Genomic DNA, 125,141 nt, shown 5'->3' with positions numbered 1-125,141 from the left:
AGAGTTCTTTCTTACTCTGATGAGGTTTCCCAAGACATGCAAAAAGAGCATTTGCATCATGTATTTCATACAGAGCAAATATGGATTTTGTGAAACGGCGACAGAAAACTAAAGGGCGCGGGTTATTTTCCATGTGATTTGCTAACCAAACTTAACAAAAAGCCTCTGTTTCCCTATCAGCCCTCTCCCCAGAACAGCCTGCCGGCCTGAGAGCCCTACCTGTGAACTGTTCCAGGGACTCAATAGAAATCTCATTAAGGCCGTTTCTCTCCTTTTACCTGAGGCCATGTTTGTTTTAGGTAAGTATTCTTCGGGAGCTGAGATAAAGGAGGGGCTGAAAGGCCCAGGCAAGTGCCTAGCCCGCCCCAGGCTTTAGACCACCACATGCCATGGAGGGTGCAGCTGCAGGTCTCCGGCTCCAGGCTGCAGCGAGCCCCATCTGTCATGGGCCGAGGGAGCACCCGGAGAGGTAAGGCAGGGGCAGCGAGGCTTTTTGGACAAGGCTTCCTGGTAAGTAATCATTTGAATGTAATGATTTCGGCATTGAATAGACAACGGGAAACAACTTCCAACTTCAGAAGTAAAGGACAAAACATGTTTCTGAAAATGTTTCACTTGGAACAGGTATTTTGTTTCAGTAATTATTATGCTGAGGGTGGTGAGGCACTGGCACAGGTTGCCCAGAGAAGCTGTGGCTGCCCCCTCCCTGGCAGTGTTCAAGGCCAGGTTGGATGGGGCTCTGAGCAACCTGGTCTGGTGGAAGGTGTCCCTGCCCATGGCAGGGGGGTTGGAGCTGAATGATCTGTAAGGTCCCTTCCAACCCAAACCATCCAATGACTCTGATGTCTTTTGCTGATATTTTATCCTTTTCAGTCAAATATTTCAGAATTTACTTATAAATGGAAGTAAATGAAACTTAAGGTGGTGATAACTGATTTTTTTTTTTTGTTCATTTACCTTTCATATCTGAAAGCACTTCTCTATTTCCCCAGCTGTATGGATCTGTTACACAGCAGCAGAGATGGAAAGTCCTGTTAAAAAAGAGCATCCATAATTGTAGTCCCCCCCCACTAAACAAAAGGCAGATGTAGCTTCCACCACTGCATATGCTCTCTTAAGCTAATTAGATCAGATTGCCCATGTCAGTTTAATGCTGGAGTTGCTTACTCAATCAATAACCAGCCACTGAATGATGACATGGAATCTGTATTTAGACATACTGGCAGGGAGGGAGGGTTACTTTTTATTTTGTAGCAATGCTGCATACATAAAAAGATTTAAGTATTAATTACATCATCATTTGGAGTTCAGTGCAGTCACTCTTGAGTTGTGAAATCTTAAAGGGAAATGATGCCTTAGTTAAAAATGTGCAAGCCATTGTCCAATTTGTATAATCAGATTGTAGACAGAAGACAGACTAATATTGCCATAGAAATCAGATTTACCAACTCGAAATGTGTTGAGAAGGGAAAAATCCTGTTATTTCAAAAGATACCAGCAGAATTTAAGAAAAGGAGCTGAACTGTACGGAGATTACCACAAAGAAGTAACTGTGGAAGCTCTATTCTGTCTTAATCTTTCAGCAGCCCTGCTTTATGGAGGCCCTGGATGCTCACAGCAAGAGACGGTGAGATAACAGAGAATCAACAAATGGTGAGACTAAATTCTGGAGAAAATAATCCTGATAGAAAACAGGTGCAGAAATTGAAACTGTTTGAACACAGGAAGTGAGGCTTGGTCATCCATTCACTTGCTCTTTCAAGCATTTCTTCACTGTTAGAAAATACGGTTCAAATTACAGTGTTCTGTACATGGTCATGGTTAAGAGTATCTCATCATTTTGTGTCAAATATAGAATCATTATCCATTAAAGAACTGCAGAGAGCACTGCTTACTCAAAACAACCCTTATTTTAACAGCAGGTTTTATTTGCTAAATTACAGAAATAAAAATATCCTCAGTTTGAAATTTCCAGGCCTAGTCTGTACGTGATGTTTTGTATATAGGGGGAGTTTGAGCAAAAATTACTTTAAGATGAAATTTAAAAAAACATACTTTCAGGTGCACCATTTTGTTGATTGTTTTTTGGGAGGGATGTTGCTATAGCTAAACCAGCTAGGAAATCAACAGAAAATTGGATTTTGAAGTAGTTTTTACTGCCAAGTGCCTTTGAAAGGCACCGTGATTATTAGTTTTACTTACTCATGTAGGAAGACTTGTTAGGATCAAAGAACAAAAATAAGGAGAGATTAAAGCACATTCAACATAGGTCCCGACGCTGTGAACTTTAAAAAATGTATTGAAATGGTGCTACTCCCATGCTGGGTTTTAAGCACCTCCCTAAGTTTTTCAGCATCTGACGACACCAAGCTGTGTGGTGTGGCTGACACGCTGGAGGGAAGGGATGCCATTCAGAGGGACCTTCACAGGCTGGAGAGGTGGGCCTGCATGAACCGCATGAAGTTTAACAAGGCCAAGTGCAAGGTCCTGCACCTGGGTCAGGGAAATCTGAAACACAAGTACAGGCTGGGTGGAGAGTGGCTCAAGAGCACGCTGAGGAAAAGGACTTGGGAGTACTGGTGGATGAGAAGCTCAACATGAGCCGGCAATGTGCGCTTGCAGCCCAGAAAGCCAACCATATCCTGGGCTGCATCAAGAGCAGCGTGGCCAGCAGGTTGAGGGAGGTGATTCTGCCCCTTTAATCTGCTCTCATGAGACCCCACCGGAGTCCTGCATCCAGTTCTGGAGCCCCCAACATAAGAAGGACATGGATGTGTTGCAGCGCGTCCAGAGGAGGGGCACAAAGATGATCAGAGGGCTGGAGTACCTCTCCTACAAGGACAGGCTAAGAGAGTTGGGGCTGTTCAGCTTGGAGAAGAGAAGGCTCTGGGGTGACCTTACAGCAGCCTTCCAGTACCTTGAAGGGGCCTACAGGAAGGATGGAGAGGGACTTTTACAAGGATGTGTAGTGATAGGACAAGGGGGAATGGCTGTAAACTAAAATAGGGCAGATTTAGGTTGGATTTTAGGAAGAAGTTCTTCACCATGAGGGTGGTGAAACACTGGCACAGGTTGCCCAGAGAAGCTGTGGCTGCCCCCTCCCTGGCAGTGTTCAAGGCCAGGCTGGATGGGGCTCTGAGCAACCTGGTCTGGTGGAAGATGTCCCTGCTCATGGTAGGGGGGTTGGAACCAGATGACCTTTAAGGTCCCTTCCTACCCTTACCATTCTATGATTCATTCTAAAGCACTAAAAAATAAAAGTACTGGTAAAAAAATTTAAACAAATAATTTTACGTCTATTGCCAAGGATGTGTGTTACATTACAGCCTATAGTTATGTATACATAATATACTTCTTATATAAAAAGTAACACTTTTCCTAGTACCTAAATTCACATACGTCATTACTTATGCCCAAAGAAAAGCCATTAAAAGTAATATAAATGAATGAGTTAGATTTTGCAATTAACTGGCTTTTATCAGAATTGCTTTTCAGAAATGCTGTATTATAGTCTGAAAAGAAAAAGCGTATAATGGATATTTAATCAATATGTATTATTACACATGTAATTATTAAAAAATAATATGTAATCCAAAGAGATGACAGTAGAAAATACAGGTCAACAAAGATAAAAAAGACTATTTTAATCTTATTGTATGCAAATATGAAAGGAGAAACATAATATGGTATTTAGCATAGGTATTATGATCACATCTACAATATTCAGCCAGATCAGAAGTCCATTTTACTAGGTACTGTGGAAACAAAGTGAATGAGTCACCTGATTGAACACAAAAAAAACTTAACAAAACCCTAACAGCCTAAAGACAAATCATTTCGCCTACAAGACAAACAGGTGAATATGAGAGAAACAGGCCATCATAAAAAGTACAGGAGAATTCTACATGACCCCTTGCTCAGTCTGTAGCCCAAGGGCTTTTTGGGGCCCACCAAAACACCCATGCTGAAGCCTATTTCGTCAGAAGGATGGATGAATTGCTCTGACAGTGGCAAAAGTCATCTTCGTCTGTTTGGAGCAGAGCGGACAGTTGCTAGATTCTGTTCACTAGAAGTTCCAGAATAGCAAAGCTAAATCTTCCTATTTTATGCAACACCAAGTTTACAGAAGAAGGAGGGAAAAAAAGAAGTCTTCTTGTTTTAAGATATGGAAGAGAATCTGTGCCTACAAGATTAAGTGGTTCAGCTCAGTGACTTTGGGAGATGCTTTCAAGTTTACATTCCAGGTTTATAATCCTAACAGCATTTAGTAAGGTTAACTTTTGCTAACTATTGTTTTTTTATTGTAACTTTAATTTGAATGAATTTATTTTGTGCTAGATTTGATTTTTATATTTAAAATGTTTTTGCTACTTACTCTGTTGTATCAAAAAAGCTTGCTTTTTTTAATCACTGTTTACATAGAAATATGAGATGCGAGTTGTCTCTTGGTATTACTGTTTGGACTCTTAGTGTGCTTGTGTGATCTTTGATTACAGTCTAGCCTGCCGACTTGCACATTCCAACTCCAAACTACTGGTTAGTGTAGTCAAAGAGGTATTTTATAAAACCCTAACCTCCCAATCCTTCAAACTGATCAAAAATCCTTTTTTCTTCCAATCACTGAACTTCCATTTGGCGGTGTTATTAGCTCGCCAGTCTCTCTACAGATATTCCATACAAACTTAAGCAAAATGTACAATGCTTCATGGATTTATGGCTCATAAAGCATACAAGTTCAAATGCTTTGTTAAACGTGCAACTATGGGCAGACTGTGGGCACATGTATTCTCTGAAGTATGCTTACTCAGAGTAAAACAACAGGCAGCACAGCAAACAAAGCAACATTATTGTAGAATTTTACAGTTACTTGTAGAAGAAAAAAGCGAAATCTTCATTTTTAGCCTATTCTAAATAATAAATATGTCTCTTCACAGTCAGAACTGGATGGTCAACTAATAAATTTTAGATCAAAAGGAGCCCTGGGGTTTCAACATCCAGTGAGGTGAGTTAAATCCTATCACTTCATACAGGAAAAGTGACACCGTCCAAGACAAGACATATTTATTCTCGGGAGAAGTATCACTTTGTCTCTGGAGTATCTCTTTTTATTAATGCAGTTTAACTACACACCAGACTCCATGGATTTTTATCCCTCCACGAGGAAAGATGCCCAGGCTGAACAGAACCTGAAATAATACGCTAATAACATAAATAAGAAAAAAAGTAATCTTAAAAGAAACAAGTTCTTCTGCCTCATCTAATTTATACATTTATTAGTACGATAACAAGCCCACAAAGCTCAAATAATTAACGTGAACAGCTGCTAATGGAATATGTCTTGTTACAGATCTGTGTCAAGCTTACTTAAATTTGCTCTCGAACAAAAGTTGAACTCCACATAAAGCTTTTCCTATGCCTGGGGGATTTATAAGGGTTTTCATCAACATTTGGATTCTTTAAGGCTTAATGATGTAGAAACTCCTGATCTAGACTTGCGTTTAGAGCAGCACTTCTCTACAAGCACTTGTTTTTATAAAAGTTGTAGAAGCATAAATTCCATGTGACCTTTATCGCTGTCAAATTTAACTGAAAACTGGCCAAAGTGGAACTAAGAGGAAGAGATGCACATACACATGCACACAAAAACACACACATATGTACAAAGACCACATAAGTTTTGCTTTACTGGCAAAGCTGATAAAAAACCTGAAATGTAAATTAAGTCAATAGAAAACAATATGAATTTTGAAATAATTCTCTCTCAGTGTACACCACCTCCTGCACCTGGGAGACACAAAACCCACTCAGATCAACCTCTGTGCAACAGACAACCCACCCCCATCTTAATGTGGTGTCTTAATCTGAATTACAGAATCCCAGAACATTCCTCAGACTTCCCCCAGTCACACAGGACACTTCCGTTCTGAACTGTGCTGAAAACCAAACCAAAACAAAAACATCTCAGGCACGCATCATTGCCCTAACAACACTTTATCAGGGTGGGACCTTAGATAAATCCAATACACAATATGCCCAAAGCAACTGAGGTAACTTAAAATCAACAATAACTTCTAGTTAACAACTTTTATTTTAAAAGACAAGGAACCCTAGTATTTTTCTCTCTCCTAAGAAAGGTAAAAATAGGTTTTAATACTTAAGCTAGGTTAGCTAGGGAAGTGTCGCATATTTTTACTTTTTCCTCTCAAAATTTGTTTTCTTATTAGACTTTACTTGCCCAAGTCCAAATCCCAAAAGTTTCTTCATAACATTGGAGAGAAGGTTCTGGCGAGTTTTCCAGTACAAGCTACAATTCACTTCTACAATGATGATGCCGACTCTGAGGAAGATGAAGAAGAAATCAGTTCAGCCTAATAACGAACAGTGGTCAGCCTTCACAAACACAAAACAAAAATTAAAAAATCAAGAGATAATAAAACCTGTCAGAAACATGTGGGCAAACATCTGACTGAACAAAGAAATACATCAAAGCTCAAAAGAAAAGTATTTGTAACTACCCTACCAAGAAGAGTGAGTCAATGCAACTGGAAACCAAGAGGAAATCCTTCTGTGTTTTGAGAGACTTTTAAATAAAACCCTGAAGCTGAACAAAAGATTATAAGGTTTAAATCAATTTGGTTTAAGTAACATGGATTAAGAACATTGTACTTACTCACTATTTTATTTTTCACATTAAAGTTCTGATAAAATGAAAATAGGATTGATTATGAGACAAAGTAATATAACGTACAGCCCCAAAATAACCTGAAGGCTTTGAAACACAATGTCTGAACTTAAGCAAGAAAATGTTTAAAATGCAAAGAATATTGCTTATTAGCTCCATGGGGCATGTTTATTCTGATATAAATGCTGTATGCCAAATTGACCTAATCCATTTCCAGTATAACCCCCTGTCAAGACAAGTTCTAAATGACAGTCGTGATATTTTCTGGGATCCTGTCATTCTATTATTATCAGATTTGCCCTTTGTAATCAGGAAAGTGCCTTTTTGTCAGGAAATGTCAGCCTTGATTAAAAACTATGACATAATTTAATGACACATTAAAACACGCATTATGTGCTACCTTCTTGTCTTCACCACAATATTCAAGTCTTATTTCTGTAGCTTAGTGTGCTTGAATCTATGATTTTAATACAACCAACCTACTGTTGATTCCCATCTAGTGGGGTTTGGATGTGTATGTTATTACCTTGGTATTTCTTTTAAACTGATGTTCAGGAAGACTTAAGTTACTAATTTTCATAAGCATCTTTATGTTATGTACAATGTAGACACATTTATTCCAACAGTGTTATTCCGCTAGCAAAACCTGCTTTTTCAGTACAATTTATTTCATTCAGAGAATTGGTATAATCTGTTCTGGTTAACCTTTTGTTTGCATAAATTGTATATGCTCAGAGAGTTTGCCAGTACTTGTCTTGCTATGCCAGCATTTTTTAGTTAGCTCAAGGATTAGCTATTTGGCCCCATTTTGCTTCAGAATGATTATGTTTCAGGTATTTTATCTATAACCAAAACTGCCATAGTTTCCCCAGAGACAAGCCAAAGGCAGAATCCAAGATTCCTGGCCTTTTCTACGCTGCTGTTGGTGGTATAGATAAGGTCAGACAGTTGTGAGAGCCATTTTAAAGTGTGTGTCAGGTCTCCCTTTTAGTACAATGTACTGTCAAACAAAGTGATCGTGTTATAAATTGCAAGTCTAGTGAATTAGGATTCCAAATGAATGAACATATTAGAATGGAGGATATTTTTTAAATCTCCATTTACAAACTAAAAAGTGGATCTATTAATTAAATTTACACAAGGAGACAGCATCCTACAACATACAGAATCACAAGAACTAGTTAAATTGTAAACCCTGACGTGACACATGAAAATTCAGCTTTTATATTTCACACATTCATCATCTCCACATCTTCACTTCCCAACATATGGAACTAAAATACAGACATTTTAAAGGTCTTTCACTTCTCTCATAAGACATCCTAAAATTATTTATACTACAACTTCAACATTATTCAATCTGTAGCACAAATAAACAGAAAAGCATCCAAGATCACTTAACAGATCAGCAATGACATTATCTCCTACAATGGTCAAATTACTGTACATTAAGCCTTAACTTCTTCCTTGCAAGAAGCTCTAGTCTCCATTAAAACTGAGTTAATTCCCGACATTTGGAGTTCTGCCCTCACCTCGAGTCCTGAGCAGGGATTTTCTCACCTTTTAAGATACCTCTGTGTGCATTCATGCTGCCATTTTAACCTGTGGTAGGACACAAACCAGCCTGGTTACTGCCGAATTGCTCAGGCCTGCATTGAGGATTACCAGAATCTGGAGGGATGTGTTGAGGGAACCACCTCCATCGCCTGTGAGAACGGTGGATACCACACAATCCCCGCACAGCGCCGTGCTCCCTAACACACACACTACACTGAAGAGCCATTTGCCTTACACAGATGCTGTCACTATTTAAGGATCATCCATGATGTAAAAGGAACATCCTGTAGATCCTTCCTTGCTAATCCTTACCTTTCTGCTGAGACCATGCTGCCTGCTGCTTCCTCCTTTACCGCTTCTCTGCCCGCCCTGCAGACACCCAGCAGTGGGCTGCCGTTACTCTGCAGAAAAGCATCAGATGAGACCAATGCATGCTTGCAGACACAGGTGCCCAGCAAGACCTGGTGTTACTGTTGTTGCAGGACAGCAACGAGGAATTGCTATCTGCAGGACCACATGACTTAAATGGAGGCCAGCTTCAGTTGCAACTGAGACTGATGCTCCTGCATGAAGGAGAGGTTTTGAGCTGGAGGGATTAGCACCAACAGGTGGGACCATGTGTTGATGCTGAGGATTGGTTATTAATGCCAGACAGAAATCTTCCAAAGTTCTATCTGAAAACACAGAAACTGCAGCTTGGATGACCAGAAGTTGCCGTGTTTTCAGAAAGACGGAGCTTTTGAAGATCTGTGTCTGGAGTTGATAACCAGTCTTCAGCATCAACACATCATTTTCCAGGTGCTCATTCCACTTGTGTGGAGCATTGTTACCCTGTCCTGTACTCTCAATAGCTAGTAGTTAAGCAGTCTGAAGTGGCAAGTGGCTCACTAAGATCTGTGAAAGAGCCTCCTGCACAAGCACCAACAGCATGCCAGAACACCGCCAGGTTCTAAGTCGATTTTTGGTTGGCAAAATCAACTGAGTATTTTGTGGAATGGAAAGCGCTGGTTTCAGTGTACTAACTGTTTTTCAAAAGTGACGGTAAAGAACCTTTGGTCAGTAGAAGCAGCTTCTGATGAGGTAACTAGTACAACAAACAATACAAGAGAACAGATACAGTGTAGACTGTGGCCAAACATACTAACAGAACTACCACATCGATACTGGATGGGGTATCACCTGCTCTACGTGAACCTGCTTTGACAGGGGATTGGACTAGATGATCCACAGAAGTCCCTTCCAACCCTGATCATTTTGTGATTCCATGATCTTATTCCAAGTTTCCTGTCCAGGCATAATCTGAACATTTGGAACTTGTCCAGAGTTCCCAGACCTACAGCAAACCAAGTAGGACAGCAGGTCCATTAAAAATATTCCTAGGCTGAAAAGAGGAGCAGTTTTAGACAAATGCTGGAGGTTTGGAGATCCCAGACAAGTGGCACTAAATAAAGGCAGATTGACTACCCAGAATGCGAGCCTTAAGTCTGCTGTATCCTAGAAAGTGATATCCACACTTGACGTGAATGCACTAAACAGAGGCGGGGGGGAAGGATGATGAAGTATATAGATTAAACAACAAAACAGATCAGAACTTTTCAGTTTGGAAGACATGGTTGAGTACATAAATGTAGTATAACATATTGAGTGGCTTGGAGATGATGGAGAATGATTGGACATCAAATGAAAATAGTGGGCCATGACTTTAAAACAAAACGAAGCACTTAACCCAACTTGTGATTATGCTGTGATGTCATTAAAACTAAGAGTTTACCTACTTACAAAAAGTAAATAAAAGATTTTAATAAGAAAAATACAAAGATACGACATCTGGCTTCGATGTTTCACATTGTTGCGGGCTGGGAAAGCATTCTGGGGAAACACGACTAGCTTCTTGCCCTAATCTTTGCTCTTAGTATTATAGCAGGCACTATTAGCCAGTGTTGGAGGCAGGATATTAGCTATGCTTATCTTTGGTCTCCACAAAACAGCCATTTTAATGCCTGTAAATGGGCTACATCTGGGATGCATCAGAGGTAGATTTAATGACATAAGCAAGTCCTGTTACAAATCTACACCTCTGAAACAGAAAAAAAAATCTTAAGTGTGTTCTTTCAGACAGTAGAACAGACACTGTTACTAGAAAAATACAATTGGATAATTAACAACAGTCTTACCAAAGGCTGTTAGAAATAGCAAAACAAATCACCTTGCGCACCTGCTGAGGACTGACAACATGGCATTGGCATAAACTGATTGCATTTCTCAGTCTCTGCTATACATTCCTTTTCTTTTCCCCTGTATTATAAAATTCCATTTTCAAATTAAGGTAATATTACTGTAGTATTTAACAGATTGGTCACATTTAACTATGGTCATTAGAGGAAGACAAAACTGTGTTACCCTTTTCCCATCAAGCCAGCACTTTTTTTTGTCGAATAGCCAACTGACTTTTCATGTTCCAATGTCAATATACTCTTATTTGCACACTTAAATAAAATATCATTGCGATCCCTTACCAGTTTGTTAATAATTAAGAGAAGACAAAAAGTGAACTAACATAGCATCTCTGTTATTCAACTAGCAGTTAATTTTCAGTTTTCATTTCTGGTTTGTTACTTCATCTGCAATTTGACCTTGCTAAGTTTTCAGTGACCTTAGAATCATCCATCATTTGCAGGAAAAAGATAACCAAACATCCCCAAATAATGAGTTTATCGTGAGCTTACTACTTCAAAGACAAGACTAGAAACACAGCATTTTACAGATTAAAGTGTTGACTGAGGATATCTGTTCCACAGAAGTTCCCTTCGTAGTTCAACAGCTGTAACATTTCCAGCAAATGCTACCTTTTGATTTCCATTGTCTAAAATTATGATAGTAAAAGACAAGTTAATGTTCCACTGGTACGTGAATGCTGGAGAGGTATCTAGACAAGGTCTACAATTTTATATTTCTACTGTATATATTCACATGAAAAATCAAAATTAAAGCATATTCATAAAACAGTCTTGAATTCTTCTTCTAAGCTCTTTTAAGACAAGCTCCTGAAGGATACATATAGCCAAAGGAAGCATATCCTTGCTTGACATTAAAGTTTGCTGAGTGCTCCTTCTAAATACGATGCAGTACTAATTTGGCTTAAGAGAAAAAGAACTATCACAGAACTATTTTTTTTCTAAGCTACATTTATACTGAGAGAAGAACAGCAGTAGCAGGACTAAATTGCCACAGCTCAGAAAACGCAGTCTTCACAATAGTGGTTTTATGAGCTCTAGAGACAAAATCCATCAAATTCACTGAAACATCTACCATTTAATTATACCCCACATAATCATGATTTCCAGACTGTGCTAATCTGTCAGCTGCTTTTAGCAGATGGCTGAGAATTAAGTTGATACACAAACTGCACAGCATACCAACAAAATTTACTTTGGTTGGCAATCTCTCTGTAAGGAAACTGGCAGAACAAGACTAAATGCTTCCAAAGCTTTCTCCTCAGAATACGGTTCAATTCATGAATAGAGGGACAGATACAAAAACCCCCATTCATCTCAGTTGTTTCAGAGCTGACTGGAAATCTAACAGTACAGCAGCAAGCATTAAACATTTTAGCCACTCAGACTCCAGTGCCTGTGGAAAAGGTGCATTACAGAACAAAATATATTTACACAAAATCATTTATTAAGTATTCTGTTGTAAGTCATAAATACTTTATCATTTACACTAACAAATGAAACTGAAGTCCATAGAAACTGCCTGCTAAAGAAATCATGCATTCAAAAAGTCTTTTGCAAAAGAGCTTTAGAGATGAGATTCTCATTGTACCTGTAGGTGGGAGCTTCGGCATGAATGCGAATTAAGTATTAGAGAAACACTGTATTAGGGCAAAGATCTAATAGCTTCATATCACTCTTCTAAAACTGATTTGCCAAGACATTGATTTGTTACACCCTTCTGGGACAGAAAGCTGGAGCAGGGGAGAAGACAGAGAAGGCTCAAAGACTATTTAGATTATCTCACCATTAACTCCATTCTCACACCGAAGTTTTGTCAGAGATGGAAAGGTCACTGTTTCTGCAGTTACGATCGCTTCTCTTCATTAAGCTATCTTTTTGGCCTAACTTTGCCTGATCTAACTTACAGCAACTTGAGGCTCACTAAAAAGAACGACAAAACCTGTTAGTATTACTTTACCACCACCATCTTTCCTTGGATACACTTTACTTGCCCTTGGTGGCAGAGCTTAATTTTTAATGTTTATAGACCATCTAGCACAGCGATGTACCAATGAATGACGAGTCCCAGAAACAGATCTGTACTATGGAACTAAAACACACATGCATTTTCCCTGCTACTACTCAGAAAAGCTTCAGGCATACTACCTGCATTGCAGGCAGCAGGAACCCTCCCAATTTGGGTCGATTTTTAACTTTACAGAAACGTTGCCTGCAGCAACAGTATAAACATTTAATATTACAGCTTTCTGATTTATATGGACGGTCTTTGATTGTACTTGCTGATACCTGAACTTATACCTAAAAAAAATCTAGAGTAATATAATTTGTTACTCACATTTTAGCCCATTCTCCAGCCTCAATCACAATCATTATTTTAAAGACCATCAAATCAAGTTGATAGCATTCCATAGTATGCTCACAATATTTTTAAGATGGCCAGTACACTTCAGAATGCTTTAGGCAATAGCAAAGGTATACCTGCATATCTCAAGGAGAAAGGCAACTCCGTTTTACTACTGCTGATACAAGTTCTTTCACTCAGCATTGCCTCCTGCAAGGACATTGCTTTCATGCCTACAAACTGAAACAACATTGGAGATGCTGTGTTTCTTTTTCTTTCCTTTTCTTATTCCGGTCATCCTATCTGTCGGAACAGTAAACAAACACACAAAATTGTGCCAACTTTTCACTCATACGTGCTTTCATATTTTACTTCACGTTTCATACCTTTGAACTTCACAACGGAGCACTGACCTCTTTTACTACAGCTCCCTGCTGATCTCAATTAAAGTGGCAAAATACTTCTATTAACGCTTACAATAAAAATGAAATTATGTGGATGCACAAAGAATTTAGCTCTTCTGCTACTTCATAGGCATACTCTGTAAGTGCACCGAAGCCTCCAAGCTTATGGCATTCAATACAGTGCAACACAGAAGACCGAAATCCAAGGTAGCTTCCCTTTTTAAACCATTTGTATGACTCTATCCCCAAAGTTTCTCTTTCAGTACTTTTCAACTTCAACATCATAAACACATCACCTGTGTTGTTACTATCCTCCCCTTTACAGCTAAGATGGAAAGGAGAGAGACATACTCTACCATCCTGACACAAATTTGTTGGCCACAGCTCTATTATTTCCTTTGGCATACAACCTTCTAATTTGAAACTGTGCACATTTGTTATTTTTTTATGACACGTTCACATATGCATTCATCCAAATACCATTTGGGGGGGACCTGTATCACCAGATTACGTTTATAGCAAGATGTGTAAAATGTCACCAGTCTCCAATATGATAAAAACTGAGGAAGAATCCTAGAAGGTGCATTAAAAAGCATGGCTGAAGTTTCATCACTTGGTTTATTTCAGACCAACTGCATTGTCCCTGCTAACTCTACTGCTTACTACTGGTTGTGCTATAACAATACACTATCCATAAGTCAAGGGTGAAAATGGGGCCAAATTTTGGCTTTTGCCTTTATTTATTTAGTTTTTCATCATTCTCCGAGAAGAAAGGATACCTGATACCCAGGCTTTGAACGGGGAATGTTTTGTAAAGAAAGGCAGTACTAGCAACACAGTTCAATCATTTCAGCTTTGTTTCTGTTAATATCTAAGGCAAAATCTGTACAAATCACACTACATAACTATAAATATACAGCATGCTTACAGCGATAAAGGCAGAATCTCTCTTCTCTTTGCCGGCAGAGTTGCGTATCTTTTCCTTAATCACAGTCATAGGCAAGACCGTGAAATGATGGATCTCAGAAGCCTGCAATTCCCTACAATATATTTATTAGCCCACATACGTTGTGTTACCTGGTTTTATTTTGATCACAGAGGCAATTTCTGAAGTGTCAAACGTTACGCCTAAGTTGAAGAAAAGGTCACTACAGTGTCTTTGAAGCACCGCTACACAGCAGTGACAGAAAAGCAAAGACTGAGTTTCATGCCTGCAAGTTTTACTTAAACAAATGGCCCCGGTCTGCCTGCTCACTTAGGTGCCTCTGTTAGTTTTCCCATAATTGTGAGGTCCGCAGTTAAATGAAATGGCAGATTCATCACTGATACAATCTTTGTCCAAGGTTTACAGTCATTTAATTTGTTTGCTTTCAGGGCTCGAGGCCATTTTCCAGTAGCTTTTCTTTATCCTGAAGGGATTTGGGTATCCTTAACAGGAGACTAAATTAATCCTTACATCAAATGATAGCAGAAATGTGGCCTTCACTCACTGTCAGTTTAGAATTAAAAACGAAATTGCTTTCTCAGAAAACAAAAGGAAAACAGAACACAGGCAGAAATTACACAGAAAAGATTACAGTCAATACTTCTGTGTCTACAAAGTGCTTAGAGAATTGACAAAAGAGTAAATACATCTTCATGTCTGTTGATCATAAAATCTTGAAATCACCCTATGTATGGGTGTTTGAACACATAAAATTAATAGAAAGGCAAAATCACAACGGGACAGAAATAACTGGGGGCAAACTAAAAAAACAAAACTTCACAAAGAAGTCTACAACTATCAAACAAACAAACATTGTACTAACTTACAGTCATTAGGCTGAAGTACAAATACTCATTCTTATGAAATGCCCCTAAACAACAACACACCTAACATCTACTATTTCGGAGTGAAACCTTGAAAGGCATTTTTTTTGTTCATTAAGAAGGTATTTTGCTCCTACCCATAATACTGAGCATATTTTTTTTCCTTCAAATACAGGTGGAAAAAATAGCAAACTGCTGGAGTCTAGAGGATCAGGAAACTACAAATTTCATACTCATACCACATTTATTATTACCAGGTCTTAAGACTTCCCACAGCAACTGATGGCTCTTTTGACCAATTTCTGAAGAACTGGTATAAGATTCTTCACACGAATTTCCACAAATTTCTTATTATCTTTTAACAAAATAGTGATATTTTTAACTAAATACTCTGCTGGTCAGAAGTTGGCTTATAGACCTAAAAGCAATAATGAGGCTCTATTCACTGGTCTGTATAACCCAACTAAGTAACTTGGACTACTGAAGATCATGGGATTTGTGACTCTTGGAAGAAAGGAAATTGCGTCCCTGCTCAACAATGCATACATGAAAGAAAATTCACTGTTTAAGAGACATCTGAGCCATCATCATAACAAGTTACCATGCTTTGTGCTATAACCTAAACTATAATAACATGGACCTCTGGGTTCCTCTATTTCCAGAAATTTCCTTGAACTTAGTTTTCAGTGTACTTAAGAATGGTTAAAAAACTTGCAATTTCAAAACTTGTTTCAGAAAATCTTCACAACCCAACTTCCTTATTTCTTGTTACTTTGACACACCCATCAATTTGGGGAAAAAAAAAATCAACATAGTTTGCTGAGTAAAGAATTGTGTAAAGAAAAATGGACCACTGTGCACCCTTACCCAGGACAAATATTACAGAACTACAGAAAAATTGCTAACTTTAAACAAGTAAAAATTAGCCACATTTTATTAATATTTACAAATGAAAACTGTATATTTACAATGTAAACACTTCAAATTAATTTAACTATTTAAAAAACAGCCCCAAGCCTTTGACTAGCAGAATACATTTTCTCTCCCTGAGTTCAATGGGAAACAGAATTAAGCTACATTGAAATGTGATTTCTTTCGCTCTTGAAAGAGATTTCTGCTTGTAATTTCCACAACCAACAGAACGCCATTTTAAGCTCACAAGAACAGTTAGATAAATTAATGTGGCATTAATTCTTATACCAATGCAGGTTATTAAGGTACACATGCATAATAATAAAATCAAGCCATCTCAATGAAATGTGTTTACATAAATTTAGTCAGAAATTCAGAAAAGAGAAAAAAAAAAGCTGTACTCTACTAGCAGAAAGAGGCTTTTGTTTAGCTTGGGGAGGTTTTGATTTTCCTTATGTAACGCTTCTGTTAATCCTTTATTCAAACAGATCTTAATAACAACTATCTGCTATTGCAGACTCTTTTTTCAGGAAGGAAAAACATTCTGTTTACTTCACTGATGGGAATATCCCTCAACGCTGGAATTGCTTCTTCTTGAAATTTCTTCTGTCGCTGCTTTTGTGCATAGTTATCTACAGGAGACAATGAGAATATTCCATGTATTAAAGATTTTTCTTTCAAGAAATGTTGTATGATGCAATAACGTATAAATTTAGCTACTATAAGTGATGCTGAAAACCCCATCTTGCTGAGGTATAACGAGATGGTCACCAGAAACGCTTTACGTCAACACACACTAGCAAAGCCCTTCAAAAAATCAATGCTACCCCCCTGGCAAAATCACTGTCTGGGACTTTGCTTGGTTGAAGATGCTGTACGACATTAAACCGTAACTACCCAAAGATAAAAAGAACAAACAGAAACCTCCACAGTTAATAGCTCAGTCTGGAGTCTGAACACTTTGTACTAGGATCTCCACTGAGAGATGCTGTCCACCCTCCCTTTATCTAGGCTGCTTGTTCCCATCACTATGCAGCACCCATTCCTATAACTTCAGCAGTCTTAGCAATAGTTAACTTTCTTGCCAAATATTACAGTCTGCATCTCTTCTAACAAAAATAGCCACCTGCAAATAGTGGTGGAATTCCTCATGTGGAGGAAGATGCAGCTGCCTGGAGAATACTGTGTATGCCTAGAACCGGTTTCCTTGGCAGGAGTAAGGCTGTGGAAACGTTGAGAGAAAACCTGAGTAACAGCTTTTTCAGACAGGGAATTACTAACATATCTGATCAGGTCTCAATACTGCAGCATTCTCCTTTGCAATACCTCGACTCTGCACGCCTTCCCACTTCCGCCACTACCAGATAGATACTCAGCCCTTCTTCCCATGACACTCTTCACTAGTTTGTAATGCAAGGTACAGGCCTGGAAGAGCTTTATATGCCTAACCTCTGTTCCTCAATGTTGTCTGTTTTACTAAAAAAGTACACTTTTCTAGCTGGAAATCACTGCCACAAAACAGCAAAGAGGAAAGATTCAGGCTCATGGCTATCTTTTCACTCTGGTGCTTCAGTACTTCCAGTAACTCCATTTCTAGATAAAAATATTAAAATGCTTAAAATTTGATTTATACTATATATGGCTACATATACATATTTACAGAAATTATCAGTTAAGTATCAAAATCTTAAAAAAAACCCAATAAATTTACCTGTAATGGTATATGTGGAGTTAAGTGGAGCTGTACTCATCATGTTAATACCAAAAAGTAATATATAACCAATTCCTATAGCAACTAGTAGGTACACTGGCAAAGCAACTGCCCAGTATCTGAGGAAAAAGATTTTAAAAATTACATATCATCATAACAAAAGCCTAATGATATAACTGTTTTAATGTAGTAGCTGTATCCAGCACGAACGTAGCCAGGAGGAAAAAAAACAGCACCTCTGAATACGGACCCTGGTCTCTCCCACAAGATTACTGACGGCAGAGTCACTGTAGCTAGTTTGGTATAAACCGTCAAACAGATTCCTCACAGAAGGTTTTAATTTTTTTAATTACAGTTTAAAGTTTACTTTATTTTCATCGACAAATTTCCTGGAAACAAAATGTCAAATTTACCATAAGACATTCAAATACTATTTCTTCCACTGCACAAAGAAAAATTTTCCTCATAGCTACTTAGCCACATAAAATAATACCTCACAAAGACTACAGTCCTTTATCATCAGGAAAAACTGGATTAAATATAAGACCATAATTTAAAAAAAAAGTTTTGTTATTTGAAAATAATTAAGGATGTCTGATACTCACACATAATCAGGCTGAAGAGTTTAACTGGTTGAACTTACTTTTGAGGCCAGTATGTTAGTCCCAATGAGAATAGCCAAGTCTCAGGAACATATGCCCAGATAAGATACAAAACTGCACAAAAGAATTAAAAAGTCATAATAATACAACTGACACAGTTTTAGACTTCATTCCTAAGTTTTAGAGCAATACTTCCCTACTGATACATACTGAGACAATAGTTTGCTTTTACACTATGTAAACCAAATTAGCTCTACTAAAACATTGTAGAATATGCCTCTCGGACACAAAACCTGCTCAACATGAGGGCACTGTGTTATAGCTGGTTATATGTTATCATTTTTCTATTTGCTTTAACGTTTAGTTTCTGATTTTGTCTGTAGACAGAAATTATTGCACGTTGAACTGCAGAACAAATAAACCCTCAGTAAAAGGATGCCAAATGCCACTGAATGCAGAAATACTAAAGGAGAACATGATCATGCAGTAGGTCATTTAAGTGAAAGAAAAGTTGGTAGAATTACAGTGCTTAGATGGAACTGTTCAGAAAAAGTTCTGATTCTTGTTAATCATTTTCATGTTATCAAAACTGAAAAATTTTGCTCCCTCACAAGAAATCCAAAGTAAGGTTTAACACAACTTTAAGGAAACAGGTTAGTAGCCAGTGACACAACTTATGGAAGTGCCGTGGCTTCCTTTCTGACACACAGAAACCATCTCACTTTCTTTTCTACTTACTTCCTAAGGGTGAGAAAGACTTACAGCAGCATCCTGGTTTATTATTTGACTACAGTATATTTGCAGCACCTTTTCTTGTGTTGAAAAAGTGTCCTCACCCTCTTAGGCCTTGCTCCTGTGTAGGCATGCAAGATATCCCCAATGAAATGCTAAAACACCTGTCACACCAGCAAAGAAATGTTGGTACGACCCTAGGCATTTTCTCTTGCTGTTGACTATTTTTTTTTTTTAATTTTTTTCAGTATTTGGGTGGGGAAAGATGTATTACTACTAACTGCTATGGTTACTGAATCGTGACAATGCGTGCAATTCAAATAAAGTTACTACAATGAGAATGCAGAGAATTTTAAAAACAATTTGACTCCGTAATACTGTTGAAATCTCCATAATAAGGTTAAAAGGCAGACAAAACACGAGGAAATCACAAGAGGCAAGGACATATCTTAGCCCTTCATCACGCACCCTTACAACAGGCTGTGTGACACAATTCTGACCCTTTCCAGGTGGCCTGGTGGGAATTACACTCGCAAGCAAAGCCACGCTTTTCGGTGAGGCCCCCAGCATACTTACTGAAGCCAAACCACGATCCTAGAAAAAGGGCGAATCCATATATCGCCCTTTCTGGCAACGGGGCTGGAGAGTTTTCAACCATACCGGCCTCTTCCCTTTAACTTCGGGGGAGGGGGGAGGTGGGTGGGTTAGGAAAATACGGTCAGAAGCCGCTGGGGGGGTTTCCCGACGTTTGCCCCTGGGAACAGCCCAGTGCGGGAAGCGAGCCCGCCCGCCCGCGCGCCACCCTCCCCTCAGCCGCCGGCGAGGGTGGGCGCGGGGCCCACGCAGCCGCACCCGCCAACCGCCTCACTCGCCCCTCAGACGGACACGCGGGAGCCGCGGTGCTACCGACCCCCTCCCTCCGTCCCCCGCCCGGGGAAGCCGCTCTGCCTCCTTCCTTTCGAGGCCACGGCCTGGCTAGTGGAGGAAACCACACCCACGGCCCCCTCCGCAGCAGCAGGAAGAGGAGGAGGAGGAGCAGCAGGAGAAGGAGCAGGAGGAGGAAGGCGGAGACGCCCAGCCACGCCCCTCCCCAGCCCCCGGTACCGCGCGTCACACCTCCCCGCCGGGCCGCATCCCGCACATGCGCCGCCAGACAACCCCGCCCGCCCCGGGCCTGGCCTCGGCCGCGGGCGCATGCGCAGAGCCTCGTGAGGCGGTGTCAGGGGGAGACCACCGGGCGCTTGCCGCGCGTTGGCTCGTTCCTTTGACGTCAGGCGGTAACGCGCCAGTAGGCGGGGGCGCTAGCGCGCGGCGGGAGGGGCTAGCCGGGGGGTGGTGGGGGACGCCGGAGCCCTGTGGAGCCGGAGGGGAGCGGGGTGAGCGCTGGTGAGGGAGGGGCGGAGGGGCGGGCGCTGGGCGCGCCCCGGGCGCGCCCCTCTGCTCCCCTGACCTCCCCTCCGCCGGCGGGGCTGGGTCCGGCGGGGTGGCGCCCGGACCGGTCCGGTCCCCCTGAGGCGGTGAGGACTGGGCAGGGCTGTGCCGGCGGGAAACGCCGGGTTCCGACACGTCGGTGGCGAGCCTCCGGGCTTCTGGGGTCTGGCGGCGGCCGAGGGGAGCCCGGCCGGGCCGGCCCCCGCCTCGCCTCTGGCGGAGCCGCCGGGCGGGAGAGGGACGCGCGGCCTGCGGTGCTGGTTCCGTCAGGCGGGGCCGCCCCGCGGGGCGGGCGGGGCTTTCCCCTCCGCTCTCCCGGGCGGTGGCAGTGACTCGGGAGATGCCGTCCCCGGCCCGGCTGGTGGCAGCTGCCCTTCGCGCCGCTGCCTGCCAGGCGTGAGGGAGCGCGCGGGACTGCTGGCGGCCATCAGGGGCATGGCAGGCTCTTAGAGTTAGTCGGCTTACCTGGCTTTAAACTGATGCTTTGGGTCACTTTTCTCAGCGTTAACCTCTGCTACGTGAAAATAAGAACGCACATCTTCCAGGAAACTCTTGCAAAACGTGATTCAAATGTTGTGATCGTTTTAAGTCCTGCAAAGCCGGTGTTGTTTGCCTCTTCCCTTCATTTATTTATCGTAATCCTTTTCTTTCAGGATCATGTACCATGGGTGAACCTATATCTGAATCCAAGTGTGCAGACTTGGCTTTTTATGCTGGTGATAAATCTTGCTGTGAATTGGTAAGTAGGTTTGAAACTAGACTAAAAATTTGCAAGGTGTTCCAGTGGGGTTTATATCCAGATCTGGTCTACACAGTAATTGCTAGTGTAGATTAATTCAAACGGGTGCAATGGTGTCTTATACCACTGTATGTTAGTCACTTGCGAAAGTACGAGATTGGGGTAGAGCATAGAGACTGTGTATCCTTTATCAGGCGAGCTGTACTGAATGAATATACACATGTGTAATACTAAACAGTGGTGCATAGGTCCTATTAGCAGAACTTGACCAACCTGTTGGCCGTGTATTCAGGCTATGCTTGGGATGATGCACCTCAGAGTGGCAGATTCAGTTCGTTTAACTGCAAAGCAATCGCAGCTTAGTTCATGGAAGCTCAAGTCTGCAAGTTATCTGTAAGAGTGTTCACCCATTCTTTGTTCTTGTCATCTCTTATATTTTTTTCTAGGTCTTTGTGCCCAGTCAGGCCTCTGTTTATTTAGTTGTTGCCTTTGTTGAATAATGTAGCACTCTTCTGTTTTAAGATTTTGAGGAATGCTTTCCTTGACTATTATTTTCCCCTTCTTGCTATGCTGAAGGAGTCTTAGAAAACACTGTGGTAGTTAATCTTTCTGCTGCTTGGAGAGTTCAGTAATGAGTTATTTATCTAAAGTGTTGTTGCTGCTGCTGCCAAATATAAAGGAGCTGGCCTACTATTCTTCCTATGCAGAACTAAAAAGTGCAGGTAAACTGAGTTTCTTACTTGTAAAGCTGTATCTTTACAAGGGACTGTTACCAGTATTGAGTCTCATTGGAAAATTGTTTATATCAATAAAGATATTTTTTTTTTTGTGTGTGTGTGCTGTGGACAAATAAAGTACTTAGGCAGTTACGTTCACGTAAGACAGTAGTGTGTGCTATATTATGGAAAGAAAGCCCTGGATTCTGTGCAGGCGCTAAATCTTGGTTTAGAGATTTGCTTCAGTGGGAATACTACCTTGGGCTTGATGTATTGGTGTGTGTGGGGGTGTCTCATGCGTGTGATTTGTTTTGGTTTAAAATATTGTGGCAAAATCCATGCCGTGGAGTGAAGGAGACGTTCTGTCATCTTTCAAGATTAACTGTTTTTGAAATAATAGTTAATTTTTTTTCTCTTTGTTATGGAGTGTCCTGGTCTGTTAAATATGTTGATGTTATAACTCATTGTTGAAACTAAGCTTTGATTTACATATAATGTTGTAAGAGTTTGGAAATGCTGCTTTGCGTGAAATCATGTGAGTGCTCATCAACACCTTAGGTCAAGTTAGTGTCGTCATTGCACAGCATGCTGGTATTTCCAGAAAGTCTGCCACTGCGAGAAGAAAGGCCTGTTAAAGAAACTTTATGAAAGATATGTTTGGTAATGAGTTTGTTTTTATACTTTTCTCCAGTCATATTCAGAAATAGCTTTACTTTTCCTTGAAAAGGTAACGCAGCAATACATAGACATGTTATGTAGTATTTATTAAATGATACATATGTAATGTTTGTTAAAATAATAGGCTTTGCAGGGATCTGTAAAACAGAACAAAGTAATTTATTCTTCAGCTTGAGAAGTTCATACGTTTTAAGCCCATTAAAGTGTTGATACAGCATGCTGCCATGAAGTAGTAAATCAAGCACTCATTCCACTTATTTTGAGAGAGTTATATTTATTTAAATATACATGCACTGCCTGTTGAAATTTAATTATTTTTTGAAAACCTATCTTGTCTTCTTAAACAGGTTACTTTAGGTATTCTTGAACATTATATTGCTGCCTAGTACCTGATTTTGAATTATTAATTTTAAGGATACTATTCTAGTGTGATTTAATATATTGTTTGAGCTATTAAAAGTTTTCCAATCCATTCATAACTATTAATCTATGGATGATTTTTTTAATGGATATGCAGGTAAACTTTTTTTTGCATAAGACAGCAACTAAACCTCTGTTTTAGGTAACTCTAGTAAACATGCTTTTCCCCCGTGTTTTTTTTTTTTTTTTTTTTTTTTTTTTGTTTGCTTTTTGGCTGTGTTTAATGTGAATTATAAAGACTGGATCCAGAGAGCTTTGTTGTTTGGTAGTGCAAAATATGGTAGACTTTAAGTTTCCTTGTTTTCCTCAGAAAACTGTTGGCAGAACTGCAGAAGCATGTGGGAGAATGGGGAATACCAACAGTATTTTATTCTTCATGAAATAGGGTGGGGGGAAAAAGCATGGGGAATTCACCTACCCCAGATTGGTTTTAGAAGATAATGAGATGCTGATGAGCATTGAATGAGCATTATTAACACTTTATAAAAAGCTTCTGTTCAGAATGAATAGGTACATGGAAATAATTTTCCTGTCTAGGTCCATGGTGTATGTATGAGTATTTTAGTTAATTACTGAATAATTATAGTCGATAATAGTTAACTAAATCATTTTAGTTAATTGTTAATTAATTTTGTTAATTAATGTGCCTGCATTAGTATTGTAGTTTGGATCAGGAGAACGCTTTTGAAACAAATATTGCAATTGTCCCTGTCGTTCATGCTTTGGCTTATGTTGTGAAGAGGTCTCAGTGTGCTAGTGGGCTTCACTGGGGATGAAACTAATCCAGAAGGTGCTTTTAAGAGTATAGCTAATGTGCAGCAACCATGAGTGGGTGCTCTGTCTATGGGACTAGATTTGAACCAATACAAACTGAAACCCCTTGAAGAGCATATAATGTGAAAGTAAGACTGCTGAGTGCTGAATACTTTGCTTTGTAGATTTGTTTCCTGTTTGATCATGCAGCTTGCTTAGGAAGACAGAACCACAGACCATCTTTTATACTGGTCTAACTATGTGCAATAATTGCCTTTTCCTGAGACAAGGAATTGGTGACAGAATGTAGAAATCGCTTCCATTCCTCCCTTCCCTGATGTGAACAATTTATATTGGTTTAAAATTTAGAAACAGTTTAGTAACTGTTGCTTTGGTTAGTGTAACACATTTGCAAGATGTGCAATGTTAAAAAAATATGTTTATTGTTAGGGTCACGGAGTGTTTGTACAGCAATCGCTGCATAAGCCTAAAACAGGTACGTAAACTAAACCAGTATTACATGACTTTCTAATGCACTTTTTGTGTGGTGCTTGGATCTTTTGATTGCTATTTCACTTTTTTCCTCATTTTATCTGAATAAGTAGGAATTTATTATTTCTGAGCAGATGCATTGATTGTATGTTCTTTTACGCTGGAATAATTCTCATCTTAATGTAACATGCGGAAGACTGCTATACATTTGTGAGAACAGTGTAAATAGTCAATAATATGTACATACATGCAATAATGTTTTGAGGATGGAGATTTAAGGCTTGTGTTCATTACCCGTGTTTTGATTGTAGCTGTATTTTAGTTGTGTATGTCTAAAGACACCTTCAAGTTGATCTTTGTAGGTAAAGTTTTACAGTTACAATATTTTCTGAAAAATTTTGTAATAATTTCAGAAAAGCCAGTGGCTGAACAGTATGTCAAGTTGTTCAAAACTGTATTCATTATACAAATGATAACCTGTAACATGTGGAAAACTCAGATGAACACAGCCAGCTGTGTAAAATGAATTTTTGCATATATTCAGACTCTCAAATTAAACTGCTTCTGCTCCAAGAGTACTTGATGCCACCTCCATAGTCTAATAAGGATCTTTACCTTTTAAAGATGGTCTCTGAGGGAAATGGATTGTATTTTTCAAAGAGCCGTGTACCACACACATAATGCCCTCTGGATAAAGAAGACGACTACTGCCGATCTTTTTGTACCATGTTGCCATGCGTCACACTACTCTGGGTTTATTTCAGTAAATAATTAAGCAGGTACAGTTAGACGCTCATGTTTTATCATGAAGATAGTATCCCTTATAGCCATTAAACAGCTCACAGCCCTTGTTAGGCTCTTCATTAGAAGCAGGCTGCATTTATTAATTTATAATGTATTATATCAATACAATTCAGAACACAAGCAATTCCTTGAGCAAGGAATGTAAAGCCTGCCAGCAGGTTCCTATTCTTACCTCTGTGTAAATTCCCTCTCCACCTTCAATTCATAAAAAAACCTCAAGTTGCCAGATGTATTTAGAGTGTTGAAGTTTTCTTGTTTCAGTTAGATTATACGTAGGAATACAGTATGGAAATAACTGATGTTTTTGAATATTTGTTTGGACCTCGATTACTTATAAGGCCTGAATTGTGTAGTCTAATTCCTAACTTCTCTTGAAGATGTTGATCCCTGTGAAGTGTGGTGCAGTCAGCCAGTTGACATATTAAGAGAGTATTGCAACGTTATTAAAATACGCATCTTTTGGCCTCTTCTCTTCAAAAGTGAAAGTAACTCTTTGGTAGCTGATTGGAGGTAAGTAGTCATGTTCTTGAAGTGATTTCATCAGCCTTTACATTTCTTCTTGTTACCTGTGAAAGATCACTGTATACTTTCAGTAGTGGTTAAACTGTCTGCAGGAGTGTTTTTACCAGTGGGCTAAGTTGGTTAAGGTCAGAAGGCATAGTTCTTGAAAGTACAGAAGAAAATATTAGGAATGTGTTTCTGAAGTTTGGAATCTAAGAGTGTATTTAAGTACTTAAATGGATGCCTTATATTTCAAAAGTACCAGATGCTTTTCAGCCTTTTTTTTTTTTTCCTCACCCCCCCCTCCTCTGAAGGGCTTGATTTGGGTTTGTAACCGTGCTGTTGTTTAGATCTAATTGCCATAAATATTAGTAATTAAGACCATATCACACAGTGTTATTTTTCTAAATAATAACTTGTTCTGTTTTTAAGCAGTTCACAGATTTTAGACCGGAATTGGAAGAGACTTTGTGATTTAGAGGTTTTGGAAGACCTTGTTGATTTAATAAAAAAAGTTGTTGTAAGTACTATATTTTAACTTTGTGTAAGTTTTCACATATAACAGGTCAATTCTGTACCTTATGCAGCTTGGGATTGTATTTTAAATTAGACATTTCCTTTGCTGCACTGAATAAATCATCTGATAGTTGAGCAGCTCTCTAGAAAGCGAGTGCGTCATAGGCTTTATTATAGTTGAAATAACTTACAAAGTATTTGCAGAGTCAGTAATACAGTTGACTGAAGCACTTGTAAATTGCTAAGAAAGAGTCAAATCAGAAAAATGTCACTGTTCCCTGTTGAACAAGTTAAATACTTTTCCTCATTCAACAAATTATATTTAAAATCTGCTGTTGTTGCTGACCTAAAACAGAAACATAACAGTGCGGAGGAGAGAATGATGTAAGAAATGTTCTCAGCAGCTGAGAGGAAGAGATTTTTTTTTTCTTAAATTTAGGTATGACGTTTTTAAAAAAAAAATTTTTGTTGAAATTCTGTGCTCAACCCCAGGCTATCCTTTTGCAGTCCAACTTACTGTTATATGACTTGCTATGATTAGGTATTCATGTACTATATTGATCTTTTGGATTTGTACTTTCTTATGCTCTTTTTGCTGCTTCCTCCTTCAGGTTATCCGAGTGCTCTATTTTCACCTCCTTGTACTACAGGATCCCCCTGCAGTTTTTCCACTTTGTCTCATGTGATGGGTTCTTTGTGCTGTTTCCTCCTCTGGTAGTCTCCCATTTGATCTTTATATGAGAAGGTCTATGTATATACCCATTCCCCTATCTACCTCTGCTTCCCTCTTCTTACTTCCTCAGCCTGTATCTCCTTCTCCATGTAAAAAATTGTATATTTATTTGGAGGAGCAGAGTCAGGAGAGGAAGTACTGTTGTTTTGGATGGTTTTCATTGGATGTATCAGCTGGTTCTTTGGTATGTAGGTAACTGCAGAAGTGGTTAAAGTGGCTGACTTTCCTAACCAGATGTCATAGCATCCATGCATTCTCTATTTCCACATCAACATTTATTTATTTTTCAGCAAAAAATGGTAGGGGATTTGCTACTGAATATAAGAATATTTCCTGAAACTTTGAAATGGACCAAAGCAACTGTCCAAATGATACTACATTCAAGCAGAACAGAAAATGTTGCTGAGTTGAACCTGAGTAGATAGAAACTAGTTATCCGATCTTAATAATTTGGTTTTTATTTGTCTTCTGTCCCTCTTCCAGAATGTTCCACCTTTTATCGGCGGCATACTGAGAATTGGCAGCAGAATAGAAAATGTAAGTTTCTCGAGTTGTTTTTAACAGGAATGCTTATGTGTGAATACAAACATTTTGTTTGTACAAATATCCAAAATTTTAAAATGTTTGCATAAATAAATAGAGTCTGTAGTTTTTGAAATATGTAGTATATAGGACTGGGGTTGCCAGTTGTTGCAATTCTGAGCCACAAAGCGAAATCTGTGTGTGACAGGAATTGTGAAATAAATACTGTCTATGTAAGAAGACCAAAATGAGTGAGAAACCTGGGGGTAGTTCACATGCTGAAACTAAATGGTGTGTCCTGGAGGTTACTACTGCAGTGTGGTGGGTGGCTTTAGGTTGTGCAGCTGGAGCCCAGGTCAGCTCTCCAATATCAGCTTTGGTATCTGCTGGTGGCTTTTGTTGTTACTTTCTCACAGATTTCCCACTTCTTGTTGAAGGCTTATTCCTTTGAGATGTCTCGGTGCTCTCTCTGCCTTCAGTCCTGGAGGTTCCTAGATTCCCTCCCACAGGCACACAGTTCTGTCTCTGTGGTGTGTTTTGCTTTGTCCCCTATTTCTGTGCTGATGCCGGTGTGTTATGCTGTAGGTCTAGGTATGGGCAAAAGGCAAACACTTTATATGTAGAGACAAGAAGTTATTGTTGGTATGATTGAAATCTTCCAGAATTAATTGTTGCAGAAGAGGAAATAAAATGAAAAAACAACTACGACTAAACAGAAAAACTCTTTAATGATAATACAGTTAAAATTGTAATACACACTCTTAGTATCTGACACTTTTCCAGATGTTGTGTTCACTCTTATACTGCTCTTTGGTATCCTCAAGTGAATGGCTTCTGTCTGGTGTTTGTGCACGTGGGGTGGGGGGCATAGTCATCATTACCTGGTGGGTTTTGCTGCAAGAGCTGCTGTTTTCTTCTTCCTCACTCTAGGATCTGCTTAGATTTATTTTTTATGTTTGGTATTGTATTTCTGTACACTCATCTTTGTTGGTCTACAGGTTCAAGTTGCATATGATTTTACTATATATAGTATGTTTTATGTATGTTAGAAACTGCTTTTGGCCAATTTCATGCAGCTCAATTTCAATTCGGCCACTTGTTTATAGCCATTGGTTCTCTAGTGTCAACTTGTGCCCCATCTCTCAATATCCCATGACTGTACTCCTCTAAAGAGCGCTACGTGTCTCCAATTTTCATGGCCTATGCTCTGTCATATTTGGCTTGCACTTCTCTATACTGCATCATTGTGTTAGTCATAGCAGCATTAGCTACTTGGTACTACTGTTTATATGGAAGTTATTGTTGTATCATACAAAAGTAAACCAAATTAGTCGTAGGCAGCCAGTCAGAAGAAAATTGCTATTACAGTTAAAACCGAGCTCTGAGCGGATCAGGACAAACTCAGAGTAAGCCTGACAATTTGCAGCCCTGTGGCCTTGCAAACTCTGTACAAAGCCTGTGGGCTATTACTAGCAATGGCAGTGCTGTATGGTGGGGCTGCAGGGCTAATCTTGGTCACTGAAATGATGCAAAAGTGCTCCTCCATGGAGACAAGTTGAAAATCTTTTACAAGACTCTCAAATAGTGCTACGGATTCATTTTGAATGACTGTGAATGGCTGAGTAAGGATGTGGGTTGAAAACCTGCTGATCCATCTTCATTATCAAATTCAGTGTACAGTGGAGCTATGCTCACATTTGTCAGCTTGTGGTTTCCTTGTGTTTGTCACTTTTTTCCCACTTTCTAGTTTCTGCCTCCTTCTGTAGGTTAACTGCAAAAGCTATAATAAAAGCATTGAAGTTAAAAAACAATATCATAGCTGACAGTAGCAATAGAAGAAGCAGAATGGGTAAAACTGTATGTTACTGCTGGATAATCCAGTTTCTTTATTTTTAATGATTCTTGTCTTAGTCATGTGGGGTTTTTAATTATTTTTCAAAATCTGTAGGCTCAGATAATGTGAGAGTGTGCCAGGCAACGGGCGTTCTTCACTCAGTACCTCTCCTTCAAGTAAAGCTCTGTAGCTCAAACAAGTTAAATTTAGTTTGAACAGAAGGGAAGTCACGACTTGAGGAATTAAATCTTAGCCCTGGCCTGCATGTCTAACAGCCTGGAGAATGTTGGGTTTTTTAATCAGGCATGTCACTTCACATTGAAGCAATTTTGTGTGCAGACATCGAAAAAAAAGTTCCTAAATCAAATTCTATAATTTGAATAGACAAATTACGCTGCCTTGTCTCCTGTAGAAAGAATGACTGTTTTCATTTTGTGAATATGCTGTATTATGCTGTGCTTGAGTTACCCAGATATTTATATTTCTGAGCTGTTGTCTATTTCAAAGGCTAACAAATCAGGAACAGTGGATAGTGTAACTGCTACAGTAGTACTGTTTGTTATATTTAGATGGAATGCTTCCACTGTATTGCCAGTGAGCTGTTGGTTTGTGTGATGTTTGTTCTTTTTAAGACTTTGGTTTTTATAGAAATAGTTACAAATTTTTTTCTTTATTTTCCTTCAATTGAATTAGGGTTTCTTTGATCTAGGGGATGCACTTGATTGGGTCAGATATACAGGTGATGTCAGTATTCTGCAGAGGCTGGAGAAACTTGATTTTGGTTGGATCTATCTTGAAATTTTCTTTGCTGAATGTAAGTATGAACACTTTTGAAGAAAATGGTGAAGAAAGTCACCTGTGTTGTAGTTATGACATAGGAAATGCTTGTATGTATTTCGTTAGTCTGGAAGTAGCTGGAAGAGTGACTGGAAAAAATAGTGTGTGTGGGGGGCGGTTCTTGTTTTTTGCTTATTTGAACCAGCCAATTCTTCCTTGAATCTCTGTATGTGTGTCATATTTGCAGTGCCCATGCTCTTTCTGAACAGGAGTTCAGAACATTTTTTTCACTTTGGTGTCCATTATGAGCTGTATGTGCACCCTTTATTCTTTTAACTTAGGGTTAAGTTGAAAGGTGCCTGAAATACGATTTGAGTCTTTCTGTAACATGTATGGCAGATGATTTTGTCAAAATGTTGAGATGTTAGTTGTATTTCAAAAATTAGCTTATGTAACTCATGAGAGTTACTGTAAGATATTAACACTAGTAGCAGAACTTCTGATAAAATGACGAAAAGCTTCCAGATCCACTGTTCTCGACATATGTTAAATGGCTTGTATATGGACTTATTTTTTGCGTGTACGCATTCTAACTTGCCTGTTGCAGTAATTAACAAGGTGGTAGAAATCAAATTTACATGTGAGGAGAAGAATCTTTTTATAGTTAGGTACCAATGTACAACTTCTTTAAAATACAAATCTTTACAAATTATTTAAAATGCAAATTTTTTTTAAATACAATTGAGTTTCACTTGATTCCTTGAAATTGGGCAGGTACTTAAGTGTTTGACGATCTGCCACCAGTTATTTTGGGCTTACCCAATAATAAATAATTCCTTTTCTACTGAACATTTCACTTGCTTAATTTGTTTCTGTTATTTAGTTGGTATGTTAAATTTTGCTTCCAGTCAGAAAACAAAGCATGATTCTCAGCAGCAGAAGATAAACCCTACTTCTTGTCTTTGATAACTTCTTTACCTATTCCATTTTTCTGAATTTTGTCTGCAGGCAAACGTTACATTACTAAAGTTGCTTTGGAAGATTGTAATTTAGTTGAAGAATTTAAAGCTGTGTCCTGTGAAAACTGTAGGAAGGTGAGAGAAGATATAGAATGTGTTTGTGCTTTTATTGTGCTTTTATTTTTTTGTTGTTGTTTTGGGAGGGAGGGAGTTATGGTCAAAGATTAGAGAAATCACCAAATGATCAAAGGTAAAGGTTTCAAAAGCTAGAGTGAGTAATTGTCTCACATAAATAGTTGACTTCAGAGATCCTGGCCTAATAAACAGAATATTCGTTGTTTATGTTGTCACTGTACAATGGAGAGTGTTCCCCTCATCACCCCCCAAAAAACCTCAAGGAAGGAAAGTTAATATTGATAGAAGATTGTTCAGCTTGGTCCCTCTAACATGGAAATAAGATGCACTCAGATTCTTTGCCATGTGTTCCTTTAGTGTAGATGTTTGGTGTTTTTTCTACAGGAGTCTGGTTAATTCCTGTGTCTTCCTTGCTACAGTTCCGTAGTTCAGGAGCTACACTGAAAGGCACTGAGCAGGAAGGTGGTTGAACTGTGCTGTACTCAGCCTGCTATGCTATTTGACACATGCTCGCTTTTGGTGACAACTATATTAGGGAACCTAGGAGACCTTCTGAGTTAGTCCTGCTTTTTAGTATTGTTCATTGTATTCTTGTCTGCATAACACTTTCATTTGTACACTTTTAAGCTTATTAATTGCAATTAACTAGAAGTATAAAATTACAACTAATAGTGCATATGTAACCTGTTTTTAGAAGGATAAAAACTTAGCTGCCTCTTGTCAAATGTTTTCTTTCTCATTGCAACTGAGTGTAATTACAGTGGTCGCTGAATTGTTTTTTCTTGATTTCACAGAACAGTGAATCTATGAAACAGAAAGGAAATGAGGAATTTTCCCAAGGAAACTTTGATCGTGCTATAATGTCATATACTAAAGCCATAGAGTTTTGGTAAGAACTAAGCTGGTTAACTGCATTGTGTTATGTCATATGTATTCAGTTTATTCAGATTTATGCTGCTTTTATATAGTTTTGCATGAGCCACTGTACTTGGAGGCCAAATGATACTGAATTAAAAAAAAACCCAAAAACTGCATAACACATTTTTTTGTTTAGTTTATTTCTTGTTCCTAGTGGTTATTTGCACTTGTACTGTCCCAAAAGTCCCCTTAGGGTTTAAAGCTGATCTAAAGTGACTACACAGTAAGTATAGTAAACCTGAAAGGAAATAAGTTATTTGGGGTGAACAGCCACTTTTGGGATCATCCCTCCTATATATTCTTCCAGCAGAACAGTATGACCAACTGTTGCAAATGTTTATCTTCTCAGCTATGATGCAGAACTAGTGAACAAGAACAAATATTTATTTTTACGTATTTGCTCTTGGCAACTCTGTATGTGACAGGCTTAATTTCCTTTGGGAAGAAATTAAACAAGAGTTACAAAAAGTCATTTGCTGCAAGGCTTTGGAGACTTTCCTTGGCTCTCTAAAAGGGGCAGGGAGACCGAGATTAAGTGAGAATTTATGTCTTATGTGTGTAGAGCATTTCCCTCCCCCTGTAATCTGCATGTAATGTGAACTAGCTCCAGAACACTGATGTAAAAGTTACTTGTGTTGTAGTTGTGTAAATGCTGCTTTTACTAGTTCTGGTGTCTGTGAAATATGATGAAATGCATAAAGTCCCACCTTTCATAAAAAAAATCATTGTGCAAACTGTTTTATTTTTTCATTTTAAAGTCTGTAGCTTTATAATTGTGCAGTTGAAAGGATTAGCAGTTTGCTGATGTCTTGCTTCAGATTTTATAGTATTATTTTACATAGTAGGATACATTTCAATCTCAAATCCAAGCTGATCTTAGCCTCCTTGAAAAGTTGAGTAGACTGACTTCAGTCAAGTGACTGTCTCTGAGATGATTGAGCAGGCTGCGAAAGGCTCTGCTCAGGGTAGCTGGAGGGGGAGGGAGGAGCAAAATGCAGTGAAAGAGCAAAGGAAATCCCATGGCTTAAAAAGAGCAAAGGGCAATCTTTTGGCTCTTTAGAACTGCTGCTTAGCCTGCCCAGTCAGACAGAGGGTTATGAAAAAATTGTAGATCCGGAAGACCCTGTGATCCAGAAGTGTTCATGAGATGTTTGATTTAATTAGGTCTTCCAAACTGGGGATTCCAGACCAAAATAAAATGGGATATATGTGACAGTTGAGCGAGGTTTTCTGTGCTTCATGCCTTTTTTTGGGTTTTGTTTGTTTTGGGGTTTTGTCTTTTTTCTTTTTTTTCAAACAAAGCTGAGGTTGTAGGGAACATGCTAGCTATACCTTTGCACCATTTGAGGTGTGCTGTGATATGTTTGTCAGAGCCTAGTGAGTTGGGGAACGAGTTTAAATCTCTCTCTGCCTTTTAAAAATTTTTTTTTTAAGTAGGCTGAGAGTGATTTTAATTGTTTGAAAGTTGCACTAGTGGGCTTAAATCTTAGAAATTATTACATAATTGAAACTAATATTCTCTCTGACTTAGCTTGTAAAACAATGAGACTATTCAAGGAAGCTTGTATATAATTATTGGTGCTAGAGAGGTTGCAGACAATTATTGTGAAAACCTTTTTTTCCCCTCAAGTTTTTCAAAAGTAATATACATTACTGACTTTTCATAATTTTTTTTTTTAAGTCCTGCAAACCATCTTCTGTATGGAAACCGAGCTCTCTGTTTAATTCTCACAAGGCAATACAAGTAAGTAACCTCTTGTTTATAATCTGAAATGTTGTAGTGATCTGCATTTAAAAATTGGCAATATACTTAGGAAGACAGTATTGTTAAGACTGAAGTATATAATAATTGTGATATTACTACCTCATAAAACTGATATTAAGAAAAATGAATAATATTAGCTGTATCTGTTGGCAGTATGTAATACCATTTAAAATTGCGGTCGGAGGGTTATACAACAGGAATAATAAAATACCTCAGTGCCATTGAGTATTGTGATTTTTATTAAATCTGTTTAAGAAGAGATCAGTGTGGATATGGGGTTTATTTTCCTGAAGCCAGTTCCTAAGCTAAAAATCTTGTTTATGAGCAACGTGGTTGTATACGTTTTATCTAAAGCAAATCCAAGAATTTATTGTTTGTGTAATTGAGGTCTTAAGGGTTTAATTGTTATTAGTCCAGATCTAATTGTTGAAATAAAAAGAAATAATAACATTATAATTAAAATCGGTATCCACATGGTTTTAGTTTCTCCCATTTTCCTGGTGTTGTGTTCTCCCCTCCACTGCTCCCCTGTGTGGGTGCTGAAGTCGGCAGTTCCATTCCCGTAGCAGTGGGGTTAGAGAGCTGTCAGCGTGCGGAGCCCTCCTCCAGGAGGGAGGTGGTGTTGGTGCTGATGGCTGCTTCTTCCTCGCTCTGGGACCCACTTGAAGTACTTTTGTGTTGCTAACATGCTATTGCACCTTTGCTCTGTCTTTCTTTGCAGCACCCTGTTACATCTGAGCTTACTATACATGGTACTTCCTGTAGATATTACTTTTTATTTATTACTTTTAAAGTCTATTTGTCCAGATTTGGCATGTCTTTAACTGACCATTGGTGAATTGTTTATAGCCATAGTGTCTCTAGTGTTAAGGCTGTGCCCTGTTTCTTGTCAGCTTGTGCCTGTCTGTACTCCTTTATGTTGCACCCTGTGTCTCCATCTCTCAGGGCCTCTGCTGTCATATCGGGCTTGTATTTCTTTAGAGGACATTATCATTCTGGAATCATAAATACCTCATTCTGTATAAATGGTAGTAACAAGCAGCTATTTCATCTAAATCTGTGGTTGTACCACGCAAACATACACAAAAGTAAAGCAAATTGGCCGTAGCTACCCAATCAATTAGAGAAATTGCTGCCACTGTTAAACGAAGTAAAAGCAAACTGCGGGCAGGTGAAGCTGCAGTTCAGGCTGAGCAAGACGGAGAAGCCTCAGTCCTGAGGCTTTGCACACTCAGTACAGAGCTTACTTCCTGCTATTGGCAGCGTAATACAATTTTGTATTACAGGACTATGCAGTGTTCTCCAGATCATCTGCTGGGGAGTTTGTGGCTTTAACCAGGGCACGTGTCTTCCTCCCGTTTTCAGAACCTCATGAGAGGCAGTGGTCGTATTCCATCTCAGGCTTTGATACACGGGACAGGACCTTTCAGGGCAGCTCAGCCTTGTGTCTTGATGTTTTGACAGTGCTTGGCACGACTTTCCTAGCACTGCACCAAGCTGTCAGAAGGTGGCACTGGAGGAAGGACTGGGTGGGTGAAAACAAACCGTAAGGGCACACACTAGAGAACGAAAGAAGTGCTTCATTTTTTTCTAATATTTTAAACTGCTTTTATAATATCTTAGTATCTTTAAGTTCTGTACCCCACTGTCTGTCTTTTACTCAGGCATTCTTGTGTTTGCTTCCTTAGTGATGTGAATATGGTGCAATTTCTCCCATTTTAGTCACTAGTACTGCTGTGGTTTTCTTTTTTACTCATTTCTTTAAACGTATTGCCACATGTCTAAATTCTGCCATTACTACCTGGAGTTTCTCTAATTTGTGGAGGGGGGATTTTTTTATTGTAACTTGCTTTCATTTTACTGAATTATTTTTTCCTGAAATCTCTGAAGAATTTTGTTGTGTAAAGCATGCTTCTTGTCTTGAAATTATTGTCTCTTTCAGGCTTTTCTTTCGTATCCAGCTTTTGTTACCGCAGAGCATCTCATCCTCCTCCTTCAGAACCCTCTGTACAGGCTTTTCTGCTATAATGGTTACAAAAAACAATGGTAGTGACTAGGCAATTTATGAACGCTTTCATGTGAAACGATTTTATTTCTTTTTTACATACTCCTTCGCTTTGTGGAGGTAAAATAGTTAACGCCTCATAGGCCTTTGCAGGTCTCTCAAGTCTTGCTGCAGATGTTTTCTAAAGGCCTCACTGAGTTAGCATGACCCAGCTAAAGAAGGAGGGAGTTATTTGTAAGCTTCCTCGTCTGAAGTAATCCATATGTGACCACTCTTTGTTGCAGTTTACAACATCCTGACACACAGCTGTAGTGAGTGAAGAATAAGTGGTATATCCCAAAGGTATATGAACGCTGTAAGAGTCTGCTTTGAGCAGCACTGATTTCAGAAGAGGCCATCGCTGCTGCTCTGTGTTCTCTCCTGTAGCCATAGGGGTAGTCTGCTTCTCTTCTGACCTGACCAAAGCTGTAATTCCGATTATTCTACAACACCTTGTATATAAAAACTCAGTCAAGCATGTTACTCGGGCTGCAGTTCTTTCTGTGCTTGGCAGTTAATACTTGTACCCTCAAATCTCTAGCTATGATTATGTAACTACCCTCTGATATGATTTCTGTCAAAATGTTTAGGTTTGGTATTCAGACTTTGCTTTTTAAAGGAGTATTTTGTTAGAACCCAGTTAAGGGGTGTGTAAGCACAAATGCTGGAAAACCTGGTAGGTAGGGGGAGGGAATAAATGTCTGATGGGTGAAATAGTTGAGACTGTAACATTTTAACCCAGGTTAGTTTCAGCTAAGAAGTGTTATCTGACCATGCCTTTACACAGGTGAATGAACTGTTCTTTTATTCACTTTGTATTTTTATAGTGCCTTGTACGTCTGGTCTGTAGACTTATTTGAAGTATAAATAATAAATATCTCTTCTTTTTCCTTCCCTTCTCTAAGGAGAGCCCTTGCTGATGGAAAAAGAGCTGCTATTTTGAAGCCTAATTGGCCAAAGGTTAGTTTCGTGTACACTTCAAAGCTGTCTTTTGTTGGTACTGTAAACCCAACATAAGAACCCAGAGTCTTAATTACAGGTTTGATGCAGGTGGGTGTGACATGTTCTCATCTGTGTTTAGCGCTAATGACAGTAGAATGAACGCAGTACCTTGTGGGCTAAGAATCCTGCTTTAGTCAGCCAAGTACATAGTTTGGTTGTATTTTTATATTTAAAGTGTTATTTTGACATGCTTATAAGTGTTGTTACATGGTGTTCTGCATGTGTAAAGACAGAAGAAAATCTTTATTACATTGTTGTGTGTAGCTATGTTATCACAATGCTTTACAAAGAATATATGTAGTCCTTACAATAAAGCAATCCTGATTAATGACCAACATGTATTTCCCAATATTCTTGGCCTAAAGAAAAGTAAATAAGGGATAGTTACAAAATTGCAAAGTAAGGGTTGAGATTAGGGGGAAAAAGCAAATTTTCTCTTTTTCAAAGCCATAGGCTAGATACTGTTCCCAGTGAATTATTTTTCTGTTTCAGTGTGCTGAGTAGTTGAAAACTTTGATTATTTATCATTTGACCTGAAAAAGGTGGAGTGGATAACTTCTGATTAGGTTAAATTTTACTTTGTATTGTCTACTGCAGCTGTTTTGGATATAAATTGTTTTCTTATTTGTGTGAATGAATGCTTGAAATTCAAACTTGTGTCTGTGTAGGGTCACTACCACTTCTGTAAGGCGCTGTCATTACTGGGGGAACATGAACTGGCTTTGGAAGCTAATGAGAGAGCTCAGGAACTGTGCAATAATATTCTTGATGGACTTAAGGATCTTATTCAACAAAACGACAAGTTAAAGAAGACATTAGAAGAAATCAATGGTAACATCTGATTTCAAGATCTACCTTGAATGTAGCAAAATTCCTTCAATGCTGACTTTCCTTTGAAACTAATTCCCTTTCTGCCCGCCCCCCCCCATAATTTTCTATAGGTATTAAACAACATAAACAGAAACCAAAGAAGTCGCTCTTTGAGAAAAGGTAAGCAAGTGTCAACTTTGCTTTTTTTTAATTAGCAATGCTTAGTGTAAGATTGAAGTAATACATAGCGCAGATATTGCTTAAATTTTGTTATCTATCATTAAATAAAAACTGAAATAATAAACTTATCAGAACTGCAACCGGAGTGCAGCCTAGGAGTAAAAAGAACTTTTATGAGCTAAACAAGCTATCTTGAGATGTGTTCCGCTTCCAAGCAGTTTCTTTCAGCATGAAGTTTTACCCGTGTTGGAAATAACAGGGAACAGTTACATTTTCATGTTTTTTGTCCTCCCAACTTGAAGTACTTCGCTGTCGAGGAAATTTGGTGCCTGAAAATGTCAGTGCAAGCACACCCACTTTTTTGTGTTAACTTTGCTATATAAAGTTCGCTAGGAAATTAAGCTGATTTGAAGAACTGAATGGTAGCAAATGCATTTTGGCAATGGTAAAAGTGGACGTATACCCTAGTTTGTAGGAACTTGGTTTTGCTACGTCTGTTCTGTGTTTTTGCCTTGCCTAGAGAGAGTAAGAGACATTCCGTATTGACAGGTTTAGCTAAGTTACCATATGTGCCGTAACTTTTGTATTAAACATTTTTCTGAAAAATCTTTTTGATTTTTATTCATCTACTTAGAACAATGTGTTATCTGTCATTCAAAAACAATACAGTAAGTAAACGACTAAACAGGATTCTGTAAACCTGAAAATTCTGGAGGAACTTAAATTTATTTCCCTTCTATACCACACAATTAAAATGTGGCCTTAGGCAAGATTGCTTTTTTTTAATTGTCATTATTATTATTTAAAAAAAAAAAAGTGCAGTAATTCAGTTCCTGTCCCTTTATAGAAAACGGTGCTTTTTTGTTCTATTTTTGCATAGCCTTGGAGTGTGCAATTTGAAGGTATAAAAAATGTGTGTTTGATCAAATCCTTTAAATATGCTTATGCCATTACACTTCTGTGATGGGTAGACTTCTTGTATTCGTCTTTCATTCATGTGATATGTGCATGGTATGTGTCTTAAATACGGGGGAAAGGTATTAACAATGGAAGAACTAGGGTTCTCTCTTTTTACTTATCAGAGACTGCAGTTCTTCAGAATCTCATTTAATGATCTCTCAAGAACAAAAAGAACTAGAAAAAGACAGAAAGAGAACACAGTCTGATCCGAAAGATCATAATTGTCATCAAGCACATGATCCCAGGGTAAGTTACACTACCTCTGACATCACAAGACTAACAGTGTGTTGATTTTCATCATCCTGGAATGCGTTATGTAATGGTGTGGCTGAAATTTTGCAGCCACTGTGTTTTAATAATTGTGTGCTTCCTCAGGCAAATGCACTTTTCCTGTGAGATTTAACTATCAAGTCTATGTTCAGAATTTTGCATTTGAAAGGAGGTGGGAGATGGTTGCTTGAATGAGAAGGTGGAGGCTGTGTGTTATGAGGAGAGGGGTCTCGCTGGGCTTACTGAAAGTGAGTCTGAAGTCATCTTTGATTTGATTGACTGTCCAGTCCTGCCTGTCAGTGTGCATTCAGATGCAGGCTTCCCTTTGGCTTTAGGAGAGGATTCAGGTAACGTGTATTGGTGTAATGGAGTTCAGTGGAAGATGCTTCAGCTTTTGCTATACTGGAGCATTGTTTTGCGCTGATATTGTGATGTTAAGTTATTTGTGTGGTTATAGACCGTTATTTTCATGCTCTGTAAACAGATTCCGTTTGTATGGGAAAAACATTGGTTACATAGTATGCTTAACTGGATTGTATTTAAAACTAGGGTTTTGTGGGTCTCAAATGCCTCTTTGGCTTGTGTGTTCAAAACAAGTGTGGTATGGTGCTAACATGCAAGGTGGACTTACATTATCTTAGTAGCCCTTTGTAATTCTTTAGATTCATTCTTTCAATTTTAAAGTTTACAAGCACAAATATTCTACTAGAGTAACTTTTTTGGTGAGGAAGGCTTGAAAGAGAAAGTGAAGCTGCTGTGGGGGAGATTTAGACTGCTTAAAGAACGACTGCCAAAGGTAGCAGCAGAAGTGGTTTTACTGAAGTAAGGTGTTGTAAAAGCGAGGCTTAACAAAGTCCGATGGCAAGGTTCTGCTGCACAGAGGATATAATGACAGAATTACAGAATGTTAGGGGTTGGAAGGGACCTCTGTGGGTCATCTAGTCCAAGCCCCCTGCCAAAGCAGGGTCACCTAGAGCAGGCTGCACAGGACCTTGTCCAGGCAGGTCTTGAATATCTCCAGAGAAGGAGAATTCACAACCTCCCTGGGCAACCTGTTCCAGTGCTATGTCGCCCTCAAAGTGAAGAAGTTCTTCCTCACGTTCAGACGGAACTTCCTGTGCTTCAGTTTGTGCCCATTGCCCCTTGTCCTGTCGCTGGGCACCACCGAAAAGAGTCTGGCCCCATCCTCCTGACACCCACCCTTAAGATATTTATAAGGTACCCTCTCAGCCTTCTCTTCTTCAGGCTAAACAAGCCCGGCTCCCTCATATAGTAATGATTCAAAGTTACCAATATAAGATCTTAATGCCCTGTGATACAAGACTGTGTGTGATATTGGTCATTTACCAAAGATCTGCAGTTGGTAAGGGGTCTCTCAGCCTTGAGGAATAGCCTTGAGAGGGGTCCCAACTCAAGGGGAGATCACCGCCATGCTGCCAGCTACTTGGGAGGGAGAGCTCAAAAAAAGCTCACTCAGGCTGTCACATTTATGGAATAAAGTGGTTGGCTCGTAATCAGATTACATGCAATGGAAAAGGTAAGCGTGAGACTCCCTGTACCCGTGACTTCCTTTCTTCCTTGACCAAATTAGTTTTGGAAGAACCGTCTGCTATTTATGTGTTAATTGCATGATTAATGTTCTGGTTTCCAGGCTCATATACATCAAAGCTCACTGTGTCACCCTCTCCCTGTGTGAGTTTTCAAAGAACAGGTTGGAACTAGAGAAGTTCATGGCCTGGTCGTGGCCTAGGCCTTTACCTCCTTTGGAGCCTGAACCAGACTACCACTAATTTGGTCAAGGAGTTGAGTGCATCCATCACAGAAGCTTAATAAAGTAAACTTTGTTCTCTGTTCATGGCTGATTTTTGTTCCTGAAAAATAATTAAACTAAGGATACATATTTTGTGAAGGCTGACCAAAGAAATCCATCAACAAGAGCCTCTAATTCTGCCTTTTGGAAGGTTGTTTAACTGTTGAAAGTACAATGGCATACTGTGTTGTCATGGTTTAACCCTGGTAGGCAGCTCAGCCCCATGCAGCTGCTTGCTCACTCCCCTCGGCAGGATGGGGGAGAAAATTTTGAGGATGAAAGTGAGAAAACTCATGGATTGAGATAAAGACAGTGAACAGACAGAGCAAAAGCTGCGCACACAAGCAAAGCAAAACAAGGAATTCATTCACTACTTCCAGGCAGATGTTTAGCCATTTCCAGGACAGCAGGGCTCCATCACGCGTGACCATTACTTGGGAAGACAAATGCCATCACTCCGAACGTTTCCTTCTTCCTTGAGCTTTATATGCTGACCATGACGTCATACGATATGCGATATCCCTTTGGTCAGTTGGGGTCAGCTGTCCCCGCTGTGTCCCCTCCCAGCGACTTGTGCACCCCCCAGCCCACTTGCTGCCAGGGCAGCATCTGAAACAGAAAAGGCCTTCACTCTGTGCAAGCGCTGCTCAGCAATAACTAAAACATCCCTGTGTTATCAATACTGTTTTCATCATGAATCGAAAACACAGCACCATACAAGCTGCTATGAGGAAAATTAACTTTATTCCAGCCAAAGCCAGTATATATGATTTTATTCCTTAAAAAACAAACACACACCCCAAAAAAAGTGCAAAGTTGTGGATTTTATTGTCGCATAACTTGTTTTAGGTGGGTTTCTCTAGTGGATGTCAGTGGAATTTCCCAGCTGTTGCTGTCTTAGTGCCTGTCTCATGTCCAGTATCACAGGGAGCCTGTAAACCATTCCAGTGCATAAATTTTCCTGACTGGTGTGGTTTGCTAGATGCAAGCAGGCTGTGACAGTCCTGCTGTAACAGCATGGAATTAAGAATTTAGTAACCAACCTGAAGTTTGCTTATAGACAGTTCTTTCACACTAATTATTAATTTAAAAGAAACATATTTACCTCTTTCTGATCATCTTGACCATCATTATTGTAAGCTAGTTAATAAATTGTTTGTTATAATGTAGCCTATAAATTGTGTTATAAATAATCTGTATAATACAGAAATCAGGATGATAAATAATATGAATCTACTACCAAGGTCAAAACAATTTAGCATGTACATGTGAAAAAAACCTTTCATGTTTTACAGGAGGGCGGGGCAGCAAAAAAAGGTGACGTGTTAGTGGGGAAAATGAAACCAATGTACAAGGGCAAAGGGAAGGGAAGGAAATGAAAGTTAGAACTTGTTGAAAAATGATCTATAGAACGCACAAGAAGCGCCTAAAGATTTCTGATGGTCCTATGAAAACTTTCATCTACTTTTATGCTATGAAAATCTTCATAATGTAGGCTTGTGTAAATTTATCTTTGCTTAGGATGGATGTTACTGCAAAAAAGGCTAATATTAGTCAGACTGGTAGATAATATAAATTGACAGGGTTTGGGTGAAAAAGTATAAGTGTACAAATATACTTTGATTAATGAAACTATTTTTCTTTACCTCTTGATTTGGGACACAATATACCGTATTATCATTGTGATTTCTTTGTTTAGATTTTACCGGTTTAGGTTTTTTCTTTGGTTAAATTTAGTGAGTAATATCTGTTTATTTTTTGCTATCTGTGTAAAACCAAACTAACATATTTGTCATTAGGTGACTGACATCCAAAGAACGGAAAGCAAAGGTTGGCCTCTGGAGTTTCTACCAAGTGAGTTCATTTTTGCTGTTTATCAAGTTCAAGTCGGTTTCCTTTGCTGTAGCTGTTATTAATAAGCAAAAGTATATCTAGTGTTATTTTCACAACAGTAAGGTATCATGTTTCACTTCTTATTAGTGTGCAGTTACTTAGATACTCCTACTTTTCTGTATTTCTGTCTTATTTCCTTGGTGCTTTTGTAGTTTGACTCTACATGGATGACTTCAGAATTGAAACTGGAACTAAAAAGCAGAATGCTGAGTCAAAGGCTAAAAATGGTTTCCCTCCTTCTGAGATAGGTATGGGATTTAAAAGGATCTAAATGTAAGAGAAGTATGTGGGTATGAGTATTTTTAATATTCATAATTCGTTTGTGATTACTAAAAGCTGCATATAGATCTGTAAGAAAATAATCCTGTAGTTAGAAAGGAAGGAGGCCACAAAATATTTCTGAGAGTGGATCTCCAGCTACAAACTTTGAGATGTAAGTTGGTGTGATTCATTGGTTTAGTTTGGTTTTTTTAATTAATAAAAAAAAACCCCACAATCTTTTAATAGAGACAACTCCCACCCCCTCAAAACTTCCACAGTGCCAGTTACTTTTCTGTGGTGAAAGTGAAATCTTTTTCTGAATTTTGCTTGGGTTTTTTTATCACCTGCTGTAACTAAGAAAGCATAAGCTATTTCCATGACATTCTGAAATTGTTCTTATTTATAATGCTTGTATGGAATACTGCTGCTGGATCTGGACCAGCTGCGTGCTCATGTTGTATTCTAAAGTTGTGACCTCCAAGGCAGTGGGTTGTTCTAGTCCTGACCATGAAACAGTCTGAAGTCCTTGGTGTCCAGCTGTGCTGTTCTGTGGACTTCACATGCTCAAATACTTAGCTGAATAGGTGTTGAAAGTTCAGAGCACTTTGAAATTTGATTTTAGGAAGCCAGTGAAGATACATTACAAAATATTATTTTTAAATGAGCAGTAGAAGTGATCTTGCTTTTGTGGATTTTGGACATAGGTGAAAACATTGAAGAATTACAGGATGTATTGGGAGATGGAAAATGTGGGAAAGGTTGCAAAAGAGTCAGGATGAATTTGTTGAAAAGATGTTATGTGGTAGGATAATTTAAAAAAAGAAGAAACTAGTGTTGAAGGAACTTATTGCAGAAAGTGTAAATTGGGGAGGTGTTTTAGAAATGGGAAGTCAAACTCTGGAAGACAAATCAGTTTTGAGGAACTACATGCAGATGATGTGAAGGGGCAAAATAAGAAATGCACAGAGGCCATAGGGAATTTTGAATGGGTTTATAGCAAGTGACAACTAAATGAATCCAGATGTTTTCGTGAGTGAGAAGGTGTGGTCCAAATACAATCATAGAATGCTTTGGGTTGGAAGGGACCTTTAGAGGTGTTGTGTTATAAGGGATGGAGTAATTTGGCAGAAAGTAAATCCCCTTGCTTTCTAACTCTCCTCACCCGAGTGGGAGGCTAGGTGCGGCTAGGTTTAAATTCTGGGTGATACCCAATTTGCCACTACCAGTCCAGTCGCGTTTAATGTGTATGTTAAACTACCACGATTCTGGATACACTAATAGCTGCACCTTCAGTCTGCACCTTCAGTCCAGTCGTGCTCATGAACTGGCACGGCTGCTCTCTAGGGTTTGGTCACGTTCAATGAGAAACTGTGACAACTGGCTACCTCAACAATGCAGTTTTATTTGTGCAACAGATGTCTAGGTTTTTTGAGTTGCCGGTGATGGTGACTGTCTGCAAGAAAGCACGTGCAAATATGATGTTATTAAGTATAAAACGCGTGAAAAGGTTATAAATAATACAGCCTGGCTATAAACGTTAGGGAGTAACTCTCTAGAGAGATTTCTAAGATTCCCGAGAAAAGTGCTTAGTCTGAGTCTCACCCAAGGCGTCCCAAGGGGGCGAGAAGCAAGGCTCAGCCGGTCGGCAGATCCCAGTAGTCAGAGGCAGTCTGAGGTGGAGTTTCTCTTGACTTGCTCATGGTGGTATCTTCTCCCCAAATCCCCTACTTCCCTGGCGATTTTTATATCCTTTCTACATTCAAGGTGGAGTTTGAGTGACTGTAGTCATACATACCTTTTATCGTGATTGGTGTAAAATTCTCTCGCTTCACGTTTAAAGGTATAGTTTACAAGAAATCGAGGACGCAGACTCAAAGAGGAGTGGTCACACCTCAAAGGCGGGTAGCCTTCAGGGTGGAGGTGTGTTTTGGTATTAAAATGATATTAAAACGAGTAAAGTTCATGAGAGGATAGCACTTTGCCAAGGCCTCGAAAACCTGTTGGCTCAGGGGACCAGATGAGCTGCTTATCAGTTCAAGAGGACCATCTCTTCCCACTTCATCATCACGGAGCACGGCCACGAAGTCTCCACTCCGCTCCACCCTCTGTGGTGTGTTGCAGGGAGCTGCTGTGTTTGTGGATTCCTCGCATGCCTGCTGCAGCTGTGTCCCATCCTCAGAGCTCTTTTTGAATTTATGCTTTTCTTCAATGGGTGAACAATGCTACATTTTTCATATAAACATTAATTTTCAGATGTAAAACCTTAATTTTACTAATAATTCCACAAGAGGTCATCTAGTCCAGCTCTCCTGCAGTGAACAGGGACATCTTCAACCAGACCAGGTTGCGCAGAGCCCTGTCCAACCTGGCCTGGAATGTTTCCAGGGATGGGGCCTCCAGTACCTCTCTGGGCAACCTGTGTCAGTGTTTCACCACCCTCATGGTAAAAATTTCTTCCTTATATCCAGTCTAAATCTGTCCTCCGTTAGTTTAAAGTCATTGCTCCTTGTCCTGTCACAACAAGCCCTGCTGAAAATATTTTCCCCATCTTTCCTATAGGCCCCCTTCAGGTATTGGAAGGCTGCTCTAAGGTCTCCCCGCAGCCTTCTCTTCTCCAGGCTGGACAGCTCCAACTCTCTCGGCCTTTCCTCACAGCAGAGGTGCTCCAGTCCTTAGATCGTCTCTGTGTCCCTCTTCTGGACCCATTCCAACAGCTCCATGTCCTTCTTGTGCTGGGGGCTCCAGAGCTGGACTCAGGAATCCAGGTGGGGTCTCAGCAGAGCACAGGGGCAGAATGACCACGCTTGACCTGCTGGCCACGCTTCTCTTGATGCAGCCCAGGATACGGTTGGCCTTCTGGGCTGTGAGCACACATTGGTGGCTCATGTCCAGCTTTTTGTCCACCAGTACCCCCAAGTCTAGGGCTGCTCTCAATCCCCTCATCCCTCAGCCTGTGTTGGTAGCAGGGGTTGCCCTGACCCATGTGCAGGACCTTGCACTTGGCCTTGTTGAACCTCATGTTGAACCTCATGAGGTTCACAGAGGCCCACTTTTCAAGCTTGTCCAGGTCCCTTTGGGTAACATCCCGTCCTTCTGGCATGTCAGCTGCACCACTCAGCTTGGTGTGATCTGCATACTTGCTGAGGGTGCACTCAGATCTCACTGTCTATGTCATTGATGAAAACATTAAACAGCACTGGTCCCAGAACGGACCCCTGAGGGACACCAGTTGTCACCGGTGTCCATATGGACATCGAGCTGTTAACCACTACCCTCTGGCTGCGACCTTCCAATGAATTCCTTAGCCACTGAACAGTCCACCCATCAAATCCATATTTCTCCAATTTAGAGAGAAGGTTGTGAGGGACCATGTCGAAGGCTTTACAGAAGTCCAGATAGATCACATCCGTAGCTCTTCCCGTGTACACTCATACAGTCATTCCATCACAGAAAGCCACTAGGTTGGTCAGGCAGGGCTTGCCCTTGGTGAAGCCACACTGGCTGTCTCAAATCACTTCCCTGTCTTCCACGTGCTTTAGCATAGCTTCTGGGAGGACCTGTTCCATGATCTTTCCAGGCACAGAGGTGAGGCTGACAGGTTGGTAGTTCCCAGGGTCCTCCTTCCCACCCTTTCTAAAAATGGGTGCAAAGTTTCCCTTCTTTCAGTCACCAGGGACTTTGTCTGACTGCCATGATCTTTCAAATATCATGGAGAGTGGCTTGGCAACGACATCAGGCAATTCCCTTAGGACTCTGGGAAGCATCTCATCAGGTCCCATTGATTTATGTACGTTCAGGTTCCTCAGATGGTCAGAAACCTGATCTTCCCTTACAGTGGGAGGGGCTTTGCCCCTCTGGTCTCCATCTTGCAGTCCATCAACTGGGGGGGGAGAGGGGGCGAGGAGAGAGGTTACCAGGGAAGACTGAGGCAAAAAAGTAGAGTACCTGAGCCTTCTCATCTGTTGATGTGAGGTTGTCATTCTTGTTCATCAGGGAGGCACGCTTTCTTTAAGCTTCCTTTTTTGGCTGACATAGCTGTAGAAGCCCTTCTTGTTATTCTTAGCATTCCTTGCTGAGTTAAGCTCCAGCTGCGCCTTGGCCCTCCTGACCCCATCCCTACACAGCCAGGCAGCATCCCTATACTCTTCCCAGGACACCTGTCCCTGCTTCTACTGCCTGTGCAGTTCCCTCTTGCCCTTTAGTTTGATCAGCAGGTCTCGACTCAGCCATGCTGATCTCTTCCCTTCCTTGCCTGACTTCTTACACCTGGGGACTGAGAGCTGCTGCACTCTATGGAAAGCGTCCTTAAAGATCTGCCAGCTCTGTTCTGCCCCCTGTCACTGAGGACCATTTCCCAGGGGGTCCTACTGACTAACTCCTTGCAGAACTGGAAGTTGGCTTTCCTAAAGTTTAGGGTCCTGACTATACCCTAAGGGCTATGAACCCCACCAATGCGTGATCACTGCGGCCCAGGCTGCCTCCAGTCTTGACAGCACCGATGAGCTCACTTGCATTGGTGAGCATCAGGTCCAGTATTGCATCCCTTCGGGTAGAGGTGTTGATTACCTGGCTTAAAAAGTTATCCTCAGTGCATTCTAGGAATCTCCTGGATAGCCTACCTTTCGCCGTGCTACTTTTCCAGCAGATGTTGGGGTGGTTGAAGTCCCCCAGCAGGATGAGAGACTGCAAGCATGAAGCCTCCTGGAGCTGGAGGAAGACGGCTTGGTCAGTAGTCTCCTTTTGATCAGGTGGCCTGTAGCAGACATCCACGACCAGGTTCCCTTTGTTGCCTCTGTCTCTGATTCTTACCCACAGGCTTTCGACCTGCTCGTGACTATTCTTCAACGACAGCTCTTCACATGGTATTGATTTCTCGATGTAGAGGGCAATGCCTCCACCCCTCTTTGCTCGTCTGTCCCTTCTGAACAGCCTGTTGCCATCGATAGCCATGCTCCAGTCATGGAATTCATCCCACCAAGTTTCAGTAAGGGCAACCAGGTCACAGCTTTCTAGACGCATGGTAGGTTCCAGCTCTTCCTGTTTGTTTCCCATGCTGCGTGCGTTTGTGTAGAGGCATTTCAGCTGGGCTGTTCGCTGTGTCACCTTCGTAGAAGAACACCCCTTGTTTCCCTTGGGGTATTTGACAGAAGCTTCCTTGTTGGCTCCTACTACCCCAGGGGCTCCCAGCTCATCTCCACAAGACTCTGACTGTGCTGCAGTGTCCCCAACATGTCTCTGGGCAACAGGCTGAGGGCCCATACTAGCACCATGTCCCTCCAAACATTGTGTATCACCCCATAGTTTGTCACTGGCAAGCCTGCTATGTTCCCCCTCCCCCTTCACATCTAGTTTGATAGTAATAGAGTCTGACAATGTGTCATAAAACAAAGCTTTACTGAGGCAGTGGAAAAGATGAGCAACTACGCACCCATACGGCAACCCATCCCATCATTGATAGCAAACACAGGATTATAAGTGATGCCCTGGCTCTGGTGGACTGCTGGGGACACTTGGTGTCCAGGTCAACTGGCAGCAAGACCAATTCATGCAAATGCCTTTTGAATGCAGGTAAGAGTTGTGCTACCCCTTGGCTCCACCAGCGGTAGCGGGATTTGAGAGAATTGTACTTTATGTGAATAATGTGGGCAGTGTCCTGCTGCCTGTGTTGGTTGGGGGCAGGGTGTCTGCAGTCTGGCTGTTCTGCCGATACTGGTCAAGGGCAGGGTGTCTGCAGTCTGTCTGCGCTGCTGGTAGTGGTGAAGGGGCAGGGTGTCAGAAGGATAGATGATTAATTTTAGAGAGGTTGAGGAGGGAAGAGGGATAATGAAAGGCTAAATGCTGGGAGAGAACTAAAAATTCTTTTAGACTGAAGAGGTCATAGGACTATGAAGTGCTGTACTGAACATAGTAACTTAAAAAAAACCTGTGCTGATTCCATGGTGGTTTTTTTTCCTGTTCTGCCTTCCTTCTCTCCCCCCCATACTTATTATGTCAGTACTGATGTAGAAGAAAATATTTGATTTGGCTTTAATTTGAAGGGAGGAGTTATGCTCTGAATGACTAGCTGATATAAGTTTACGGTGGGTGGGGAAGAATAGCTTTCTTTTTCTTAGCCTTTGTTCACTTAAAGGCTTAAGACTTCCAGCAGATCTAGTGTAAAGGAACTTTATGCCACTGTATCTTATCTTGAAGTTACTGTCCTTTTTAATTTCAGTTTTTCTCTGCATGTACTATTTTTTTGAGCATGTGTACATTTCTGTTAAATATCTTTGTTTGCTCCTAATGGGAATGTCTAGCAAAAGCAATGCTACTTCTACTAATATTTTAAAATGTTTGTGGGGTAAGTGAATCGTGTTTGCTATTCAATTAATATCTCTCTAAGTATTTTAACTATAATTTGGCAGGATTTGCTTGTTACTTTTAAATAAAAGTATTTTTAAAAAAATCTGAAAGTAATATCTTTTAAAGTTGGGTGGTGTACTGGAGTGGTAGTTTCTGTAGGAAACTTTTCTGAAATAATTTTTTGTTCAATGGCTTTTAAAATTAGATCATTCAATGAAAAACAGTGCTGATTTTTTCTCTTGATGGTGAGAGGGAGGGCTTGTATTCATTATCTTCATCAAGTTTTTGTTTTGAATGATAGCTTGGTTCCTTAAGGGAAAGGAACATATATATAATGAAGAAAATGTAATATATCTCTCTCTGAATGATTAAATGATGATAAGCTTGAAGTTCTTTCTGGCTTTCAAAAGGATTATTGTTTTCCATCATTAAAATGTCTCTATTATGAGGAATTGGTGATGATTATTAGTGTAGCTTTGGAGTTTTTAATGTGTATGAACTGCTTCAACAGACACCGATTCAGACTTCTGTGTGACAATTTCAATAAATTGTTCATGAAATAATTCCGAACATGTTCAGTCTTCATGACACTTGATTTTTGTTCTGATTAAGTTTTACGTCATTAAGTAGTTTTTAATGAAAAACTACTTGTGGCACAAAGCATGAAAGTGTGTATGCATACGATTTAACCTGAGAAGTGAGTACATGAGACATCCCCCTGGCATGAGTGAGATTGCTCAATGGGTAGATTTGTATTTTTCCACAATTAGTGTCTTTCAGTATTTTGTATCCAATCATATAAAATACTTCTCTGAGTATCATGAAATAAACATTTTTAAGCATAAATAGTTACTGAAACTTTATATTTAAAATTAATAACTACTTTTTTCAAATTTGATATTATGGTAGTTCAGCATAAGTGTAATCAAGCAATATTTAATGATCTAGGTAGCTGTACCTTATGTTTAGGTTCCAGTGCTCAAATAGTGTGAATCCAGGTGCTGGACTGTATGTTGTCTGTGTGATTGTGTCCAACATTAGGAAGCCACATTTGCCTCCTAAACTGCTTCTGAAAGATTATAGCTGGAACTATCCCCTCTTGGAACAGGTAGCTGAGGCAGAAGGCGGCATTCCTATATGCCTTCTAAAATCCATTAGGTTTAACTAGCAAAAAAAATCTGCTACTCTGCATCCCTTCAACTTAACCATGTGTAGTAAGGAACACCTGCAACGTGATGCTCAGCAGTTCTGCAACTGAATTTGTCAGCTGCTTGTTGGTTCCTTACCAGACCAGAAATGCTCTTTTTTGCCTTACTTGTCTAATTGTCCGGTTACCAGAAGGCAGCTCTCCCATAAGTGGATTTTGTCACTGTTGCTGTTGAAAGTCATTAATGCCTTGCAAAGTTCTAACTAAAAGTTCTTGAAAATTAAAAACTTCTTGACTTAATTGTGAATATGCATATGCACATTCAGATGCCTAATGTTATGGTTTAATTTCCCAGAAAACGGTTGAGAGATTAATTTGCAGTTAATACCATGGCTTCCTTGTTTTGACCAACCTCAATAAAGTATTGAAATGTTTTCTTCTTCCTTGCTACAAATGAATTGTTTATTCAGCTTGTAAGCCCTGTAATTAATAAATGACAGTGTTAGATCTCTGAAGTTGTAAATGGTATTAGTAAAGTTTTGCGTGAAGTCTTTGACATTAAGTTTCAGAGTTAGAAATGAATCAGTATCACAGGATAGGTTCTTTCCCGTCTTTGTGATCCAGTATTTCCACATTGTCAAACATTTTTATTTTGTAATCAGGGACATTTATCTCGATCCGACTCATATGTTTACATTTCTAAGACTAACGTGGATTGAACTTAACTCCTTTAGCAGTGTATTTTTGATGTAGCAGACTCTTTCAGTAAAATTACTATAGTCAAACTAGAACATCCATAGTGATCTATTATTCCCTTTAAAAGTTCTAGTTATCAGCTAATAGTGAATAACTGTGATTTTGTATAATGTACTGATTTCTTTAGCTTGGAGTCCACTTTAATAGTTGTTACAATATTGTAGAGTCAGATCATACCTTACAGAATTTTAAGATTCTTCTGTTTATTAGATGTATCTTTTCCCCTTTAGAGGATTAATAAAATCCTATGCTACTTAATAAAAATAATCAGATTCATACGGTAACACTCAGAGGTGGCTTTTTGAAAAACTTCTCGGTTGTGTTAGTTTTTTGATATTGTAAATGTTTAAGATGTATTATTTATAAAGTGAAATGTGAGTTCCAAGTGCATTTTTATTCCTCTGTTTTAGGTGATGATCATTTTGTTTGAAATATTTTTTCTCATTGCAGGCCAAAGTCATCAAAACAAAGGAAGGCCAAAAACCAAACCTGGTGACTCTGAAAAGACTAGGTAAGAAATGTATTTATTCTTTAATTTATTACTATTTTGCATTATTTTGTGTAGCACTTAAAAAGGAGTTAATGCAACTTTGACTTGCTGCTTGCTCTTTGCTAATTGCTTTGTTGACATTGTTTACATACTCTTCAGGATATATAGTTCATGTTAAGATAGCTGATTAAAGTTCACAAAATTCCAGTTTTGACGAAGAGCCTGAGTTAATACTTGAAAACTAAATATTTTCCAAAGCTCAGCTGTATTTTAGTAAATGAAGGCATGTTTTTAATAACTGCTGTTTAAAAACTGTTGCCCAAAAGCAAGTCACACAGTATAGCCATAACAAAAAATTTCCTTCACAGCAAAAGATAATATGAATCTTGTTCCAGTTGTTACATTCAAACTTACATCACAACATAACTCAAGCTCTATCTTATTTTCAAGGCCTCTTTGTACTAGCTCTACTTTGTGTACCAAATAATTTTTAAAACTTCTCTGACACTTCACGTTCTTATGAAGAAAAAGAGATTTGACTGTGAGGAAAGCATTGTAAGTCAGTCTCAGAACTGAACACTAGAAAAGAACTTTTACTCAGAGTCCTTTAGTTGTTTGTAGACTTGAATGCTTAAAGCATATCAGTGTCTGATTTTAAGTATATGAATACTCCCAGTAGAACATGCTGAATGTAAATGAGTATGCTTGATGGTTTGGATTAGTTAGTTATTAGATTAGTTGAGATAAAAAGTACTACAGATATTATGGACAAGATTTATGCTTCCATCTGTTACAATGTTTAAAACAAGGTTTAACAAAAGAAATAATTATTTCCAGTGATACTGGGGCCAACGTGCTCCAAACAGCTTTGGGGGAATTGCTGCGTTTATAGGCAATTCCATTCACCAGAGTATTTCCTCATCTGATAGGTAGTTAAGAATTGTTACTGCTGACTTGTTTCTAAGATGACTGAGGCAAGTGGCGACTTACTACTTAAGGCCACGCAGAATGGAAGCTTACGATGTTTTAACCTAAGCTGTGAAATTAGAGAAATTAAGCTCTGACTGCACTTTCTCGCTTGTATGCTTCTTCAGCTAGTGTTTTTCAGCTGTATTTAGGATTCTTAAAAACAGATGAGGGATACAGCAAAATAAGCTGTTTATATTGAAATAGTAAAGTTTACATTAAGTGATAATTTTTAATGCAGATTTTCCATGTAGAAAAGTCCAAGCCTTTAGGAAATCTGGGAGCTGAACCTGATTATCCCCAGTTCTAACTGAAGTGTGACCGCAAAGCCTACCATCTTTTAATCTATATTTATTACAGTACAGTCGTTTTGTTTTTCTGTAACTCTTTTTGAGTACCACTGTAGCTAGGACAATTGAAACTTTGTCACAGGAGTGGTCATTTATGTTATTTAACTGAGTTGCCGCTGGCTTCTTTCTCCTTTCACTTTAAGGGGGAGGAGAGACATTAGAATTCACTATGGTAACAAATCCTCTTTAAAGTAACTGAACCATCTGCATAACTGCTTCTTTCATAGGGAAGTTTATTAGGCCTATAAAAAAAAATACAGTATTTCTCAACAAGTGAAGTGCATGGTCAGTTACAATCTTATCTCCATTTCTGTAATTAGCAAGTTGCCTGGATTCCAAAAAACGAGGGAATCCTCTGACATGGTAAAGAATTTTATCTCAGTTGATGAGCATTTGATGCCTTTGAGTGTTGGCCAGAACCAAATGTGTGTTAGCAAGAGGCACTACAGTGGCATGAATGATTGAGTAGCAATCTTAGCATTGAGGATTTAGAGTATGAAGCAGTATTTTACCTCTTCTTCATACTTTATCCATCCTCTCATTGTGCATGGTGTTTCTGCTGCAATAGTGGAAAGGAAGAGCTGGGAAGAACAACTCTGTTCCTCTTTTCTCTGCCCTCCCTGCCCCTACCATGCATAGCTGCTACACATATTTGATTTTAAGCAGTGGTTGTGCTAGAGTAAAGGATCTTTTACTTATGAAGAGCAGAGAAAGGGGAAGAGGCCTGAGCACTGCTGCCTTTGGTGTAGGGAACTTCTCTAGTCACCTGTCGCACTGCTTCATAAGATCAGCTCAGCTGAGAATAAGGTCCAGAAGATAAAAGAAAACAAATAAAATGATAGAGAAGACTCCTACTTCCCTGAAGCCCTAGTGATTCCAGAGCCAGAAGTATATGAACTACATGAATAGTATCATAGTCCTTGATAGTATCACAGTACTTGTTATCACAATTGTTAGTGTGCCATAATAATCTCTAGCGTAAAGGCAAATGCGTTGTGGTTGATAAAAGCACAGAAACTTCTGTTTCATGAAAATAAGATTACATATAAAGTACACGTACAAACTCACGATGCCATTTTCCTGTTATTTGTAGAGATCACCTTGATTTGAAGATAGATTCTAAAGCCATCCAAGATAAACTCTTCTGTACTGTGCAACAGGTAACTGGGAATTGATTAGCATATGACCTTAAGTGTAAATGATTTGTCACCTTTTAGTAGCACTGTCCAAAATCTCAATTCGTTAAAAAATTTACCACTTCATGCTTAGCCTGACTTTTGTCAGGGTACAAAGATGATGTAATTACACTGATTTATACTGTCTTGTTGCTGTTGGTGTTGTTTTTCTTTCTCCTTCTTTTCTTCCTGTAAGACCTCACACTGGAAATTAGTGTAAGAAAACTCAGTATAGTCATAGAATAACTTAGCTAGAAACATGATTTAGTAATATATCTTATATCTTAATTTGTAATAAAAACTACAAAAATTGCTGGGAATCATGCAGGGATTTCCGGAAGTTCTGACTAAATCTGTTTTCCTATGTTTAATACGTGCATTTGGACATAATCATAGAATGGTCTGGGTTGGAAGGGACTTAAAGATCATCTCGTTGCAACCCCCCTGCCATGGGCAGGGACACCTTTCACCTGACCTGGTTGCTCAGAGCCCCATCCAACCTGGCCTTGAACACTGCCAGGGAGGGGGAAGCCACAGCTTCTCTGGGCAACCTGTTCCAGTGCCTCACCACCCTCACAGTAAAGTATTTCTTCCTTATATCTAATATAAATCTACCCTCTTTTAGTTTAAAGCCACTACCCCTTGTCCTATCACTACATGCCCTTGTAAAAAGTCCCTCTCCAGCTCTCTGAACTTTCAACAAGGAGCTTAAGAACAGGAACAAATAAAATAAAAATGCTTGGTATTAGTCACTTCAAGCATTCAGAGGTTCTGTGATGCAGGAAAGGAAAAGGGATCTCTCTTCTGTAAGTTCTCTCTGAGGTCCAGGGGAGAGGCGACAGGGCTGCTCTGAATCCATTCTCTGCCCAGCCTGTATCTGTGCTTGGGATTGCCCCGACTCAGATGCAGGACCTTGCACTCGGCCTTGCTGAACTTCATGAGCTTCGCACAGGCCCCCTGCTCAAGCCTGTGAAGGTCCCTGTGGGTGGCATCCCTTCCCTCCAGTGTGCTGACTGCACCACACAGCTTGGTGTTATCGGCAGACTTGCGGAGGGTGCGCTCAATCCCAGTGTCCATGTTGCTGACAAAGATGTTAAGCAGCACCGGTCCCAATACTGACCCCTGAGGAACACCACTCATCACTGGTCTACACTTGGACATCGAGCTGTTGACTGCAACTCTTTGAGTGCGACCATCCAGCCCATTCCTTATCCACCAAGTGGTCCATCTGTAAAATCGATGTCTCTCCAATTTAGAGACAAGGATGTTGTGTGGGACAGTGTCAGATGCTTTCCATGAGTCCAGGTAGATGACATCAGTTGCTCTTCCCTTATCCCTTATCCAATCATATAACATTTTTGTTGAATGGCTGTTTAAAGTGCTACAAAATTCATAAATTGAGAGTGCTCCTTTTCAAGTCTTATCAGTAATGAATGATGAGAATCCCAAAGCTCTTGGATGAAATCATGGGGACATACATAATTAGTCATTTCCTCTCTGTTAATTTGAGGAAGTAGGTACTAGAAATCTCTATTTTGTTTCATTATCTCATAAAAGAAAACTGGATTCAGGAGAAGGTGCAGGTTCTGCCTGCACTAAGACCCCTTATTTCTTTTAAAATACCTATTTTTATAAGGCTAATGCACTACTAGTATCAAAAGTAATGTTTTTAGTTGGCTTCATCAGCTTCATATGTCATGTAGCTTAACATGAAATTAATGTCATCTGTTCTGTAAGTATGTGCTCTGACCCATTACCTTGTATCAATAGTTCTAGGAAATTAAAGTAAGTCTCAATCATTTTTTCATTAACTTGTTTCTGTGTTTTGGTCTTTTCTGTATCTATTTGTAGTTTCCACTGTCTCTGCCACTTTTGTTTATAACTGTGATTAGATCATGGCTATTTTCTTATGTTTGTCCTTTTTGGTTAGTTGACAGGATGAAAGCAAAGGAAGATCAAAATTCATAGATGCTCAGGAAAATACATTCAGGACATGCATTAAGTTTAGTATGTCAAAAGCCTAATTCAGTTCACAGGACTACAATTAAGTACACTATTAGAATAAGATTTAAAAAAAATGAAGCAACTCAAAAGTTAGTATGTTCCATTCTTCCCAAATCTTCCCATTCTTTCGATTTCTCCCCATCCACGACCCTGTCTTCAGAATCCCAGGCTCAAATTTTAACATATGGCAGGAAAAAAGGGCATTTAATGAAAAGCTTGTAAAGCAGGATTACTTCATACTGGAGATTAATTCATACTGAAATGAGGTAGTGGCGACCTAAAATACACAGGTGGCCCTCCCTGTTCTTTGTTTTTTGCTTGTGATTGCAGGAGTAGGTGTTGGAAGAGCTTTTTAAATAGCTGAATTACTTCTGCCCTGGCACAATGATCTGCTTCCCAAAGCTAGTTTTATTTGAGTGTTTCAACACATCAAGAGAATAGAAGTTCGTAGTTGTGCAACTGCTTGTCTTGATTTACAGACTTACTGTTGGAAAGTCCCGCAGACTTCAGGAAGTGTCTGTAGTGAAAGACTAATAACATAATGCATTCTGAAACCTGCTAGCATTAACTATTAACCTAGATGGAGGGAGGGCGCAGGCATAATTAAATAGTTCTTCAGGTTTTTCAGAAATGGTTGTACACAAAATGGAGTCTACAAGCAGGGAAAAGCATAAGTCTGGGTTGGTTTTTTTTTAATATGTAAGGGTTAAAATGATGCTTGAACTGAACTTGAAACTTTCTGGAGAGAAACGGATATAAACTTAGAACAAAAACTAGATTTTTAAGAGATTAGCAGCAGTAGGTCCATGAAGGTCTTAAGTATTTAGAATTTGAATTTAAAACAGTTTTATAACAGTGTATCTGATTTACTGCTTTAAGAGTGGAACTGTGATGAAACCAAAGAAAGTACAGAATTTTAAGTTGTCTGTTGAATAAGTATTTTAGCAAATAGTTTGCTTGCTTAAAAAAAGAAAAAGGAAAGATGGTTTTCTTTTGGATTTACTCTTTTCCTAAATATTTTAGGTGGATTTAACTATGTTGCCAGAAGCAGTTAAATCCCTTGTTCGTGATGGTTATACAGCCTTGATGGACCAGCGGTGTCACAGTGCTGAACAAGCCTTCTCGCAATTGTTGAGCATTCTAAATCCTTCACAATTAAAGGTAAACTGAGAGGAATAATGGAGTTTATTAGGGTAATTGAAGTTTATGCTTTCAATATCATGTTTCATTCTTTCCTTTCACCAAAACAGTCATTATTATTGAATTGTTGCCTGTGATGTTGACTACAGTGCTGGGTGTTTCACTGATACGTATGCCAAGGAGCTTACAAATGACAACAGGATAGTAGTGTAGGATGTATTTTCGTAGTGTTCAGCATACACATGCATTTCTAGATGCAAACTAAAAAATATTTACCAAAATAATATTCTTACAAGAGTAAGATATTCTTATCAAATATCTTACTTGATAAGAAACTACTATCATCAGCTTAGCCTTCACTGATAATAATATAGGGTAAAAATAATTTTTATTCTTCAGATCAGATAGATAACTCTTTGATGGCATACTGTGAAATTTTGTGTATATGTATCTATCTAATCAGCCACTGACCCATCTGTCATCCTAGATTTCTATAAATTGCTGTACTGTGTTATGTTTTGTGTGACAATGTGTGTGCACATGTGTTGCTGTGTTGCAGGCTCCCATTTTAGTAAGGGCTGTTGCAGTGCCAACAAAAGAAGGCTGTCCAAGCAAGTAATGCGCCAGTGCATCTGGAATTGTGACCTAGTTTACTAGGAAGAAAAAGTTTGTTGTTTTTTTTTTTTTCTAAAAAAGAATCTCAATTCTGAACATAAAATACAGCAAAGACACACTGCACTGCATGAAGTCAACATAGTAAGGCCTGTAGTTACAGCATTTCTAAAAGCAGACATTTCAGGATGTATCACATTGAAATATATAGGGGTGCTAAATGACCAGCAGTAAAGCTGTAGTTAACCTTCACTTTTAATGCTAATTGTAACATAAATCTGGGTAGAGGCTAAGATAAGAAGGGTAAGAAAAGAGTTTCCTATCTCTGTTGTAGTGAAGATCTTCAATTCACAGTACACAGTAATGTAGTTACCAGCAAAGTGTTTTTGTGCATGCTACTCCTATAATTTGACTCTATTTGCAGCAACTGAATCTTCGTATTATTAATTATGTTGTAATCATCTATGGACATGCCACTGCTCTGCTTGGAATAGGACAGCCTGAGGTATGACATTAAGCCACTGTATTGCTTTTATTCAAAATTCTAGTTCGGGTAGTTGGTCATCCATTTTTGTCTCTTTTTAACAGACAGAAAATGAGTGGGGAGGGAAAGCTTTTGTCACCCTTTAGAAAATCGTATGGTTTAATATCTGAAAATAGATCTTTTAATGGTTCTGGACAAATTAAGCTACCAAATAAAATTTCTTTTTAAGCTTTCAGATGAGATTCTTAAGTATTAATGAAGCATAGGCAACTATTTTTCTTCTGCTTTCTTGTAATGTTGTGCACCAGTCTTTCTAACACAAACAGTCTGATTCTAAAACAAGAGAAAGAGAATGCTTTTGGTTCTGGAAAGCACCGTAACAGACATGTGGGTGGTTGGGTTGGTGGTTTTTTTTTTTCTTCCCCTGCAGTGTTTAAAAATATTCAATGTCTTATTTTAAAATGTCTGGGTGTTTGTACCTTGGTGAGCTCAATCATTTAATTTCGTTATTTCAGAGAGAGCTCATGTGTACATAAGAAGTTTCTTTTTTTTAAAAAAAGGAAAGCCTTTGTGTGTGATTATAGGGTTGCTTAATTCCCTTTAATGTTCATACGACTGATCAAAGAATAGGGCATACTGACCCACTCTACTGGAACAAAAAAAGCAGAGGAAAAGTGAAAAGCTTCTGGCAAAGTGTCATGTATTTTTGTCTTGCATATATTTTAAAGGCATTAACAAAGGCTGAAGACCAGTTTAAGAAAATAATTGAACAGTACCAGGAAGAAAGATTTGGTTGTTTAGCATATTATGGGATTGGGAAAGTATACCTCAGACAAAACAGGTTGGTATATAAAGCTTCAGTATTTGATACAAAAAAAATTTGCATTTGAGAAACCATGTGCGTTTGGGTTAATTGTTCTTTGTTAATCACTAAATTCATACATCAGAATGATTTATTACAACTCGTAAGTTTGTTACTGCAAAGGATGTAATGGCAGCCGCTGAGCCGAGCAGGGTCCAGGGCATGGGAATGTGACTGGCCAGCACACCCGGCCAGCGGAGGAGAGCTCACAGGAGAAGGACAAGCCCCATTGATCTCAGGGGGAAGAATGTATTGTAAAGAAAGCTTAACTTATCTCTGCGCCAGGGAGACGGGAGGAGGGTAACCTTGGTTTTAGATAAGGCAGCTGCGCAAGTGAGTCATCGGGCTCCCTGAAACCGGTAAAGACTCATGTCTCCTGAGCTAGCCAGTCCAGCGTGGGGAGAGGGGGGCACCGTGTTCGTGGCTCAGTGGAACGCGAAGAGCAGAAACGGGACAGCTGGTCAAGCTGAGAGCCAAGGGCCTGAGCTGGCTTCAACCCACGTGTCGCTGGCGGTAAGCGTAGGGAGACTGGTGATGGGAATCACGTTTGTGTTGCTTCAACTGGGGGTTGCAATTGCCACGTTCTGCTTTGTGTTGCCTTTTCAGTGTACCCCTATACTGCTCTGCTTCGCCAGAATGCCCCGCAGGGCTCGGTGGGCTGACCCTGGCTGGCTGGCAGACCCTCGCCCAGCTGCGCTCCGCCCCCCCCGCCCCCCGGCAGGAGAGGGGAGAAGGCAAGGTGAAAAAGCCCAGAGGTTGAGATAAAGGCAGAGAGATCACTTGCTAATTGTGCTCACAGGCAAAACAGGACTCAACCTGAGGAAAATAATTTATTGTCTGCTAAAATGGAGTTGGATGGTGGGAAACAAAGGGAAAAAAACCCTAAACTCGCCTTCCCCCTCCCCCGCCTTTATCCGCGGCTCGACTTTGCTCCCTCAGCGCCGACTCCTCCGCGGGGCCCGCTCTGGCAGAGGCCCTCCGAGGGCTCCTCTCCAGGGGCCGGGGGGAAACTGCGCCCTGCCTGCCGGACCTCCTCCTCCTCCTCCTCACCTCGGTGCTCGAAGGGCTGTTTCTCGCGTGTTTTGCCCTTACTCCTCACGGCCGTGCAGCAGGTTTTGCCCCTTCTTACCCCTGCTTTCCCTGAGGCCCCGCTGCCTTGCCCGAGGGGCTCGGCTGTGCCCTGCGCAGGAGCCGGCTGGAACCGGCCGTGTCTGGAACGGGGCAGCCCCGGCCCCCGACCAACCGTGCCGCGTGAACCCAGTACAATGCCAAATAAATTAAGTAAGTTTTACAGTAAACATTAAACTCTCCTCGTGGAATATCTAAAGCGCTTGATCAGAGGGCGTTGGGCTCTGAGAAGGGGTTCCCCGTGGCCAGGTGCAGTCAGGCCCTGTCACTGGGGTGTGGCTGTGGTTCCCCTTAGCAGGTGTGACCCGTGGTGAGGCTGTGCGTGTGTCCCAAAGAGGTGCGGACGCACACACGCATGTACACACGACAGCACAGCTGGCCACCCCGGGCAGAGCCGCTCCGGTGCGTAGCACTGCCTGAACGCCCGTAACATACAAGTGCGGGTAGCAGCGTCCAGTGCCTCCTCCCTGGCTGGTCAGGGCTGAAGGTCAGTAGTAAACATATGTGTGCTCTCGAGAGCGACAAGCACACTCATGTTCATGGGTCCCTTGAATATCAGTGCAGGCTCTGTCGGCATCGTATCCGTGCCTGGACGCTGGGCCCCTTACACAGGCTGCCTTACTGGCTCGCACCTTGAGTGTTGTATACCAAAGAGTCTTTAGACAGAGAACTTAATGAACGAGGTGCTCTTTCATTCCACGTGCTCTTACGGTTACCATTTTTGTCCTTGGATCATAAAATGAATCATGAAAGTATTACAGGCCTTGTAGAAGTTACTTATATGTGGTCTGAACATGTTGTACCTGTTTCAAACTTCAGATTTTCAGAGGCACTTGATCAGTTCGTGAAATCACAAACAATGGTTAATCACAAGATAGTACCTGGAGTATTAACTTGGCCCACAACATCGCAGGTCATTGAAGAGACACGAACAGAGAATTTACAGGTATGTTTTTTTTTTAAAAAAAAAGACATAAAAACCTGTTCTGTAAAATGGCCTTTCAAAAAGAAAAAACAACCCAGAAACCCCATTTATCATCCTCCCTGCCTCGCTGTTGTCAAGGCCAAAGAAAGATCGGGAGTGAAAGGAGGGCTGACTTTGCCCTCTTCAAGGAGCTACTGGGAGGAATCCCGTGGGCCAGGGCTCTCGAAGGCAGAGGGGTCCATGAGTGCTGGTCGCTCTTTAAACGACACTTCTTCCATGCACAGGAGCAATGCATCCCCCTGAGAAAGAAATCGAGCAAAGGAGGCAGGAGACCTGCATGGTTAAACAAGGAGCTTCTAGTGGAGATCAGGCAGAAGGGAAAGGTCCATGGAATGTGGAAAGAGGGGCAGGCCACTTGGGAAGAGTACAGAAACGTGGTCAGAGCGTGCAGGGATGCGACGAGGAAGGCTAAGGCCCACCTGGAATTGAAGCTGGCAAGGGATGTCAAAAACAACAAGAAGGGCTTCTTCAACTACATCAGCAGCCAAAGGAAGGCTAGGGACAATGTGGGGCCGCTGCTGAATGAGGTGGGTGTCCTGGTGACGGAGGATGCGGAGAAGGCAGAGCTACTGAATGCCTTCTTTGCTTCAGTCTTCAGTGCTAAGACTGGCCCTCAGGAATCCCAGGCCCTGGAGGTAAGAGAAGAAGCCTACAAAGAGGAGGACTTTCACTTGGTCAAGGAGGACTGTGTGAGGGATTGCTTAAGCGATCTGGATGTCCACAAATCCATGGGCCCCGATGGAATGCACCCACGAATGCTGAGAGAGCTGGCGGATGTCATTGCTGAGCCACTCTCCATCATCTTTGAGAGGTCCTGGAGGACAGGAGAGGTGCCCGAGGACTGGAGAAAGGCCAATGTCACTCCAATCTTCAAAAAGGGCAAGAAGGAGGACCCAGGGAACTACAGGCCGGTCAGCCTCACCTCCATCCCGGGAAAGGTGATGGAGCAGCTTATCATCAAGCTGCTTGATGATGGAGGCCATCATCAAGCAAGTGGAAGAAAAGAAAGTTATCAGGAGTAGTCAGCATGGATTCACCAAGGGGGAATCATGCCTGACCAATCTGATAGCTTTCTGTGATGACATGACTGGCTGGGTAGACGAAGGGAGAGCTGTGGATGTTGTCTACCTTGACTTCAGCAAGGCTTTCGACACAGTCTCCCATGATATCCTCCTAGGGAAGCTGAGGAAGTGTGGGCTGGATGAGTGGTCGGTGAAGTGGATAGAGAACTGGCTGAATGGCAGAACTCAGAGGGTTGTCATCAGCGGCGCTGAGTCTAGTTGGAGGCTGGTAACAAGTGGTGTCCCCCAGGGGTCAGTACTGGGCCCAGTCTTGTTCAACTTCTTCATCAACGACCTGGATGAAGAGTTAGAATGTACCCTCAGCAAGTTTGCTGATGACACCAAACTGGGAGGTGTGGTAGACACACCGGAAGGCTGTGCTGCCATTCAGCGTGACCTGGACAGGCTGGAAAGTTGGGCAGAGAAGAACCTGATGAGGTTCAACAAAGGCAAATGCAGGGTCCTGCACCTGGGGAGGAACAACCCCATGCATCAGTACAGGCTTGGGGTGGACCTGCTGGAGAGCAGCTCTGCGGAGAGGGACCTGGGTGTCCTGGTGGATGACAGGTTGACCATGAGCCAGCAGTGTGCCCTGGCTGCCAAGAAAGCCAATGGCATCCTGGGGTGCATCAAGAAGAGCGTGGCCATCAGGACGAGGGAGGTTCTCCTTCCCCTCTACACTGCCCTGGTGAGGCCTCATCTGGAGTACTGTGTCCAGTTCTGGGCTCCCCAGTTCAAGAAAGATGAAGAGCTACTGGAGAGAGTCCAGCGGAGGGCTACAAGGATGATGAGGGGACTGGAACATCTCCTCTACGAGGAGAGGCTGAGGGAGCTGGGCTTGTTCAGCCTGAAGAAGAGAAGGCTGCGAGGGGACCTAATAAATGTTTATAAATATCTGAAGGGTGGGTGTCAGGAGGATGGGGCCAGACTCTTTTCAGTGGTGCCCACTGACAGGACAAGGGGCAATGGGCACAAACTGAGGCACAGGAAGTTCCGTCTGAACATGAGGAAGAACTTCTTCCCTCTGAGGGTGACGGAGCCTTGGAACAGGCTGCCCAGGGAGGTTGTGGAGTCTCCTTCTCTGGAGATACTCAAGACCCGCCTGGACAAGGTCCTGTGCAGCCTGCTGTAGGCGACCCTGCTTCGGCAGCGGGGTTGGACTAGATGACCCACAGAGGTCCCTTCCAACCCCTACTATTCTGTGATTCTGTGATTCTGTTTCAGTGCAAGCACTGCTGCTCATTGTCTAGAGTGCTGTCAGCCGCAAAGCCTGGTCTTTGCAGGGCAGAACTCTTCTTGCACCAACAAATTTGAACACCTGGGAAGCATCCCATTCACAGCACAGGGACGGGGGCTCTGTGTCAGGCTATATGCTTGGGTATTTCTGTGTAATAATATCATTCTGATCTGCTCCAAGTGTTTCAGAATATGTTAACTTTTTAGTTACATATTACCAAGCTTTAGAGAGAACCGGTTAAAAAGTTTGCATTAGCAAGGATGTGAAGTTGAAAATTTCAGCAATGGTGCTATATTTAAAACCAAATAGGAGAGTTTCACTGTGTAGTTCTTGGCCAATGCATTGGGAGTTGTATGATAAAATTCCCTGTTTGACTTGAAAAATCTGACTTGCACTTCTGACACCACAAATTGCTTTCTCACATTGAACAGCTCTTTGTTTATATATGCATTGTTACTATTGTTACTGTTTTCTAAACTATAGTTGAGTCAGTGTTATTTGTGAAGGATTTCTGGATAAACCATGCCATGAGAGGCAAGGCGTGTGAGCTCCTCTGCATGGAGGCAGTTTGTCACAGTAGAACATGCTAGGTTATTCAGCGTCTGAGCTTGGCTGTACGATACTGGCCTGTTTCATTTCTGGCAGAAGCAGCAGTACTGTTGTTTCCTAAACAAAAACTGACCTAAAGATTTCTCATAGACCTGCATCTGATGCCACAGTAGTCTGGCCACAGTAATACATCAGTGGTCTGGGACTGCCAGAGAGCATAATGGAAATATCTGAAAGGCTGTAACTGGTAGTCTGTTTGTTTGTAATAATATTTTATTAATCTGGGCTCAATGCCAACCCTGTGGGACTTGAACTGACTACATAAAGCCACTGAAATGTCTTTACCTTGGTTGCTGGTCTGGGAGATCTCCCTAGCTCCAGTGCAGGGCCAGGTCTGAGCTGGCTGGGAACCTACTTGATCCTGTAATGCACATCCCAGGTGAGGCACTCCTGAAATGGTGGAAAGGATGGAAATGAGCAGGCACTCCGTTTTTGTCACGTTATCTGAGTAATCTGGCTCATCATTTTGGCCATGGAAAACTTACTACATTCTCATGTGTTTGGAATTGGTCAGCATGTAAAGCGTTGGTCCAAGATAAACCTGCATGCAGGGAAGCTATGAATACTTAGCTGATAGCAGTTCAAACGAGCTTTTGAATCTTTTGCTGTAGAAAGACAATCTTCCATAGCTTTCACTAGAAAAGAGTTGTTCTTTTGATATTAGTCATTTGCTGTTCAAAAAGATGTGTGTTTCATTGCAGAGTTCCCTAGGAGCTTGTAAGTAGATACTGAATATTTTCTTGGTTTCTGTGCAATTTGTTTTGTATCTTTTGTGTTTCTCAGTTGATTTTAAAGAATTGTATTGAGGAATGCAAGTTCCATCCAGAACCAGACGCAGTTTGTCGATACCAGCTGTGCCATGGCCACTCCAAAATCCAAATATATTTTACAGACCCGGACTTTAAGGTAAGTTTTTGGTTTAAAGGGTTTGGGAAAGAGCATTTCATGTTTACATGTTTTCTGTGTGTTTTTTTTTTAAATGTTAAATTCATATTATTTCTCAATGTTAGGGTTTTATACGTATTACTTGCTGTCAGCAGTGTAGAGTGGACTTTCATATCAGCTGTTGGAAAAAGCTGAAAACAACAAACTACAGTGATAAAAATAATAAGGTAAGAGCTGTGTCAGAGAATAAGCATTTTATTTTTTCCTTTTTTTAGTCAAGATTATAGTATTCCTTTGGTTTCTGGTAAGTGCGATGCTATAGCCTGATGTTCCCCCTGCATGACGATGGCAAGAGGAGAGATAGGAAAGAGGAGTCTCTTGCTAAATTGTTTGACATGCAAGTGTGGGTAAAGCTTGCTGTTGTCTACAGAAGAAAGGCCTGTCTGTGAAGGCTTAGTATGCTTAGCCTGTTTATCTTGCATCATTTGTGTCCTCCCATGTGGAAATTTATTCCTTCTACAGTTTTGCTGTTGAAGCAACAGTTTGACATTGAGTATGCGTAAAAGAATTTTACGAAATGTAGTACCAGCAGCCACTATAAAATGAAGGGAAATCCAGGCAGAGTATGAACTCAGAAAAGAATATTTTTAAAGTTGACTCTTGAATGTGAAGTTGGAGGAGGAAGGGCTTTGCTGTAGCTTTGGAAATAACAAGTGTATGCCACGGATCTGGGATTCTTTGAGCTGCAGTCCTTGCCAAGCCAGCTGTCACTTGCTTTTCTCATCCGATAAGAATTTAGAACTGTGCTAGCTTTAATTAACCTTGGTCATCTCAAATTAAGAAATTATAATCTGTGTAAGAAGGTAGATTTTGTGTGAGTTTAAATCTTTCTTGTGTGTATCATCTTCTCCTACAGGATTTTCTTCAAGAATTGTGTTTCACTCCTGATTGTATGGGCCTTATTTCAAAAATAGTTATTTTCAGTTCTTCTGGTCTGATAAAATGTGAAGTAAGTAAACGGTCTTACAAAAAATGAAAATAATCTTTAAAATATTTACTCTGGTATAGGAAATAAAGTGAAGATGAGAATGTAACTGCAAATTCATAAGTAATATGCTGTCTTAATTATAGCATCTGAGCATTATTTAAGAGTATTAATTACCAGTTCTGGAGCAGGCATTACCTTATGGTATTGGTTAGAATTGTCATGGGTAGAACTAGAGCTTTGTTTTATATTTAGCTTGCACGACATGAAAGGACTGTTAGTTTAAATTGGAACTAATCTTGCTAAATGAAATAATTGTAATGAAAGAGTGCTATTACCCTCTACAGTGTCACTGGAAGGTGGATACTTCTTCCCAGAGCAGTACTGGTCTGTTAGAAGCAAAAACAACGAAAAAAAAAAATTGTAAGGTTTGTTTCCTGCCCACTGGTAAAGCAAAACAGCTTCCAGTTCTTCCTGACTTTGTGTTATCTTTCAACCCGTCTTTTCTGCAGATAAAGAAGTATTGCTATATACCAAGATGTAGCAGTAGAATATAGTTTTAGGTGGACCTTCATGAGGCTTATGTGTTGTAGTATTACTGCTTTCGAAAGCATCAGATGTTCTTGGGTTTTGAGTATAGCAATGTTGCATTGTAACCCCAATTTAATTAGTGTGATGTCACTTCTTTTGCTAGTTTGAACAAAAAATCACAAAAACCAAGGAACCACCAAGAGCCAGTATTAAACAAAAATGTTCAAGGTAAGCTCACTACTGTTTAAGACTAAGTTGAATTAGTCTGAGACCAGAAGTTTTCTCTAGGATTGGTTTTCATGCCTTTTTAACAGTTGCTAAAATACCACAAATACTTTGGAAAGCTGTTCTTGCCCTTTACCTCCGATTGAACTAAAAAGTCTGATAAAATGTATTGTGATACAATTATGAAAGCATTTAAATTGTAAAAGAAAATACAGAGCTACAGATTTATAATGAGCACAGGAGGGCATTAACTGGTGTTTCTGAATAAATTACTGGTAGCTTTTTAGTGCTCAAAGGTCTTTAAAAACATTTTCAATTTGACTACAGGAAAATTTTCAGATATACAGGATATGAGTTGATGCAAATCTGATTTCCCACACCTCTGTATTGAGGGGTAAATTGTCCATTGCACCATTGACTTCCTGGCAATTTGAACCAATAGTTTTTGAATATAAATTGCTTCAGCCATCTTTAAGTCTTGATACCTGAAACCTGATGTCGTTGTGAAATCTGTGGGCAGGGAAGTAACATGTTGTTTGTGAAAAGTGTGATTTGGAGGCTGTGTGCAGAACTTGAGGACTGTTTCCTGACTTTTGCTCTCCATACATGTTTTTTATTTGTGCTAAGATACTTAACGATTGGAATGCTAAAAGAATGAGTGTCTGTTATTCTTCTTAATGGATGGAGTGTCTTAGTTACACTCGACTTTCACTCTGCGTGTCTAGATTAGAATACCACCTCGATTTTCAGTCTGAGATTGCAAGCATTGTTCTATTCCTTCCCCTTGCTAGAGGGAAGAAACTCAGCAAGATTTTTAGCTGGATAGGAGAGGTGTTGCTGTGTGGCATAAGTTCAGCACCACTGCTCCACATCACTTCCTATCTAACCAACTTTGCATGAATGTTTAGAAAGTGTAAATAAAACCTGTATATAGTGACGTTACTTCTGTTGTTGATCCATGTACCTTTGATATAACTGAGCTTATGCTTTGTGGTCAAGTAAGGTTATAAATAATGAGGAATCATGCTGAGAGGGTGAACAGAATCGATTTTTAGAAGTTAAGGAAATCAAATGTTAATATTTGGTTCAAAATGCTGAATTATAAATTAAGAAAAAACCTGATAGTATTGAAGTTTATCTTAATGCAGACATCATTAATAGGAGTAAAAATTATTGCATCTTGAGTATATTCTTACACTTGCATACTTGATCTTTATGAAACTTTTATGAAGTTTTGTAGTGTCTTAGCGTCTAGATAAAAACTAGCTTTATAATATTTGTACTTTTCAGCATAATTTGTAGTAGAGTGGAGCTTATAGCTATTGTAAGATATGAAAAACAACTGAGATGTGCATAGCTCCTTTGACAACTTCTCTCAGCTAGCATTAGGCTCACTGCTTAATTGCTTTTTTCAGTCTTAGGAAGTTAAAAATGAAGCAAGAAAAAAAATTACGAAGAAAACGTGCACGAGAAGAGGCACAGAATTCTGCTAAAAAGGAAATAGAAGAAAACCAGATGGGAGACAAACTGTCTCAATGCAGTGATCACAGTGGTATGTGGAAGTATAAATTATTGTTCTAAGTTATCATGAGGTAGTATAATTAGCATTCTGAATGTCCTAAGTAAAATTATAGCAGAATACTAATACTGAACATAATCCTTCCTTTAAAGATTTGCATTTTTACCTAAGATTGCCTTTATTTGAGTTCTGTTTTTAATTTCTAAATAACTGTAAGATTTTAGTATATGGTTAAGTTCCTTGTAGAAAACATTTATTCTTGCTTCATTGGTTCATGAAGAAGTAGCCTGGAGAGGGCACAGGCTGAAATTCCAAGTTAATCTCTTGAAAAGTGGTTTCAGAAAAAGCTTTATGCCCAGCAAGTCAGGACACTGTATCTCAGATAAAGAAACAATGATATCCTAACTACAGAAACTGCAGTGACATGAAAAGTACATTTCAGAGGACTGGTGAAAATAAAATATTTTAACCTGCAAGTATGTAGTCAGTTAATGCTTTTGTGTTCCAGTTATGTTGTTTTGCAGCAGTCTGTATGTATTTCACAGGTGTGAACTTTCACTGCCTTTTGTATTAGGGCAACCTACAGTGCAAAGAAAAACGGCTGATTTTTTTTTTTTGTTTCAATTTTTGTCAACTTTAAAATAGTGCTCACATTAATTTCCCTGTAGAATTTCATATTCAGTACTTTGAGGGGACTTTTTCATCCCATACATGCCATACTCGGGGTTCTCCAGAACCTGGTTACCTGTGCAATGGCATATCCTGGCACTTTCTCTATAAAAAGCTCTCAGGTGCTAATCTTTTTAGACTTTTTTTCCTTAACCGTGTATGTTTGAGAGCAGTCCCTTCCATTAGCACCATAGATTACTATTTTTGCTTCCGTGTGGTTTTCTAAAATAATGTTCAGCTGACTTTCTGTTGATTTTTTTTTTTTTTTAAAGTCTAAGCTATCTCCTTTCCTACAGCTTATCTTTAGTTCTGGTCCTTGCAGCCACTCTAGGTCACTCAGTTACATGTATATGGCTTGACTGTCCTAAATGCCCTTGATGTGACAAAAACACTCACCCTGAAGTAGTGTGGGTAAAAGTTGGGACCCCGATACAGGAGTGTGTCAACACCCAGCAACTCAATGCAGTTCTGCAAAAATCTCTGTGTTGGCCAACCTTTTTCATTTGTCCGGAGTTAATTCTGTAATAAAATTGAAGTCTTGTATGTATATGGAGACAAGCTATCTACCACCTTGTTTTTTTTCCTTGGGGAAATTTTGTGAGGAAATCTTTCAAAAAAACATCTAATTTAATCTCCTAAGCTGTCTGAGAGGTTGAGAGGCCAATTTCAGGGAAGAGCTAGATCACAAAGGGTTTTCTGTTTTGTATTTAGCAGCCATAGCTACCTTTAAATAAAAACAAATCTGCTTGTAAATTGGAGAGGAGTGCAAGTGAGAGGAGCACTCATTTGTATGCACATTTGTAAGATAAGAGGTTTTTAATGCAGACACCTGCAGGATGAACTCAGGCATGGCTTATACCTGTAGAGTTCATTAAATCTGTTAGTATGCTTGGGACTGTTTGTGTTAAAATGCTGAATTATCCCAGGTGTAATATGTAGTGCTTTGATTTAAAAAGTCTTTTCAGATCTATTTTGGAAAAAAGACTAACTATAGTTTTTGTGAAAAGAAAACGGATTTTGAAATAATTTCAGTAGTCTTATAGAACGACACTTTCAGAGCTTAACTGACAGTAACTATCGTCAAAAAAAGAGTAACTATAGTATTTTTTTGATGATAGTTACTGTCAGTTAAGCTCTGAAAGTGGTGTCCTATAAATGTGTGGTCTTGAAGAATAATGAAAGGTGAAGGCTGGTATGAGCCAGTAATCTTTTTTACTCTTGTTCTACAAAGAACCAGTGGCAGGGTCAGGGCAAAGGTTTGCTACTAGGTGTACGCTGGAGTGTTCAGAAGTGTGCCTGTGCTCTGGGAACTGATGCTTGGGGGAGTTTTGTCTCTGTATCAGGGCTGGCGTGCAGTGCACGCAGATAAATCTGTATAAAGAATTGCTTGAAGCTAGTATTACTGGCAGGTATATTTTTTTTTTTTTTCTTGCTGAGATCTAGTTAAGGTGCTAAGGATTGTTTCTTTGTGTAGACCACATTTAAAACAACATTGTGTCAATTTCATAATGCTAAGGCTAGTTCATATGGGAAGTTATATATTCTGTAATTTTCAGTGTTGTGATAAGGCAAATAAATAATTAAAACTAACACTTATTCCACATTACCTGTACTTTAAAGTTGATGTTTGTAACTGTAGTAAACAGACATGAAATCTTGTTTTGTTTTGTTTTTTTTTTTAAATCCCGTTATAGGTTATGTTCAGGATTTATATGCTGGTGATCGAGTCCTGCAGCATATCAGTCGAAATGCTGAGCAAATAAAAACAGCTGTTCGCGATGCTTCCAAACTGTTAAAGGAATTACTTTCATGGTTTGTAATCAGTGAGGAAGATTACAAGTCGTATTCCAAAACTAGCAGCATGTCACATGAAGTGATGGAGCAGCTCATCAGTTACTTAATTCAAGAAAAAAACAGAGTTAAAACAAGGGGTTTTATCTATGTGCTGAGTGAGCTGGAAGAAGTGGATCCCAAATTACACAAGTGGCTGAAACATCTTAACAACTTGGGTAGGCTATATGTTTATGTAATAGCAGATGACCTTACCCTGTCATAATTGTTCAGTTTACAGATGAGAAGATAACCTCCCTATTTTCCAGTCTTGCTTTGTTAACTTTAAATGGTGAAGTTAAGCTTTCCTCTTTTTCATTTACTTGATTGTTAACTAGGAGTTCTAGAGAAGAAAGTATGACCATTGGTAACACAGGAGCAATCTCTCTGGTCTCTGCAAGTAAAGCGCTCTAGTATGGCAGGGCTGTGTCCATGTAGGAAAGAAAATTGACCAGATTTATTTTTTTATTGTCTTTAAATTACGGAATAGTCTTAAATGATAATATTTGTATAAATAATGAGATGCCAAAACCTTGGAGAAGATTTGGGTTTGTTAAAGATTTTATTCTCACACGAGTGGGTTACACTAGGTATTGCTTTATTCAAAACTCGGAGTTGGGCCATCACCTCAGTGAGTGGCAAAGCTTAACTCGCTAGACCAGTTTATATACATTTATTAAACCCATTACATCAAGTCTAAAATCTACATAAGTTTCTAAGCAACCGTTCCGTTCCTTTAAGTACATCATTTATTAAGTTCTTTCTATTCTTCTGTCTTCGTAGAATTCTCCGTCGCTGGTTTCAGGCCTTTCTTGGTTTCAGGGTCATCTCGGAGTCATCGTCTGTCCTTCATCTTCTTTTGTGAATTCTGTTTGATACAATCCATACAATCGGTGTCCATCCCAATTGCAACATACCGATTGTATGGTTTCTTAACACACAACTGAATCTCTGTTCTAGTTCTATGATTTTATTCTATATCAATCTTTATAATCAATCTCTAACAGGGTTCTTAATTCTATTCTGTTGCATTCATGTCCTTTAAGGAATTTAGGTAGATTTATTATACAGATAATAATTTGGTGCTGACTAAGAGTAAAATTTATATAAACTCCATTTATCATTTTTGTTTGCCATTTCAAGATACAAAAGGTTTTACATAATCTGTTTCAGCTACTGTACATTTAATTTCTAGAACAAACTGTTCGTCTTTGAAGAGGAATATCATACTGTAAGCACTAAAGCTCTGAAGCCGGAATGAAATGTTGGGTTTTTTTCATCTCTTTTAGGTCTGACAGCTACAAAGAACTTTCTCCTTCAGTATGGACAATTTTTAAAAGAGCTTGACCTTTCTATTTTAACCACACTCTGGAATGAGAAGTATGGTAGTAAATTTGACTATGTGACAACTAGTTCTGGAGACAAAGAAATTCGTGATTATTTCTTAAAACCACCCCTAGAGAAAACCCGCTGTTTTATATGGCTGTTAGAAGACAACAGAGAAAATTTTCCGTTTCTTCATCAAGCTTTAGATGAATTCTTTGATAAAATGGGTAAGTATGGAGAAGTCATAATTCTTACAAACATTGTATTTTGTCTGGTTTTACACCACATTTGATGGGCTCTGTAAAAGGGTGAAACCTCAGCAAACTACTGGCCACCCCATTATATGGAATCTTCTGTGTTCAGTGCTTAAAAGGCAGTATGGCCTCAAAAGGCAAGCCACCCGTTTTTAGGTTACGTTCTGCAGTTTTGTTTCATGTGCCACAACCAACACGTGGGTTTACCTTTATGTATATATGTTGTCCAACCAAAATAAGTATTTATCTTTCAGTTTAAGCATAAGGATTCTGCAACTACAGTCTTGGAGATGCTGTGGTGGTATTTGATAAAGGATTATAATAATTATTGCTATAATTTCATAGCTCACAATTTGAAGTTACATAAAATATTCCTATTTCTGTTTACGGATGTGACTTTTTTTTATCCTTTCAATAGATGACCCTACCATTATATTAAAGAAGCAGGGAAATGAAAGTATATCGGTAAGTGAACTTAACGTCTATTTGGTATAAGCTCAGAAATGAGTACGAGTGTGGTGTTTTAAAAATGTTCAAAAAGTGGCTAGAGACATGCATCTTGTGGTTGATTTTACATCATCATCCTTCAGACCTGATTAGAGATTTACTCTTACTCTTTTGTTTTACCTTCTTGTCCTCCTGTCCCCCCCTTTCTTAAAGCGTTTGAAGACTGCATACCCTTTTTCCTAAACTTCTGTCAGTAAAATACTAGTTCAGGGTTTTCTCTTTAGTTAAAACACAAACCAAGAAGATACCTTTTAGATTATGAGCATTGCAAGGATGCGGATGAGGGTACACTGATGTGCTGTATCACCTCCTTTGGATAGGGAAAACGAGGCAAATAAGGTGCATGGAAATAGTATTTACATATTATTTGATCACAGCAGTTGGGTGTTCACTTGAAAAAAAAGTCTCTCTAAAAGTAGCATTGGGGAATTAAAAGAGGAAAAAGAAGTGCCCGATTTACAGAGGTGCTCCTACTAACTGCAGTATCTGCATATTTACTACGACAACTGAACCTGAAGCATGATTCTTCCTTGAGTGTGCTTAGCGTGAATCTGCATAATTTTGGACACTAATTGTACTGTATATTTGATATTCCAAAGGAACAAATAGGAAGGTAGTGTACCCTAGCTTTATCTTCAGATGTCGTTAAACTGTAAGGCTCAGTTTGATGTTTGTTCTGCTCATAAGCACAGTAAATTTGAAGTGAGTTAGAATTTATAGATGCTTTTCAGATTCAACCCACAAGTCTTAAACTGTACATCATTCTGAATTGCTTTTTGATTACTATATTAATTAAAGTGCATTCTAATTGGCAGAAGTATATTATATGTTTCAGTTAATTATGTGTTTGAAGCACTCTCATTTAAATTTATTCTAGCCTGCAGATAAATTTATCTGTACCAAACTAAGATTAACTTTTGATACAGAGTAAATCGTTAGGGTTAATTAATTAATGTGCATCTTAATAAGATGTGAAATCCTTTGCTTTTTCATTTAATGAATTGGAAATCCAAGAATTAAGTGAAAGCCATTATAATAAAACTACTTCTATTTCAGTATTACTTATATCCTAAAATTAACTGTTAGTAAGTTACTGTTAGTAGAGTTATGTTAATCTATGATCACTGTTAAGGGAGAAGCTGCTGCCTGAGCAGTCACACACCATTCAAGGAGTCACAGACACCCCACCCGAGACTTTAACTGCTGGGACTGGAGTCCCTGTGCAGCGGGTGACTCCAGTGGGCTGATGGATGCCCTTTTTCGACTACACACTCACTCTCACTCGCTCGCTCTCAGGCGCTTCCTCATCCCTCAGGCTCGACCCTAGGTTTCCCAAAGCAGAGCCTCCGACATGACGTACGCCAGTTGAATTTATTGAGCGGTACAGTGGTGTAAAACAGCTTGAGCCGGATGCCTCTGAAAAAAGAAGTCCCTGGGCAATTATACCCTGACAATCTAAGTTCCTGCCCCGCACGAGTTCTCCACGTGGTGTCCAACGGCAGCTGATCCAGTGGTGTTATTTGAGTCTGGGAGCTTCTGTCCCTCATCGGGCCCCTTCATTGTCTCTGGGCAGGCTGAAGATTCTTCCCTTCTCTTCAGAGAGGTCCTGCTGCTGTCAGTTGATGACTTAACTTCCTTAGCTTCTAGCTGCAACTCAGTCCTTGGGGCCCTCCTTCACTGAGCTTGGCAAGGGTTCAGTGAAAGTTCACAGTATCCAGGTGGCAAATTCGCAACGTGCAGCCTAAGGCTTCAGTGAAGTTAGCGACTAATGCTAAGCAAGTTGGTTATATGAGCACACAGATGTATGCACACATACACGCACATATATATGTATGAGTGATATACCAGAACACAGAACAGCAACTCTTCTTATATTTTGGCTAATTTTTTCTGTAACAATCACAGTCCTGTGAAAAAGTGAAGATGCATTTTAGTTCCTTCTATTGTGTATCTTAGAAAATTGAAGTGACCAGAACATTTGACAGTTCTTTGCTTCTTGTTGCCCAAACAAAACTGTATGGTGTGGGATGTCACAGCTACTTAAATGTGTGATTTCAGCTGTAGGTGATGAGTAAGCTTCTAAAACGGTAGAATATTGTTTTTAAAAATCAGTGTTCTATGTGTTTGAAGAGGAAAATGATGAAAAGGAACAAAACTGATGAAGTCTTGCAAAGCTCTGTTCTTTTTGTGTTTTCCAGCTGGGGATGGAGTGGAGAGGGGGAAGATTGCATGCTTAACCTTTTCAATTTTGCTGGTCAAACCAGAATGAGAATTTTGATATGCATCATAATTTTATTCAATGAAAAAAAGTGACTTTATTTTTTCTGTTTCAGACTAATGGTATCAAAGTTAAAAACAAAAACAGGAAGAAGAACTCAAAAGACCCGAGGGTGAGTAACATTTTAGCTGCTTACTGCAAATAGGTTTTCTAGAATTGCTGACATTCAGATATATAGAGGCTGTTTTCCTAAATACCTTGTGGAGACTCATTCTTGAAGTAGTTTTTCCCTGAAGTAAAATAATGCTGTTAAGACTCAATTAATACAGTTTTGTTTTGTTAAAATATGAATTTATCAGTATAAAATGTATTTCTAAACTTAGAAAAAAAAGTTATTTATGAATAACTTTGTCTCTGACTGGATACAAATACATTCAGTCTGTCCACTGTCTTCATTCTGAATTACTTTTTTAATCTTAATTTCCCATATGGGAAAATGAAGAAAACACCTGTGAATACAGTACACAGACTGTGCTATGTAATGCTCCATTTCCTTTTGCACTGGCAAATAGCAAATTTGGAGAAGGACAATTTACCAGCCATTTTAATAAAGAAAAATGTGTCCTTACACCTCATGAAACAGATCTGAAATTATGTCTTTAACTGTCTTTCCTAATAATTTTACGGGCACATCGGTGACTGAAGATGCAAGTGTTCCATTTATTGCTCAGAAAAGTGTTACTAGTTGTTCAGTATTTCATAGATTTTGCTAGGAATAATATCCTGTCTGAATTTCCATGCCCCCACCTCTTTATAATTTTACTAGAATTTCAATAGTAGACTTCACATTTTTCCTATTCTTACCAGCCAGGTTTTTCTTTTTCTGACTTGGATGCATTTATACAAGTCTGTGTATTTCTGAAGTTACTAGATAATAAAAATCAAAAAGCAACTGAAAACACTTGTGATGGTGAATAACAGGTGCCATACTAAAACCATGTGGAATGAGCGATAATTCAGACTGACTTGTTGTAAGATTATTAAAGCCTGAAGGTTCTGAAATGTAAAGAAAGAGATTCCTAGGAAGTCAGTGGAAAGAAGTTAAACAAAAGTCTTAACGAAGTGAAGCTGTAGTGTTTGGTTTTTAATCCAGACTTAGTGAAAAATCAGGCACGTGTAGGATTTTGATGGAACTGGTAAAAAAAGAGGGAGGTTTGGCTTAATATCTCAATTTCTCTTTCCAAAATAAGTTCTGAAGAAGAAATTAATAACTTTAAAATAAGAACTTTCTCAGTATGGCTTAGTACTGATGGTTGTACTTTAAAGTTTTGTGGTTCGTAATACGGCATCTGGACATGATAAAGTTACAGAACAAGGTTCAGTGTAAATAAGTTATATCTTTCCAGTGGATTATTTTGCATATGCTTTTCTGAGATAAAAAAAAAATGATCTGTTTTTAATTAGTCTATTTTAGTATTATCCAGTGGAGTTAGTACAGCACCACGAGAAGAAGATAAGATATTTATAGAAGAAAATACTCTGTAAGTACCATCATGCATCTTTGCTTTTATTGCCCAAACTCCAAAGTGCTTTGCAGGTACCAAAGAAGACAGAGTCTTAGAAGCACCAAATCTGGGTTAACATCTAAGTGTTTTTGATAGGAGCTTGTGTAGAGCTATTACTTCTCTGCTTTCAGGATAGGTGTATGGGGTATTAGAATTTTAAAGATCTTAGCAATGTAGGAAGTAACCAAATGGTTGCCAGGCTGCAGCCCAATACATCTTCTGGGCCTAAAGCTATTCTTCAAGTAAAGATCTTACTTCCTTCGTGTTCCATTTTAATGTAGCAAGAAATTAGTTCATAAATTTGTACATGATCATCAGTCACAACTGAACTTTGCCATCCACACCATGTCAAGAAGGCTGTAATGTTGAATTGAGATAATCTGTAGTGCGTTGCTCAGAATTTGTGTGTTACTCAGGAGTCAAACTCTTGCATTCTGGTCCTGGTTTTGCTCTTGCTTATAGATGTGAAAGCTGCTAGGCAAGAGCTAGGCTTTGTTATTACTAGCTAGTGGCAGGTCAGTTAGTAAGTTTAGCAGTGAGGTATTTTGAGGATAGTGTTTCTTCTGCTTGTTAGAAAAAACCCGTGCTATTGGGATATATTTTTAGTGCTATGTAGTTACCATACAGTATACTGTTTTCAGTATATGTGAAAAATACAATTATTGTTCGTATGCACTATTTATTTATTTCCTCTCTCTCTTTTTTGTTTTTTTAAATGCTACAGAGATTTCACAAATTCTTATGAACCATTTGTAATCCCAGAATATCTTCGGGGTCAACTAGAGGAATTCGAAGCTCTCTGTGACATTTCAAATAGTAACAGTTATCAAAGCATTTTGGATAATAACCCAGATCAAACCTGTGAGAGCTTATATGAGTATGTATACATTTCTGTGCTTAGCAGTTTAAAGGGTTTAAAATTACTTCATAATTTTTGTAACATATTGTATTAAGTCCAGAATTTGAGTCCTGGCGGTCTGGTATATGTAGGTATGTATATAAAGGTAGGTGCTAATGCTTTGGAACAGTCGCATGTCTTTAGTAAGATGTGGACAAGCAGGAGTATTACAGAAAAATTTTGTGCTTGGCTAGAACACCATCTTCCAAATGATTTTTCTTCAGTAGTTCTAGAGGTTCTTTGCTTTTAGATATTATTGTGAAAATATAGTGTGTGAAATACGATTTTGGAATTGTGTGAAAAAACTTTGATTAATAATGACAACTCTTTTTTTTTATTTTATTTTAAGATATTTTTATCAAATCTTGGAAGAACATGGTCCTATGGAAATTAATAATAAATTACTAGTTGGGGAATATGAACATTTCCCCGAAGAAGCTCAAAAGATTGTAGAAGACGAAGGTGGTCTGCAGTCTTTTCTTCTGAAATCCCTTCGTTTCATTATGGTGGATAATCTTATTTGCTTAAGAAAGCATGCAGTTCTTATTAAAGAAACTACAAACAGAAATGGTACTGGAGATGATGAAAATGATACAATCTGTGAGGTGCAAGAAAACTCTTCCCAGAACAAGCTACAGTTAAATCCAGCTGCTGAGGAATTCAGACCGCTGTCTTACCCTAACAAACCCCATATATTTCCATCTACTGACTTAACAGTAGCAAGTTATGAGACTCCACAATATTTGCCCTGGTCTTTTCCTGCTTCATGTAAATCAGTGCCTTCTTTCCATAGTCAGAATATCGGTACCATAGCAAATGAGCTGTCATTTGCAGACATTTTAGTAAAGTGCTTTGATTCTAAAGATCCTGGTAGATTTTTGCCTCGGACTTCCTGGGCTTATCAATACGAAAGAAGATTGCCAGTGCCTTCTCAAATGCCTCTTGTTTCAAGTGTTGCCGAGCAACCTAGTTATATTTATGCTGATCACGTAGCTCATCGGGATAATGATGAATCAGCAATTTCAGACAGAAAATACGTCTTCAGCAGTTTTATACCAACTGAAATACCAACGTATGAAGACCCTCAGTGCCAACTGGAGAACTTGGATAACACATTCCATGAAGACAATTTTGCTGTTGCAAATAGTACAAAAGAAGCTGAGTATGATATGCAGGTTATTAAGACGGAAAAAGAAAGCAGAAGTATACCTCTAGTGAAAAAGAATCCTCATACAAGGATGGTAGCTGTTCAGGTAAGAAATTAAAATGGAACAGTTACTTGAGAGCTTTTAAGTGATAAATTACAGTGTTGAGCACTGGGAAGTGCAACTCCTTTTTGAATGATTTCTTTATGACTTCCCAAAGGGTCAAATGTTGTATAGAGTTTCAGGAGCACATAATCAAGTCATACTTCCAGCCACCCGAATGTAAGGGATCTTAAAAGTAGTATTTAGCACTCTAGTACTTACCTCCCCAAAAAAAGGCTGCGAGGTGGAAGATCCTGCGGTGTTTATCAGACTGGGAACTTCCTTAGAACTTGTAGAAAGTGTCAGCAACTTAAACTGCAGCTACTCTTGTTTTTCATCTGTTGATTCTTTAAAGAAATGGTCACTGAATTTTGTTCTGCGTGAGATTTTTGCAGATCTTTTGACCCAGGATCAGAGGAGGGAACAGGTGCACATCACTTTAAATGTTACGGAAAGTCCTTCTGTGTCATTATTTTTCTTTTTGTAATTATTTCAGTGATTTATTTTAACTTGCACAACATGTGAGGATTTAGATGGTTTGTACATTCTAACAATTGCTGGCTGATGCTTCCCTCGTGGTGTTACACTGGCAGCCCAGCTGTAGGGTGAGTTCCGGGCCAAACTCTCTCACATTTTCCTTTTCCCTCCTGAAGCAAAAAAGCCTGAAAGTTTTGTCCTGCAGGCAAAGAAAGCATTGCTGAACCCCCTGGAAGGGGCAGGGCATGCAGCTGAACAGGAGAGGGGCTGGACTCTTTAATGGTACCTAGAGTTAAATCAGCATACACCACTTATGAAAACGCACTTCAAGTAACAGAGGGAGACAATGGTCACATCCACATGTGTTACAAAAAATATTTCCATTTTGTATTAAGATGCTGGGTTTTCAGAGTTACGGATACGGCAGTTTCACACATCCATTCATGAGAGGTTATCCAGCGTGCCAGAGTGTCTTCATTTGTGTCTTGTCATTAAAGGAGGAATAGCTGTTTATAGCCGTAAGATAAATAGTTGTCTTTTTATTATTGTTTTCTAAATTAGGAAAATGTTAACGTGTTTTTCAAACTCGTTTTATCTTTCTTGAGCAGTAGCTGAAAGTTAGTTTCCTGTCAGTCTTGGCAGATTAATTTCATCACTTAGCTGACCGGGCTTTTAGAACAGGATTTCTGTGTGGTTCTTGAACACATGCAACAAAGAGATAACAGAAGAGGCAATAATTCTCAGTTTAGTGAATTCTGGTTAGCAGGGATCAAAAGATCACTGAGCAACAGATACGATTCTGTTCGCAAAAGTGTGGTAGAGCAAGGCATTTAACATTATCTGACTGATTTTTAATAGCCTATTAGAATGGCAACGTCATAAACTGGAACTTTAATACATTGCATGATTAGATTTTAAACTTCAGTTCTTTCAGAGTCCCTGCTTGTTTTCCTCTAATACCACCCATCGAGGACTTACTGAAGGTCGTTGAGTCTAGTCTCTGCTAAGTAGAGGCAATTACGTAGTAGATTTTGAGTTTAGGAGGAGCCACAAAACACAGCTCCACAGTGAGCTGTCAGGCACTGGTTTTGCAAGTCTTAAGTTTTCAGATGTTTAGAGCACAGCTGTGGTTAAAGACTCGGAGAACTGTTCTCAATATAAATGCTTCATGGCCAATTAAACAGGGGAAAGATCGTGACAAAAAAAGTGCTTTTGTTGTAGATTGAAGTCCATTTCAGAAATACTTGCGTAATTTCTTCTTACGTTGTAGATACACCTACTTCAGAATGTAGTTGAATTTGTAAAATTGTAGGTTAGGTACTAAAGCTCCAAAACAGAGCTGATCGACTAGTTGCATGTATAAACTGGAAAGCTTTTTAATCAACTAATGATTCTTTGTATTCTAGGTAAATCGTGAAGTAGCTGATAGGGAAACTAATACCTTGCCTTTTCATCCATTTGAAGCGCAACAAGTAAGTTACCTGCGTATTTGTTCGTATTTCTCATGAAGAAGGTTAAAGGAATGCCCAAAAATTTAGTAGTGAAAATATAAAGGTTTTCTGAAAATTACTTGTTTGAACAGGTATTTTTTATTTGGGTTTGTTTGGTTTATGTGCGTGGTTTCTGGTTTGGTTTGTTATGGGGTTTTTTGGGGGTTCTCCTCCACCCTTCATGTTGGGCTGTATTCTGTGGTGGTGGTCTTGGAAACGTCACATAGGCCCACAACAAGGAGGTTTTGGAGCTTTGTTCTGTAGCTGTTTGGGTGTTGGGGTATGTTTTATGGAAATTTAGTATGTCCTCTCCAGAAATCTTGAGGTTTAATTTAAATGCTCCATGTGGGCATATAGACAGCTCACTCTTAATGGTAGTCTTATATCTGCACCAGAAGACAGAAGTGAGAAAATGCGGCCTTCGAACTCGTCATATTTCATTCATGGTCAGACACGAATGTTCATTTCCCGAGTTGGATTGAAACTGTTACACAGCTTTCTCTTAAACAACCCTCAAATCAACAAACAAACAAAAAAAACCCCAACCACACTCAAGATTTTGAAGCTCCACTGACAGCAGTCTGTTCCTTTTAGATGTCATGAATGTTTGCTGCCCTGTGGTAGCAGATATTAAATTGTTTTTTATAACATTTATTTTCAGGGAGATATTCTACGTATGGAAAAAGAACATCAGGTGTTAAAAGAACAACTTAAAGAAGCACAGGAAAAATACGACCAGTTACAAAGCCGAAGCTCGGAGGAAATCGGTGCTTTAAAACACCTCCTAAAAAAAAATGTTGAAGAGACTGAGGTAATGCTTTTATCCATGCAGTGGTGGGGCAAACTGCAGTGGCTCACAAGATAGATTGTAATTGATAAGCAAGGTTTTTGAAACTTGACTGGTAGTCCTCATTGCTGTGAAGTCTAACTTGGCAAACCTCACCATCGCTGTGTGTCATCTTCCTTTGAACACTCTTAAACACAGAGGATATTGGTTGCTTCCATCTAGTGGATATGTGTTGGTTTTGGTTCGACCCAAGAATAAAAAAGCAGCACTACGCTGCTGACTCTTTCCTTCTTCTGGATTTGTTGGGCTTGCTTAACAGGCTTTATGTCCTTCAGAATGTCTGGGAGCAAGAGGGGTAGTCCATAAACAACACCATCAGCCTGTTATCGCTTTGGCTTGATTAATTTTATGGTTAAAGCTGTAGATGCTGCAGGCTGCTCATTTGTCTGCATGAAATGCAATTTTTCCATTAAAAAAAAAAAAATCAGGTGAGAACAAAGACATCTCTCCCCATGCCCTCTCTTTAATCTTTAGTTGGGGCATGTCATTCAGTCTCAGTTTAATATATATTTTATATTTTTAAATAAATTTAATATTTATATTATAGTTATTTTTTTTTTCTCCTTTCAGTGGTGTATTGGAGTAAACTTACGTACTGTGTACTGCAGCTTGGGAGCTCCTGAGTTCTAGCTTTACCACTGTGCGAGTAGCCTGGCAAACTTTAATGTGAGGGATAATGGAGTCTCACAGCTGGTTTTCTGTATGAATATTTGGTAAAAATGTGAGCTCAAAAAGTTTTGAGCTGAAAGCATGGCTTGTATGCAGGGCGGATGAACTTGTCCACGGGCATTGTAGGCACTTTAAAAATTATTATTTTTTTTTTTTTTTAATTTCCCAATGATGCATTGATGCTACTTCAGATTTTAAGCAGTTCTGGCAGCTGCAAGATTCACTTCTGTCCTGCTCTGTTATGAATTGTAACTTCCTGGTTGTTAGTACTGATACAACAGTATTGTGTTTTTGAGCTGGATTTGGAGTTGGATTTCAGCATGTGTTTGTACGTGAAGACTGTGGAACTGGGTTTCTTCTTTTTGCTGAATGCAAACCAAGTTTGCAAGTATTGTGAAGCCAACCATGTAAATGAGGTGTGCAGATCATTGCAGGAGAGCATTTACGAGTATGTTGCCCACACTAAACATGTGAACTAATGGTAAATTAAGAACCAGTAAAACTCTGTTACTGTAGTTTTCACTGGCTTAGCTTTTGATCATGTATCAGCAGTCTGCTTTAACTTGCATTTGAATAAAATATTATTTTCAGAAATTACTGTTTTCTTATTTTCTGCTTTTAGATATCAAAGAATGAACTGGACTGGCTTCATCAAGACTTAGAAATAAAAGTGAAAAAATGGCAACAGGAGAAAAAAGAAAATCAAGATAACTTAAAAGCACTAAGGAACACAGCTAAAAAGCATACAGATACCAATGATAGGTACTAGTTTTATACAGAGATTTACGGTACTTTCTTTGCTTGATTTTTTTTTTTTTTTAAAGCAGCAGTAAGTACAGTTATTTCTGATAGACTATGATAAATTTCAGTATCTGCTGATTCCAAGATGTACGTGGAGTGAAAACGCAAGCTTGTGGCCCTGATTATGTCATTCTGAAATGAGTTAAATGCAATTCTTGGATTAGAGCTGCTAGAAATTAGTAATCTAATTGTTGGCTGTGTAAACAGGTAGGTCACAGTAATGGGCTGAAATATGTACATGTCTGCTTTCGTATTTCGACTTTTTTGCAAGTTACAGGTAAACATTTAAAATAGCTTCTAGATAACTGATGAAACTGACTTGTCAAATCTGATTAGAAAAATTATTGCTAATTCCTCCTGTATTCTTAATGTTCTCTCTCACTTTACAAACTCGAGAAGATGTCTGTCCCTGAATGCTGTTGTTTTTTATCTTCAGTCTGAGTAGTTTGGGCCAAATCTCTCCTGAAAAGTCATTGGCCTGCTCTTATATTAGTTACTGCTTAATTAGGAATACATTTAAATGCAGTTATAGTACTAAACAGCATATAAAGCACACAGATTGTCACTGCTGCGTAATTGTCAGTATGGTTATAGAGGAACGTGTCATGTATTTCCTTGTGAACATTTTTCAGGACAAGCTTAATGAATATTTCATTACTCTAGGTATTTGAAGACCATTGATGAGAAGGAAAAGCAGTATAACGTGTATTTAAATATGTATCTTGAGACCAGGTAAAACTCTTGTACCTTGTAGCAATATTTACATTTTTCTACTGACTTGTCCTTATTGGAGTTGTCCACTGTACTGTGGGTGAAGGCTTATTAAAAATAAGCACTTTATCCTGTATCTCTTATTCTCAGTTAGTTTACTTTTACCTATCATCAATAAATAATATTTTCTTTTAGATATTTAGAATAACAGAAGTCTGGGTTTTCCAAATTCCCTCATATATTTCCCTTGATACCGTGCTACAGAACACCTGTTGGACGTTGGGTGTGGTACAGAGGTACTGAACTGCTGTGCGTCGCTTTGGGTCTTCAGACGCTTACAGTCCTAAATGTCTTACCAGGCTGTCGAAATATTTTCCAACAGTTACTCATTTGCACATAGCATAAAGTCAGGGTTTCATTTGTAGATACAATCATCGTACATGCGATCAGGCTCGGAGCAACAGCACTTGCATGACTGCGGCAGTCAGACTGCTGTGAACGCTTCAGGTTGCACAGTGCAGTGTGCGGAAGCCGGCCCAAGGCCGTGTCTGGGGAGCCAGCAGCGTGGCTACACGAGCATCATACGGTACCTGAAGGCACAAGCTGTACAGGGTCAATGGAGATGTAGGGTTCTGAAGAAGAGAGAAATAATAGCTGTAGAAACCCTCTAAAATGCCATAAACTTTAAGTACTAGTCTGTTGTAAATGGTACTCAAATGTTTAACTTCTTTTTGTTTCACAGTAACAAACTTGCTAATGAGAAAGTAAAATTGGAAGACCGTATAAAAAAGAGTCAAGATGACTGCCAGGAGCGTGTGAAAAGAGCTGTGAAAGCAGAGGTACAAACAAAAAATCTTAAAGCACTTTTGCTAGAGCTTGGATCACTTGCGCTGATAGTAGGTGGGGAAAATAACTGGTGAAGTCTTATCTCACAATGTGCTTTTTAAATAGCATCTGATACTTTTCGTAAGCATGTATCAGAAGCATTAATTATTGACCAGTGCTGTTCATGATCTTATCCTACAAAACTCTGCAGATCATCAAGGCACACATTATTATTAGCGACCAGTAGTAAAAGTGCACAGAGTTTGGGGCATAAGTATTGCCCTAACCAAAATTCAACTAGTAATTCAGTTTGATACTTATCTTTGTTATGAATAGATTCCATTAGTAAGAATTAACCGGAGGAACAGAAAACATTCCTTGTTAAAAGTCAGTCATAATTAATGAATAGATAGCTACTTCTTTATTGGGTGGAATCCAAATGCAACAACTGACTTGTGTGATTCACTGAAAGGAGGAGAGTGCTGATGAATACCAAGATTTTTTCTAAACCAGTATGTTTTATACTGGGGATGCTTTGAGTATCATGAACAAATCTCGCTTCGTAAGAAGGGCTTGAAGGCTGTCTTACCTGCAGTAGAATTTTGTAAAAAGATTAGATTGTTGGTCCACATGCAGTATTTAAAAAGCTGCCTTAATCACTTTAAGTGTGTGTACTTTTATATATATATGCGCGTGTGTGTGTGTAGGATAAGTTGCAAGTGGAACACTTATGGAAGCTTTCTCCTGTCACTTGAAGTAAACGTAGCCTTTTTATCCTCCCAAAGGCCTGCCAGGGCTGTTAATTCCACTTGGAATTCCTCACCGTAGGAACTCAGTGTGTGTGTATGTTCTTCCCTGTATCTTCAAACTATTGTTTCAGATGCTTATTAAAATCTATGTTGAGGTTTTATTCCTTGTGCTACAGGAATGCTTTTTTTTTTGTTACACAGTTGTGTTTTGTTACAGATATCAGTACTCAAGAACTGGAAGGAAACTGAAGTATGTAAGCTAAACGGCAAGGCTGCCAGTGCAGAAGCAAATCTCAAGATGTTGAAATCACTGAGCAGGTATGGAGAGTTTACACCAGAAATTGCAGTACTCCTAGTTGCTAAGTACAAGTAACTACTGAGTGTTTAATCACAATCATTTAACTAGGCAAGTCAGCTTTGCTCACAAACGGTGCTAGCCCAAAACGTGTGTAGAAACATTACAGTTAAATGCAGCTTTCCTGAAGCTGAATTTCTTCTCCGTCTTAAGTTACCAAGATGTGTGATAGGCAAGACGCTTGCTCCTGCTGAACTTACTCTTTCCTAGCCGGGGAAGATGAGGCTGCTGGGTGCGTTCCAGTTATTCCTACACAGCATCACTGGGAAAGGGCTGCCATGTAAATAGAGAAGAGTGCAAACAAAACTGCTGGGCAAACATTGTTTGCTTCCTTACAGGGAACTAATGTAGCCCTTGGTGTTACCGTTTTTAAAACTTGTGCCATGTTCCCTTTCTGTCCCTCTGTTGCTGCAAAATACTAATTCACATTTGAGGTGTCCACTTACAAGATTGGACAGGATCTAGGTACCAGTAATTTAACTGATTTTAACTTAAAATTGCTTGAAGTCTTTTAAGTGTGATTTAGTCGGTAGGGGAAGGAGCTGTTGTATTAAACCCGTTGCTCTTAAACAAAAATAACGGGAATCTGGGACTTTAACCAAAAATTTTGAATACTTCACCAGCTCAGCTTCAGGAGCACCCAAGTTGAAGTCACAGATTGATTCTTGGGAAGTATTTATTTCAAATGTAAAGAAACAACTGGAAAAAGTAGAGGTAAGCCTTAATTTATCTTAACAAGCTTTAAGTTGAACTTTGGAAATTAAACCAGAATAAATACCTTAAATAATTTTGCATTCCTCTTTTAATAAAAAACACCAGTAGCCTGTCCTCCAAATACTGAACTGCATTTTTTAAATTACAAAAGAAAGATACAGTTTTAAATCCAGATTACTTAAGTGTAGTTAAGTTACAATGAATATTTTCAATTTTATAAAGGCAAAAATCTCCTTTATACACTTGCTTCAAAATTGAATTGAACATTAACAAGGCTAGTCTCTTGGTTCTTTTGTATTTTTTTGAACTTTAAAAATCCATGCAACTTCTTTAGTATCAACAGAAGACTCTCTGAAAAGTTGATGTAAAATGTCTAGGCCGAGTTTTAAGAATTAGAAGGGGTTTCCCAAGCCCTTTCAAGCATCAGTGCAAGTACTTAAATACGGAGTTATGTTACTACAGCAAACGGCAGCCTTATGTCTCCTTGTGAAAGGCCCGATGTCTCTGGTGTTTTGTAAAAAAGGAGTTGTGTTAATGCCATTTCCACTAAAGAGTGACCTGTAGTTCATGCTGATGCGGAGTATAATTTGTTTTCCTTCTGCAGGCTGAGTATGAAGAAAAAATTCAGATGGTGAAAAATGGTGTACGGAACTGCCTCACTAAAATGGAAACTGTGGAGCTTCCTTCTCCTCCTAGCGCCTTAGTAAGTACCTTGCATTTGATAGCAGCTTGTTCTTCCATCTGATAGCAGTTTGTTAAGAAGTTTTTTAAGTTTGCATCGGCACGGCTATCCGTTATAGGACGGGTACATGAAAAATTGAATATATAGCCCTGAATACAAAGTAATCTGTCTTCTCATACATCCAGGTAATGGTCAAAAGGAAAAGGTGACTGCAGATTCGCATGATGAAGTCCAGTGAGAAGTACATTATCAAGTCCCTAGAGAGGCTTGAGCTGTTTAGAGTTAACTTTAAAAGGCTTCCTGGTCTGTCTGAATTGGGACTGGTATTTTTGCGTACTGTGACTTTCCTGTAGCACCAAAGCCCAGAGGGACAAGGCCCCATTACACCAACATGTGCCATGGATTACAAATACCAAAATCAACTTCCAGCCATATCTGTTATGAACTAAATGGAGTATGGCCATTTATGGAAATGCAGCTGTAATGACTACATCCCAGATAAATGCTACATAAAACCGTTCTCTCATGGGCCAGTAGTTCTACAGATGCTTTGCTCAAATCATGTCAGATACTTCTGTCACAAATAGAGATACACAACTTTGCAGTAGTAACAATTTAAGATTTATTAATGCCGTTATGGTAAATCACAAGATTGGATTGTGTGATAGTTAATGACACTTCATCATCAGCCAATTAACAGAGTGATGCCACAAAATTTGCTATAATCAAAACAGCAACTTAGGTAAAGATTCGACAGTGGCAAGGTTCACATGAGACTTATAGCAAAATTTCATAAATTAAATCACATGTGCACAAACATACATAGACACAGAGGTTAACCTATGATCAAAATTTTCCCTTTTTGGTGAACTGTAGGGAATTACTCACTCCTCTCCTTTGTTACTGTTTGTTAGCAGACAATCTGTGAATTTGCAAAATCTGCCCTGACAGGCGTCCCAGCTCAGGGGGAGGTACCGGGTCACAGCCCACTGCGATCCTGCAGAGCTCAGAGGGTCTCACTTAGGATCGCTGTTTATAGGATCGCGAGATGATTGACTTGGGTCCGTGTTTTTCCACTCTGGCCACAGTTTGTGTCAGGTAGTTCTGGTCCCTTCCAGACTGGGCTACAAACCGGGCAGCGGGAGTTCCAGCTGTGGCTGGGGAGAGCCTGATCGTCCCAACTCGCTGCATGTGTAACCAAGACAAGAGAGCACAGCCTTGGCTTATCCTGAGATCGCAAAGTGGCTGGGGGGGCTGCACCACCCCAGCTTCCCAGGCCTGTGATTGTGCCTGGTGCAGGGACGAAGTCAGTGTATGTCAGCACTCCTTGACCTGTTCATCAGCGCAGTGGCGGGGAGACAATGACAGCGAGAAGAGGCTTACAGCCAGGACAGCTGCAGAGCGGTGCCAACAGCCCACGTGCTGCTGCTCGCTGACGGTGAAACAGAAGGAGGTTGTGGCCAGACTCTTTTCAGTGGTGCCCAGCGACAGGACAAGGGGCAATGGGCACAAACTGAAGCACAGGAAGTTCCATCTGAACATGAGGAAGAACTTCTTCCCTCTGAGGGTGACGGAGCACTGGAACAGGCTGCCCAGGGAGGCTGTGGAGTCTCCTTCTCTGGAGATACTCAAGACCTGGCTGGACAAGGTCCTGTGCAGCCTGCTGTAGGTGACCCTGCTTCGGCAGGGGGGTTGGACTAGATGACCCACAGAGGTCCCTTCCAACCCCTACCATTCTGTGATTCTGTGAAACCAAGGCCCAGAGCTGATGCCCCATCGTGAGGACAAACAGCGTTCGGAAACCACTGGACTTAGGGCAGCCTGGAGCAAGGAAAAAGGGTTCAGTCATCTCTCAGAATAAGGGAGATCACTGACTCAAGTAAAATGCATTCGTAGTGTGCACACATAAATGAAAACCCTGAAATCACTGAAGATGGCACACACCTTTTTTCATACATATTCTCTGCAGAAAGTCAAGGGTTTTTTCTTTTGTTTGTTTCTGGTATAATTTAGATTCAAGGCTCTGTTCTAATACTGTATGATTGTCGCTGCAGGTTTTCTGGACTTGCACAAGTAATAGTTGCGTACCTTTTCTTCCCCACTCATTTCTACATCTCTTCTTTCTACTTATTGGCACAGAACTCTTAAGAATATGCAGATAACTTCGTTACCATGTTTAGATTACCATCAGTTTACAGGGAAAGAACAACTTTTAAGCCTATTGTTCTGCGTTTGGTATCTATTTTTACTGCAGGTAATAATACAGGAGTAACCTTTTAGAAGAGATATCTGTAATTCTTCCAGCTTTGAGTGGACTTCGTTAGGCAAATACCAAGTCCAAATTAAAAAGGCTTGATGAAAACCCTTTTTCTTCCCATTTGCTTATTTCTGTTAATTAATGAAATACCTTTACAGAGAAGGTAAAATATGGCTTCGAAAAGGTGTTGAACTAAAGAACACAGAACAAGAGCCAGCACGTTTGACTATGAAGAAATGCAGAATTATAGTTCCTTGTGTTAGAAAGGCGCTTTCCTAGAGCAGTCAAGGTCTGAAACAAACGGCAGTCACGGGGTCAAACAACTAAATGTATTTTAAGGAGTTCTTTCCATTTATGGAAGAGAGTGGTTAATGCAAAAAGAAATCTTCCTGGATTGTCAGCCTCAAGTTTTTCAAGATGATGACTGTAGCTGACATGTTTCTGTTTCAAAAAACTTACACTGGATTATGTATAGATTACATAATCCATTCAAAGCAGTGGAGTGTTTATTTTCGAGTTGATGGCACTTAGTGGAAGCAGTTCTGTTTCTACCACCAGCTTCAAGCTACGCTTCTCTACCACTCGCAGCCACTCTGTACCACTCCCAACAGCCACGCAGTGTTTAGCAAAGCGAGAGTCAGTTAAAGGATCGGTTTGCGTATGTGCTGTCGTGTTCAATCCTGTTTCAAACAGGTTGTCTGCATGTAGAGCACAATAAAGAGCACCTCTGCGCTAGGTAAAGCAAATTAAGATACATTGAGAAGACCTTCCAGTTCCTTAGCGCGACCAAGTGTGTCATAGTTCATGCTGCAAATGCTTGAGCGTTCTACTCAATTTATTTTAACTATTTTTCCTGTGAAATCTGTTTATTTCCCAGGCAAAACATGGCAGACTTCTGGTCAGCGATCCAGCTGTTGTCACGTATTCCCCTGCATCTGCGCATCCTAATTTGCTTCCTGCATTTTCAAGTCCTGAAGATCAAGGTCCAACACACGCTTCACTTAATGCACAGGCCGGAGTTAAGCCAGCATATGCAAATTCTAAGCCTTACTCTGCAAGTGGTGCGCCGGTGAAGACGCACTCCAAACCCCTGGAAGGATCATATTCTGATAAAGTTTCGGCAGCTTGCCTGCCAGGGATTTCTGGAAGTAATACTCAGGTTGTCCAGCAGAAGCAGAACCACCACGATAACCCAGCTGTACAGCCGAGGTCTTCTGGACTTCCGAAAAACAAAAAGCTTCCGAAAGCGTTCGAAAATATTATTGCGCGCCTACAGAGCATATTCCCGAACCACAGCAGGTACGTTTTTTAACGTGCGCAATGTTATGTTGGGTAACAGAAGTTCTGAATATCCAGTGATACAGTACAAAAAGAGTTACTTCTCAGCAGATGGCCCCTGTTCCACGAGAACAGAACTGCTAGTTGCTCCCCTCCTGTTCAGTGAGATACTCCTCACAGGAACAGATCTACGGTGTTGACTTGCCTGTCTTGCTTTTTTTCCAGTTAGAACCACCAGCAAATAGAAGTAGTGGTAGTATTTCACTGTGGGGTTTTTTTTTTACGACTAAGGTAGCTAGATCCTAGTTTATGCCGAGGTATTGGAAGCAGGCACCGGCGACAGTTCGTTTGAGAAGTCCGTATCTTTTAATGGCCCTGCGGCTGTGACTCAGACACGGAAGCTGCAGTGTTCTCTGATGCTGGCAACAGCTGTAGTACTGCCTGTCAGTAACGATGTTGTCTTTTTTCCATTCAGTTCAGACTTTACTAGCTTCATAAAAGATGTACAAAGAAGAAATGGGAACACGCTGTCGGGTTTGAGCTTAGACGAGATTCTAAGCAGAGTGACAGAACTCATTTTGGACCAGCAAAATAAGGTACTGTGGTGTACGTAGCTGCTGCCTTTTCTGCTGTGCATCTCTGACAGAGGAGACGGTGCCGCACAGTCCAGAAAAGAACGCAAACCTGCCTTTGCTGTCAAGCTCTGAAATAGGAACTTGCTTAAAATTCTTTTCCAATACCTGCCTAGGCACCAGCTTCAACAGGGAGACCTGTGAAGGCAGCGTCCTCTGCTCTGCCAGTGCAGACTGGAACTCAGAGTCGGGAGGTTCCTGCAGAAGAAAACGTGCCCAGCCCACCCAAGGCACGACCTGTGCATAAAAACACCTCAAGTAAAAACCCGGCGCAGCCAAATCTCCAGCCCTGGGGAAATGTTGGGGCAACACCTAAATCTAAGTGGAAAAAACTAGACTACACAGTAAGTTCTCCGCTCTCCCAGTGAGCGTGAAGGTGCCATGTACTTCTTAGAAGACATGAAATAATCCAAGTATTGCTGGAAAAAATAACTGACGTGTTCACTTTGTGTACAAAAGCTTAAATGTACTTGGTTAAAATTAGTAACGTTAATAACTGACTAGAATTTGCTGATTAATTGTTGCTAGTTTTCAAATAACTTAATATTTGATTTATAGGCCTGCAGTGATGATCCTTGCACAATATGTCATGACGAGCTCAGCAGAGACTTGTGTGAACTTGAATGCGGGCATCGTTTTCACAGAGAAGTAAGGATTTTTGTTCTTGGTGCTTAGATGTAAATGCTTGCGAACTCTGTTTGGTTTTATGCTGTTTTTCCACTTTCCAACAGTAACCCTCCTCCCCTGGACCCTTCAGTACTTAAAGAACAACGCACAGTTCGTGCTTAAATACTTGGTACGCCAAGACTTGCTGTACATATGGTCTCACTGGGCAAGAAAGCTTCCAGTTTTAGGTTTTTAACTAAAATGGTAATTCAGTCTAAACCCTGAGTTTGCTGCCTGATAGCAGTTGCACATAGAACTTCATGTAGTAAGAAAGTCAGAATTATGTTAGAGTAACTTGCTACTTCTGTCCATGGCCCTTTCCCGTTACCTTATTTGTTTACTGCCGATTTGCTGTTGCAGAGTAGGTGCAAGTGTAAACTGACCAGCACAGCACCAGCACTGGAGAACAGTGTTCGAACTGCAAATTTTAGTAACATGGAACGTGCTGGAAAACTGCGCACCTGTTAGTGGCAATTATTAACACACTTGGGCTGAACTCTTCAAACCAGGCTCTGTTTCCTCAACATCTCCTTCCTGTTCTTGCAGTGCATTAGAACGTGGCTGAAGCAACATTCAAGCACCTGCCCTATCTGCCGCGTTCATGCTCTGTTACCTGAAGACTTTCCTGAGCTTCCTGCACGGAACAAACATGCCTAAGCCTGGTTTTATTTGACCACATTGTAGTAAGATGCGAAGTGGCTGCAGAACAACCACTGTGATGACGAACAGAAGCATGATGCCTAGAAAGAGACAGAGCCCTAGTTTACTGAAAATGGTAGTAAAACTCATCGACCAATTCCGCGTTTAACACTTGGCGTTAAGCTGTAAGACGCTGGTACTGCCGCCGCACCGGCAGAGTCAAGTTAGCGTACTCCAAGATCAACACTTTTTCTGGTTGCTGCCTCACTGCGTGAAGCTGATGTAGTTCAGAGGCCAGCAGCCTCTGGGGGTTCTTGGCTGAGGGATATTTGATCTACTGTATCTACTTTTCTCAAAGGATTGTGTGTGATTCCTGTAAAAGGGGGGGTTTTCCTTCAGAGCTTACACCGCACTGAAAATAAATTCTAATATCAAACAAGTAGGTGACCTGAATGACAGACTAGCAGAATTTGGAACAGCCAAGACCTTACCTTCCTCTGGCATAAACAGTTACAATTGAACTGCAGGATTCGAATCAGGCTTCTTGTGATCATTTATGAATGCAGTTCATATAATTGCAGATCCTTTCTCTGCATAAACTTATAGCTAATAATTCAAATCGTTTAAATAATGACTTCTTTTAGTAGTATTTTGAAGCAAGAATTTTTAAGTATTCATGTGATCGTGTGTTGTTGAGATGGAATACTGTGGCTCAGTTCTTCAATCTCAAAATATGGTTTGAATTTCCCTCATCATTGAAGAGATCATTTGTTTAAATCAGAATTATAGGATTTTAATTTTTGACAAAGTAACTCTGCATCTGTATTCTGAGCATGAATGTTCGTCAACAGCGTGAGGTACAGAACACAAACAACGGAGAGAATGGTTATTGTATCGTTAAAAAGTCTGAGCTTGCCAGTGAACCTTCATCACTAAAATTTGTCTCAGAGCTGGAAGACCAGGAGTAGAGAGTGTACAGCTTAACCACTCTGAACATAGAGCGTGACAGTTGTTTGGATACAAGCAGTATTAAATTGATTATATGAGATTAAAATTAGTTAATTCCAGGGATCACTTATTCCCCCAAGAGAGTATGTATCCTCCAGATGAAGTTTTAAACTATTCTGTGATTAATCAGTATATTAATTGGCACTTGGATCAAAAATAAAATTACTACTGCAGCTGATGTGGGTTTTTTGTGTGGTATTTTTGCTGAGTCATGCTAGAGAGCTAAGGCAGCCTGGGCCTGAAGAAGGGGTACAGTGCTGCATTACCGCACCTGCATCCTTTGCAGGTTGTGCTGGTTCCGTGGGGTGGGGGCTACCCGCAGATCAGCACCTGAGCTTTTCACAGGACGCTTTCCCCGAGCAGAGGTACCCTTGACCTACAAAGCAGTGGCAGAGCAGCCCCATGCATGCCCTGCTTGACCACGTTCTCCATATGGAACGTAACCTGCCTTGAAGTAGTAAGGGCAAGCTGGCTGCAGAAGCGGTGCACGGTCATAGCGCTGAGCTGGTATTCAGATAGGCTTGCTCGTTAGCAGCCAGTCACATTATTTGTGTACCCACAGCACAGACACAACCTCAAGTTCCTAAGTAAGCAGGATGGGTTTTGATCTGTGCTCCTTTCCTCTTCCCTGACTCCGTAAGCTGGAAGGTGTTCGGTGGTGGCCAGAGACTGTTCGTGCACACCTTGAAAGAGCAGCCGAGCTGCCCCCGGCCATTACTGTACGGGCAGGGGGCAGCTGAGGGGCCAAGGCAGGAGGAACCAATGCCAGTCCCACTCTGCAAATGGCTGGGGGGGGGGAACAGTGCTGCTCTGCGCAGCAGATGGCACTCTGACACCAGCCTGTAGGCAAGGAGGAGGGACTTTCATTTTCCAAAAATCATCCTGTGCAATGTCCCAAACCTAGAAAGTGAGAGGTTTTAGCAAATAGCCTTCCCCCCCTGCCAAGACTGTTGTAAGACATTGAAATAAGAATTTCAGATGTTTATTCCTACAATAGAGATGACACAGAATGAGGGCCAAACGTAGAATTACATTTTCAAGCTTGGCAATGCAGCTAGATAAAGCTGAAGGAAATGATTTTTTTTCTGTCTTTTGAAGTTGCCATCTTTACATTTGTACTTTATATCAAACGCTTTATAGACATAGCCAGCCTCCATCCCACATAACATTGTATGGAAAAATTCACAGAATGAGAGTGTAGCTGTTCTGTTAACTTCAAACAGCATAAAACTGCAGAGCCTGTTGGTCTGTGTTGGAAAGGTCTCTTGCTGAAGCAGTCTTCCTCTGTAGTTCAAGATGTACAGTTATTTACCTTAACTTACACCTTTCCTACTATTCACATCCATACTTCAAGCGGAACAAGTGACAGTACTGACCCACCTAATTAAAAGGAGTGACTGGCCTGTCTCCCTCGGAAGGGTGACTTGTGTGATGATGAGTCACAGCCTGAAGGCACAAGCTGTCACGGCACAGAAGTTTCTAATGCAGTTTTGCCACTGTCAGTCAGCACGGGCCGGTCTGCAGCACCGCCGCGGTGCCCTTTGTCGCATGAGACATTTCTTTTTCACAGCCAGTCTGAGCTGTAGAAGCCTTATAAAAAGGAAGATGGTATCATGCAAAGAATAAGTATATTCTCAAATGAAAAACTTTTGACTGATCTTTTTTCAGTGCTGTTTTACATAAATAGCAAAGATAAAGTAAGGGCATTTTCTTTTCTAATTGAGGGAAGAGCCACACGCAAACAGAATCACAGAATGGTAGAGGTTGGAAGGGACCTCTGTGGGTCATCTAGTCCAACCCTCCTGCCGAAGCAGGGCCACCTACAGTAGGCTGCACCACCACCTTCAGTTCCAAGCACTCCTCCAGTGCAGACTCGTGTTCCCAATCTGACCAAAATACACCTGGTGTTATTTATCTCCCATCATTACACATTTCACATCACTCACTCCACATTCATCTTGTGATCCTCACCCCACACCACCACCTCTTGTTGTCGTAGCACCATTTATTACACCGTAGCACCATTTATTACACCGTCACAGACACTACTCGGGATCGTGTTACACAGCCCATACCCTCCTCCCACTACGTACACACCACCCCTAACAGGAGTTACCAGGTTTGTGAGCTCTTTAAAGAGCTGTGGAACAAGCATTACAAAATGAAACAAGGAGACAAACTTACTACATATTTCTACAACTCGTAGAAATATACAGAATTATTCCTTCAGGATTTGCTGAAAAACTGGGGAAAACAGAAGTTTTCTTCGGAATGTTTCTGAAGTGAGAAAGAGGCCTGACAAGGCTCTCTGGGGAGGCACATCCACACCGGCTACCGCAAGGCAGGCAAAGTCTTGGCAAGGCTTAGAGAGAACTGAAAGCACAAGAACGACCAGCAGGGAGCAGGAAGCGATGTGTTTTCAGTTAGATATGGATAAAATTTCACTTTGCCTCTGAAGAATTTTGTCCTTTTTCAGTAAATCCTTCAGTGATTCTCCTCTGTCACTTCACATCCTGCAGAGCTTCAGGGGGAAGTTCTCTGTGATGAGGTGGTCATCGTGCAGCAGGACAACAATGTTAACTTCAAACTCTGGAAGAAGGAGGTGGGGGGAAGAAAGGAGTCCCGCGTGAGTCTGGCTGGCAGCAGCAGGACAAGAGGCAGCAGCTCCGGCTCCCGGACAGGGCCCTGCCAAGCTCTTCCCATGCCCCGGGTTTTCCTGGGGCAGGGATGAGCGCAGTGCCCCGGGCAGAGCCTCACCACAGGCATTCCCAGGCCTTGGGCCATTCCTAAAGAACCTCTGGGATTCCTCTAATCTTTGGGACTCCTCCGGATTCATCTCCATCTCCCTGAAAAGCTGTGACAGGTAGTCTGCTGGACCACAGGCGGAGTTCCGAGATCTAAGATCAAAACATTCTGGGAAGACGCCTCACGCCCCACATGCATTGTTTAGACGCCCGTAGGTGGAAGAGTTAGGGATCAGACTCCTCCCCTGCCGTCAGCCCTAGAATCCTGCATTACGTGTGGCCTTATGAAATTAAAAACCAAAATACAACATACCTGCAAACTATGGAAATTTTTTTCCAAAGAAAATACACTCTTTAGATACTGTATTGTGTTGTTCAAAACTAAGATCAGTATCAGATCTATGATCAATCCTAAGTGGAGACAGCATACAAAGTCAGGCAGAGTTAATAAATGAAAGGGGCCAGAGATCAAAATAAACTGACAATAGTTGTCCTTTTTTAGAATCTCCGTAACTATATTAAGACTGTTCTTATAAATAAAAATAGATACTACAATAACAGTAGCTATGTGTCCCTGTAAATTACTATGCAAGAGCTAGAAATGGCAAAAAGTAAAGAATACTAATTTTGGGAACATCACTGTACACATTAGGTGCAAAAATGCTCTTTGGTGGAACAGAAACAGGCAGGCAAAGCTGAAAAACTAAACTGTGCACATTTGCCCCCGACAGACAGCAGAGAAGTAGGAGTGGCTTCAGCTGGGAAAGGTCCTAACAGCAGGGACTTGTAGCTTCAATCTGATACAATGGAATAAAATAGAAGCACCAACAGATTCCAGCAGGATGAAGGGAAGAAAAACAGCCTAGTGAAGAGAATTTTGCAGTAATTATTTGAAGAAGTGAGGAAAACTTGAAGTTTCAGGTGTTTGTTAATGAAAATGTTGGATTTTGGTAGCAGTGAGCACAAATGCGCAGCTGGAGTAGACCAAGAGAAGCAAAGTCACACACAGCCTGACCTTACTTCTGAGTCTGTGAAGCAGGAGAACGGGAAACAAAGGAGAGAAAATGGAAAGAGGGGTTCTTGCTGGTGATGAAAAGAGGGAAGGGGTCATCTTGGCATTTTATTCTTGGGCTACTACTCCGGTGTTTAGTCACACGTTATTTTTTGGCAGAAAAAAAAAATTACCTGCCATTACGCTGTTTCTCCTGTCCCTCTACCGTATAATTCCATTAGGCATAAGCAGCTTAACAGTTGCACAACTGTTTTTAGGTAGAAGTATTTGGGCTGTATTTTCTCAATCCATATGAAATACAGGAGACTGCAGTCCTGTTCAGGAAGCCTCTACAGGGAAACAGATGGGTGTCCTCGGTTCTTCTCGCAACGCTGTCAGCGATTTAGCCCGCTACCTGCCCGAAGCTCAAGTGAAACCAGAAACGTGCCTCAGGTGAAAGACGCCAAGGCAGCGTAACGTCCTGCGCACTTACCAACTTTGAAGTTTGTCGTTTCCAGGGTAGGGCAGGTGAACAGCCTGGGAAACACCATGTATATAGGAATGGGCAGGCCCCGGCAGACGTCGCCATCAGCAATCTGAATGTTCTGTATCTCTGTGGCATCTCTAGCGTAACCTTCCGCGCACCCTGGTGAAAGCGGGAAATGCAGAGGGGGAGGAGGGGAAGGGAAAGAAGAGAAAGCAGCGGCCAAAATTTAAAACAAAGATACACCAGGGTTGGGGGGACGTATGTGTGGTCAAAGCATTTTGCCCTTCGACTGCAAGTTTTCACATTGGCGCTCTGAGTCAAGGCTCAGAGATATTATTTCAGTTACTGTTTGGACTGTTCCAGCTGAAATACGAAACAATGTTTTGCAAGTCTTTTTAATTGTACGGCTTTTGACAATCTTTCATATTTAAGGCGAAATATTAAGGAGGACCCAGGGAACTACAGGCCGGTCAGCCTCACCTCCATCCCGGGAAAGGTGATGGAGCATCTTATCCTGGAGGCCATCATCAAGCAAGTGGAGGAAAAGAAGGTTATCAGGAGTAGTCAGCATGGATTCACCAAGGGAAAATCATGCCTGACCAATCTGATAGCTTTCTACGATGGCATGACTGGCTGGGTAGATGAGGGGAGAGCCGTGGATGTTGTCTACCTCGACAACGACATGGTTTCCCATAACATCCTCCTAGGGAAGCTGAGGAAGTGTGGGCTGGATGAGTGGTCGGTGAAGTGGATAGAGAACTGGCTGAATGGCAGAACTCAGAGGGCTGTCATCAGCGGCGCTGAGTCTAGTTGGAGGCCGGTGACAAGTGGTGTCCCCCAGGGGTCAGTACTGGGCCCAGTCTTGTTTAACTTCTTCATCAACGACCTGGATGAAGAGCTAGAGTGTACCCTCAGCAAGTTTGCTGATGACACCAAACTGGGAGGTGTGGAAGATACACCAGCAGGCTGTGCTGCCACTCAGCGTGACCTGGACAGGCTGGAAAGTTGGGCAGAGAGGAACCTGATGAGGTTCAACAAAGGCAAATGCAGGGTCCTGCACCTGGGGAGGAACAACCCCATGCATCAGTACAGGCTTGGGGTGGACCTGCTGGAGAGCAGCTCTGCGGAGAGGGACCTGGGTGTCCTGGTGGATGACAGGTTGACCATGAGCCAGCAGTGTGCCCTGGCTGCCAAGAAGGCCAATGGCATCCTGCGGTGCATTAGGAAAAGTGTGGCCAGTAGGTCGAGGAAGGTTCTCCTTCCCCTCTCCACTGCCCTAGTGAGTTCTCATCTGGAGTACTCTGTCCAGTTCTGGGCTCCCCACTTCAAGAAAGAGATGAGGAGCTACTGGAGAGAGTCCAGCGGAGGGCTACGAGCATGGTGAGGGAACTGGAGCATCTGTCCTACTAGGAGAGGCTGAAGGAGCTGGGCTTGTTCAGCCTGAAGAAGACAAGGCTGCGAGGCGACCTAATACATACTTACAAATATCTGAAGGGTGGGTGTCAGGAGGATGGGGCCAGACTCTTTTCAGTGGTGCCCAGTGACAGGACAAGGGGCAATGGGCACAAACTGAAGCACAGGAAGTTCCGTCTGAACATGAGGAAGAACTTCTTCCCTCTGAGGGTGACAGAGCCCTGGAACAGGCTGCCCAGGGAGGTTGTGGAGTCTCCTTCTCTGGAGATATTCAAGACCCGCCTCGACAAGGTCCTGTGCAGCCTGCTGTAGGTGACCCTGCTTCGGCAGGGGTGTTGGACTAGATGACCCACAGAGGTCCCTTCCAACCCCACCATTCTGTGATTCTGTGAAAGAGTGCAAGTGGCAACTACTGCAGCCTAAACACATTCCATTTCCAGAGAAACTTACCACAGGTTTCCACACGTACTAACTGCAGCTCAATGCTTTTGACTGCAGCCTCTGCGTTCTCTACTACCAGCTCCCCTGTTAGTGGCTGTGTAATGATGCAGTTGGTGGAACCGAGATGACCTCTGATGAGAAATCTGGGAAGCGAAGCTCTCTGAAAAGATTGGGAAAAAGATAAAGAAGACATTACTGTAAGAGCAGACTAACAAAAAAATACCTTACAGAAAGACAGTTATCAAAGCGTATAGGAAATCCCCAAAAGTTGTGAAGTTAAGAACTCAGAAGTGCAGAAACGCCTTACGTAACTTAAATAACTCTTTAAATATGTATCCTTATGCAGATGCATTAAGATATCTCTTACTACCCTCCCCCCCGACATGGACCCCCCTGCTCATTCCATCCACAGGAGCATTCTTCCTGAGATGAACTGGCAAGCCTTGGCTGCTGCGCTTCATCCAGCAGTCGGGAACCGCGCGGTGAGGGAGGCAGGCTGGCAGGAGCTAACAGGATGGTCAAGTTCAAGCAGCTGGCAGTGCTCTGCAGAGCTGCATTTCGGTCCCGCTTCCTTATGGATTACAACATCATCTGTCACTGCAGGGATTTTCCCACCTTTTAAAATTTCTCTCTCGTGGCACTATCGGGAGGGAAGGCGGGCATTTTAAAAATCTTCGTTCGGTGCAAGATGCAGTATATTGCTCATGTACCAAGACACCAATTAAGGACAATTAATACAGAGCTTGATTTGAACACAGGCTCACGCTTCTAGAATTTTCTTAACAGCAAGCACGTTTCCTACATTTTAAGGAAGGAGCAGTAAGAACAGCTGATCGAGGATGACAGCCTATAGACCACGTTCCATAGGAGACCAAAGCGGGGGTTTGGTCCCGCTGCCACTCCCCTTTTTTGGGCCAGCAGGCATCACAGGTACTCTCTGCCAGCAGAGAGGCTCCTGTGCCAGAGGCTCCCGTTACATCTCCATTTCTGGCAGGAGGCATACTGAAACAGTCACGTTTTCTACCCGCATCTTCAGCTCGTATCTTCACCATCCAAATTTCTTCAAACGCTTTGAGCACCCTGCTCTAACCTTCCCGTTCTCTTGCAAGCTTTACTCTTCTCTCCCTCCTTAATTTTTTGTTATTGACATCTTTGATGTTAGCCCCTACCTTCCAGCCATCTGTTCACACTTGCTTGTGGCATCAGATTTCCTTGCCCATGTAACTCATCCTCCCTTCTTCCAAACCAACTCTCTTGTCACAAACTTTTCTCCTCCCAATGTTTCGTTTCTTAGTCCCGGTTGCCAGCAGCAATGGCAGAAAAGTTCTCCTCAGCTACTGTTTAGACTGTTTCACTCAGACACCCAACACCTCTGCAGAATTTAGCTTTTCCACTCAAAGCAAATCTTTGGGGGAAATAAAAAGAGAGGATTTTTATGTGTTTAGTAAATGTGACCTCACTTGGGTATTCTCTCCTGACTTAAATAGCACAAGTTACACCCCTGACAAAGCCACCCTATGGAATACTGAGTCCTAATAATGTATTAGTAAAATGCTTTTTTGTTGCATGACCCCTCGCAGGTTCTTCTCATCTCCACTATTAGTAAACACAGAGTTGCTTCTCTGCTTCCCAGGGCCATCACATAGGTATCCCCTGAAGTATCATGGTCAGGAACCTGAGAGACAGAGCTAAAAGGAACTTGCGGAACAAGAACTCGAGGCCGTTTGCCTCAATCTTGGTCGACGAGACTTGTTTTTTTAAAGGTATATTTCCCCTGACTACTCGTGTCGGTACTCTTCATAGTTTAATCCTAGCTAGGTCTTCTCTCATAGCACTTATCATTTACACTCTATTTCATAAGCCCCCAAAAATGAGAATCAAGAACATACAAGCAAGTCTATCCTGGTTTTTCATCTAACCTCTTTGTGCTTTGCTTGGCTACTGCAAACCTCCTAATCCGTCTTCTAGTAGTCTACCAGAAATTATAGTTCAGTCACAATCTCCAGACAAGCAGAGAATTGAACTTTTAATATTGTTAGCATACAAAATAGTGACTTTTTCTATCTGTACACCAGGTAGTCACTTCAGATCCATACATTTTGTATTATATACCTGAAATAGAGACAGGCACAGGGTCTGCTATTGAACTTCAGAAGGAGCTTGTAATGGACAGGACTTTCTCATGATTTATACCACTAAGTCTTTGCTAAGCCAATGAGTAGAGTATCAAGATACAGAAGAGAAAGAATAAACAAAATAATTTCTGTGGAAACATGGTTCACAAGAACAACAGACTGCTGAAAGCTTAGTGTTTAGCAGTAGTCTCAACAGTAATTTTACCACCAAGAATAGTTACTACATCCTTCTGTTTGGAAAAACATATGCTTTCGGTGTGCAGCAGTCTCTAGAGACATGAGAGGCTGCTGGACACAACCTGCTCAACCTCCATGAAAAACCAGCAAATTCCACAGCACAGGATTGCTCACTTTGCAAAAAGAGGTTTCCGAATTATCGAAAATCACAATACAAAACAGAATGGCATTAGATACAGTATTAACTTCCCAAGGAGGAATCTGCACCATTTTAAATGTAAGTTGTTGTATGTACACTGATCATAGTGGAGAGTTAATTTATGATGTGCAGAAAATTTGGGAAGTTAGCAAAGAGATGCAACAAGTGCAGAAGGACGACACCGTGTGGGGATTCACTGATACTGTCTCTTGGCTAACCTCTTGGTTCCCGAACCCAGCCACTTGGTTAAAGAAAGCTTTAGTGGCCTTATTCGTTGTTGTAATTACGGCTGTTTGCCTGTTTGTGATTTTTCAATGTATAGCGACTTGGTTTATGTCAATTGCTAAGAAGTGTCAAAAAGAAGTTTGGGAATATAGTAATTAGTAATTGCAGGGATGCAATAAAAACAAAAGGAGGGAATGTGAGAGATTGATTATAGAGAAGATTGATTATGACTATAGATTACAATAAAACCATAGAACTAGAACACAGACTCAATTGTGTGAATACAGGTGTGTTAAGAAACCATACGATCATGGAATGCTGCTCTCAATTGTCCCCTGTGCAGCCCTTACCATGGTTGGGTTAGAAACCATTTCCTAAGATGGATGAATTTCGTGATCTCGAAACGGACCAACAGACAATAAGGTCAACCTGAGAATGAGATTGGCCACGGATGGAAAACCAAGAACTTTCTGTAAGCTAAGAAGATAAGAAGAATTGAGAAACTGATGGGAATTTCTAGGTGGACTTTGGCAGTTGTGTAAGCATAATTGATGGCTATATAACGTGTGATGATTTTGTTTGAGTTGCCACTCACTGAGGTGATGGCCCAACTTTGAGTCATGAATAAAGCAATACCCACTCGTGTGAGAGTAAAATCTTTAACATCTAACTCAGCTGGATTTAGAGTTCAGCCAATGACAGCTGGTTGGTTTTTGAGAATCAACTCCTCCACGCTCAACAATGGTCTATTTCAACATGAAGAAAGTCAAGCAAAGGAAGGAAGAGACCTGCGTGGATGAACAACATGCTACTGATAAAAACATAAAAAGGAAGCATACAAAAGATGGAATTATGGTCAGGTGACCAGGAGGAGCACAAAATTACTATCCGAGTGTGCAGGGATGGTTTTGGGAGAGCTGAAGCCCACCTAGAATTAAATCAAGAGACATGAAGGGCAACAAAAAGGGGCACCTACAAGCCTACCAGCTGCAAAAGGAATAGGAGGGTAAATGTCGGCCTGCTACTGAATATGGCAGAGGACGTAGTGACAAAAGACAGGGCAAAGACAGACGTACTTAATGTCTTCTCTGCCTCAGACTGAGTAAAGGTAAGATTTGCCTTCAGGGATGCCAGGCCCCTGCAACCACAGGGAAAGTCTGGAGCAAAGAAAAGTTATCCTTGGTAGAGGAGGAGCAGGTTAGGGAACACTTAAAGACCAGATGTACACACGTCCATGGGACCTGATGGGATGCACCCACAAATGCTGAGGAAGCTGACCCATGTCACCGTGAGGCAAATCTTGATTATCTTTGAAAGGATGTCATGAACAAAGAAGGTTCCTGAGGAATGGAAGATAGTAAATGTCACTCATCTTCGGTTAGGAAAATCCAAGGAACTACAGGCTCATCAGCTTCAATCCCTGGGAAAGCGATGGACCAAATAAGGCCAAACATATAAAGGAAAGTGAAATGAAGCAGTCAGCATGGATTTATGAAAACAAAATCATGCTCAACCAACCCGACAGCCTTCTGCACTGAAATGACTAGCTCCGTGGACATGTGGAGAGCAGTGGATACTGTTTATGTTAGGTTCAGTGCTGGTTTTGATACTGTTACTCCTAGCAAGCTCACTGACAAACTGATGGAGTGCAGACTAGCTGTACAGGTTCCACACTGAGGTGCCCGAGAACAGCCTGAACTGCTGGACTCCAAGGTTTCTGACCAGTAGCACGAAGTCCAACTGAAGGCCAGTCACTAGTGGTGTACACCAGTGACTGGGGTCAATACTGAAGCCAATATTACTTCACATCTTCAGTGATGGCTTGGATGATGGGACAGAGCATACCCTCAGCAAGTCTGCAGATAATACAAAATTGAAAGGAGTGGTTGGTAAACGAGACAGTTGTGCCGCCCTTCACAGGGACCTCAACAGACTGGACAAATGGGCCTGCAGCATCCTGAGCTGCATTAGAGAGTGTTGCCAACAGGCTGAGGGAGACCATTCTCCCCATCTCTTCAGCACTGGCGAGACAAAACTGGGGACAGCGTGTCCAGTTCAGGACTTCCTGGTACAAGAAGCAGACATACTGGAGCAAGTCTAGCCTTTGCTGGATTTGGCCATGAAGACAGTTAAGAGCACGTGACATACAAGAAGAGGCCGAGAGCTGGGACTGTTCACCCTGCAGAACAGCAGGCTCAGGGGAATCTTATCAATATGTATAAATACCTGATGGGAAGGAGTAAAGAAAATGGTGTCAGACTCCTCTCCATGATATCGAGTGAAAGGACAAGAGGTTATGGGAACAAATAGAAATTAAAGGAAATTACTTTTAATTTCTTACTTTATTTATAAATTCTGTGAGGGTAGTGAAACACTGTAACATAGACGAGCAGTTGCAAGTCTCCATCCTTTGAGATATTGAAAACTTGACTACACATGGCCCTGAGCAACCTGCTCCAGATGATTCTGCTCTGAGCACTGGGGCTGGACTAACCAATCTCTAGAAGTCCCTTCCAATCACAATGATTCTATGAATATGTAGAATAAAGTAAAAAACAGCATGAAACAACCAAACAGCTCATTAAGACGCCTGTTTTGAGAAACAAGTAGAAGAGTAGGTCTAAATTCAGAAATCTAGGACTAAAAGCAATGGAAGACAAATTTGAGATGCAGAAGGGAGACCTGAAGTAGGAAAGCAGTCCTACTAACAAAAAGAGCAGAACAGGAAAATCTGGAAAAACAGAACACGGGTTTCAGTGGACAAATAGAAACCAGTGTTCAGAAAGCTAAATGACCAAGACAGCTACTATTGTTCATACAGGCTTCCCAAAGCTACATCAGGCTGTAAAAAAGGGCATAACCAAGGATCAAAATACATATTTTTCAAGGAACTTGGCTACACATCATATAGAATGTTTTCCCTTGCTTCACTGCCACCTTTCACTCAGAAACTTGGTAAGAATGTTTAAACACGACTGAACAAAGTTCCACCTTACATTAGTCACCACTATCACAAGAGATGAGGCAGAATGACTTCACTGCTCACAGAAGTAAATAAGGAGAAAAGGTGAGGGGGGAGTGCTGATTATCTGCAGGGCAGCATTTAATCATTCTTCTCTTGCTCTCACTCAGAATCACACAAGAATTACATTTAAAATAAAATACAAAGAAACCCCTTACCTCTTTCACATTTTGCAAAGTTTCAGGAGTAATTATGAAGTCTACTGGGCTTGGCATCAGTTTCCCTTTCTGTGACTACAAGTAATTAAAGAGTTAAACTGTAAACTATGATTTATAAAACACACACAGAGAATATTAAAAAAAAACAAAGTCAAGCAACTGTTGCATGTGTTAGTTTTCAGAATTGTCTTCACACTGAAAGTATGTAATAAATGTATGTAATAAATCCATGTAATAAAAAGCCTGTGTTTTCCTGCCTTTGTGATTAAACAACATTATGATATTGTCTAAATACAAGTCACAATGCATTACAAATCTGAATTGTAGGAACAGAACTGTGTCAGTTTTTGGTTACTTTGTGTTTGCCATTGCAATAAACCACAACCACCTCTCCATCTGTAAGTATTTGGCATAAGCTCTACCTGCATTGAAGAAAAAAAAAAAAAGGGAGGAAAACAAAAACAGAACATGTGGTTGACTAAACCGCCTGCAAAAGAAGAAATACACTACCTATCTGAAGCATATGGTAAGCTATAGAAAAAAGTTAAATTTCACATTTCTGTATTTACAAATAATTACATTTTGTATCTCACTTGCACTGTTTCCTTTCATTACTAATACTTAGTAAACTCGGGCAGGGGAGAGAGGGGGAGCTTATAAATGAACTTGCTCCATTGCTTCAAATATGTTTTATAAACTCTCCCTCCCACTTGTTACCTCTGAGCACTCTGAACTCTTTCTGCTGCACTTTCAGTAACAGCTCAGGTCTCCTAAGCCACCCTCACATTCCTAGGAGATCCTCAGCTGATGGAATCTAGTGTAGCATTGATTTAATGGGCTTAGCATTCCAGCTTCTTTAACTGTAAAATAAACAAAACTTGGTCCAGGTTAGCTTTCCACATGGGAGAAGCCATTCTGGGGGCACATTATCACAGTTCCTCGGTATCCATTTACACCATTTATCACAAGACGAAAAAGTTAAGTCTTTCCTTAAGTGGCTGAATTGGCCCTGAGCTCTGCTGAGATGGAAAGCAAGCTTCGCTCACCATTCACGGACCTCTCTCTCCATCCTTCTCTCAGTGAGGCGCACCATCTTTTCCCTATGTATTTCGAACAAGCGGCCAGCGCAGCGCCAATTAGGAGAGGCCCAGCTGTATGTAACTGGGAGTTGGCAGAGCACACCGCCACCAGTGCGCTTAACTTGAACTCTTTGTTAGGATCTACCCTCACCACTTCAGAATTCAAAATAGCTTCTGCTGCCCAGCTGCAAGATGGAAGATATTAGCAAAAGATTGACTGTATTTTCCCATAAAAGACAAATTCTGGCAAAGAATAAGGTTAAGGGAAATGGTACATTGAGCACTGACAGTGAGAATTATACATTCAGTAAAACCTCATTAATTCACCCTGACTGAGAGATTCATGATTTACTGACCTGTGATCTAAGAAGTGCTGTAGTGGGAACAAAAAATAAGACCAGGAAATTGCATAATATGTAATTTGTTCATTATTTTGACAAGTGTGGCTTACTTATAATGTAATAATGGACCAATAAAATATAGCATAATATATTTTAGAAAATAATGAAATCTTACCAACAGGAAACTTCTTGATAGAACATAGCTAAATCTTTAAAAAAGGTACTACAGAACTAAAATAACGTATTTCCACTATTATGAATAAGACAAAAGAGTCTAATACTTTACTGTCCTGTTAAGAGTTCAAAAGAATGTACAAACAGTATGTTCTAGCAAGTTGTGGGTGGAAAAAGAAGTACTTAATTAGGCCTGCACAGTCTACACTGACATCAGATGCTCCGAACATGCGTACAAGTCAATATAAACTAAAAACCAATCTGATATAGGAACTTCAAATACCAAGCAGCAAAGCATTTCTTGTGAGACTGTCAAATCTCATCCCATAGTGATATCTCCATGGGAGGAAGGCTGTCTCCATGTTGCTAACTGCAGGATGTGGATATTTGTTAACCTAGTTATCTTAGCATACTGCCAACCGTGGGCTTACTTAATAGCAAAGGTGATTAAGCTGACAAGCTTCTTACTTCCAACTTGATGCAGTTGCAGCTTTGATACTTTGAGTCAGGGCTCTAAATCATAATCAGTCATCTGAAGAACAAATCAGATATTTTCTCTTCACCAATGAACTCCCATTTCTAGGACAGACATTGTGGGTGTCTGGAACCTTTGGCTAAACAATGCTCAGATAATCTCAAACAGTGTTTAGAAGAACACCATAACATTTATCCAACCACACCATTGTTTCAGAACTGAAAGGACAAATAAGAGAATAAACTCAGTGCAGTATAAAAACATCTTATAATCCAAATCCTTTGTATTATTTTCTTTAAATGAAAAGAGAGATGAGTTATTCTAATCAGAAGCAACTGACATCCTAGCTCATCTCAATGTTTCTGTTTTGAGGCTAGCTTCATTTACTCATACGTATTCCATTTGTTGCTAATACAAATTACATGGGTTTAATTAATTTTCTAATCTTACTGCCAAACTTCACTTAAAGGGGGGCGGGGGATGGAAAAATCTCACTTTGTATAGTTAATACAAACCATACTTACCAGTGAGTGGACAATGAATTCACAAGTCTTAGTTAGGTCTTTTGCCAGCAGAGAACGTCGCATATCACACCGTAGGGTATACTGGCAAGAACAGGATGGCAGAGAAAAAGAAGAGAGCCTTAGTGAAGATTTCCTCTATCTTTCTTATCTTTTCATCTTTTTATTGTATATGTATGGAATGTTACTGTTATTCATATTTAAGCCATCATTTAAAACAGATTAGTTGGCAATGTGTGTACCAGTGATGGGGAGAGGGGAAAGAGGTAAGAAATACACAATGATTTTAGATGCTCCAAAACGAAAGCTGATTTTTCTTTGTGTTTACAGTCCCATAGTCATTTGCAAGTACTTTCCATATCTTCTGTGTTATGTAACAACCTGTGAGACTGAGGGATGACTTCACTGACAGAGTGTAGTATTCTTGTACGGTTTCAGCACCCAAATCACTTTCAGTCAAGTATGATTATGGTACTGCTTTTCAACACTCTGGATAAGTGATCATCAGTAAGATATATTCACAGCCTCTCTAATTTGTAAACTGGTAAGATTGAATTTAAGAGCAGTAACAATTATATGCATATTTAACGGGCAACTGTCTAACCATATAGCTTGAAAGCAAAAGCGTGCAGCAAAGTAAGGCAACAAGGTTAATTTTGCTGTCCACTGTTCAAAAACTTGCTGCTGGTTTCCTCCCCTTTCTCCCCTAAAAAGCGAGCCATAAACCGGTGACTGAGAAACAGTATGGCCTTGGTTATCACACTAATCATACACTTCCGCATCTATAACATAGCCTTACAACATCCTTACAAGATAGGGGATTTGCTGGGGTGAGGTTTTTTTTTGTTGTTGTTTTGCTTGTTTTGGTTGAGGAATTGGCAAAAACAAGTGCCCTCCAACTACAGACTCAGCTTCGTAACTTCTAGTTCACGGTGTCTCTCTGCACATAACCTGAATATGCACGCAAGAACAACACTGGGGAGCCTGTCTCTCCCCATCACAGACTACGGTGTCCACTGAAGTTGATCACTGTTGAGGAAGCCTTCTATTACTGCACTACGCTTCACTCGGACCAGGGAACACAGTGCCATGAGGCCACAGGACCACACAGGCCTTGCAATTTGGCCCACAGCCTCCCCATCAGTGCCTAATTAGAAGGTCTCTGCATGAGAGCAGAGACTTGAATCTTGGTACTGAACCCCCAGCTAACATACTAATATTTAGATTAAGAAATAAAGGCTTGCTTTTAAACTGCACAGGACTTGGACAGAGGTCTAGGAAGTGTTTCTTAAACAGTACCTTTAGTTACTCTAATGAAAAAATAAATAGGTGGTATACCTCTTGTAGTCTATTTTTCCAATTCTTGATTTGGACAGAGAACAAATATAAACATGTTAGAAGCAAATTAACTATTTCCTTTGATTTATTTAAAACTAGCAAAGTATTTCTAAGCAATTCAAACCTGATTTTCTAGAAAACAGACTTAATGTTCCCCAATTCATATCTATGTATCTGTTTTATCGGGTATCAGTGCACCTTAAATAACCTTGGGAGAGACTACATCTTCCTCTTCCAGGGAGCAGGACTCTCCAAGGTTGGCTGAAATCTAATGATTAACCTTTTAATTACATTTTTTCCCCAGCTTGTAAAGAGAAGCTACGTAGATCAGAGAGGGAAACAAAACAAATATTCACCATTAAAGAGTATCTTAAAACAACTGATATCAATCATAAGCAAGTTATCTGGATTATGCAACTCAACCAGTTTTGCACCATTTCTGACATACCTACCACAAACAACAGACTGAAAAAAAGATATGGGAAATACTTAAAAAAACCCCTCTGAACGTAGATAAAAAACAAGTGCACTTTTCTTTCAGTTACGTGTACTAGGTAGGGGGTTTTATGTGGGTTTTTGGTTTGTTTGTTAGGGTTTTTTTAAATCCCAGACTGTAATATAAGACTTCCAGTTCAGCTAAATAGCTAACAGTGTTATACTTTGTTATCAAACACAATACTCTCATCAGTGAACTACAGGTGGAGAGGGGGGGAGGGAAGCGTTTTACAACCCAGTGATTTTTCATCAGCACTGCTCTGAAATTTTTTGCATTTAGTGGCTCCTTCAACATTTTCCTTGAAGGAAAAACAACCCCACAAATTAAAAAACATTCTTCAGTAAGAAAAAGCATTGTCTAACACAATATTTACATTCAAGAGATGCCTGACGAAAGATTTTCCTTAAAAAAAAAAAAAAAAACAAAACCACCCACTCTGTAAAACCCCCCCAAACACATGAACCCACCTATGGCAAGCCAATTTTTAACCAAAAAAGGTCAAATTTCAAAATCGTGTTTCCACAAGATTCTGTTACAAGCAGGTAGTACATACAAATTTGGGCAGGAATCGTTACTACCCATCTCCATAGGAAAGCAAACAACTCATGTTTTTAAGATGCTACAAGCTCTCAACACTTTGGTTTGAGTCATCATTATGAAATTACACAGCTACATTTATTTTCAGCATAAGGACACTGTGGTGCTGTCTTTTTTCATGAATGGATGTAGTTGTCTACAACATAAGGAGGGATCAGATATATGTTACAGTAGTTCTGAAATGGTATTTCAGGCAAGATGTCTTGTTACTGTTCTGTTTATGCCATCATTCTTTAAAGGCTTGCTCCATAGAGAAGGCCTAAAATAATAAGCAATGGAAAGACTTCCTCTAGTCAGAGGATGCTTCTCACAAACAAATGCAGTAAAACAGACTCTGAACACTAGGTAGCTTTGTTCCTGTAGAATTTAGCCCTGTGTCTTAAAATGGATCTGGTAAGTCAGTACACTTAATTTTTAAGTATTATTAGCAGTAATTGGTTGTCTACCATTCTAACAAAGTCTCACTGATAGTAGGTTAACAGTACACACACTTGTATCTGCGCATGTACTACTACACAGATTATCTACAAAATGATAAATGCGACTTCGTTCACAATCAAATCAGAACTAGACGGAAAGATGACCCTGTAAGAAAACTGTACAGGATTTAATAAGTGTGACAAATAAGTTTTAATCTTTCTCAACCCAAAGCCCCTCTTTCCAGTATGCTTTTAATTCTCTCTTGTACACCCCATGTTACACCTGATCGATTTCATTACCACCAACTATTTGAAACTAAAAGCTCAAATTTGCTGGAAAAGAAAACTGAACAGACATCACAGCAATTTTTATAGAAGCAACACTATATTGATGGGATTCTGAGATCTCAGGATGGTTCCTTTGACACATTTAAGAAGCGCTACAACCTGTGGAAAGTGTTGACTCCTAGAAATCGGAACTGGAAAAGACAACTAGAAACCACCTACAAACTAGTACTTAAAAGGTTAACATTTATTATGACTTTAAATCCTGAGTTACATCTAGAAAATACAGTACACACCAGAAGAATGATGTATTAACAAAGGGAAGCTTAAAAGCTACTTACTTCAAACGATCTCTAACTTTCTGCCCGTTCTTCAAATTGACAAAAGAAAACATACTGCACTACAAAAAGAAAACCCTATCACAAAACTCGATCCTCTGCTTCCATGGAGTAAGAGATGCTTTAGAATACATTCTGCACAAAATAAAAGTTCATATTTTGTTTACAGATATGACTGCCTTACCTGAATATTAACGAAGACACCATGATATGTCTCATACAGAACTTTGTTCCCCTTCACATGCAATGGAAATTCAAACGGAATTTCTGTCTTGCCACTGGGAAGTTTCCCTGGTTTTACCATTTCAATAGTGCTGTTAATAATTTGAATAGGCTGCAAAGATAAATAATACAAGGTTTAGGCTGAAGCAGAGTGACAACCCCATCATTTGAAGAACCAATAACATCCACTAAATTTTAACAGACTTCCTGAATTTCCAGGAACTCGGGTGTTTCTTCACGACACACAGCTCTCCAGTTTCACAATGAAAATAAATGTTAAGAATGCTTTCCTCAAGAAAACAATTTGTGATCGATTTTGTGGTTGTATCATACTAATGACCAAGCATATTCACAGAGCTAAACAACAGAGTCTCCAACGCTTTGGAAAGTGGCGTTCCATTTTCTACATTATGACCCTTAACAGTAGCAGCAGGAATCAACAAGTATGTGTACCAGTTGAGCAGTTCGCTGTTCCCTCCTACCTTCTCCTTGGCCCTTTCCCACCCTAAAGATCTGTATTTAGGGCTAGTCTCTCACTGGAACAATGGTTAACTATGATTCGACTGGGGAAACCTGCCTGAAGATTACATCACTTTTCTCTCTGGAGTTTTACTGTGATCTTCCCTCTACGAGACTGGAATAAGAAAAACTATTGCTTCTACTGTTTGGGGTTTTTTTGGTTTTCAATCATTTATGGGCAGATTATTCATACTGTAAACAAATTAACTATGACACAAATGAAGACCTTAAAAGGCCCTGCACTGAAGCTATCCTAAGCAAACTGTTTCGCAAATGTAGCTGTACTACCTCTAGAGAGAGCCAGCCCTGCTTCACTCAGTACAGCCATGTTCATGTGGAGCCTGAGACAACGTGCCCTGCTAGATGCCAAACCCCACACTTCCAAACGTGGAGAGCAGTACAAAAGCCTTCCAGGAGCTCTGCAGTCAAATAGTCTGTGCACAGCCTTGTACTCCACAGAAGAATCTGTGCTGCTCCCGTATCATGCCTAGAATCACACAACCTCAATGGCCTCTGCAGAAACTATTGTGATAGCGACTGATCTGGCACTAAAGTCCAATCAAACTCAGTCACTTTAAAAAAAAAAAAAAGAAAAAACCACATAATTTATTATTTTTCTTTAAATCATGGCCCTTTAATGCACCATCCAATAACCATATTATTTATGTTACTTTATTTCAGCGCTAAAGGAAACTCTCCAATCAGTGCAAGTTCCTCCTGAAAAGGTCATCATATATCACTAGATAATGCTGAGCATTTCTCTGCGGTCTATCATTTACATACCATGAAGTGCTGTAACTACCCGAGAGCCACGAAGGAAAGATTTAATCTGAGAAGAGACAAAAGTTTTGTGCTAAAAATATTAACCTGCACAGGTCTTACCTTGACAGAGTTATAGAAAGCTTCGAACACACCCACACTTTTGGCACTGAGCTGCAGATTTACTGATCCTTCCATTGTTAATGAGATACCTTGGTGCTGGACTGTGTCCTTACTTGTTATGACCACGACTCCAGAAAGAACTTCCTAATAGGAGAAAAGACAACATGAAAACATTTCTTTAAATAAATTTCTTCTATAGCTGTTACTCAGACAGCATGCCGATTTTCAAACTCAAGAAAAGTGTTCCCAGAAAAGACAAATACTGATAATGAAAGCAATGTGAGGAAGAGACCTCCATGCTTCTAGCTTGCTTTCTTTAAAAATATTCTCCTCCTCCTTGTAGAAATACTAATCTAAGCTTCAGTTTCTCTCCAAAATGTCAAGATCTTCCTCTCCAGCAAGATGAAAAATATCCTCAGAAACAACCATCAGGTCCGTTGGTAATAGACAAGTTCCATTTCACATGTTAGAATGAAATCCCAGGTGGAATTTTTATATTAAGAGTGGGACAGCCAGCCATGAGAGATGGAAGAGAAAGCATAGCTGTAAAAGCGATGGCCAAGCTGAGGATAAGATTCACCTCAAGAATGGAGTGGGACAGATTTAAAATAAATTAATAAAAAGTTGTTCTGCTACACAGGCAAATTCTATGCTACATGTCAAATAGTTTAAAAGTGTATCTGAACGGAAGGCACAAGTTGCATGACTCAACAGATGCATCACTTATCCCATGAAGAATGTTTTGTCTACAAAACTGTATTTGCGCAAGAACACTGCATCTTGGAAGTATCAACTTAGAAGGTCCAACACTAAAAAACAGGATTAACTGCAGGAAAGCAACAGTTCAGTTCATTTTACATACCCCATAGTTCATCCTTCCCCTCTCCTACAACAGAGAATTCACTCCAATCCAGCGTTCCATGCCAAATATTCACACACGGCTGGAAATAGCAGCAAGTGATTTGAGAACCTGAAGAAAGTTTCTGTGGGCTAACCTCCCCCTCTGCTCAACAGTAACGCTCTCTGCACCTTCACCAGGCTGGCAAACTTGACACCAAACTACAGGTCACTCCAATCAAAGGATAGTTCAGACTGCCCACTCTACGCTCGACCAGTTAAAACCAGTCTAGTTATGTACATCTGACAGACGCTATTCGAATTTTGCCAGCCTTTTGTCTTTACTAGTGGTACAGGATGACAATATAGAAAATGGGTCAGGCGGTTTAACGCAGATCAGGACAGCAGTAGAACATCAAGCATCACAACGAAGGCTGACATGCTGCAAGTCTGAAAAGAGGACCTGCAGCAACTGGGAAATGCCAGGAACAGGAGGCACAAACACAAAAGGACAGTAAAGAAAAGCTGACCTAAATACTGTAATGCTTTGCTAACAGGCTTTAATTAGTATAAGCAATTAGGTTATTGCTTTAATAAATGAGTACAGCTGAACTATAAGAAGCAAGGACAATCGTGAACATATGAACTGCTTTAATAAATGGGAACAGTCTCCCACCACACTGCAACAACCTATTCCAGAGCTACTGCCTGCATACTTTCACATGATACAGGTGTATCTGTTTGGGGCAAGAAAGGAGAAGAATGACTTGAAGTAGGATTTTTTTCTTATAACTTTCCTCGTCTCTTAAGAAATGAAAAAAACACATCAAAACCACTTTCTAACAAAAACTTAAAAAGGTCACTAGTGTGGGAGATAGGGAAGTGTCATGAAAAAGATGCTGTGATATTTACTTCTACTGTTTATATGCAATCAGGTTATATTTCTGTTTGATGGGGGGAAGGGGAGTCAGCTATGTCTTTTCTGGAGAAGAGCTACTTTGTCCTTTTTTGTGTAAACCCAGGGTCCCCTCTAAGTACAAAGCAATCAGCATACTTGTCCTTCTAAAAAGTACAAATCAAAGAACATAAGCTTACCACGATGTTCAAATACTTAGCACAAAATTTATGAGAAAACTTTATTTTTGCAAAAGATCTGTGAACAAGTACCATTTGTAAAAGTTACATGTCATCACTTCATACTAAACTAGTACTGGTTTTAGTCCATATCATTTACCTTTAACACCACAAAACTAAGGGTGTAGAGAAAGTCACCACTGGAACTAGTCACCGCTTACTACAATGTAGCAACTTACAGTCAGTTGCTCTCACTTCCTTTTTACCTTCTCCCTTGCTACGGACTCCCTATGGCTTCACCACATGATGACAAAACTTTGCAAGATGGAACTAAGCTAACACAGTTCTACACAGAATTATTCATCCAAACAGCGTATCCATTTGCAAGAAGGCCACTGTATTATGTGAAGCAGACAGAGAAGCGAGCTACGTATGCTAAACTGCAAGCAAAACATTCTTGTGAGAAGACTGTCCCAGGTTAACGATCTCAAAACAAGCTTTTTAGCTTTCTTTTTGTCAGTCCTTTGCCATTCAGATATGCACATGAAACTGCCAGGGAGACTGACACTTTCAAAGCTTCAGTCACTTTCAAAGTCACAACCAAGATGAACACCTGCTTCATCTGATCCAGCAGCACAATCCCTCACTTCTCTAGTTGTGGAACAGAGTTATCCACGTCTGGCTGAGGATAATATGAAACAATCTTCAAGTAAGAACATGAAGCGGTGCATAACACAGATCACAGAATCTCATCTCGTGAGTCCTAAGCCACATCTAGACTTCTGACTGAACTAGACAGCTACTCAGTATCTACAAACTTTAGTGAAGACTTCAAGGATCAAAGTACACATTACACTGTCACATAAATTGTTGCAGAAGTTATGTTAAAATATATACTAATTCCAACCTGACTGTTCACACTGTCAGGTCTGTTTGCTACATTAAGGAGCTAGAAAAATAATTTTAGCTAGATATTATGTATTTTCAGATTGTATCTAATCACTTGACAGCATCCCTGGTAAGAAAAAATCAGCCTTCCCCCCCCCCCCCCCCCCCAATTCAAAGTAGTTTTGAAAAACTAACAAACCAACCACAAGGCACGTTTTCAAGACCACCTGAAATCTGTCATCACACTTCTTGAGGTGTTGACAACAGCAGAAGACACCATACCTAATGCCACACAGAAACGCCTAACATTTCTCTAGCTCCATTTGATATCCGCCATACATCTACAGATTAAGCTTTTCATTATTTTGGTAGAATGGAAGTCCACAGTCAGCTGGTTACCAACAAGATGTCCTCAGTTTCTTTTAGATTCCACTTTCCACATCACAGGCATTCACCCTTGGACAAAGGGCCAACATTTAGCAATTAAAAAATTCACACTAAGTTCATGCAAGTCACATTTACTAAATATTCCTTATCATTTTCTTCCACATCTATTCCTCTACGCAAGTCACCTGCAAATCTACACATTCTTCTGATTATTTAAAAAGAAACTGACTGCATTCAATAGGAAAAGTCTGCTAGACCAAACTAACTAGTCATTAGACACTTTAAAACCTCAATGCTCAGATTTAGTAATTAGTTTGCTCTTTTAGAAAAAGTAACAAGTTTCCTTATGGGCAAATTCTGACTTAGGTATATTTTGGACTCACTCACTGGAAGTCTTGACTGACGTTAACTATGGCACCTTTCTTTGATAATTAAAAGAATTTTAGGCTGAAAGGCCTGAAAAATGCATTGTACAATCTCAGACTGCCACAGTCACTCCAGTCATCCTGTTTCGGTTTTCTAAATAAAACACATCATTAGTTGTGCTTGTCCCTTCATTCTTCTAGCATTCCAGAGTTTATTAAGTGAGCCTCAATGGCTCAAGAATTCTCTATCCAATTAAAAAAAAAAAAAAAGTCTCCTGAACACAGATCTTCTGTTCCTAGGAACTTAAACACAGTTTTGCTGCAATAAGCCTTATTTTGCTATACAGAACTACATTATTAAGATCCATGTTATTGTCTTTTTCTTCTTAAATACCTTATAGCTTTTTTTTTTAACAATGCTATTATTCTTTTGGTCCAAGAAGTAGCAAACTTGTTTTTTACTCACGATTTAAAGTCATTTGTTTAAGCCAGCTTTTCTCAAATTGAAGCCTGGACAAAGTAAAGGTCTTTGTCTGCTTAGTTCCTCCAGTTTCTGATGATTATAACTAATGAATACTGAAATCACTGTTTATCACAGCAAGTTACTTTAACCAACTTCCTTTCTAAAAGCAGGAGCACAATCTCAGGCTTGCATAATGCATGACTATTTTACAAATTTTGTGTCTAATTTCTCCCAATCAAAAAGAACCGTCAACACAGAAGCAAAGAACAACTAAAAAGAATAAAACTGTCGCCTACTCAACTACCTAGAACTACAGAAGGTTTTAGGAAGAAGTGACTTCCACTTGGTGCAGGAGATTGCTTTGGAACAATGAAAAATGTTTTAATTCAGCTGGATTTAGTATAACCAGGGTCACCGTACCAGGATGCTAAGTAATCTGACCCAACCCAAGACAATAGGGAACGGTATTTGAAGGTTCTGTTGTATAGTATTTCAGCACCAGAGAGAAATTGCAAAGATCTTGGCCTGATGGGGAAAGCCTATAATGAAACATATGCATCACTCTGACCTTACAAAAAGCAAAAAAGCAGGAGCTATTCAGCCTTAATTTTCCTGGTCAGCTGTTTGCTTTAGACGCACCCTGACCTTCTCCACTTGCCAGCCTTCTCATATGTACTTTCAACAACATTTTCCCCTAACAAGACTCAACTTCAGTTCTGCAATAAAATTAAAGATGTTTGTTAACTTTCAGAGTTCTTCCCTAGAAGTTTATATTAAAAACTCCCGCACCTTCAGGGCCTTATTCAGTGTGGAATTTACCATTAACAGATCGTCAGAACAGTTACTTGTTAAATACGGGTCTCTCCTATATCTGTCTCCCTTCACTCCTTTCCTCTTGGAGGGAATAAAGATGTATAGCAAGTACACTCAACAGATCTAAAGATGCTGGTTAACGTACATGCAACAGATTGAGAGAAGCCGATTGCTAAAAATCTCTGAAAATTTCACCTGGATTATGCAGCCTTAAGAGGTACAAAACCAGATCTTGAATGGAAGAATCAGCAGGCATTGCCATTATCAGTTCTTTGGTCTAATACCACCTAAAAATCACAGGCTGAGATCCTCTAGACTGTTCTCCATCCACCCCACTTTATTTGTCTGTTTTCCTGCGGTTGGTGCTGCTCCACAACATCTAATCTATCTTCTGTAGGCCCTCCAACACAAGACCATTTTGATACTGATTAACTATTCTCTGTTCTACTCTATTTGAGAAGACATTCATAAGAAAAACAAAAAAGGATGTCCACAATTCAACAGACTGATTTTTTAAATTATTATTATTTACTTGAGTGCCACACCCACCAAATACTAACCATTTCTCCAATCCGGCTTACTGCACAGCCAATACTGCCAGGACAAGAAAGGCAGCAGAAATTGAATGGCTAGGGAGGCGAGTGGCATTGTGGAGTTATGCTGGATTAATCACAGACTCGGGCAAATTATGACTTAGAAAGCTCAGTTTTAGCAATTTTTTTTGCTATTATAAAGTAATAGGCATAACAAAAAGACTATTATACCAGTGCATAATTCAGACATCACCTTCTTCCATATCCAAATACAGCTTTAAACAAGTTCAGCAAAATAAAGATCGAGTCCAGCCACAGTTTCCCTACTGCCTTCAAATGAGTAGCTAGACATACACATTGGGATGAACTGCTGTCTTCACTGAAGGAATCCCTTCATTTTCAAGCAGCGTGATGCAAGCATATTTTGGGATGAAAGTTGCCATGGACCGAAGGCATTATTAGCACAGCTACTGTCACTGAAGCATACGACAATGTAATAAACTCCTAAAAAAAGCCCTCCAACCCCGCATACATTCCATGCTTAATTAAAGAGAGATTTGTAATTCCCCTCTGTGCCTAGGAAATTTCTATTAAAAATTCATATTATACTTGTACTGCTCTTTCATAGTTGTGTTTTCACACCACTCAGACCTCCAAATTTCAGGCCTAGTTAATGACCTAAAATTACAAACCCTTTCTGAAGGAGTTAAAGTGGAAGAAAACAAAACAATACTGACAGATTTACTAACCACAAATATCTTAGTTAATTTCAGCTTAAAGACAGAAGAAATATCTCTTTCCTGTATTAAAAAAAAAAAAATACAGTTCAGAGTGATATAAAGCAAGCCAAGTGAGGAAACTGAGAAAGGGGACAGCATTACGATACTGAAATAGCTCAGATCCTTCTAATAACGTGTATTAGCCAAACAATGTGAAAGTGAGATACAGAAAGCAGTCTTTACCGCTATGACACCACACCTAAAGGGGTGTGTTGTTCACAAAATGGTAATTTAGCTTTATGAAAGTCATCCTCTAGATTTGATTGATGATTTGGCAACTGCAGAACAGATGCTGCGCACTCTTCCATTCAAACTGGTTTAAAGCAGTTTTCCAGCATTCAAAATATTCAATAAATTGAACCATCCTTTATACACTGTAACAGCCAAACTACTCAGGTATGGGAAAACTGTGTGTCATAAGGATTTTTATAATACAAGCATGTGACTGGATAGCAAGAAAAAAAAGGCCCTGAAAACTTCTGCTTAAACAATGACATATTTCTAGAAAAACAGTGATAGGAATAAATCTCGAAAACATGTGCCAGGTGATTTTTATTTTTATTTTTTTCTAACTGCGCTTGAAGTCTTCAACAACGAAACCAGGCACAGCATTCTTCCAAGCAGCTGAAAAAGCCGAAGTACACGCAATTGCTTTCTCGCCACCAACAACCACATCGGGGAATAAAAAAAAATCCGACTCCTGCCCAGTAAAGAAAAAATAAAATCAGATCTGCTCCTGCCTAAGTACTCCATCCAAGAGGAGATTTCCCGCCAGGTACACGGAACAGCCCAGGCCAGTTTCGGATTTCTGGCAGGGCAGAGGCACGGACCGCGGCTCGGCGGCAGCGCCCGCCCGCTGCACCGCCGCCTCAGCCGGGCCGCAGCGCGCAGCCACGAACGGCCCGGCAGCTCCCAGCGCCAAGCCGCCGCGTCCCGGGGGGCCTCGCCCCTCCCTCCCCTCGGGAGCCCGGCCGCCCTCCCCACAGGCTGGCTGGGGGGAAAAGGGGGGCACAAAGCAGGCCTCGACCGCTTCCTCCGAGGCCGCCGTCCGAGGGAGCGCCCCGCTGCCTCAGAGCGGCCAGCAAGCCGCGGCGAAGAGCCCGGAGAGGGCGGCGGCCGGGCGGCGACGGGGGTCGCTGGCGGGAGGGCGGGGCACGGCCGCACTCACCCCGCAGCGGTACACCTTGTTGGCCCGCTTCAGCTTGATGTCCAGCGCCGTGCCCATCGCGGCGCCCGCCCGCCGCCGTCACGTGGGAGGCGGCGCTGTCACGTGAGCCGCCTCCGCCGGCGGCGGAGGGGAGAAGGGTGGGGCGCGCTGTCCCGCCAACATCCGGGTCTCCGGTCGCCTCATTTCTCGGCTTGCTGACGCCGCTTCCCGCTCGGCTCCGCCCGCTTCCTGGTAGTCATAGCAACCGGAGGGGGGGCGGGGGCTTCCCGCCGGGCACGTCGGCGCCGTCCCGCCGCCGCCGCGGGGGCGGAGGGGGTGGAGCCGAGGAGTTGGTGACGCGGCGCGCCCCGGGGGAACTACAGCTCCCGGCGCGCGTGCAGCGCCGCGCGGCCCGGTGGGACGTGTAGGCGGCGGCCGCGGGGAGGTGGCGCATGCGCTGGGCGGCCCGGCCGTAACGGGTCTGCGGGGAGGGGGGGAAGGGCCCTGGCGCGTGCGCTGTCCGTTGGCGGGCGCGGCCGGGCGGGGCGGGGCGGAGGTTGTCTGCCCGCCTGAGGGAGCCCTGCGGGCGGGCGTAGCGGCTCTCGCCAATGCCGGAGAGGCTGCTGGGTCAGGCGGAGCTGTCGGTTCGCTCCCTCGGCCCCTGCGGGCGCGGCTTGCCCGCTCCTGTGCCGTGGTCGCGCCGGGGGGCCGCGTTGTGACCGGTGCAGTAACCCTGTGAGGCGAGGAAAGGCGTCGCAGCCTTGAAATTCACGCTTGTGGCTACGCTGGAGGGGTTGGTCCTGCGTACGCCTTACAGACAGAAGAACCTAGATATATGAGGACTGAATTTGTCTCCATTATAATTGCATGTGTAATTCAGCGTATTGAATTTCGAAACACATTCCAGCCTCTCTTCTCAAAGTTGCCTGCAACTTGTTTGATAAATTTAAGAAGGCAATGCCTTGTGAAAAACACAGTGAGGAAAATCTGTCGTAAAAACCCAGAGTAAAGAAATACCTGGTCTGGAAAACAATGCAGGTGAACAGCTAATGTGTGTGGTCGTGTTTTAGGACCGAGAGAAATGCTTCCATCTCTTACAGATGTGGATCACAGATACGTAATTCCTGTGGTTTCAGTGGGACCAGAACTTGTCCGTCGGCGGTATCTCAGGCCCCACAGGAAATCTATAAAGCATGAATCTAGTCATGGATTTTAATGCTTTTCTAAAGTCGTTATTCTTACCGTGTTAAAAAGTGAGGGCAGCCATTTCATTGAGATGTTATGAGCACAAGCCAGCTTCAGAGTCTAGCGACACTGTTCCTGCTTCTTTTCAAAAGGTGGGGAGTCCCTTAATTCACTCTTAAACTATAGCTTGCTGGGGGAGCAGGGGATTGTGATTGATTTTTGGGTTTTGAGTAGCAGCAAACAAAATTAACAGACCCACTGAAAGCCTGAACAAAAAAATCTGCAAGTGGACTGCGAAGCTACTGTAAGCTGGCTCTGCTGTAACAAATGAGCATGAAGTGCACAGCTGAAGGGTCAAGCCAAATTTGTCTGTGGAATGCTGCCTTCCAAGAAGTCTTTAGATGGCCCAAGACAGACACTCAGGCAACTGTTAATTGATGGTGTTATGGATCCTTGAAGCCTGATTGCTAGAGCTGGTTCTCTTGACCAGAGTTTGAAGACTATTCTGCTAGCATTTTTATCACTGTTCTCTGTGAAAACACGTAATGCAAATGCATCTAGAAGAAATCAGAGAATGAACAAGCCTTTCAAGGACCCTAAAGTTCTCTGTATTTTAATTTTACTGCCTAGTATAAATAACTGTGTTTTTTAAAGATCGTTATTTAGAAGTAGCAATCTAAAGATACATTTTCTTAAGCTTCACTTAAGTAAAAAAAAAACGAAAAAAAATACAGGCCCTGTCAATGGTGGGAGTAGGATGCCGCAGCACCAACCTACAGAGAGACTGAAGACATTCCTGAGTGTGATGGGGCTCTCAAGGTGGCAGGAGGAGGGAAGCGCTCGCAGCTCACGTGAAGCGTTCCGCAGCCCTCCAAGTCTGTGTTCAGCCCGGTCGGCTCTGCGAAGCCGAGGAGATGGTCCTGTCCTGTTCCTCCTCACCCCTACACGTGCTTCAGTACTGGAGACCACCTCATTGCTGTGCCGCTCTGCTGCTTGAGCACTGATGGGAAGCTTGGCAAAAAAACAGCGCACGCTCTCGTAACAAGGAGCATCTTTTTTGGGAAAAGAAGTGAGATACCTAAGGCATTCCACATTCTGCAGTGTTTGTTTCAGAGAAGAGAGAATGAAAGTGGTTAGTGTAAAGAGAAAGGAGCATTTAACTTTGGTTACTGAATATTAGTACCATGCCTCATATAGGTAGTTACTATTATTAGTTACCATGAGGCAGGTAATGAGGGATTTTTTTAATTTTAATTTTTACCCCAACAAAGCAGAACTCGAAAGAAGAAAATACTAGCCTAGACAGTATAGTTGCCTTCTGAGTATGTATGTTTTTCTTACATCACTTTCACAATCAAGTGTTTATCATTCTCAGGAAACTTTTTTAAAGGTACTTCAGTTACTCATTTCTAGGAACTCAAGTCTCATGTCCAGAAAAAGCTCCCGTTGGTACAAGCTGTAGCTGCCCATCTGCCTAGCAACACAGATCATCACAAACAAACCGCTCTGGAGCACCCTGGCTCCCAATGAGTGCAGTGTCCAAATACGGTCTCTGTATTGACAGTTCAACACTCTTAATGCAGTTCTTTTTGCCAGTATTGGATATTTCATTCACGACCATGACCTCTGATGCAAGGTATGTTCTGGTGCACTTCTGAGGCTGTTGGCTAAAATAAAGAGATTTGCAGTTGTGGCCATCAGTGTTTGTAAATGTCTGGACCGAGCTGATAACTAGTTATAATGGTTAGAGATGCCCAAGACAAATACCAACCTCATGTCTTCAATTTAGCTTGCCAAAATCTGACACTGTTTTTTACTGTTACTGTCTTGTGATTCTCCCTTCCCCTTTTCACCACTTTTATCCCAAGATAGGGAAAAAAAAAAAAAAGGTTTATCAGAGTCAAATCCAACTCTTTGAGGGGAAGATCATGAGTCATGAAGTGATCATCTCTTGTATTATTTGTTTCTGCCATGTTACTAGTTACAGGACTAACTAGAACCACTCATAGGAACTGATTTCTTGTAAGTGATCCAGGTTACAAATTTTATTTATGGAGTATCCACCTCGTACTGAATTCTTTTGGAAGATTTCAGCAAATTCAGTTAAACAGTTGACGTTTGAGAGCAAAGGCTTGAAACTGGGCAGCAAGTCCTCTCATTATCAGGAGGGTGCTCCTTCTGTCCACTTGCAAAATCCACTCCAACTTTGGATAAATGGTGAGACTGAAAATATCAGGCTTCGTTTGGCCAACGGGAGGTCCTTCAGAAAGCCTCAGCCGTGTTTTGTTTGCACCAGCCATGCTCCAGGGTGAAGGCGCAGGCGCCACGAAAAGGGAAAAGGGGGTGAGGGGCTTCTCAGGGCAATGTTGGTGCCCACAGACTGGAGGTGGAAGGCAGCTCACCTGTCAGCATGCCTGGGCTGACACCCGCTCCCTGTGCGGCACCTGGGGCAAACACCGGGCTCACTCCCTCCGAGGGCAGGCCCAGGGGCATGGCTACAATTGGTATCGCCCTGACGCAATTGAAGGACCAGCGGTCTGTGGTGGGGGTTAAGATGTTCCCAACAGATGAGGTGTGTGTGGATCACTACTGTGCCATGGTGGGGGGGTATCGCTTTTTTCAGCTTTTAGGAATTTGGAGGTGCTAGTTAGGTTCCAGAGTTAAAGAATCACAGGTTAGGTAATTACAACGTTAAGGTTACTCTGCAATCCTCTCTCTGTATATGCATTGTAATGACAAAATCATACTGAATATTTCCCTCCCTTAAAGTATTTCTTTTATTCCCCGCTTCTGTTTTTGTTTGTTTGTTTTGGGGTGGTTTTTGGGGTTTTTTTTTAAGCAGTTTTATTTAGGACATCTGAATTAATTTTAAAATGTAGCAGCTACTTTGTTATGACAGCTCTTTATTACTTAATTTATATAATCGTTACTGTTGTTGGTTCATGCAGTGCTGCATGCAGCTGCAAGAATGAGATTAAATAAATATATTATGTTTATTCCTGAATTTGTCACAAAGAACTAGGCTAAAAGGGTACACATTTTGCTTGAATTCATCTTGGATGTAATTCTACTTGTGGCGTTAACCAAACCCAAACCTGACTTTGAACTTCAGTCATTGTTTTCAAGTTTTGCTGGGTCTGAACCAGAACCGAACTGGAAGAACTCTGATAACAGGTGAACCTAAACTGAAACCAAATGGAAAAATTATATTCAGTAGAATGATATGTACATTTTTTTCCTGCATGTAAGTGATCACCTTTGGGACATTATTTTAA

The 125,141-nt window shown here is 40.5% G+C and overlaps 3 protein-coding genes across 13 annotated transcripts; 1 reads left to right on the top strand and 2 right to left on the bottom strand.

Moving 5' to 3' along the window:
• Nucleotides 1-6,069: 6,069 nt before the first annotated feature.
• Nucleotides 6,070-20,189, bottom strand: PIGP (phosphatidylinositol glycan anchor biosynthesis class P). Of its 3 annotated transcripts, none has more exons than XM_075432142.1 (5): nucleotides 19,564-20,027; nucleotides 18,297-18,369; nucleotides 17,654-17,772; nucleotides 16,495-16,574; nucleotides 6,070-6,337 (listed from the first exon to the last, which is right to left on the bottom strand). In XM_075432142.1, exons 1-5 carry the CDS (start codon nucleotides 19,643-19,645, stop codon nucleotides 6,305-6,307), a joined length of 387 nt encoding a protein of 128 aa, XP_075288257.1. In that variant the 5' UTR covers nucleotides 19,646-20,027; the 3' UTR covers nucleotides 6,070-6,304. The 3 variants fall into 3 exon arrangements, with proteins under 3 accessions (XP_075288257.1, XP_075288242.1, XP_075288249.1); XM_075432127.1 differs by lacking the exon at nucleotides 6,070-6,337 and adding an exon at nucleotides 20,104-20,189 and having other exon boundaries at nucleotides 15,947-16,574; nucleotides 19,564-19,664; XM_075432134.1 differs by lacking the exon at nucleotides 6,070-6,337 and having other exon boundaries at nucleotides 15,947-16,574; nucleotides 19,564-19,664; nucleotides 19,898-20,024.
• Nucleotides 20,184-93,895, top strand: TTC3 (tetratricopeptide repeat domain 3). Of its 9 annotated transcripts, none has more exons than XM_075432078.1 (46): nucleotides 20,184-20,264; nucleotides 21,072-21,157; nucleotides 24,175-24,220; nucleotides 25,398-25,530; nucleotides 25,954-26,041; nucleotides 27,254-27,307; nucleotides 29,820-29,940; nucleotides 30,912-30,997; nucleotides 31,792-31,886; nucleotides 33,597-33,659; nucleotides 36,630-36,684; nucleotides 37,395-37,557; nucleotides 37,668-37,716; nucleotides 38,799-38,922; nucleotides 42,556-42,610; nucleotides 51,606-51,666; nucleotides 54,055-54,121; nucleotides 57,164-57,301; nucleotides 58,317-58,397; nucleotides 59,105-59,217; nucleotides 61,186-61,312; nucleotides 65,042-65,164; nucleotides 65,269-65,370; nucleotides 66,060-66,152; nucleotides 66,823-66,887; nucleotides 68,300-68,436; nucleotides 70,767-71,081; nucleotides 72,192-72,455; nucleotides 72,901-72,947; nucleotides 75,323-75,379; nucleotides 76,672-76,748; nucleotides 77,497-77,649; nucleotides 78,020-78,923; nucleotides 80,801-80,866; nucleotides 81,546-81,695; nucleotides 83,023-83,162; nucleotides 83,865-83,933; nucleotides 84,655-84,751; nucleotides 85,704-85,804; nucleotides 86,465-86,555; nucleotides 87,160-87,258; nucleotides 90,372-90,793; nucleotides 91,248-91,368; nucleotides 91,521-91,748; nucleotides 91,963-92,052; nucleotides 92,617-93,895. In XM_075432078.1, exons 2-46 carry the CDS (start codon nucleotides 21,083-21,085, stop codon nucleotides 92,725-92,727), a joined length of 5,916 nt encoding a protein of 1,971 aa, XP_075288193.1. In that variant the 5' UTR covers nucleotides 20,184-20,264; nucleotides 21,072-21,082; the 3' UTR covers nucleotides 92,728-93,895. The 9 variants fall into 9 exon arrangements, with proteins under 9 accessions (XP_075288193.1, XP_075288209.1, XP_075288183.1 ...); XM_075432094.1 differs by having other exon boundaries at nucleotides 20,258-20,275; XM_075432068.1 differs by lacking the exon at nucleotides 20,184-20,264 and adding an exon at nucleotides 20,339-20,363.
• Nucleotides 93,896-95,797: 1,902 nt separating this feature from the next.
• On the bottom strand, nucleotides 95,798-120,957 carry VPS26C (VPS26 endosomal protein sorting factor C). Its single transcript, XM_075432122.1, has 8 exons — nucleotides 120,703-120,957; nucleotides 113,396-113,539; nucleotides 111,957-112,106; nucleotides 108,303-108,383; nucleotides 105,710-105,784; nucleotides 99,803-99,953; nucleotides 97,946-98,098; nucleotides 95,798-96,306 (listed from the first exon to the last, which is right to left on the bottom strand). Exons 1-8 carry the CDS (start codon nucleotides 120,757-120,759, stop codon nucleotides 96,224-96,226), a joined length of 894 nt encoding a protein of 297 aa, XP_075288237.1. The 5' UTR covers nucleotides 120,760-120,957; the 3' UTR covers nucleotides 95,798-96,223.
• Nucleotides 120,958-125,141: the final 4,184 nt, after the last annotated feature.

Source organism: Opisthocomus hoazin, chromosome 1 (genome assembly GCF_030867145.1).
Source record: "Opisthocomus hoazin isolate bOpiHoa1 chromosome 1, bOpiHoa1.hap1, whole genome shotgun sequence".
Lineage (NCBI taxonomy): Eukaryota > Metazoa > Chordata > Aves > Opisthocomiformes > Opisthocomidae > Opisthocomus > Opisthocomus hoazin.
The sequence above is the reverse complement of the archived record's forward strand: the minus strand, read 5'-3'. Positions and strand labels throughout refer to the sequence as shown.

Bases quoted from the DNA above. Each gene is read 5' to 3' on its own strand.
- PIGP (XM_075432127.1), bottom strand. From the start codon at position 19,645: ATGGTTGAAAACTCTCCAGCCCCGTTGCCAGAAAGGGCGATATATGGA. The intron at 18,370-19,563 runs GTAAGTATGCTG...TCTTTTGTGCAG, and splicing joins AGGATCGTGGTTTGGCTTCA to TTTTGTATCTTATCTGGGCA. The intron at 16,575-17,653 runs GTAAATTTATTG...TGTCTCCTGTAG, and splicing joins CTCCACATATACCATTACAG to ATAACTATGCACAAAAGCAG.
- TTC3 (XM_075432046.1), top strand. From the start codon at position 20,898: ATGCTTTGGGTCACTTTTCTCAGCGTTAACCTCTGCTACGTGAAAATA. The intron at 27,308-29,819 runs GTAAGTTTCTCG...CAATTGAATTAG, and splicing joins TTGGCAGCAGAATAGAAAAT to GGTTTCTTTGATCTAGGGGA. The intron at 57,302-58,316 runs GTAAACTGAGAG...CTCTATTTGCAG, and splicing joins TAAATCCTTCACAATTAAAG to CAACTGAATCTTCGTATTAT.
- VPS26C (XM_075432122.1), bottom strand. From the start codon at position 120,759: ATGGGCACGGCGCTGGACATCAAGCTGAAGCGGGCCAACAAGGTGTAC. The intron at 108,384-111,956 runs GTAAGGCAGTCA...TGTTCTTGCCAG, and splicing joins GTGTCTTCGTTAATATTCAG to TATACCCTACGGTGTGATAT. The intron at 105,785-108,302 runs GTAAGTATGGTT...AATTACTTGTAG, and splicing joins AATTCATTGTCCACTCACTG to TCACAGAAAGGGAAACTGAT.